This window comes from Podarcis muralis, chromosome 5 (assembly GCF_964188315.1).
Source record: "Podarcis muralis chromosome 5, rPodMur119.hap1.1, whole genome shotgun sequence".
Taxonomy (NCBI): domain Eukaryota; kingdom Metazoa; phylum Chordata; class Lepidosauria; order Squamata; family Lacertidae; genus Podarcis; species Podarcis muralis.
This window is the reverse complement of record NC_135659.1, coordinates 43,946,755-44,090,933: the sequence shown is the minus strand read 5'-3', so window position 1 is coordinate 44,090,933 and position 144,179 is coordinate 43,946,755. Positions and strand designations below refer to the sequence as shown.

Below are 144,179 nucleotides of genomic sequence, written 5' to 3'. Positions count from 1 at the left end.
GTTAGGCTGGTCTCCATGTCTAAAAATGTTGAGGGTGTCTCATCCTCAAGAAAGCTGTGCAAAGCACACACAAAGCAAGGCAGTTTCCATTGAAATGACATGTCCTCATGTTATAGTAGCTGGTGTTCACTGTATTGTCCAACTCGCTATGAGCTATGGGTCATGGTGGGATCTGCAGGAGAAAAGCAGGCAGAATGCCCAGGCCTGGTGGGTTGGATGAGCTGCATCTGGGATTGGTAGACAAGGGCAAAACTGTAATGAGAGAAGTGGAAATAAAAGCAGAAAATGGGCAGGTGTGGGGGGTGAAGAGGAAGAGGAGGAGATGCAGGTAAGAAGAAACAGACCTTCTAAATCTCTTCCTAACTTTAGGGAAACCCATAAAATTAGGGTTTCATTCTGACTAGCTCAAAGGACGGTTGTCTAAACCCTCAATTTGGGACCCCAGTCAGGAGAAGACACAGCTAGAACCAGTGGAGAAGACCTTATAACCTGGGGCTTGAATACCTGTGGGTGAAGTATATTTCGCTTGAGAGCTGTTCCTAGAGACCTGTCTACTGAATCATAAAGGGGGAAAGTGGGAGAGCTGTAATGGAGAGCTATCCACCCAGAGCTGGTTTGTATGCATTATAACACACCCAGCTAATAAAGCTGTTTAGATGCTTTGAAAGATCAGGCTCCTTTATTCTATAGTTGCATTTGCTTCTTTAGAACAGAACCACCTTCCTTTGAAGTTCTGGTGTGTCTTGAATGATATATCAGTCATCTGAGGAGGGTTATTGTTGGCAGAACTTGGTAGAACCGTGCTTAACATGGGGTTGCAGCATCATGTCAACATCTTCCCTTTCTCCCTGTCATGTTTAACAAAACATGACATCGCCACACAACATGTGTTTTTTCACCCCAAACTCCAAATCACTGGCCTGGGGAAATGCAGCGAAATGACACAGGTAAGCATGCCAAGACAATGTGATGAGCTAGAGGATATTAACAAAAGACTGCTGGTTTTGATGTGAGGCCTGTACTGAACGTTGCATTGAGATCTACCTACAGTGTATCCATTTTCTCCATTTGTGCCCACTTCCAGATCCCCATCCTTCACAAGCCCTTAGCCACTCACACTCTGAATAAGTAAGCTGTTCATGAAGTAAAACGCATTCCCTGCTTTTCTGCGCAATATAGAGGAATGTTGTACCAGCCCATATAAAAATGAAGCAATAGCATTTCTATGGGTGAGATAAAGGAAGAGGGAAATTTGGCCACCCAAGGAACTTGCAGCTAAGCTTACACACATAGTAAAGGAAGGTATTTCACTGTAGATAAAAGTTTACTAGCAATGTTCGCAATTCTTTTAAAATAACCAGCTCTGCTAAAAAGTGGGTTGGAGGTGAGCTGTTGTAATGTACTCTTAGTGAACATTTCACTAAGCACAGGCGTTGAGGGATGATCAATCATTTAATGTGAGATACTGCTAAGGATGTTGGCAAATGTGGGTCCTAATGTGGTGGGCTAAAACTCCTGGAAAAATAACCATCATTGTTGCTGGAGTAATTAGTAAGAGCATGGTAAGGGCAACTAGAAATGGGAAAACTATAGGGAAGTGAGAAGAAGGGGCACAGATAACTGAATGAGTGACGATTTGCCTAATGCTAGGAGCTGGGCAATAATGTAAAGTTTGCTTTCATGGCTACTTTTCCAGGATTATTTATTTATTAATAAAACGTATTAGGGATGGGGGAGATATCCAATTCAGTTCACATTTAAAGCAGAACTTGTCTAATTTTTACTTTCCGAAACAATACACAAACCAAGAACTGCTTTGCAAAAAATTGTACATTAGGCAAAATTTCAAACGGAATGTGTACTGAAGCGCTGATGAATTTTCACGAGGGCTTCCTCACACCCCAAACTGAGGCGAAAATGCAGAGAACTGAATTTAAGATTAGAAAAATAGAAACCTGAGACAAACTGAAACTTTACAGCTTCGGACATTGCTAACAGCTGCACATTAGGGAAGGGGCTTGCATCTCATTGGCAGCCCACATGCTGTGCAGACAGAAGGCCCAGGTTCAGTCCCTGGCATCTCTAGTTAAAAAGATCAGGTCGCACTCTTTAAGGGACACTGGAGTGTCACTGCCAATCAGAGTGAGCAATACCAGGTTAGAATGACATATAGACTGCATTCAGATGTTGGGTTTATTGCGTTAGTCCTGATTTCTAACCATCCTTTTTATGCTGCAGCAACCTGTTGTGTTATGGAACTGTGGCATTTTGTTCAAAATGTCGCCACGTCGAGCTAAATTTTAACTGCATGCTGGGACACCACCCCAAATTTCATCACGTAAGCTGTAGTTGCAGGATTTTGAAAACAGCAGGAAAATTACAAAGCAAAATTCCTGTGGTGTTTTATTTTTTTTAGTTAATGGGGTTGCAAATGAATCCCCCCAACCCCTCCCCCCATGGAAACAACCCAGAAGCTTTCACTTGGTTCCACTAAATTTTCGGAAATGGATTTTACATCATGTGAAAGATCACACAAAACTCTAAAACTAACAGGTAAGGAAATGTCGGGAAGATGGAATAAAGCGACTCCTCTGTTCAACATTTGAAAGTCCCACTGAGCTCAGTGGGACTTACTGCTGCCTAAACATGAGTTCTGTTGAGCTACGCATCACCTTTAACCTTATCTAAGTGCCCAAAGTAATGTTCAAGCAGAAAGGCTAAAAATGAATTTAATAAACCTTAGTATATATCAGAATAACCAGACAGGATTAAATCCTCTCTAAAGCTCCTGTAAGCCTTGAACACCCTCCACATTCCTCACCCCATGCATCTCTCCCCCTAACCAGATTAGGCATCCTCTTGTCTATCTGAGACCTCCAAGCTTGGCTTCTCTACACATGGATTGCAACATCCATTCCAGATGACACAATCCACTTGAGTTTTGGCAGAGCAGAATGGATTCATTCCACTCTCCACCAGAACCTTTTCGAGCAGAACAAACAGTTCTAAGCAGCACTAAGCAATCTGATCTGCATGACGGGTGGTCCAATGTGATTTGGGGGATAGGCAGCGTAAGAAACTCAAGCAGAGAGTTCAGAGCTGTGCAGTTTCAGTTTGCAACTATAAAGGAGGGCTTAGGCCAAGCTGTTATATACTTACATGGGGCTTATTTCAAACCCCACTTAATACTAACTGTGGGTATCTTTTCATTGGCCTTTGTAGCGCTGCCTTATTCAGGTTATTATTGCCAAGGCATTTTGCCAAAATTCTCCCTTGCTTTTGTCTTAACAAAGCAGCGGTTAGGCAAGGAATAGAGGAGAAAGTGAGAACCACATGGGGAAATAACCCCAAACACTCAACATTTCAGGGGCAATTAAGAAGGAACACACACACACACACAAACAATATGTTGTTGCACACGCACATTAACCTTTCACCATTCCCAAGCATCCTCTCCCCCCCCGAAACTTTCACTAATAACTAAATGGTAATTAATTGCAGTGAGCAAGATACAAGACAGTTGAACACTATCATAGTAGCACTGTGTTTCTGCACAGATTTTGCACATGGGCCGAGTTTCCCAGGAGTCGGTGTAATAGTTGAGCTCTTAAAAGCTTGGAGGTTGTGAAGGTTTCGTGCAAGGTCAGACTTCTTTACTGAACTAGGCAGTTTCAAGTCTATCAAGCAGCCCCTCGGCTAATTAAAAGATCAAAATGAGGTGTGTTAAAGCAATCATCCTGGAGTCTGCACATGTTTGAAACGGAGGAACTAGAATTCACGGTTTAGCGTTAGCAAGACAATGGAGAGATTGTTATTCATTCAACATTCAGGAGAGTTGAGAACTTTGTCCGATCCAAAGTTAATGGAATTTCTAACATTAATTATATATTGAGCCAAATTTCTGTCCTAAGAAATAGATCTTCCCTTTTTATATTGCTTTTGGCACTGAGCACGACTTAATTTGAGCTACTGCTTTCCTGAACTCAGCCTCAGAACATATTCCATGGAATATCAATGTATCTGCGTAGGTATAACCTGTTAGGAGGAAAGTGCCTGTGGGTCCCTGCTAGCATCTCTCAGGGAAGACATAGAATAATTTTCCTATTGTGTATTTTGAGCCAGGACTGGTGCTTGTCAAATAATGCATTCGCTGGGGACAGATAAAAGTTGCTTGATGTCCAGAGTTGGACATTTGCTCTAATTCTTGCACAAACAGAACTTTCATCATAGTGTGGCATTGGATTCCACTTTGGCTGGCGAGCTGGCAGCGCCGCATCACAAGGCACAGGATCCACCAAGCAGCCATTCAGTGGCACCAGTGGTTTCCTAAGGGACTGCAGCAGATAAGGAGGAGGCAACAGTGGCAGCATCAGTATCACCTGTGGATTTTGTTCAGTGGGGTTCTATGGACCGTCCAGAGTATGCAGAGTTTTCGAACCATCATGAGGGGTGTGCAGTCATCAGACTGCCCAACCCCATGCATGGATGGCAGAGCACTGGAATCCAGAGCTAAGTGTGTCAGGCCCCACATGGATCAGGGGGTGGGGGAGCACACAGGGAGGTGAAGATGTGTCCCTAAGACAGCTGGGGTAGGGCTGTGTAGAGGGTGCTGGGATTGAGCAGAGGTGGTGAGACTTTGTAAAAAGGACTGGACTGTGGAGAATGGCCTTTCTCTACCTTGGGTCCCCAGGTGTTGTTGGACTGTCACTCCCATCATCCCTGACAGTTGCCCCTGCTGGCTATGGATGATGGGAGTTGTAGTCCAACAACATTGGGGACCCAAGGTTGAGAAAGGCTCTTGTAGAGGATGCTGGGACTTTGTAGATGGATGGAGTGGATAGAGGGGTGGGGGGCTGGTGGCAAATACATTTGTACAGATGGTGCATTTTTTTGTCTGTGTTGCTTGAGATGTGCTTTTGGAATACATGGTGCTGATCCAGGTTTCCCTGATCCTAGCACAACACTCTAATCACTACACCAAACTAGGTGGGGCATATGCAATCCACTAGTATGAGGTCATCAGAGAGTGGGGATAAGAGAATAAATGTGATTCCTGAACGATGCCCTCAAAAGGCAGATTGCCTTTACAGAAGGAGATAGCCATACAAAAGTGTACAAGGACACTGAATTGAAATGCCTTGCTTCTTTTCTTTACAAGTGTAACTATGAACCTTTAAGAAAAAATATCAGTGATTTTAACACATCTGGCAGGGCCATTGGGGATCAATAAAAGTTGCTTGATGTCCAGAGTTGGACATCTTTTCTAAACAACAAGGCAGGAAAAACTCATGGATGCAAAACAGTTGTAGCATCATTTTTAATTTTTTGAAATTAGGCCATTGGATGTTAATAATTATTGCAATCACTGCCTAACAATATGTTAAGGAAACACAAAAGCAAACAGACTGCACCCCGGAGCTCTGTGGGCAAATATGGAGAGTGCTTTTTCCTTTTCATCTGGGCCCTCTGTATATTTCCACATAAAACCAGCTGTTTGTGGCCATGGCTGCTGCACAACCCAGATGCCAAATGCTGTTCTATCTCAACAGCAACATCTGGATCTGTGGCTTTCCCAGCTAATAGCTTTGCTGGCAGAGGGAACTGAACAGGTATAGAATTATATGGTTGTTATGAGGTTTCCTGGCTGACTTGCCTCTTCTCATTGTGATCTCTTTTTTTAAACATTTCTTCCCAGAAACATCTGAATTATGGAGAAGTCAACCTAAAGGACTTTCCAGATGGGTGTGTTATTGCAGGGAGAATGTTTAGTCATTACTCATCAGCTGCAAGGGGTTCCAATACCTTTTCTCCAGCTTTTCTCCATGGCGTCCCACATTATATAACGGGGAATCACACCTTCCCCAAACTCAAACTGCAACCCGATGTTGCTTGTACAATGCCATTTCCCACTTCCATCCCTCACTTGCGCTTTGGCATTCTGTGTGATAAGCAAGTCAGAGAAATCTAGTAGATGCGCTGAGAAACATCCTTATGCACAATGAGGGAGCAGGCAGCACTGTGGTAAAGGCAATAAGAATGTGCAGCTAAAGCCACAAAGCAGCCAGAACATCCTTCCTTTTTTGAAGGGGAATCTTATAACTATATCTCAAGTGGATGTAGTAACATACTTCTCATTTCACACACTTGCTCATACATATACCAGTGTGGGTGGGGTGCAGGCTTTTCATGCCCGCTGGCTGGTTATTCATCCCATATCCTTGGGCCGTTTTGCTCAATTAAGTGGAGGGGCAGGACGCTCCAGTACTTATACTGCCCCGCCCTGGAAGCTATTTCCTTTCCTGCGTATCTGCTGCTCACAGAAGCTGCATGTGCGATATCATAAGGAAACGTGTGGGCTGGGTCTGGGATGCTGGCAGCCATCACAAATAGTGGAAGACAATGCAGTGGTCAAGGGGCAACAGTGATAGAATGCATGCAGAGCTGATTGGAGAGCCTTGCTGGGCCCAAGGTGGACTGGAGGTCATCTGCTAATGAGCAAAAACACTGATCTGTGGCCAACGCTGGCTGTTGTTCCCATTGCTTCTTCGCCAACGGAAACATGCGAATGCAATACATTTGGCGTAAGCCTTCCCTGAAGAGCAGAAAATTGTTTGAGATATGCAAATAAATACACGCTCGACACCTGTTGCGCAGTTCCCGGATTGGGTGGCAGCTCTCACCTGTTTGTCCCAGCCACAGTGAACATTTGTTTACGAGGGCAATCCAGCTGTCACAAGGCATGGACCGCACAGAGCCATGCACATCAAAGCTACGAGAGCACTTGCTAAACAACAAACAACACCATATGGCACAATAATTTATGCATTTCGCAAAGGGGAGAACAAAGGATGTTGTGCCTGATGTGCTTCTTAGCAGACACATGCAGACAACAGACAACAGAGGCTGTTCCAGACAACAGAAAGCTTTTATGATGTGGGGGGGGGTGGCGAGGAGAGACATATCCGTTACTTATTAGCCCGAGGCAGCCAAACCGATGTTGTTTGTTGCTGAAGCTCCTCAAAAGATAGTCACACAACCTCTTGTGTATTTATCTCATGGGTTTACAGCAGTGCCTTCACCTGTTGCTCTGCTGGTGGTTACCTCCTGGATCAATGTCTGGCATGGCAAGCAGCAAAGCCGATGCAATGGCTCCAATAAACTGAAACAAGAGCTTGCAAATCACAACTTTTCTTTTAGGGACAAACAGATGGTATTAAATTGACCCACCCTGCCCCCCCCCCCCCGCCAGAACATATGTGAATCATTTAGGGAAAGGGATTCCATGAAAAGGACAAGTACATTGTGCAGAAAATATGAATCCAGCCCTTTGAAAATAATATATCTCTCTTCATTGACCTGCTGCTGACAGTGAATATTTTTCACCATTACCTGAATTGCAGCTAGCTGGATGCTTCCCCCCGCCCCACTGTAAACTGAAGCCAGTTGAAAGAAGCTGACAATAGACAAATGATGCTCATTCCAACCTTGCCTTGTTTTGCTTAATGACCAATATTTTGTTCCTCCACATTTATCAGTGACATTACTATTAAAAACATATTTCCTACATGACTTTATTTTATTTTATTTCTGCAGATAGAAGAAGGAAATAAATCTGCTCTTAAGGAACTGCTTGTATATGAAGAGCAGGGCTGAACAACAAAGCATGTCTTCCTTGGCCCCCTGGGATCTCGTTAGAATATAAAGAACTTCATTTTTCTTCCTTTCTTTTTAAAAAGTGTTTCTACTCCTCACTGTCACAATGGCTGGACACCCCCCAACCCAACTAAATGGCTAAATCAGGTACAGACAGGGATCGGCAGGACACCGACAAGGGTGCACTGGGAGAAGTGGGGCTGGAGACTGGCTCAAGAGGGCAGGGCAGTGGTTTGTGGGATCTGTACCAGCCAGGAGGCAAGAATCAGAGGCAGGGGAAGCTTTAGAGCTGGAGGCCAGGCAAGCGAAGGGCCAGGTGCTTCTCCACCCTCCCCTGCACGACTGTCTCCCAGAACCAGGAGGGGATGGAAAAGGGATGAGCAGAGGAAGTTTCCATGCAGGCACAGTCTCCGGATAATAAGCGTAACAGTGCATTGTACTGCAATGTCATTTGTGTCTATGCTGTTTGGAATTAGAATCTGAAAGTAAGCACCCCCCCCCCTCAGCTGTATACATTTAATGTGGTATCAAACCACTTTAGACACTCATGGCTTCCTGAAAAGACTTGTGGAAACTGTAGTTTGTTAGGGGAACTGAGTGTTTTTGGAGGCCCTGATTCCTCAGACAGAGCTACAATTTCCAGAGCACGCACGCACGCACGCACGCGCGCGCACACACACACACACACACACACACACAGACACACAGACAGAGACACAAACAGTAAAGATAAAGGGACCCCTGACCATTAGGTCCAGTCATGGCTGACTCTGGGGTTGCGGCGCTCATCTCGCTTTATTGGCCGGGGGACCCGGCGTACAGCTTCCAAGTCATGTGGCCAGCATGACTAAGCCGCTTCTGGTGAACCAGAGCAGCGCACGGAAATGCCATTTACCTTCCCACCAGAGCGGTACCTATTTATCTACTTGCACTTTGATGTGCTTTCGAACTGCTAGGTTGGCAGAAGCAGGGACTGAGCAACGGGAGCTCACCCCGTCGCGGGGATTTGAACCGCCGACCTCATGATTGGCAAGTCCTAGGCTCTGTGGTTTAACCCACAGCGCCACCCACGTCCCACACACACACACACACACACACACACACACACACCACCTTTCATGAAAAGATCTCATGGCGGTTCACAAGATCAAAACCAGATAGCATTTAACCTCAATGAATTGGTCTAGTTCTCTTTTCAAGCCAACTAAAGAGAGGGGGCCACAGGGCTTCAGTTACTGCCTCTGCTTCCTGTACTGCTGCAGTGGGAAGGTCAGAAATCAGATTGTAAGTACAACCAGCTAAATTGTGGGGAAGGCTATAGCTGTGTTCAGCAAAAGTAGGGTTGCCATATTTCCAAAAGTGAAAATCCAGACACAAAAGTTGTTGAGCTTTCTTTGTTTTGTTTTGGCCAAAGCAGTTTTTGAGCAATTTTTTTTTAAAAGGAACTTTGCAAAAAACTCAACACTTCCAGTATGGGCTGCCATACACCCAGATTTCCCTGGGTTCTGAAAATTCTGCTCAGACGCTATTTTTGGCAGATGAATCCTGGATATGTCTGGGAAATTCCAGAGGCACAGACACCCATCTCCCCCTCAGCAGAGGAAGGTTGGAGGTAGAGAGGAAAGGAGGGAAGTGCATGGCCTGTGAGCCCTCTATTAAATGCCTGAATAACAGGAGTTAAGCTGTAGGTTATCACCACACCACGTGGCAGCAAATTCCACATATTAATTAAGTTGTAGGTGAAGAAGTTCCTTTCCTCAGTCCTGGATCTTCTACCAAACAGTTTCAATGAATGATCCTGGCAGATGGACCAAAAGGCTGTTTTGACTTTTCCATTTCAGCAGTAATGAGCCAAAGGAGTATGGAGATCTACTTTGTTCTGAGATCATGATTTAGATTCAGCTCCCCAGTCCTGCAACCAAACATTTTTTTCACATTACAAAACAATTAACATGATTTTTTCTTAATTGTTAAAGCAAGTGCTTTAATCTCTTTCCTCTTTCCAAAACGTCCATTAGTGATGAGGAATCGTCAAGTATTTGGTTATCATTCCCATCCTGAATGAGATTCTGTGTCCAAATATAGCCATGAAGTGGACTAGAAAATATGTTGAGTGCTTTTCAGAAAAGCTGGATCAAGATATAACTGCAAAAATGAACATTAATGGAGAACAAATAGCAAGGGAAGGATCGCAAGGACTCTGCTGAGTTTTATGGCAAAATAAATATTTTGCTATAAAAGACCTGAAATTCCAAGAATGTTGTGCTGATATAGTTACCAAGCTTATCTAAATCTTTACGATCTTAATTTCAGTTTCTCTTTGTTGTAGGTGCAAAGGCCTGACCAGTCCTTTTAACTGCTTGCTTCTAAGTTATGGGTGGCAGGTTGGGGCACTGCCAAATATGCCCGCCATGAATAATGAAAAAAGTAGATAATAAGCAAACCCTATAATAAAACAGATGGTCGTTCAGAGTAGCCTGGTCTTGGGACTTGTAGGTATGTATATTGGGCCTGAAGCCTCACGGGCACAAGGAAATTTTCAACAAACAGATACAGGGGTGCCAACTTGAATAAAATATTGGGGATGGCAGGCAAGTGCCACCCTGCATAATCGATCAAATGATGTAGAGCATGCACACCATCTGAATGGCAATGCCCATTAACTTTGGGGGGCCACAGCCCCCTCAAATATTTCATTGGGCAGCAAAGTAAAAAAAGGCTCCTAGGAGGTTTGGCTCCTACCTTCAGAAAGATCACTTTGAGAAGGAAGAAGGGGAAACTCTTGCCAGAATGTCCCACAGTTTTTAAGGCAACTTCATTTTATTAATACCTGCTGCTCCATTGTAAGGTTTTGCTCTCCCCACTTCACTTTCAGCAGATACATGTCCCCGCTTTGCCTTGTAACGCATTGTAAAGATTGCGCTTCCCTTTGGCAAGCCAATACCCACTTTGGCTGAGGATTCATTGAAACGTGGCTTGTCCTCATTTTAACTGATAATCAGTCTGAACACCCCCCCTTTTTTTTAATGCATTTTTATTGAAGTTATACACAAAAACAGACATATAAGAAAATACAAAGAAAAAATTACAAAGAAAAAAGAAAGAAAGAGAAAAAAAACACACATCCGAAAAAAGAAAAACACACAATCTGAACTTCCTTCCATCCTTTTGATAAGTATCAAATATCTCCTTCCATTACGTATTTGATTTTCAATCTATAGTCTTAAATTCACTCGCTGGTCGTATTGTTCTAACCCCGTCAGTTCACTTTAAACATTTATTCCAATATATTTCCAAAATTTACTCCAATTTTTCAGAAATTTCTGTTCATCCTGATCTCTTATTTTACCTGTTAATTTGTCAAGCTCAGCATAGTTTACCATTCTAATCTGCCAGTCCTTTATGTTGGGGATAGTTTCCACTTTCCAATATTGTGCCAACATAATTCTCGCTGCTGTGGTGGCGTAGAGGAATATCGTCCTATCTTCCTTTTTAATTTCTTTATCCATCATTCCCAACAAGAAGGCTTCAGGCCTCTTGGGAAAGGTATACTTAAATATTTTTTTAAGTTCATTATAAATTGATTCCCAGAAGCCTTTCACCTTTTTACATGTCCACCATAAATGATATAGGCCACCCTCCACCTCGCCACATTTCCAGCATCTCTTGTCCTTTAATCTATACATTTTGGCCAGTTTCACAGGGGTGTGGTACCATCTATATAGCATCTTCCAGATATTTTCTCTCAGTGCCATACATGCTGTGAACTTTATGTTACAATTCCAAACTTCTATCCACCTTTCGAAATCAATATTATAACCAAAGTCAATTGCCCATTTAATCATTGCCTCCTTCACCTCCTCGTCCTTTGTGTACCACTCTAATAGTATATCATAGATTCTGGACAGGGTTTTGTTTTTGCCTTCTATTACTTCTATATTAAATTTTGATTTTTTTATCATCAAAACCCACCTTCCTCTTATCCTCTTTTAACAAATCATTCACCTGGTGGTATTGCAGCCAACCAGTGAATAAATTTTTTATTTCTTCATAAGGTCTAAGTTTGGGCCCTTGGTCTGTTTTTCTTAACATTTCTTCATAGGTGGCGTTTATCTCCTCCATATTTATTTTCTTGACCGTTAAAGCCTCTATTGGTGAAATCCACCATGGGGTCTTTCTTTCAAGGAGGTTTTTGTTCCTTTCCCATGCTTGATATAATGGTCCCCTAAAAATATGGTCTAAGAAACTCTTGTGGACTTTCACTTTCCCATACCAAAGGTACGAATGCCATCCGTACCGATTATTAAAGCCTTCCAGGTCCAGTAGCTCTCTATTCTCCAGTTTTATCCAATCTTTTAACCAAAGTATACAAGCCGCTTCATAGTATAAGCTTAGGTCCGGGAGGGAAAAACCCCCTCTTTCTTTTTTGTCTATCAAAATTTTCATTTTTATCCGTGGCCTTTTCCCCTGCCAAATATACTTTGCCAAGGCTCTCTGCCACTCTTTACATTGTTTTAGGCCTTTAAGTATGGGGATGGCTTGGAATAAAAATAACATTCTAGGCAGAATGTTCATTTTAACAACAGCTATCCTCCCCAAAAAGGAGAGTTTCATCCTCCCCCAAATTTCCATGTCTTTCTTTATACTCCTCCAGGTGGCATCGTAATTATCCTTGTATAAATTTATGTTCTTAGCTGTAACCCAGATCCCAAGATACTTCACTTTCTTAGCTACCGCAATTTCAGTCCTTCTTTCTAGATCTATCATTTCTTCCTTTGTTAAATTTTTAACTAACATTTTGGTTTTGTTTTTATTTACTTTAAGTCCTGCCACGGCTCCAAATTCGTCAATTTTTTTTAAAGCTTCTTTTACAGTCTGAACACACCCTTGGTCACCTCAAAAGTAAAATAAGGCACAACAAAAGTTCTGTACCCCACCAATGAGAATTTCACCTACATCTTCTCTCCCCTTTGCTCATCTTTTAATGCAAGGCGGGGAAGGGAGCAGTGGACATTGGGGAAGAGGGGTTAGCTAGTAAGTTGCAGGGAATGGTGCCTTGACATTCTTTTTTAACAATGCACAGGAATACATAGGTGCCGCATTAGAACGCTGCGCAGAAATGCTGGTGCAATTATATGTACCATTTCCTCAAGATTGCTTTTTTTGCAGTGTTTATCACTGCAAATGCACACATTAGTAACAAAGAAGAATGGAAAAGAAATAAACTAAAGGAATGGAAAGCAACAGCAAAATGCACATTCTTCAATTATGGGATTAATTTTACCAATTTTCCTAGTTAAATTAGAATTTTAGAGCGGTGGGATGCAATATCATAGAACATTTTCAAGGATGAAACAGTGGAAATGTACTCAATGTTACCACACTCATCTCCCTACTTCAGACATTAGATGGGAACCACAATTTAGTTGCGCTTCCTGCCTCACTTCATGTAACATCTGCAGCCACTTTGACTGAGCAGTTTGGTTTCCTATTTCATGAATGTTTCTGGGTTTGTTTGGATTTTTTAAAAATCCGATATCAGCCCCATTTAGTCTCAGTTTGAACTTTATTCCAAGTTATCAAACCCATGCCTGATTCATACATCCCTGGGTGACCACAATCTCAGATGAAACTTAGCACTTTTGGATCTCCTCACCTCACATCCTCTCAAAGTTAACACTTTTCAATTGAGTGGATATGCAAATGTAAACTGGCATTCTCTCCTGAACCCCTGGCCTACCTGACAGCAAGTCAGTATGTCAAGTCCCAAGTTTGACCGTCAGGAAACACGGTCTGGTGTTAATCCACATGTCCAGTGTCCAAAATCTGGAAAACACAGTCCAGAGTCAAACCTGAAGCACAATCCCATAGAGGTTCTGAAGCGTTGAAGTCCCTCAACATGGGCAGTTGAACAAACACAACACAACACAGCACCTCAGCTCTGCTTTCCCTTTGCATGCTGATTGCAGCATCTGGCCTTAACGAGGCATGTGACCCTCACCTGTCCTGAGCCTACTCCAGCTGAGGAATCACATACCTCTTCCCAGAGCTAGCGAGCCCCCATCTGGCAACTTAAGGAGCTGGGATGTGGGCCCTTGCCTGCCACATCTTCCTGGAGCAGACTTACCCAAACTTGGGTCGCCAGCTGTTTTTGGACTGCAGTTTGCATCATCCCTGACTACTGGTCATTCTAGCTAGGGATGATGGAAGCTGTAGTCCAAAAACAGCTGGACTACACCCTGTCCTAGACTATCTCTCCTGCTGCTCCTTATGCCTCATAGCCCGCTGTGTTTGGGAAGACAGGGGCCCCTCTGGCTCTGGTGATGGGTCTTGCTGCTCTGGTTCCTGTGCACTGATCCCCATTCCCCATCACCCTGCGAGTACTTCCTTCCCCATCCCCAGCTTGCCCTGGTGTGTTGCAGTCCTGGCTACACCCCTTGCCAGGATCCTCTTCCTCTTCTTTCTCCTCCTCCTCCTCCCCATGATCCTGCCAGTTCATGACACATTCAGAGGATGATGCGATGTTTCAGAGCAAGAGCTTGAAAACCTGGAGTCCTTTGGGTTGAAAGGGTGGGATATAAACTGAATAAATAAATAATAAAAGAGCAAATAAGCAATGTGTGATGAAGATTACCCACCTATATTTTACCTGTGTGTCACAATATCTACCGAGATGATTATACACACTTACCTTTTGCCCAGCTCTGTCCTAGCAGAGGTCTGTACTTAAAAGCTCTGGGTCCGAGCATATTTTTTTTGTCCCACAGCTTTCCCCACAAAAACACGCTCTATAGTATTCAATTAGAGAAAAAGTCAATTCAGTTATGTGTATGTTTTGTTGATTACCATTTTCTCTAATTGAGCTTAAAACAGAGGGTTTTCATGAAGGAAGTTCCAGAGCGGGGGGAAACTGACACTCGAACATGGAGCTTTAAAGTGCAGACTGTGCCTGGAAAGAGTGGGGGGAGAGCTAAGTGTGGCTAAGCCCAGACTTTAGAATCTGGAATCATAATACAGCTATGTTTTCAGAAGTTTCAGTACTCAGGTTTCATGTCAAGTAAGCAAGTTTTATATTAAGAGCAGATTTCCCCCCGCCTCCAGAGCCACAAAAAACCTTTGCTTACTCAAATTGTTAAAAATGAAGAGTGACCCAGAATAATTATCCTATCAAGTGGGTTAAAGTTTCACCCAAGGTTTTCACAGAATCGTAGAATAGTAGAGTTTGAAGGTACCTCAAGGGTCATTAGTTCAATCCCCTTCAATACAGGAATCTCAACTAAAGCATCCATGACAGATGGCCACCCAACTTCTGCTTTAAAATCTCTAAGGAAGGAGAGCCCACCACCTTCTGAGGGAGTTCCTTCCACTGTCAAACAGCTCTTAATGCCAGAATGTTCTTTTGGATGTTCAGTCAGAACCTCCTTTCTCGTAACTTGAATCCATTGGTTCAAGTCCTACCACCTGTAAGTGCTGCCTTCCTGCCTGTTAACCAGGTGCATTGGAATGTGTGGGTTAAGCAAATCTGATGATGGGCATCCCTCTGACATCTCACATTTTGGACCAATACTGGAGGAAAGCCACACATGGTTTATTTTAACAGAAATACTATACACTAAATGAATGTGCCTGGAGGGGACTGCTAGCCTAATCTTGAAAGCCAACTATTACTCCCCTGATTTTTCCATTTATGAAACTACAGCGAAAGCAGCATCCTTAGGACAGCAGCTGCACAGCTGTCCCTACAAAGATAAGAAAACCTACATTTATTCTTTCTATCATTGTTGACATTATTGTTTGTATTGCAACTATTTTCTGCTGCTACTCTTACTGTTATTATCCCTGCCTGCTTCCCTTCCCTTCTTTCTTAATGGCCTCATTTCACTCCTTCCCCTCTTTTTAACCCACCCCCCAACTATGAATTAAATTCCCTGATGGCACCTAAGACCTTGATGGAGGAGCAGCATAATTGGACTTTGTGTGCCCTGTTGGTGGCCAAAAGACACATGTCACAACAGTGGAAGAAGTGTAAGTCCCTGTCCCACTTGCCTTCTCTACTCCTGCAAGATATGAGAAATCTACTTTCAGCAAATGGCTGAACACTCAGATATATTGGAATTAATACCTGGAATTGTTTGCATGAAGTACACGCCCAGCAGGCTCTGCCGGAGCCTATCCCCCACTCCCCCCCACTCCGTCTTCCATCTATCTCCCTTCCCTCTTTTGGTTTTGTTCAAAATGTATTTAACTGTATGATATTGTGCTTCTATAGCTATGATCTACTGCTGATCTCTCTCTTTAGGTTTTTGTTTTTGTTTTGTTTTTTACTCCTTGATTCACAAAAGAAAAATATATCAGTGAGATTCTCTGGAATGACTTTCGTTATTCTTACTGCTTCCTGACATCTCCATATTTCAGCACCATCTCAAAAATAAACCAGGCATAAGGACGGTTCATCTGATAGTCAAGCAGTCTCTCTTTCCAGTAGCACAAGAAAATACAAGCATTTCACAGCTGAAAATCCAAGATAATCACTCATTGGCTGAGGATTTGGAAAAGTCAAGAAAGGCAAATAAACTGTGGCTAAAGATTACTGGAAAATACATAGGTAGAGAAGAAGTTGGATTATATGTTTTTAGGTGTTTGCTAAGCTTCCCTTGTTATTCTGAGTCAGCATGCTGTGACTGCTACTGAGCAAATACCCCCAAGCACAGCTGGGCGCCTTATTTTTACATCCTTTCTACATCCAACAATGATACAACAGTATATTATTTCTGTGGAAGTGGTACTGAAGCAGAGCCATTTTAAATGCCAATACTTTTACCACCTGGGGTCCCCAACATAATGCACCAGCGCACCCACAGGGACCTACCAGGATGCCATCCATGCTCTCTAATACTCAACATGTAGGATGATAAACTCATCCAGTCTATCAATAGTTCTTCCCTGCACTGCCCACCTTGCCTGCTTAGGTACTCACCATTCTGACTGGACCACAGACTTGGAAATAAGAGACAGAACAGTTCTCTCTGCTGCTAGCATCCAAGTCAGAGAGAGAGAGAGAGAGAGAGAGAGAGAGAGAGAGAGAGAGAGAGCTATCTAAGGCTCTGCCTTAGTGCAGGAAAGAAAGGTAGATATTGGGATGAATTAAAAATGGAGAAGCCAGAACCTTTCAGCCTGGAAGAACAAGAAAAAAATAGAGCAGTCCATTCCCGAAGAGCTGGGAGTATTGCAGGGTGGGGATGGACCTGGAGCTGAGAGAGAAGTAAAAACGAAACTGCCAGGGTCTGGGAGAGGGAGGAAAAATAGCAGGTAGGGATTGTCAGACAGAGAAAAGTTGGGTATAGATCAAAATACAGCAGGAGAGAGAGAAAAAGAGGGGTGTGAACTGGCTGGGTTGAGAAAGGGAAAAAATGTTTTATAAAATGGGCACCCCAGCAGAAGTTCCAAGTGTGCCTATGGGATCAAAAAAGGTTGGAGACACCTATGTATTTAAGATTTTCTAAAGACAAAAAGGGGCTACACTATGGTGCTGTGGTCTAAACCACAGAGCCCAGGGCTTGCCAATCAGAAGGTCGGCGGTTCGAATCCCAGCAACGGGGTGGGCTCCCATTGCTCGGTCCCAGCTCCTGCCCACCTAGCAGTTTGAAAGCACATCAAAGTGCATGTACATAAATAGGTACCGCTCCAGCGGGAAGGTAAACGGCGTTTCCGTGCGCTGCTCTGGTTCGCCAGAAGCGGCTTAGTCATGCTGGCCACATGCCAATAAAGCTCCCTCAGCCAATAAAGCAAGATGAGCGCCGCAACCCCAGAGTCGTCCATGACTGGACCTAATGGTCAGGGGTACCTTTACCTTTATACTATGCTTATTCTACGTATATTTTGGAATATATGAAGCACTTAATAGTGGAAGCATCCCTGAACATATTCAAGGTGCTTTTTGCATCACCTCTGAAATAGAGGGAATTCCCATTCATCTGGGACAAGGGAAGGGCTTCCAGATCAGATGTTTTTTTGTTTCAGGTGGTTTTTGACCAGATATGTCTTTTTCTAATGGGGGAGACAAGCACTGGGCACTTGACATGCTTGATGGAGAGATCACTCTTATACCAACACTTGCGTCAGTCAAACAGGAAAGATCCACCCAGCTTTAGCCCCTAATAGGGCTCAAAGAAAAAAAAAATTCAACAAAAGCATTGTATTTCACAAGGATGATGATTTAGTGCTATGAAACAGGAAAAGTGGTGGCCCTGCAGCTCTTTTTACAGTGATAACAGTGGCAGGAAATTGACTCCACCTCTTGGAATAGGATACATACAAAAATCTGTCAAATGAATGACTGAATGAGTGACTGAATGAAACATTCATGTGGTCAGGTCCTGTGATTTCACCCCACACTACCCGAGGGAATGAATAAGTGTGGAAGAATTTAGCTAATTCGAAATGGGCTGAAAACCATGACAACGTTAATTGTGAGCAGAGAAATTAATTCAGCTCCAAAACCAACCAAGTATCTTCTAGATTGTCATGAATATAATAGTGTCTCATTCTAAGCAAGGAGAAAGGATGAAAAGACATCGAAGGGAGGAAACAGGATTTTTAAAATTTCAGTAATACCTAATTTTCAATTACTGGTAATGAAACCTGCTTACCATCACACAAGAATGCAAAGGCTTCTGTTTTCCACAGGATTATTCATCATTGCATAAGTGGGCACTTAAATACTTACCTGACCACCCACCACATAAGACAGAGTACAGAAAGACAGCCTTTGGGATAGTCAACAGCAATTGCTTTTCTTAGGATGATGGAGTGTAATCCATCACTGAGTCAGCATTCTTAGGGTTCTCAAGATGTTGATATACCTTCTGCTCAAAGAATGATGCACTCACAAAACATTCCACCTCAGTTTCTTGCCAGCATCATTGTCGGCTGTAACACATCAGTTTGTTTCAACACACACACAGACAGAATTATTAATCATTCAAGCTAAAACAAAATAAATTAGCAAATAAAACTAACACCTATTAAAAACCAACAACAGCAGTTTTAAGCAGGTCACACGACAGAAGATTGAGAGGTGCAAAACTGCACACTCTTCTCCTTCTCTGGCTCCAATTTCTCCTGCCATCCTTAATCAGGGGTCACTCTGAGCCAAGATTTGAAAGCAGAATTGGAGGCTGGTTCCACAGTTACATGATCAGTTAGATCATCTAAGCATGATTGCCATTTGCTTTTATGGGAGGAAGAAAATAATGTATGTATGGCATTCTTTCCTTCCCTCTGCTCCTTTAAGTCGAGTGCACAAATTCCAACCAAAGGAAAATGAAAGTACCTTGACACACCTCTGTCAAACAAAAAAGGTGATCTTTTCCAGAAGCTCCAGTTAGAAGAGTGAGACCTGCAGTTCAGCAAAACTGTAATTTTACAACTTATTTATTAAGTCAGATGTAACTCTTCTGCTGATGCTTCCCAAAATGGTGCATGTAACAATCACGTATTGAAATCTCAATAAGAAAAAGAATAACAACTTAATTGAAAAAATCTATGTGAGGAAATTCAAGTTTTAAATGTGAAATTTTAGATCTGAATGTGAAATTTCTATTTCAACATTCAAGCACACAAGACTTGTGGGCACATCTGAGGGTTGACATCAAATTATGAAAGGTCATAATCTACTGAGCAACTTTTTTTCTTGCAGATGATGCAGTGTGAGCCCTTCCCCACAGGCTCATTAAAAACATATTTTTCAACAGTATTTGCACTGACATCTTTCAGAACGTTTTGCCAACAAAAGAGTTGAAGTTTCAACTTCCAAAGGTACTTACAATATGTGTAAGCAAGAAATCTGTTATAATCAGACTTTGGTGGGGGAGATTATTTTTCAAAAGCTACTTACAAATTTAACTGATCAAGCACTAGTGTTTATTAATGTAACATAACATTGCAGATTAGGATTGCATTTTATTGGTGTACTTTAAGGGGAAAAAAGATTCGCAGAGCCTTGAATTCTTCTTAGAGGAAAGGAGTGATTTTGCAAATAAATACTTTGACATTTGCAATTCTGTCATTCTTAAGGATTTGGCCATGTTCCTTGTATAAGCTATGTCTGGTTGGTGGCATCTTTTTAGTCTGCTGCAGAAGTTTGGAGAAAGCATGGGGTCACCATGCTGCCCATTCCTTTGAGACCTCTGGATGGAAAGCTTAACATATCACCAGTAGCAGTAGTAATAATTCTCATTTTTACTGTTGTTAATTTCATGGAAGTGAGAGATAATTTTCACGTTATGCTCTGGGCAAATCATAATTGCCTCTTTGCTGCATTTTCCTAATGGTGGCATTGGTGTAGCCCCTCTCACATCTTTAAGCAGCCGGCTACACATGTACCAATGCCACTTTGTATAATCTGAGTGAAAACAGACAACCATAACCTGGAAATAGGTGTCAGCAGAACTTCCAATCATCACGATCCCTCCTTTCCACATGGTTTTAATTGCCTCTTAAAGAAAGTAAAAACAGTTATGAATAATCTAATAAGGATCAGCAGGCACCTGCAGAACTCTGGCCTACAGCTGTACAGAATCAAATTCAAGAAGCAAAAACAGAGAGAACTAAAGGAAGGCAACACATATGTGCATTATCCACACATCATTTCAAAGCCACAGCAAAGGGAATGCACTAATGCCATTTTTGGCATAAAAGGTGCATGCCACTCTGGAAAAGGATCTCACATGAGTGTTTGCTTAAGGAACTTTCAGGATTCGCTTTCAAATAAGATGGTGGACCAGGAGGAGCGGCTTGTTAAAGCATAACATTTTTTTTAAATACACAGGCTGTTCATCTTAAAAACGGCCAACAGAAAGGCAAAATTATGTAGCCTTGCAGGGCAAATGTATGGCATTCAGAGTGAGGTGGGGAAATTCCTAATAGTCGATTTCTTATCCCTGCTGGCTTGTGCCAATCAGGGCAGAAGTGGCGGGGGAGAGTGGCTTGTTCTCTCTTTGTTCCCTTCTTTTGCAAACCACTGTGCTCAACCAGTTTGGGAGTATATTGGAGGAAGCCTGTGGATCCAGTCTCCTCTGATCACCTGATACTACTGCCTCTACTGCTGTCAGAGCAATGGCAGCGGAAAACTATCACAGCAACAGGGATCCCTGATCAAAGACCTCCTCTTCCAACTGTAGACCTTCCTCTCTGACCACAGAGTGAGTTTTGGAGCATCTTCCACCCCCTCAGCCAGCCACCCCCCCAGGATTTCCCTTCACAAAATATACCGAAATACATTCTGGTGCAATATAAAACTGATCTTTGCTTCCTGAGTGACTTATAGTTTTGGTAAATGTTGCTTTACCCATGCCCCAGCCACTTCCTTGTGATACATTGCCACCACGATAACATAACCATCTACAAATGTCAGGTGTTGTGGCATCATTGGAGTAAGTTTCCCGACTGACGCCAACATCAGCCGCCATTGACATGGTTTGTGGGGAGGGAAACTCTGTGCATTGTGGCACCACCTTTTGAGGATTTGGAGACATTACAGCACAGAGGTAGAAACTCGTCACGAGGAAGCAGGTGGGACATCTGGACCACACACTTATTCTCAGATCATATAGAAAAAGAACCTGTAAAAATATAAAAGCCATGTTTTTGTTTATTAATATATTTATATGCCACTCTTCAAACAATTAGTTCCCAGGCAAATCTGCAACAATATAAATAGCCATGAAACAAAACAAAATCATAATAAAAACAGGAATCCAGCAAGAAAAAAACAAACCCTAAAATGTTCAAACTCAGAATTTAAAATATATTTTCCTCCCTTCTGGATTTTACCCATTTCACACTGGGCAGCAGGGGCACCTCACTGGATTATCTCAGTTGATGTTGATGTCGAGCAGGTATTCCTTTACATGACTAGATCCTTGTAGGGCTTCAAAGGTCAACCCTGAGACCCTGAACTCAGAGATGAACCTGCAACCAGCAAAGCTCTTTAAGCACTAATGTGATTCTAACACTTGGTCCCAGTTAGTAGTTTGGAAATAGGCTGAACAAACTGTAGTTTCTAAGCAAAGCCAATTCCTTGCCCCTCCCTCCCTCCCTCCCTCCCTCCCTCCCTCATCTCTATCCATTTTTGGTGTCCTCTCCTCCCAATATCAGCATTCCACAAGTGCCCGGGCAAACAGGTCTACCATTATGCGGCACCAAAATGCCAACAGTGTTGGTGCCAGGTGGACTTCGTATACACGGCTCTTCCTTCTAAACCCTTCCCTGCCTCATTTTCAGTCCACACCTTCTGTGACAAATCTATCCTATCACTACGGATTGATCAAAATCTATAAGAGCATTTTCCATCTTTCAAAAAAAGTAAAACAAAGTTATTTCAGGCAGTAAATCATTGGGTTGAATCCAGAGGACGGACTCCTACAAACGATCTGTATATTGAGCATTCATCCTGATTTGCTTGCAAATTTTTTTTTGCAGAGGTTACGCTATGTTGGGTCTTGGATTGAGTATTATTCCTTCTGATTTGTTCATGTGGAGGTTATGCAACAATGAGTGTTTACCCTAAACTTGTCCTGATTTGCCTGTGCAGTCGAATTACAGCTTCCTGTTAATCTTTTATTTACCCCATGTTAATTCCTGTTAATCATTTATCCATCCCAAATGCAACAAGTTTGCTCTGGATCCAACATATTGTTTCCTCCTCCCCCCCCCCACCCCAATACGCTACATATCCAGTAATAAATTCTTAAGAAAAAACATTTAAAAAGACTGCTTAAAACTACAGAGCTATGTATACTTACTTGGGAAATAAGCCCAGTTGAACTCAGCAGAGTTTATTTCCAAGTCAATATGCGTAGGATTGGGCTGCTAGTACTTTAAGCGCAAATTGCTTAAAGAAGGAATTTGCTTTTGTGTGGTGAAAAGGAGGTTATGTTCTGTAGCCACTGGGTGCAGCTACATTTGTGCAGAGGAATTCGTAACAGGAAATATGCAACACCTTTGAATTCCAGAAGAAGAAAAAGAAGCCATCTACGTTTTCACTGCCCTTTAGACATGTTTTCCTTCTATGCAGCACCTTCAAAAACAGTTTCTTAACAAATTAGATGACCCGTCCAATGTGCCCCCATCCCAAACAATATTTAGTAAGGAGCAGGAGACCGAGAAGAAAAAGTTAACAGCTGTTAAAGAAACCAATTTGTTTAGATAGTTCTGAATCACTGGTGTACAGGACATATTACAGGGTACGAATGGAGGGAAAACACTCCTGGTTTTGATTTGAAGTAGCCACATCAAACTGACTTCATTAAACTGGGCTGCAGTATGTAGGCGGTGGAATGGGGGAGAAATACAGGAGTGTTTTAAAGATGTCAGGGAAACGTTTCTACAGTCCCCCCCCCCCCAACAAATAAAGATTTGAGGCAATAGACAACATCTGGGGGAAGGGGACCAGTTATACAGTGTAACCAATCCTTAAAAGAAATAATAAAAGTGTGACCATCTCCTATATTGTTTCATACTACAGCTTTGTTTCATATGTGAAAAACATTTTAATTTTTTTTTTACCCTCCTACAGTAAGTAAGGAACACTGTGCGACAGAAATGCCAGGCCTGAGCTTCCACATTCCTACATCATAGGAAACCATAACAAAACAGGCTTCCCTGAACACACAGAGCCTGGTTACCTGTAGGCTTCCACAGAACATTCTTCAACAGGGCTTGGTGGTAGCACCCAGCACTCTTGGGCACTGTGGGTAATTAAAATGGCAACTCTCAGCCACCTGGGACTGCTTGGAGCACTGCTGCTGGACCCACCAACAGGTGAGAGAGTCTACCAGAGAGGCTCAAGGCCTTCTAAAACCTTATGCCAATCCTGTTATCCAGGTCTGGTGTTTTTGTTTTGTTTTTAAGTTGTATTTTCCCTCAGAGTATCTATTTACCTCCAGCTGTATCTGCTGCCATTGTTTCTCCCATTTTCAGCACCATTTTCTCCCCTGGCTGGTGCTGCTTTCTGCTTCCAGGATTTGTCGCAAGGGTGATCCCAGCTAGAGGACATGACTGTGGGATGATGTAACAGGCAGCAGATGGACATGATTGTGAGGATAGAACTTTCTTCATTGAGCTGTCCCACCACATTCACCCGCCCAACCAGATATGTCCCAGTAAGACAAGGTGGACACCACAATGCCTGCTTAAGCAATCTGTTTTGGCGATGTGATGTTCACATTCCACAGGTGTGAACAAAATACTCCTGAGTACTCTGCACCCGCAGCTACTGCTTCCGCCTTCCCTGACTCCACCAATGAGATACACCATGAGATGCATCCAGGGCAGAAGTAGGGATGGGCTCAGCTCCTCAGCAGAGCTTCCTTTCTTGCACCAAGGAAAGCACTGGGATGATAAATCTTCATGTCTCTGGTGGGAAATGGACACTATTCTCCTCAGCTAGTAGAATTTGGCACAGACACTTTCCTGCTAGGAACACTAAAGGTACTTTCCACCTTTAGTGAAAAAGGATGTTTTATCAGAGTTGAAGGACACATTTCCACCAGGCAAAGGCACTTGAGGAGGGTACAAAGGAGGACTGGTGAAACATGCGGGAACAGGGGAGAGCCCAAAGGGCCAGATAGAGGGGTCTGGAGGTCAGCATTTGGCAACCAGTTCTGAGGTTCCAAATTCCTGTGTAGCATTTCCATGTCATAGGAAACCATAAGAAAGGGTTCCCTGAACTCACACAGAGCCTAGTTCTTGAAGGGCGGTTGCATTTCAAAGGGAAAATCTTCAAAGTGCAGCCGCCACCATTTCTATCTGATCTTTTTGAACTTTGACCATCTTATCATTCTCACTGCATAGACAAAATTTCTTGAAGCTGAGACAGAGGAGTTCAGATGATACCAACACACACACACACACACACACACACACACACATACCTGGAAAGAATGCATAGGGAGGATAATGGGGCTACATGGACTATTCTCACCCCCTGTAATACCCAGTGACCATATCCCTGATGTTTACACAACTGAAGCATGTCAGAAGGAGAAGGAGCTCCATAGGCATACTGATGATGGAAATATAGTTCTTCCATATGACACCATTAGGGTTCTTTCATAGTGTCTGTGGCTGTGGCTGTATCATTGGAATGTGCAGGCATTATCATCTATTTCAACCAATCAGGCTGGAGAACTCAGAATCCCATAGGAGTTCTGAGTATCCCTTGGCACCACCTGGAGCATGAATGTGAGTGACTCGCTCACAAAAGTGTGCAGCCAGCACATTCAGAAATCAAGCCAGAAAATCTACCCGCTTGAGCTTTCAGCGGCATGCCTGGTGACAATAAAACCTCCCATCCCTCATTTGAAGCTGCTTCATGTGTGTAATGCACTTGCTCACACATGTTTACTTTGAACTGATAACTTCCAGAGGGGTAGCCATGTTGGTCTGTTGTAGCAGAAAACGGCAAATATTTTAGTCTTTTAAGATGCACCAAGCCTCTTTGTTGCTGCTGCTGATAAGGAGCTGTTGACAGATGGGGAGGGGCGGACACATGCTTCTGCAGGCAAGCAGCTCTTCAAGGCTTCAGAAATGCCGGCTGCCAGCATCAACACCTTCTCCTTTGCAGTCCCCTCTATCCCAAGAGGAACATGGGCCCCAATCCTACTCATGTTTGCTGCCAAATCATTTATACTGAGCGCAGCGGGGCTTACTCCCAGGTAAGGGGGCACAGGAGTACAGCCTTAACAGGCAGCAATTTTTTTAAAAAAAATATATGATCCTCTCACTGTTATTTAAAACCAAAGCGCTTGAGCAGCCATAACATTTTCCAGATCACATTCCTACCTCCCCTAGTTTCTAAGCTTTCAGGAATGAAGGTGGCTTATATATTTTGTTTAATCTGGTGCTTTCAAAATGGTGCTTCTTTAGTTGCTGGTGACCTGCCACGTGCACTAACACCAGAATTGTAGGAGAGCGAAGTGATTTCCCCACCCCCAAGGGGGGGAATGGGCTCCCCATGACTTCAAACAGCTGATTATAGTAGCATAAGGAAGCATTTTTATGACAGGTTTAAGAGTTGCTAAGTAACTGCCTGGAGGATTTTGAATATAAAAGTTTGTTGGGGGGGGGGACGAGATTAACAGATAAAACCTCTCAGGAGAAAGAAAAAGGTCGCGACTATTTATTTTCAATGGAAAAGTTAATAAAGAAAAAACATCCCCTGCCTTCATATTTTGCCAGGGGACGGGAGTTTATAAACTTATGGAAGACTTATTAAAGAGGCAGTATACCAGAGGCATCTGACAGCTTCCCAGAGGCTTCCCAGAGGCATCTGACAGCTCACTTGTGGAAGTCACATACTTGACCAGATAGGCTTTTCCTCTGATCTGGAAAGGCTCCTCTTAAGGTCAGCCAGAATGTAGGGGTACCACAAAAGAGCTTCTCATTTTCATCCTGAGACAAAGGGTATTTTGGAATCAATGTCATGGAACTCAGCGGAACGTATTTCTGAATAAACATGTATGGGAGTAGGTTACACATCAATAGTCTGCATCCAGTTGTATACTAATAATGCTCTATCAAATCAATTTATATATTTATTTTTAAGAAGAAGAAAAAATCAGATTTGCTTGTGAAAATAAATAAATCATGCTCTGCCTTATTAAACGGCAGTCCTTAACGTACTGGCAGCAGCGCAAACCCTTTCTTCTGGCATTGCAAATCGACTGAGACCAAAAAAGGGACTAGCAGAGAACAACCCTATCATTGATGGCTAAATGTCATATGGAAATAAAAAGGACACTTGAAGCCTTTCTCTCGGCTGACAATGAGACAGCCAACCTTAACCCCAAGTACTCTGAATCACTGAGTAGCAATTAACTTTACAATGGCCATGTTAGCAGTATCGAGCGCTGATACCCTGCGAGTCAATTATAACGGAAAGAATGTATTTATATCTCTTCAGTAGAAGCCAAGAATATGCGAATCACATCACTGCGGATTCTGCATCAATTTGTTGGATTAGGCTTTTACTCTTATGTGCTTAGACCACTGTGGTCCTAAACAGACGTTGAAAGGGCTATGTTTGGATCTTGTGCAATTTTCAAATTACCATATTTTTCGCTCTATAAGATGCACTTTTCCCCTCCTAAAATGTAAGGGGAAATGTGTGTGCGTCTTATGGAGTGAATGCAGGCTGTGCGGCTATCCCAGAAGCCAGAACAGCAAGAGGGATCACTGCACAGTGATTCCCTCCTGCTGTTCTGGCTTCTGGGATTCAGAATAGTTTTTTCTTGTTTTCCTCCTCCAAAAACTTGGTGCGTCTTATGGTCTGGTGCGTCTTATAGAGCGACAAATATGGTACACAGATTTGGGTGGATTTACTTATGCTTCAGGGTTTGGAATCAAGAAGCCAAGAAACTTGAACCTTTTTTTTAATAAGAATGTTCTTATCAGATGACAAGTGATAACTGCAACTTTCCTTGTTTCCTGGGAACAACTGGTTATTTGCAATGCAAGTTGAAAAAAATCAAACCATTTAGAAGATACTGCGTTGGAGTGGTTCATTAATAAATGAATTTATTATTGTTATTTTTCTGTGCCAAGGGTATTAGAAAGTTATTAATAGGTTTTGCATAACCATCAGAACAGCTGGACTATATCAGGAGTAGCTAACCTGTAGCCCTCCAGATGTTGGACTCCTAACTCCTATCAGCCAATGATGAGAGATGATCAGACCTGGAGTTCAACAACATTTGGAGGGCCACAGGCTTCCCACCCTGGTGCCACGGGACCTAAAATAATTGAAATCTACAGGTGAAAGAACTACCCAGTGTGTTCTGTATTGGCAGCCACTTGTTAAGACAGGGTGAAGAGTGTATCATGGGGGAGTAAGGTTTCATAGCATTTTCCCGGTTATAAGTTGCTGATACACTATTAGCACAATCTGTGCATCCCTACTTGTAAATAAAGCCTATGCAGATCAACTGAACTTCTGAGTAGACATGTAAAGGATTATACCCAAGAGTTATAATAAACTCCCTGTCAGCTCAGGGCTTAGCAACCAGTGAATGAGGTCTTCACAAAAGGTTTGTTGTTGTTTTAAATATCCTAATAGAGAAGGTCCTTGGTTAACACAAGTCACCACTATGCTCTCAGTGGCTCCATTTCTTGCCAGCTATCTCCAAAACAAAAACAAGCAGGAAAACACCATTACAGATACCTACAGAGATAAGCTGAAACAACATATTCTCTGAGCAAAAGTGCAAGATGCAGAATGAGAGTTCGTGATCTACATGTGCACTTCGCTGTGTTCTATTTATTTATAGATTGGCTCTGATGTGTTCCATCAAAGGCTAGTTCAATGCAGCAGGCAGCTAAAGGATGGGAATAAACTTTGGTGTCCATCGAGTGTCAAATGTTTTCACAGGGGGACTTCAGATGGCCTTTTGCCAGAAGGTACAGACCTCTTATTCTTTGACTTGCATCCTTCAGGGTAGCTCCAGATCCAAGCTACAAATTGGAATGGGATGAATAGAGCTGAAGATACAGATTTTCTCTGTGTGTATTCAGAGAATGGGGAAGCACTCGGCGGCTGCTTAAAATCTTAAAATGTGTGGATCCTTTACCACGTGCAGAGTGCTCAGCTGTGGTATCTGATAATGCCTCTAATAGCAACATGCCCACTTCCTAAAAGTGCCACCTGACAGTGGAAAAGGATAGGGAAGATGATCTCAACCACATCAGTGAGAGTTACAGATAGGGCCATTTGAGGCAAAAGAAGTGGCACCCTGCTCTGCCACACCGCCTACCCTGCTGCCGCCACTGCAGCAGAATTCATGAGATTTCAGTGAGCAGAAATCAACACTGATGCTGACACCACTTCTCCACCAGCAGCGGGGCAAATGGGGCCCCCGCAGAGGTGCCATTTTGGGTGCTTCCATGCCCTGAGGTGGCTGCTTCACCCCACCTCATGGGTGGATGCTGTTGACCACCATCTCTCCACACAGTATCAATGCTGTGCAATATTGCAAGTGTGACATTCGTGTGCAAAGATCCTTGCACCACTAGAATGAGTTAGTTTATCTTCCCCTACCCCTGCTAGCAAAAGCAGATCAAATTGTGCAATATAGCAAATATAGCAGAGTGTGTTCTCCATAATAAACTTAAACAATCTTGTTTGCTCAATTTCCAGAAATTTCACCAAGTTGTGGAATGTACTTCACTGGTGCAGAATTCGGATTGCCAAGCTGAGGATTTTTTATTATTATTATTATTTTAAACAGGACTGTGAGGTCCAGCGCCGAGGGCCTTCTGGCAGTTCCCTCGCTGCAAGAAGCCAAGTTACAGGGAACCAGGCAGAGGGCCTTCTTGGGAGTGGCACCCACCCTGTGGAACACACTCCCACCAGATGTCAGAGAGAAGAACTACTACCAGCCTTTTAGAAGACATCTGAAGGCAGCCCTGTTTAGGGAAGCTTTTAATGTTTAATAGACTATTGTATTTTAATATTCTGTTGGAAGCCGCCCAGAGTGGCTGGGGGAACACAGCCAGATGGGTGGGGTATAAATTATTATTATTATTATTATTATTATTATTATTATTATTATTATTATTATGTTTGTGGATTTACCCACGGTTTTCAAACTTCTCCTGCACTGTTGAAGAACTTTAGTCCTTCCCTAGAGAATACAGGAAAACGGCCTCTCCAATTCCATTAGTCATGAATGTTGGGTGCAACTGTGGGTCCAGATTTAAATATTGTTTCATGTTATTTTAATATTGTTGGCTGAAGCAACGGGCTTGGACCCCATCCTCCTCAGAAAGGCCAAGGTTTCTGTCATCTACCCATATGAACTAACAATAGAATTCCATTCAACATTAAGTGAGCTGAAATTTCTCAGAAGATAATATTCTGAGAAAATTTCCCTGGATAATTTTTCCTCTCCCTCCTCCTAGCCACCCTCAAGAATATCCAGCAATATGCCCCCACTCAATTTTACTGCCTATGAATAGTGTGGGAAATGGGGGGTGGGGCATTTTCATTTATCCCTAGTTTTAAAATTGCTTTAAAAACAGTTTGAGTTTATGTTAAAACATAAAAGGTTACTCTGGAAATTTTGCAACCTGCTTCTGAGAATGAGGACTTTTGTTTTTTCCGAAGTGAATCTTTATAGACCATTTAATAATCTTAACCAGGAGAGTTTATACAGATGCAGTTCAAAGAAGAATTCCTGGGAAAAACAACGTTCTTAATAAAATATTATTCCTTGAAAATCAACAGCCCTCTTGTTTTTCTTTTTGCAGTGCAGGGCATGTCGGGATCTTAACATATTAAGAGTTTTTCCTTATGATGATACATAGCTGCCAGTCAAGTACATAAGGTTATGTGTTGGAGCAATCAGCTTTGACACTTCCATTTATTAGATGAGCATTACAGGCCATTCACTGATACTTTATTCATTTATATTTAAATTTCCACATCACCCTTTCTCCAAACGGAAGGCCATAATTACTCCAGCACTATTACAGAATGTTCCACAGTAACAGTAAAAAGCTGAAAACACAACCCTTAGATATCATGTTTTGTTTATTTTCTTTGAAGAATGAAGAGTGTGGGTGCCATTTGTTATGTAGAGTTTAAAATAAAAGATGGTGGGTGCACAAGAAATGCAATTTGCCACACCAAGAAGATGTCAAGCAAATCTGGAGATTTGTACTGAATGTTGGCTTCCAAACCACTGCATTCCCGCAGAAATCAGCTTCCCTAGCTTAAGGCATCCATTATGCATTCATTATGACTACATTACGACTGCCCCAACAATAGGATCTGTTGCATGACTGGAGCAGGAGAACAAAAAGCCATGAAGACAGGAATAGGAAGCTACTTAATATCACCTTGGACCATTGGTCCACGCAGACTGGCAGCAGCTCTATGAGGTTTTTCGCCCCAACTCTACCTACAGATGTCAGGGACTGAAACTGGGATCTTCTTCACAGAAAGCACGTGCCTGCCTCCTCAGTGCTCCACTGTTGCCTGCTCCCCTACATGGTAGACTGGAGAAACCATGGAGAAGTCATGAAACACACATTCTTTATTGCGGTCCGAAGACCCACAAAAACAGTTTCGAAAGCAAAATGAAGCAGAGATACAAGGAAAAGATACTAAGGCAGTCACTATGTTATATCCAGAGCATGTTGATTTCTATTTCTTATTATCTGCCACAGTCAGGGTAATATCATTTGACCTATCTTCAAGAAGATATTTGAGATAAAAGGTTACAGAATTTCCAGGTAAATTTAGCAATACTGTAAGGGTTTAATTCAGGCATGGCCAAACTTGGCCCTTCAGCTGTTTTCAGACTACAATTCCCATCATCCCTGACCACTGATCCTGTTAGCTAGGGATGAGGGGAGTTGTAGTCCCAAAACAGCTGGAGGGCCAAGTTTGGCCATGCCTGGTTTAAGTAATTGATCCCTGGCTTGTTTATACAGCCCACAGTGTATTAAATAAATACAAATAAATAAATAAAACTTAACCAGCTGACCAATTGCATTGCAGATAACTTGGTTCTGCCCCTGCCTAACATAAAGCCCCCCGCCCCAAAATCCTGGCTATGCTCATGAATACATCCACAAAGAAGACATTTTCACATATTGTGAGTCATCTGGCACTTTTGCTGCATGCTGCAGGGGGCTGCTTTCTGATAACAATGAGACATGATTGACTGCATAGACTGCATTGCCATTGAGAAATATTTGTTCCTTAGTCACCTTGTAAGCAGATGTTAATTGGAAGTGACACTGATTACACTTTTACGTGTGCTGTTAGCACACTGTTTGCCAACCTTTATGGTCACATATTAGGTATAAGGTAGTATCTCTCTAGTGCTTGCTACGTTGTATATGAAACATCACCCTAAGCTCTCTTACGGCTCTGCCTCTAGTCTACTGAATCCATTAGCAGGCAAGAGGGTAGGATGACAGAGATGCTGATCTGATGCCATGCCATCCTGCCAGCTGTGTCACTTATGGCCACCACAGCTTGCCACTCATCGTTCAGCACATACCTTTAACAATTAGTGGTCATAATTAGAATATTAGAAGAACAGCCCCAATGTGGTGGTCTCCAGATGTTTTGAACTAAGACTGACTAGGGTTGAGCAGAGTTGCAGCCCCAACAATCTGGAGGGCACCGCATTGGTTAAGGTTGTTACAGAACCATAGATTTGGAAGGGGTCTTGCAGGCTATCTAGCCCAACTTCCTGCTTGATCCAGAAAATCCATAGCTAGAGCATCCGCAACAGACCAAGATGTCCAGGCTCTGCTCAAAGACCTCTGGTAAGGAACAGCTGCTTCTTCCTCTGTCTCAGTAATTGGTTCTGCTGCCAGACTGATCTTACCACCAATAGGTTTCTCCTAACATTCGACAGAAATCACCTCTCCTGGAACGTCAGCTCATAAAACATACAGTTAGATGAAGGAGTAAACCTCTGCAAGACGTAACAATTGTAAATAATGCTGGATTGGTAAAATGTTTATCCATTAAGAAGCTTTTCCTTCTAGAACAACATCAGCAGTATTTATCATTAGTAATAATGAAATGTTGTTGTTGTTAATGATGATATTGGAAAGAAAGTCTACTACTTTCACATTCTGAATGGAGAAATGGAACATTTTACCAAACCAGTATAATTTATAATGTGTAGAAAATATCTGTACAATGGCTAATTAACCTATTCCACAAATGTGGAAGGGCTATATAACTCAGTGACGGAGGACATGGATTGCATGGAGAAGTTCATTCCCTGGCACCTCCAGGCAAGTATGGCTGAAAGAGGCTCTTGCCGGTAACCCTGGAGATCTGCTGCCAGATACTGTAGGCCATGGGTAGGCAAACTAAGGCCTGCGGAGCAGATCTGGCCCAATCACCTTCTAAATCCAGGCCGCGAACGGTCCGGGAATCAGCGTGTTTTTACATGAGTAGAATGTGTCCTTTTATTTAAAATGCATCTTTTAGTTATTTGTGGGGCATAGGAATTCGTTAATTCCCCCCTCCAAAATATAGTTCAGCCCCCTACAAGGTCTTAGGGACAGTGGACCGGCCCCCTGCTGAAAATGTTTGCTGACCCCTGGTGTAGGCCAACGGTCTGTCTCATAGAAAGCAGCTTCCTATGTAAGCTGTGGGTCTGAGAATGGAGCGGTCTTGGAGCAGCAGCAGCTGCTGGGATACAAAGACTGCTCTGGCAATTTCACAACCTCAAATCCAGGAACACAGTATGTGAAGCATTTGCCTGCAATCCTCCCCATGATGGATTAGGTGAGTGAATACTAAAAACCTAGGTATTATTAGGGTTAGGCTTCCTTCATCATTTCCCATCTCTGTACCTCTAAGACAGGCACAGGCAAACTCCGGCCCTCCAGATGTTTGGGACTACAATTCCCATCACCCCTAGCTAACAGTACCAGTGGTCAGGGATGATGGGAATTGTAGTCCCAAACATCTGGAGGGCCGGAGTTTGCCTGTGCCTGCTCTAAGATCATTAACTGTTGAAACCAGGCAAGGCAATACTATAATGCTGGATTCCCGCCCCACCCCCACCTCTCAAAGCAAGTACTGCTTAAAACAATGGAAAACGATGACTATCAATTACAGCCTGATAATCCAGTCCATAACCAATTAGAGATGTCAGTCATGTTGTTAACACTCAGATTGTCATGAACTTAGCAGCAGCTTTATGTATTTTTCTAAATCCAATTTAGACTCAAAATATGTTTTATTAGCTGCAGACAAGAATATTTAAATTCAAAATATATTTTTTTTTAGAGTTTCATCTTTTGAAATGGCAAATGGCCATATTCAAGCCACATGTTGGCTACTTGTTTTTTTCTTCTTCTTCTTCCTGTTCACAAAAAGGCGAAAGTTGACACGTCTCAGTACAAACCTTTCTCTGTTTCTTGAGAAAACAACAATAAAACACCCGTTGCCTTTTATCCACATCTGGCTGCAGCAAAAACAGTGACCCGTAGAATTCAAAATTTCATACTTCACTGCTGCAGGCTAGCATCCAGAGGTTATTCTTGCCCATGTTTATGAAAGATCGAGCCCTGTCAGGAGGAGAAGTGCTTATTGAGAAAACACATGGAGTTTCTGCTTTCAAAAAATCATGGAATTAGGCAGTGATAAGAGGGTTCCCTCCCCTTATTCCCTGTGGGGGCTTGTAAGATTTAATGAGGAATAGCTGTTTGGTTAAATGCAAAACCAAAGTAAACAGTCTTAGACTGCAATCCTGTGCAGGCCTACCTAAAAACTGTTTGAACTCAATGGGACGTACTTCTGAGTAGCTGTGTAGATGATTGCAACGCTAGTTTTGAACACCACTAAGGGACAGCAATTGTTTGGTCCGACAGATATTGGTGGGTGGTAAACTCTCATTAATTTGTTAGAACTCAAAGAAGTAGAGTTTGCCAACCCTTTGGGGTTCAATGAACAAGACTAACTTGGGTCCATTAACTTCAATAGGTCTACTCTGAACGAAAGGGTGGCGCTGTGGGTAAAACCTCAGTGCCTAGGACTTGCCGATCGTATGGTCAGCGGTTTGAATCCCCGCGGCGGGGTGAGCTCCCGTCGTTCGGTCACAGCTCCTGCCCACCTAGCAGTTTGAAAGCACTCTTAAGTGCAAGTAGATAAATAGGGACCGCTTTATAGCAGGAAGGTAAACGGCGTTTCCGTGTGCTGGCTCGCCAGCTGCAGCTTCGTCACGCTGGCCACGTGACCCGGAAGTGTCTTCAGACGGCGCCGGCTCACGGCCTCTAGAGCGAGATGAGCACGCAACCCTAGAGTCGGACACGACTGGCCCGTACGGGCAGGGGTACCTTTATCTTTACCTTACTCTGAACGAAAAAAAGATACAACCCACTTTTCTTCTTTCCCACTCCAGGAACAATTGTCAAATCTTCCAGTTTCAGACACACCGATGAATAGACCTGGGTCCTAGCCAAGAAAGACAGCAGTAGAAGGCATTACCAAGGAGGTTGATGCTAGTTCCAATGTCAGAGAGCTAGTGCCCAGGGTACAATAAGTAGCAGTAAGTAAAGTGAAGTCAGTAAAATACAGAATCCTACAACTCTGGGTATTTTGCTGTTCTTCTCACTGTCATCCTCACAATTCCTAAGTGTAACCTTTTTTCCAAATAGTTGGTTCTTATTTATAGCATCACGTAGTTTTGTTTTTGTCTGAAATAAACTAGTCAGCCATTGACTACCATAAAAAAACACCCAGAATGCATTTCCTTTTTGGAACAGGCTCCCCCCTCCCCCCATGTATATGGATTATATGAATGACAGTCCTGGTCACAGAGGATCTATTCTTCCTTCATAATTTGAATATGTTCCTTGGTGAGCCAAACTGAGTGCATGACACAATGTGAGCAAGTGAGCTTCACTAATACTCCCTAGGAAACTATTCAGACAACCCTACAATCCATTTAAAGCAGAGAGCGAGGCAAATGAAGAAAGGGGGGGGAGAGGCGGCTTCTTTTCAGTTTCTTCCTGCATTCCTGCATTACATTTATAATTGGTTCAGTTCACAAATTGCTGAGAAACTTCCTGTTTATGGTGTACATAACAAAAAAACAAAACCAACGGCAATATGTCAGATTCATGTAATATCTGACCTCCCTTAAATGACTGGTCACATTCATGAAAGTACAAAGGGATTTTCATATGCAAAGCATTGAATTCAAACACTGGACTTGAATGGCTTCAAAACGTTTTGCCAGCAATAGTCACTTTTCAGCTTCAGTCTGAAAACTCAGATAAGTTAAAATTCGTATTTTGGCCTTTTAAATATTAAATTTTGACTTTCCTCTTGTATACCCTTTCCCTCTAAGATACGGTGGCAGTATGAGTGTGGGGAACCTCAGATTCAAGGAGCAAAGGCAACCCTCCACAGGCAACCCTCCTCATTTGCCCTACTTCACATTTCTGGGCAGGAATACATCCTTCTCTGGACAAGGGGTGTATGGATGTGTGGAAACTAGCCTAGTGCGCATAGATAAAACGGGCATTTGTTTGTCCCTCCCCTTTTGCTTCTGGCTTTGTCTATCATGGGCATGTGGCCTTTGGGAGGTTCCCCAGAAGGGAACATGGCTGAAAAAGTTTTCTTACTCCTGTGACAATGCATAGGCCCAGATCCTGTCTCTTAGCCTATAGTTATGTGAGGGAAGTGGGGAGTGAGTGTAAAATAATGAATTCTTCATTATACCACTTACCCCTGGGGGGTGGTCTTGCTAGCTCTATTGAAATGTTTGGCTTTCCTTGAAATTTCTCAGATGTTTCTTCAGAGATGGGACTTCCTAAGTTAATTTTGGTGGCAACTCTGAGGAAACCAGGCTACACTGATAGAGGCGTTCCTTCAACCTCCAAGCATTGAGGACAAACATCAGAAAAGGGCCTACATGAACTTGCCTTAGATGGCTACAAGTTTAGATTTCTGACCATAAGGATACATAACAATATAATTATGTTAATGTGTTATTTTAATATTTAATTATTGAATGATTATAATTACTATATTTAACAGTCAAAAGACTTTTAGAAGGCATGAAAGCAGGCCGGGTATCCCAATGACCTCCGTGCCTTGCAGGCCAACACATCCACATTTGGTTTGCATCAGTTTAGCTGTTAACGGCCCACATTCTGTCTTTCCCAAAACTACCTTCCAAAATGTTAGCAACCCCTTCATGGGAATTTCGTTAAAACAAAAATTCAGACATTTATCAAAACAGAGTTCATCTTTTTCCATGACTTTATTTCCTGGTAAAATTATGAATGAATCTCCTTTTCACCATCAGTTTTAATGATGGTGATGACAATTGTTGTGTTGGGAGGACCTATTTCACTAACAAGAACCATTAGTGATCTAAATACTCCACCCTAATTTAAAAGGAAGATTTCTCCCCTGAGACTGGGACCTGGGCATTGTCCTTCCTCCACCACCTCCAAAATAAGATTTAGGAGATGCCTTTATGAAAGCCTAAAGGATTCACACCTTCCTTGTTCTCAGCCAGGTAAGCATGTATAATCAGGTTTCCCTCTCCCCCACACTTGCAATTAACCAGGCACTTTGCCAACAGCCCTGGAGCTCCTGCCTGGTGTGTTCTTTCTTCTGCTTCTGTGGCCTTTGGAGATGCCCTGAAGTTTGATCTTCTGACTTGGCAATTGCCTCTTGCCTTCTGAACCTGATCTAGATCCATGACCATGTATATTGCCTTTGGCCCAGCTGTAGTCTATCTCAGAGCCAGGTCCAGGCCAGAAAACCCATGAAGTGAAGCCATTGGCTATTTTGCAAGTCTCCCTTCTATTACAACTGCACATACATTCTTTATTTTTGCAAGGTGGTGGGAAAGCACTCTTTATATGACCCCCCCCCCCCCTGGCTTCTCCTTCTTCCCATGGTAGGTGGTAGAGATAACATGAGACAAAGCTAACAGCAGAATTTCTGTGAAAGGTGGAAGGGGAAAAGATGCTGATGAGTGAGCACCAAATATAGACAAAGCGTTGGTGGCCATCAATAGGGTTCTTCTGGTGGCAGATTTTCAAAGCAAAATTCTGAGTGGAATCAGTTCACGAGGGCAAGCTCTTTTGGGAATCTTCAGTTTACTGTCTACATTCCTCTGAGCTTTCGTTCCCTCTTGATAATATCTTGAGGCATTTGATAAGGAAATGCCTGTCTATTTCCTCTCATAACATACCCAAATGGTTTATATGAATTAATAAATTATCCAAAATTGCTGTACATTTCCCAGAACCTCCTGTTGTCTGTAACTGCCTGCCTGAACTTGCATGCGTTGCGCTTCAAATTATCAGACACCTTGCAAGTGTTAGAAATGGGTAGAGCACCATGTAGGTCAAGGATGGGGAACCTGTAGCTGTCAAGATACTGTTGGTTTTCAGGTCCCATCAACCACAGCCAGTATGGCCGGTAGTCAGGGATTATGGGAGCTGGAGTCCAATGACAACTGAAGGGTGAAAGGTTCTACACCCTTGATTCCACAATTGATAAACTGACATCTTGACAACTTCCCATAACCACCACACCACTGAGGTATCCTTTAAAAGTTAGAAGATTGCTGTGGGATGAACATAGGACCATCTCTTGCCACTAGGGTAATGTTTACAGTTCTGCAACTGGGCATGTCAGATAGGTCTTTTCCAGAAAACTGGCATCCAGCAAAACCCAAATGATTGGCCCCACTTGTGATTGTGGTACACTAGCACTGTGGCAAAACCATAGGTATCCGATTGGTCACTGTGAAAACAGGATGTGGGACTACATGGGCCTTTGGCCTGATCCAACAGGGCTTTTCTTGTGTTCTTATGTGTGGTCTGAAAATATTGTTTATTTCAAATATTTCAACCCCATTCTTCAGCCCAAAAGGCTTATGTAAGAGCAATAACATGTAAGACACTGCCTGGCCACAGACAGGTTACATTTTTCTACCTGCTTCCAACAATGTCCCAAATTCCAGCTTGTTCTTTTTAAAAAGTGCATTGAAAATACATGTGGCCCACCTAACCTTTCCCATTTGGCTGTGATGCTATTTTATTACGGTGGTCAAGAGAGAAGAAAGAGGCTCCCTTAGGGTCGAAGGTTGTCAGAGCATATGTATTCCCAAGTCTGGCAAGCTCCGCATACGTCTGTGGTTAGAAGTGTGAATAAAAGGATCCAGCCTTCCAGACTGAAAGATTAGCGGGCCTCTGCTTATTTACACAATATTATACAGTCCTTGTTTCATACTTACATTCATATGAAGGCCAACAAATATTTGAAACGGAGGCCAGCTGTTTCGCATAAGCGTCCAGCGTCCTTCCCGCTTGGTGCGGATTGAAAGGGATGGAAATGTCTCGTTCCCCACAGAATTGCAACCCACCCAGAAGTTCCAGATTCCTCAACGTCCCAGGGATTTGTTTTTGTTTGTTTTTCTAACATTCCCTTTTTTCATGGGCTCTGTATGCTTAGCAAAGAAACTGAAAAATTGCAGGCAAGAGGTATGCAGTGCTCCTGAAAACCTTCGCCAATTCAACTCCTCAAACGCAGGTTCTTTTGCATCTAAACACAGCAGCTCCCCTGCCATATTGGTCAACAGTTGGATTAAACCAGGGCCAAATAGTGGGTTCTCTGACAGATTCTCCCTCACTAAAGATGTGAGCTGGGTAACACCACTGATTTCCTGGGTGCTTAAAAGTTTCAACTCTCTCTGTTAACAAACACTAGTGAGCTCTGCTTTAACTGTATGTGGTAATGTTCCTTCCTTATACCACAGCCAGGGGTTTTACTTGTGTGAAGGATGCCCTGGGTCCAATTATCATCATCATTATTTTTATTATTATTTGTATAACTGCCCTTCACCTGAAGATCTCAGGCTGGCACTTATTTCCCCAACCAGAGGTTCAAAGTATGAGGAGGCAGTTCTGGAACAAAACTAGTCTTTTTATTTAATTACATGCAATAATGGTTTTACACTTGACGGCTACTCATGAGGGGCACGATTCTTAGTTTTCTGCTTACTAATCTATGTAGATATGCAGCTTTCCTATAGAAACCAGGGTGTTGCTACTTTATAGCTGCATAAAAAGGATTCTTTATTAGAAAAAGAGAACAAGATACATTGTTTTCCACTTTTAGAAATCAGGTTGGTAATTTCATAGCTGCTGTAATTTGAAGAAAGCTCCCTTCCTTCCTTCGACTAGGTTGTGACTACATTGATGAATACCCTGCTAAATCAATGCATATTGAAAGCATCTGGATGCTAGATTAGTTGGGCTGGCAATGTGAAATAAACGTGTGGTATCTATAAGAATTATATTGGCTTGGCACGACTTTATGAGATCCTTACATTATTACTTATGGGTCGTAGCCCAATTTTATAATATACATCTGTAAGCATTGGTGGTGGCATATCTGGCTGAAGAGGATAGCTCTTTTATGTTTCCTACCTCCATGCCAGTTGATAAATGCATAGATGCGTCAAAATTTCTGATGTTCTTTTCCAAATCTGATCTGCAGGTCAAATTCACTTGAGTCATATCATGTCATGGATAAATATTAGGTGCACGGTGACAACAGTATTTACCTTGTATCTGTTTTCGGAGTGTTTTGCAGATGCCTGATATGGTTTGGATCCACTTTGTGTTGTTCCACTTATTCAGTTCATATATGATCTGTTAAATCTGAACCATTGCAGGCATGGTTAGCCCTTCTGAGGGGATGCAACTTGCCAAATTTCAGAAAACTAGGTGCAGAGGATCTCCTTTAAGGACTGACTTTACCATTTAGGCATTTGGGTGGCACTGTGGGTTAAACCACAGAGCCTAGGACTTGCCGATCGGAAGGTCGGCGGTTTGAATCCCCGCGACGGGGTGAGCTCCCGTTGCTCAGTCCCTGCGCCTGCCAGCCTAGCAGTTCGAAAGCACATCAAAGTGTAAGTAGATAAATAGGTACCGCTCCAGCGGGAAGGTAAATGGCGTTTCCATGTGCTGCCCTGGTTCGCCAGAAGCGGCTTAGTCATGCTGGCCGCATGACCCGGAAGCTGTACACTGGCTCCCTCGGCCAGTAAAGCGAGATGAGTGCCGCAACCCCAGTCGGTCACGACTGGACCTAACGGTCAGGGGTCCCTTTATCTTTATTGGGAAAGTACGGTAAGACTTTTCTCTCACCCCATCACCCCTCCTAGATGTTCCCTCTGTGAAAGAGAGAGAGAGAGAGAGAGAGAGAGAATGAGAATATGGGGAAATAATTCAGTGTATTTGAAAGCTTGACCTGTCAAACAAATTGAATGATTTCCCTGCCTGTCCACCACTCCCCTCTTTAACTTTAGACATTCCCCCAGTCAATTCAGTTTCATTTATCAGGGGGAGGAAACCCCAACCCTTCCAACTGACACCACTGATTCTGCATCCCAGAACAAAATGCAGCATGGCACCATTTTGAAGGAAAGAGCTTTTGCTTTCCTAATTTGATGACCATTTTTTTAAAAAAAAAAAAATTATAACTCCTGTTCTTTGGTCTCAAAACAAAACAAAACAGCTGTGCATTTATCTTTATGTGTAATACAAAGCCACAGAGCTATTCAGAAGGTTGGGCACTTACATAGGAAGAGCCTGCTGGACCAGGCCTATGGCTCGTCCAGTCCTGGTTACAAGCAGATACAAAGAACAGAAAGAAGGATTGGCCTTTACAACTTATTTCAGCTTCAGTTCTATGCATGATTACCTGGGAGTAAGTCTTCTTGAACTCAGGGGACTTAATTCTGAATAGACACTGATAGCATTGTGCTGCTAAGTAGATGGATGCTTAGAACAAAAAGCTTCTGTTCCTCCCCTCCACCGACACAAAAGCAGCAACACAACTGCTTGTATTGCACTGAAAGAGACACTGGCACTTGATTTCTGGCTCCATTCAAGAGAGGGACAAAGGGAACAGAAAAGGTACGAGTCCCCTTCCAACCATGCCCACCTCCCAGTCACACACTTCTGAGAACCAACAATGTCTAATCTCACTCATCATCAGTCATTTCCTTCATTGCAACTCTTTCACATGGTTCACATTGCACTTTGTTTTTATAGAGACAGGCATATACACAGCACTACAGAAGAAACGCAGCAGAGGTTGTTGGCGAGTGCTCTGACAGATGTCTGTTGATGATAGCATTGTGTTTGTTTTCATATTTGGAGGATAAGTACGTGGCATGTGGTCCTTTTTTGGAAAAAGGTATCTGGGTGGCAGCTGCTTTTTTGTGTTTGCTTATGAAAAGCAAGTGGGCTTGGAGGTAATATACCACACCACAGGGATTTATTTAACTATTGTGGGAAATTATATGTGCCATTGGTTGACCTTAAAAGCCCTTGTGTTCCTCACCCCACCTCCCCAGTCAATCACAAGTTCCCAAGAATATATTCCTCGATGGTCGCGGCATTGCTGGTTATAAGTGGGGAAATCTATCCATCTGTCAGTGTGGGAAGAAGAGCCTCAGTCGGGGTGCACTGGAAGCTACTGTTATCCCCGCCATTGCCAAAGATGGCAAGTGCCACAACGGGTGGGCCTTTGCAGCAGCAGGGAGGTATAGGCCAAATGAAGGTTAGGAGAAAGCTGCAAGGGATTGCTGTCACCTGCTGCAGTTGTCCAAAAGGGTCCTCACTTGCCAACCTGGACTCCTCAAGATGTTTGGACTGCAATGCCCATCAGCCCCAGGCAGCATATAGCTGAGGGAAGTTGAGGACACCATGTGGACAAATGTTTTAATATTTGAAGGAAGAGGTGGGTTTCAGTGACTATGAACGTTTACTCAGCTGTGGGCCACCCTGTGTTCAATGGGGCTTGCTACTAGGGAAGTCCTTACTAAAGAACTCAATGGAACATGAACTCTTGAACTCAGTGAATTTAGTTCAGAATAAAATATGCTCAGAATGACCGTGTGAGATTCAGAATGGCCAAGCCTTGTAAAGATAGACCTACAAGGAGATGGTTGCACCTTTGTGCTGCCATGTGGAATTTCTGGCATGTTCCTTCTGTTTAGAGGTAATTTTATTGAAATATGGATAAGGATATGGATAAGCTTCTGGAAGTTTTGTCATCCATCTGGAGTACAGTATAGTCTTTATCGACTTGGTCTTTTTTCTGCCTCTAACCTTATAAAATGGTCAACAGCAATAAGCAGCAGCTCTGTGGCTCACTCAACCAATCATTTTTGAAAATGCCTCTTTATTTTGATATCATAGAAATGACCCCTGTAGGGTTTTAAAACTAACTAACTAACTAACTAACTAACTAACTAACTAACTAACTAATCTGCCTGGTTTAATTTATGTCACTTGGTTTTCAGACTTGCTAACTGTTTTGATCCTGATGTTCTTATGATTCAGCATATACTTCATACTAGGCACACCAACGCTTAGGGGCCGAGGCAGTTTTGCCCCCCCCCAAAGTATTTTTGAGGGGGCCAAGCCCTCACAATATTCAGAGGGACATTCAGCACCATGCCCTGGCTCCTTGCAGCATTGCACACATGATGTCATGACATTGCATGGTGTCGCGCACAGGCCCCTACAATCCCTTACACAGTGTAAGGGTAGGTAGCATTAGTGATGTTTATTGCTCAAGACGAATTCCTCAAATGAGTGTGCCCTTGTTTCTTTCGTCCACTTATCTGAGGTACCAGTTTACACTGGAGAGAGTGTGTTGCTTCTGGTGGGAAATACCATGAGCCGTCAAATTTGATTTGTAACGTTTTCTTTCACAGAGGACCATAGGGCCTATTTATAAGGCACCACATGAAAGCCTACCAAGGTATCCAGCAGTTGTCAGGGCCAGGGAAGCCACCAGAAGATTTTTCATGTGGCTTATAAGCAATTATTACCTCCCACAGCATTTCTCTTAATTTGTTCTGGGAAATAGTATTTTTCTTTCTTTCCTCATGGCATGGAGTATCTTCAAAACTCAACAGACTCCTCTCTCTCTCTCTCTTTCTCTTCGTCCACAACTGTTTGAGCCAAAAGCACTCAAGGAGCTCTCCGTGTTTTGATTTTGGCACCACCAAACAGAACATAGTTAAAGCCTGGTTCAAGGATGAGGGACTTGGTCCAGGATAAAACACTCATTTTAAGCAGAGTTATGTCCTGTGGTGACAAATTGCAGAAGATTTGTTAGATGACGAATGAAGGACGACAATGTAGATTTTATTTTAAATTTCCCAATGCATGTGCAAATGTTGGGGCTCTGCTATATATAATCTCCAGGAGGCAAAGATGGAATACTGTGAGGAGAAATACATCACTCACAGTTTGTAAAATATGGATATTGCTTAAAAATACGCTCTTTGTGATGCAAAGCCAGGCATAAATTGAAGTAGACCACCTAGAAGAAGAAGAAAATACCCTCAGCTTGTGTTACATTCATTGGCCAAGTCCGGAGTTGCCGCAGGTCGTTTCTGCAGAAATAATTCTGGGGGTGCTGGGTCTGTGACTTGTAACTACAGGTTGTTAACTTATGTCTGAACCCCATGCACTATTATATGGTGCTGAAGAATTAAGAAACAACAGTGGTTTACTGTATTGTATGGGAGTATATCGTACATTTCAGAACTTCTAACAAATTGCTTTGTTTGTCCATTTGACAGTAACAGAGTATGTCACTAAAAAAGACGTACAGCTTCAGTTTGTCCAGTGAACAAAAATACCTCAGGATTCTGAACCACATTACTGCAGGATTCTGAACCAAATTAAAAACTGCTAAGGCTGGAATCTCATCTTTTATGAAGCATCTGCCTTGGCTATGGTGAATGCCAATCATAAGGTCTGAAATGTGTGGGACCTTTTTTGTTAATGCCTGTCCATCCATAACATAAAGGAAAAGACAGGGCACAGGGAATTATGCTTTAAACAGAAACTTGAATCTTTGAGGGTCTTGGCCAAAACAGTCAATGACGTCTACAAATTTCTCTTTGGAATAGGTCTTCACCTTTTCTCTATGGACACTCAGCAAACACAAACCAGACAATCAATTGTAGGGTGTATAGTTGTCCTCACCCTGCACAAAGTGCTACAGGATAATTCAGGCCCTTTAGGTTTTGCACCAAGTACTCATTTCTGGATTTTATGCTGTTCTTAAATTGCTTAAATGGTTTCTGCTGCTGTGTTTTATTCTGATTTTCATTGGCTTCTTGCTGATCTTCTTGTGATTTTATTTTGGTTAGCACTTTTATAGTGAATTGTAATTTGGATTTTACTGTTTACTAGTAGGGAGTGTCCCACTCTTCTTGAGTATTCTTAAAAGCCAGAGACTATTTTGTTTTTTTAAATGTGAGTTTGGACCTGTCACATCAAAAATCCAAAGTCACTTTTCAATCTGCCATCTTGATTCAGAATGTCACCCAGTGTCTAAATGGTGATTAAGTCTGTTGCTCCACCTCAGGAGCCCTCATGCCAAGTTTTGTGGCGATATCTTGAGAGGCGGCCAAATCGTTGCCAATAACCAGGTGAAGTCACACCAAAGTCATGTTTTAGTCCACCATCTTAATTCAAAATGGCAGCTGGCATCCAAATATTGAGGAAGAGTGCTGCCTCCACCTCAGAAACATATAGAGGACAAACAAATGGACAGACAGACAAACCACTTTACAAAATATATAGTAGATGCCAAAAAATAGTATAATAAATAAACAACACTCCTTTCTAAATGCTTTCTTTATAATAAAATGAAATAAAAAACAAGGTAAAATAAATAAATAAAATAATAAGATACAAAAGAGTTGGATCAGACTGGACTGAAGATTTGAATTCATTAAACTCAGTGATTCAGTGTGCTTCTGCTAATAAAGAAGCAATCACAGGAAGCATCTATTAAATTTTCATCACAAATAAATCCCAGCATCCAGAGAAGAGCCTGGCTGAAGGGGCTGGAGGAGGAAAAGCTGTCATTACCTCTTTTGCTGCTATGGAGTGGTTAAAAATACAACATAATCTCTAAGGGGTGACCCAGCAGCCTTGTTGCCACTGTTTTATCTAACTATTATTCACAGTTACGAGATGCCTTTCCAGTAAATAAACTGTTCAAAGCAGTTCAGGGCACCAGCAGATGCCCAGTAAGAAATGGCAGGGGAATTGGGTCAAGACAGCACAGGTTTTGAATATACCTAACCAATTATCTCTTCCTGTAGACACTTAGGCAACTGAACCAGCAAAGCCAACATGCCGAAAATTCCTTTTATATATTCCTTTCGGCTCCAGTCAGAGAGTGCTTCAAGATTTCTGATCTGAAGGGGGCAGGGCATTCTGCATCAGTCAGCTTCTTTATTCTTCATGCAAACAGACAATACCAACCCCATTAATTTTACAGAAGCTGAGCAGGGCGAAGAGAAGAAAGGGAGTTCGCTCCATCTGGATACACTGTGATGTTCATCTTTGGCACCATGTACAAAGATACCAAGGAAACATAAAATGGTAACCATAACCATTTGGCATCCTGCACTTGCCAAACCACTTCTGTATCCTGGTTATGAACATTGTCGCCTCAAAGTTAGCAGGGAGGAGAAATAGATCAGAAGGGTTCTTTGGGTCCATTTCCCAAATGCAACTTCATAACGCTTTTATTCATGTGGGACAGCTCTGCCATGTGCATCACATCATCCATGTTCTGGTCTCATTGTTTTAGACACTATCTAACGTGCCCCAGTAATGACTCTTTGTGTCATTTCACACCCCTCTTCCTCTTTTTAATCAAATGGGATGCCATTTTTTTTAAAAAAAGCCATCCAGGAAATTGTCATAGGATTTAAATATTTTTATCTGGTAGCCTTGAATATTAGACTACGCCTGAGGCTTTCCACCAACACACTCTGCTTCTAAAAAACAACCCAAATTAGCAGGAATCCAAGATTATATCACAGCTTAGGGAAATGCCCTTGTGGGCTTTTTTATATATAAAAAAGTCTCGATGTATTTATAACAGATGAGTCAAGCTTTCTACAAAATTTGGCTCCATTTCAGAGCCTGACATGATGGGTCACTGAGTTTGTTTCCTGTCTTAACTTCTACCATTCATGACTTATAAAACACTGGAGAGTTTTACTAGCAGAAAGGCCCCATGGGGGCAGTTAGGTGCTGATTCATCAATGGAGCATTTTAAGGGACCAATCCTGCAAGGAATTAGATGTTGATGGTCAGCACAACAGGGGAGAACAAGGAGTAACCAAACATGCACAAGCCAACCAAAGTTAAGGCACAACATGATTTGGTCTCTCACTTGAAATCAATGCAGCCTAGGGGTCAGCTATATCCTCCTGTTTGCTTCTTGAATGAAGTGGTGGGGTTTTTTTGTTTTTTTTTGTTTGTTTGCAGAATTAAACTAGGAAAGTAGAGCTATGTATTGAGAAATATATGGAAAATTAATTTTGGCTCTTTGGGTTTTGCTGTACTAGATGTCCTGCCACTGGTACTACTTGCAGTCATCAATGGGCTCCTGCTGACATATCTGATCTATCAGCAATGGGCAGATGTCCTAATAGTTGATACATAAAGCACTTGCAGCAACACCCTGCTGTTAGTGCTTGCAGCTATTTTAATGCTAGTGCCTGTGCATCTGTGTGTGTTGAATTCACAGCATGGATCCACATTTGGGTTGCCATATTTCAAAAAGTGAAAATCTGGAGACAAAGGTTTGGGGAAATCACAGTTTTTAAAGAAAATCAGTAAAAACGACACTACCGACACGGATTGCCAAATGTCTGATTTTCCCTGGACATTTTTCTGATTTTTGCCCAGACACTGCAGTATTCTGGGTATGTCCAGAAAATTCCAGTTCAGAATCTGGTAACACCTTATGGACAAATAAATGTAATGTGGCATAGATTTTCATGGACATGAGTTTTCATCAGATGCATCAGATTTACTTCACAGAGATAGGGATCATTCTGATCATGTGATAGTAGTTCATCAGGTTCATGGCAGCAGTGCAGGCACCCAACAGGAGGGGGTCCTGGGAAGGGATGGAGGTGTCTGGTTTGATTTGGGTTTTAATGTGAACCTTCCCAGTGGTGGCTGCTGCCCATTGGAACTGGTAGGGATGCCAGTCACAGGTGGAGTCAGAGTCAATGATAGGTGGCGCCAACTGATTCTGGTTTTGTCCCCATCCTCCTCCCTGATGAGATTTATCCCACAAAAATGTGGAGATTGGAATTTAAGAATGGAAAAATGAGAAATGGAGAGAAATCAAAATTGGCAGATTCTTCCAATTCTTCCTTTTGAGGGCAGATTCAGAGCTTTGTATCGCAGACTATGACAGCCCTCCCTCAAGCTGCTTTGGGTTTCACTCAAAGAAGTAATATGCAACACCTTGAGATCTAGTCTTTTCAGATATCATCAGAAATGGTTCCATCTGAAAGACTTTTAAGCTTGAAACTTGGCCTGCAACAGAAACTTTATGTGCACCTTTGATATATTGCAAATGGTTTCTGAGCTTTGCAGATGTGTCTTATAATTTTATGCTATCCTTCAAACAATTTTATGGGTGAATTTTACATGCCATTATGCCGTATTGCCTTCTTAAAAGTTGTGCTGGCTGGGTGAATTGGACTGTTTTTATTTCCATCTGCCCTCAAAAGGTGTAAGTCACATTCTGTAAAAAACCACACACACCAGTATTTGCCTCAATCTCTTGAGGTATCACGAAATAAAAAGCCTCCCAAGCTCAGAGCTAATATAATTTGCAAGTCAGGTGCAGATAAATCATCCCAAGCATCCTATGCTATAATACTTCCTACTCCTTTCCCCATGCAATGGAAAAGTTCATGGCAGTCTTTGCAAGGTCAATATCCTCTGCAGAGAGATTGGCGGATAGGATTTTGTGTTAAGTGCAGGGAGCAAATGGGCAATGAAAATGGTCAGTGGTAGGGAAAGCAAGCCCTGTGAGGAAAAGTTGAAGTAATTAGGTATGTCTAGCCAGGAGGAGAGGAAACTAAGGCCATATTCACACCTTACGTTTAAAGCTCTATGATACCACTTCGAACAGTCAGGGCTTCCCTCCAAAGAACCCTGGGAGCTGTAGTTTGTGCTGAGAGTTGTTAGGAGAGCCCTCCCAGAGCTTCAGTTCTCAGAGGTGTTTAACAATCCATTCCTTTCCCCAGGGAACTCTGGGAATTGTAGCTCTGGAAGGGGAATAGGGGTCTTCCAACAACGTTCAGCACCTTTAAACTACAGCTCCCAGGTTTCTTTGAGGGAAACCATGACTGTTTAGAGTGGTATAATAGAGCTTTAAATGAATGTGGCCTGAAGGGCTAACACATAGAAGAGGGTGATTATTATTTATTGCCCTCTGCTGCCCCAAAGGGAAGGACTGGGCCTTAAAGGCTTAAATTCGAGGAGGGTGCATCTTGAGTTGAACATTTGAGGGGGGACTCTTGATGCTAAGAGCACTTTGACAATAGAAACAACTACCAATGAGGGGGGGGGGGTTTGTCACATTGCTGGGCTTTTTGAGCAGGGATGCTCTAGCTCGTCACCTCCCATGATTTTATATACTGGTAAGGTGAACACTGACTAGCATCCCACACAGATCTGTGTGTTGGTTCTAAACGAAAACCAGTGCTCACCCCAGATCTAAAAGCACAGAACCCATCAGTCTGCCCTCGCACAGTCTCACCTTCCAGCATTTATGCAGCCAGAGGAGCCAACCTCATTTTGCTCTCTACCTCCTGCTCTGGATGTGACATTCAGCAAAGCCCTCTGCCTTCCCACTGCACCTTTCTCTGTACTGTGGACAGTTTCAAAACACCCTGTGCTAGAGAGCAGGTCATTGTGCCTGACCTCTATGTGGGGGTTCAGTCCTACCTCATACAAAGGTACAGCAGAACTCCCTCTGCTGTGTCTCTCTGCAAAAGTCACTGCTCTAGACTTGTCTCTTTCCTGTCACGCCCATGGTCCTTACATTTCCAGGCTCTAAAGTTTGCCTCCAGTCTTTGTTGAGGGAAAAAAAAAAAGGTTTGCTGAACCTAGAAGTTGCATTTTGTAACACAAACTCCTATATTTATAAACTGGAGGCAGTACAGTAATTCATGCCCCTGTGCTAGGAGCTAGCCTAGAATGGATGTTGACTCTCCCATTCTAACTCTACCATTTCAAAATGGAAGTGGACACTGATCCAGGCCATTGACTATTCCACTGTCTTACACCATCCAGTTGTCTTCTCAAATAAAGCATTGCTTTCCTACTGAGTCAGGAAGAAGCCTTTGGGAGCTTTTGGGCCATCTTGACTTGTTTGCGTGAGTTCACAGCACAAGACTCCCCCCCCCCCAACCCCTTGTAAATTGGGAGAGTGCCAAGTTTTCATTAAACCTCTTATAAACTCAGAGCTCCTGCGAGGCTCCATATGGCAAAGAAGCCATCTGTGATTCGTATAGTCTTGCTCCAACAAAACGACAACAGTGTGAAAAACTCTTTTCTCTGGTTGGCAGTGAACTGTAAAAGTAATGTTAGTAATAGCTTCTGCAGGCTCGGGAATGACATAATTGACATTGGCTTATGGCATGAGCATTAGCTGCAAATGCTTGCCAAAAGTTCTGGATTGATTAATATCTTCATTTAAAAGCGTAGATCGTAATGGTCAAGGGCCTTCTTAGCGTTAGCTTTCTTTTGGAGCAAGGGAATTTCTAGGTTGCTGTAGATGGACAGTGTCTTTTAAAAAAAATATCATTATAATTGTTCCCTTTATTGCTGATCTCTTGCACTGCAAGAACCCATTTGCTTTATCCATAAACAGGGCTTGTGTTTCTAATTGTTTTGAAACCTTATTGCCAGGCCCACCTCTCAGTCGTATCTGTAGCAATTGACCCAATGTCTGCTGTTTAATACAGAGCTGTAGCAAAAAATAATAATACTGGGCCTGGAGCCATGTCCACATATGTTTCTTGGATGCCTGATATTTTCATTTTGCTTCAGATGCCCTGAACTTGGAGGAGTGTCCATTTATAGCATCCAGGATCTTTCCAGAGGGCTGTGCTTTCACCCTCATCCCATCTTTTCTCCCCTCCAACCAACTCTGCAAATGCAAAGCTCAGAAGCAGAGACCTACATTTAATTTTAACAAATGAGTAAGGGAGACTGATCTCTTAAAAAATATTCATGCTTGGAGGCAGGAAAGATGGAGAAGGGGAGGGAGGATGGGAGGGAGGGGGAGAGAGAGAGATCCTTTCCCAAAACCCTTTGAATTTGAAAGTTTGAGGTCTTTGTTTTTTAGAATTTCTTGCTGTGCAATTTAAATATCTCAATGGGACCATAGAGCATGGAAAGGCTGCCTGCTTACTGAAGCAAATGTTTAGAAAAACAACACCTAAGAACAGCAAGGCTTCCTTTCCCACCTCTCCTAGTCTACTGTTTTTATAGATAGGCTGAGCTGAACTGCAGAAGCATTTCATAGTTTGTTTAGATAAGTAAGTGGCAAAACAAATTGGACCAGCTCCTAGAGGCTTTACACATGTTTTGGCCTTTCTCTCCCCCCCCCCCCCTTCCTTTTCTTTTTTTTAACCCAGATGTCACCAGGAATTTTCCCAAAGAAATGGAAAGAGTAAAAGCAAGTGTAACATTGGAATAAAGGCTGACAGGTTTCCATTTAGGGGCAGTTTCCATGTTGCCCTGGAAAGCGACTCCTCGACTTGGGCTTCTTTCTACAGCAAAGTGGATTTGTTTTCCTGACCAGTATGTATGTCTTGATCCACCGGATCTGATTGGCTGCTTTACTTTGGCTCGTTTATACAGTGGTACCTCGGGTTACAGACACTTCAGGTTACAGACTATGCTAACCCAGAAATAGTACCTCGGGTTAAGAACTTTGCTTCAGGATGAGAACAGAAATTGTGCAGTAGCGGCACAGTAGGAGGCCCCATTAGCTAAAGTGGTACCTCAGGTTAAGAACAGTTTCAGGTTAAGAATGGACCTTGAGAATGAATTAAGTTCTTAACCGAAGTACCACTGTACTCGTTTACAAAATTGTAGTGACTTTAGTTGCCATGAAATCACGTAGGAACTCAGGAGATTGTAAGTCATTCGTGAGCACTAAGAATTCAGTTAACTACCCTTAACTAGAATTCCCAGGATACCCTTGAGAGGAGTTGTGGTTTTTTGAAACTGGTTTACATATATGGCTTTGACCCTGATCTCAGTTTATGGTGTACCGTAATGAGTGTGATATGAACTAAAATCTATGGGTTGCTGGGAGACTTTCCTCCCCTTGCTACATGAGGTATGGCTCATTCCCATGGGACATCCAGAGTGTTCTGCTCATGGATTCTGCGATTTCAGCACACAAAGGATGAATCTGTTGTTCTCAATAGCATGCATAGGATATCTGCTGTGCAAACATATTCTTTAAATTCATTTGTTCTTTGGTAATTTTCTTCAATGGCCCAGTTGAGTTTGGAGAACTAGGCTGTACTTAATTTTTCTTTTCTTATGTTTGGGGTATCAGAACTTCCAGGTTAGATAAGTATGGTCATTAGTGGACTTGTTGTAAAGATCTGTGACTATTTATTGTTCTCCATGAATATAAGAACATCAAGCAAAGAGATGTGTGGATTTTCAATGGTGCTACTGAATGTCAACTTAATTGAGGAATGAATAACGTTGATGAAATATTTAAATTGATCTAAGCTGCCTTTATCATCTGGAGATTCCTTAGGGAAATTCTCTCTTCTTCTTCTTTGCATAGTTGTCATAAACAGGTATTGGCATGTGGTTGTTAAGTATTCCATTAACAAGAAAAAGATGTCCATTGATATAAGGTTTCCACGTTTTTGGTGGCTGTAGAAGATTTCTGTTGTAGAAGTCTATATTATCCTTGATCATGGGGGGGGACGGGGACCCTGTATCTCCTTTCAAATGTATCAATGCCATTTTTCATTTGTGCTGTATTGTATTCTTTTGGTGCTCTGTAGAAGGTGAATGGTAGCATAATTTTACTCTTTGGTATTTTGCCCACAGTAAGGAAAATCTATTACTGTTTTGGAGTTATGCCTGTTATATCAGATATTCTTCTTAAGAACGTCGATTATTTCAGGGTAAATCTTTTGAAACTTCTGTTTTCAGTTATGTTTATTGCTATCCCTACTTCTTAATGTAGAGTTAATAATGGGGGGAAACAGCATTTTGCCTTCTCTACATGTCTTGAAATCAGCGTCCATTTTCTGATGATAAGCATGACAGAGAATATCGAGCAGTTCCCTTGGAAAATGAGCTATTTCATTTTAGGGCATTGAAACGTTTTTGTTATTGGGTACTGGAATAAACAGGAAGTTCACATTGAGTCTCAAAAGACTTTTGTGTGGGTTTCTAATAGCAAAACCTTTTGGTCAGCTTTTCATGGGCAGTGGCTCCTAGGGATGACACAGATTACATTTCAGCTTGTCTGTGTCTTTATTTCTCTCTCTCTTTGTCTCTGCAGGATAACTACAGTTTTGCAGAAGAACAATAAATGAAGGGAGAAAATTGCCAAACCACAGACACTTATCTGCTTACATTTTCTGCTTTTAGCTGCTGTTGGGATCAGAATACAAAGTAACCTAACTCTTATGTCATTACTGTTGTCACATCTTATTACGGCGCTGAAGACGGTGGTAGCTTTCTGGCTTTCTGCTAGGAAAGTTGATGCTTGAGAGCTCCTGATGTAGCCCCAGATGAGTTAACACACAAAGCACGTTGGCCAGTAGACCGACTTCACTAGTGAAAAACATTCAGAATGTTTTGGGTTCCTCAGAGATCTTGCTGTTTCAAATTGCAAGGATAATGCAAGGATAAATGTGCACAGTCGTGTTGACTTTCTGTTAGCATGGTAGTCCTGGTCCATAGAATCATAGAATTGTAAAGTTGGAAGGGACCCTGAGGATCATCTAGTTCAACCCCCTGCAATGCAGGAATGTGCAGGGATCAAACCTGCAAACTTGGCATTATCAGCACCATGCTCTAATCAACTGATCTATCCAGGCTATGTGAGCATGGTATGAGTGTTTTGAAACATGGTAGGCATGTCCTATTTCACTGCAATCTGGTTCAGCCCAGAGAGTTTCCAGTGTAAGCTAAAGCATGTGCTAGGAGCTCTGGGGTGTCCGCTTCATAACATCACAACAAAAGGAACAAAGCGAGAGCCCTGGAGTTGCTTGGCAAGGCCAGGAGTTGGCTGGTTACATCCAGGATGGGGTCAGCTAGAATTTTTTATACATTCAGCATTGACAAGAGCAGTTCTTCTCCTCCAACTGAGCCTGTGAACTTGCCCTGACTCTGGCTCAGTCATTTCTTAGAACACACAACAATAATTATACACAGTAGGTGAAATTTCAGTCTGTCTCTGGGTTTCTGTAAACGCAGCAGTGGTAACTTTATGTGCTTACACATTGGTCTTCCTGGAAACTAGGATAGCTAGTTTAAAAAAAATGAGGAAAACAGAGATGACTCTTAAGAATGAACACTGAATCCTCCCCCGGTTTTGATTCTGGATTGATGCTTTACTAGCTTTGATCCATTGTCTGCATGGAAACATCCAGTGGTGTCAGTCAGTAGCCCAATTCTGATTCTGCAGCAAGCCTTGTTTGCACCAAGCTGCTGTCGCAGGGGTCTGAGCACCGTAGCAAATGTACAGTTAGAAAATACTGGAGAAAGAACTAATACCAGAGAGAGAAATAAAAGTGGCAGAAGAAGGAAAAACAGAGAAATGAAGAGAGAAAGAAGAAAGCTCGGCGGGAGAGCCTGTCAAAATAGAAGGCTTTTATTTATTTTTTTATTCTTTTCCATTTATGCTTCTAGATGTTCACACGTTATATTTTGCCAGATTTTTCTTGGCCCCTCTCAACTCAGGTGCAACTTTATGCTGGTGGCCATCTCAACCCTTTGATGCTGCTCCACCATAAACAGCCAAGCGCTGCCAGTAGTGGCCAGACACCCCCGTGCCCTTTTCCCCAGGGTGTTACCTAGAGGTGTGGGAGAAGTGAGATTTCTCTAGCCATGGCAAGGGCTCAGGAATGGTGCCACAACTTGAGAGGGGGATTATTCTCATTCCTTCACAGATCATTCCAGAGGGGAAGGGAGGGAAGGAGGATGGTGTGGAAAGTGTAGCCACTACTTTTCTATGGAGCGGTTGTTTTGAAATTCCTGGAAGGTTATGTAAATAATTCTTTTTTTTTTTTAAGCATGCTGCAATCCTTGGGAAGGAGAAGGTAATCAACACCAAGATTTGTGCAGTGGGTGTTCCTATTTTGCTCCTAAATTGATACTTTCTCACTGGAGACATCAAGCAAAAACACCTCTGTCATTTCAAGATTCTTCTTCAGTTTATTGGCATACATCCAATTCATCATTGCCTCCAAGCACTGGTCTAATGCCTCAAATGCCTCCTCTGGTTCAGTTGGAACAGAGAAATAGCGTTGGGCACATCTGCACATTTATTAATTTATTTTGTAACATTTAAACACCACTTGATTGTAAAAAAAAAAAATCCCTCAAAGCGGTGTACACACACACACACACACATTTTCAATAAAGAACATAACTTCTAAACTTACTTGAAACAAAAAAATAGTACTCAACACCATTACAAATATTGATGACACTTCACTTCAGATCTTCTGATGACAGCTCCCAGAGGTTCACGTAAATGTTAAATACCATTGGGGGGCGGGCCAAGATGGAACCCTGCAGGACACTGAAGGACATCTCCCCTGGTGCTGAACAATTCCCACCCATGACTCCTTTCTGGAAATGGCCCTGAAGGCAGAAGCAGAAGCCCTCAAGCAAGGTGCTCCCAACCTCCACCTCGCTAAGATGCTCCAGAAGGATACTGTGCTCAGCAGTATCAAAAGCTACCAAGAGACTGAGGAGATTCACTCCTCCCACCTGTCTCCTGATAAATGTCATTAGCAAGGCATTTTCAGCACAATGACCAGGCCAGAAGTTAGGCTGGAATGGATTTGAGTAACCCCATCCTCCTCCCTCCCACTGCAATTTATTTTGTTTGTTTGTTTCATGATATTTGCAAACCACTTGATTCTAATAAAATGGCAAAAGAATTAATGGCATTATCGTTAAAAGCAAGTATTAAAAACACTAAAAAAAATTAAAACAAACAATTAGCTGTGTCACTACCTCTGCCCCGTACACATCAGGTGCCTCCCTATATACATCATTGTCAGCTCCTGGGTCAAGTTATCAGGAGCAACCCTGTCCACTTTCTTTCCATGAGTATCTCTATTAGCGACTACAGGAAAGGACCATCCAGTTATGGACCCCTCCAGGCACCTCTGGGTTTTTTGCTCTCATTTGAAAACTCAACCCTCCCCCCTGCCAATCATTGCTAGTTTTATAGTGGAGTAGTGAAACGGCATTAGTTTCTGTTTAAGCCTCTAGGGTCTTTGCCTTTTTTATTATTTCACTGAACAAGGCGCATTACTCTCGAACCAACTTAATGGTGGAGAATTAATTAGCGCGAGACACGGTTTGATAGCTGTGGTCTCTCCACAGCCGTGATGAGACAGAGGCCAAGTTAACTCCAGCACCACTTTGAGCTATTTCCTTCTGGGAATGTTTCAACGGAGCCAAACGTTTAGGCCTAGAAGCCATTACCAGTCTACCTTCTATGGCTTGCCTGAGTACAGTGCCAGCCAATTAGTGGAACTAGAGAATTAAATAAACCATCCACCTGCTACAAGGTCATTCTCTTGGCCTTCTTCTTTCCAGAGTCCTGTTCGTTCCTGCAAAATCCCCAACAAGCTTCCAAGTCTAGCTCTGGCAGGTGTATAAACCTGAAAATTCAACATGTCGGCTAGAAAGTGTGAGCAATAAAAGGTGTAGGACCATTATGTCTGCTTCTCAAGTACCCAGGAAAATAACTGACTGCGACAAATGCTGCTGGTGGCAAACAGCATGTTGAGACATTTGGAAGGAGAAAATCATTCTAAGAAATTAAAGAGCTCTTTATCAACCTGCTGCCAAAAGAGGAATCCTATCTTTCCTATCTACCTTAATTAAAACTACATTATGTGCATTATAAAATCTTCAGCCTCGAATCCTAGAATTGCAGAGTGCCATGACACTGAGGAAGGGGAAGAGGATCCCAGCCAGGGGTGTAGCCACCACATACCAGGGCAAGCTGGAAAGGGGGAAGGGGAGGTTGAGGACTTAGGAGGTACTCATGGGGCATCAGAGGATGGTGAAGGGGCATCTGACAGTTCACAGGAGCCTGGAGGGAGGGATACATCACCAGAAGCGCCCCCATCTCTGCAGACACAGCAGAGCATCAGGAACAGCAGGAAGTGCCCTCTAAGAGACTGAGGCAGGTAAGGGAACGCAGCCCAGCTCACTAGTTGTCTAGGAAGAGATTGTTAGGATCGTTAGGCCTGGGAGGAGGTTTGTGGTCATGCAGCTGGACTGGACCGTCAAGTGGAGAGACACAGCTGCTCAGCTGGATGTGTCGATCAAGATTGAAAGGGATAAGAAGGATAAAAGGCAGAGGTTCTGTGTCTGCTCAACTTTCTCTGTTGATGCATCACGGCTTGGCTGCTTTGGGGACTCCATTAGGCTGCGACTTTAGGGCTGACCTCAGGTGTTCTGATCCTGGATCTATTGCAAAGGTGAGAGCCTGTTCTTACTGTTTGACTTCAGACTTTGCTTGTTGTATTGGACCTGGGTCGGTATTTGACCTCTTGGACTGTCTGACTACTCTCTGGTGTTGCCCTTGGGACTGAGTGCACCAGCGGGACTTGCCTCCAGGTATACTGGGGGTCAGGACATAGAGTTGAAATTTGAATACCTGACCCTGCTTAGCTTTGCATATGCATTAGCAGGGTTTTCTTTTCCTGCACCACATGGGGATTACAATACAAGTGTTGATGTACACACTATAGCTTTAAAGCACATTTCCCCTCCTCAAAGAATTCTGAGCACTGTAGGTCGCTGGGAACTGTAACTTTGAGAGGGATAGACCACAGTGGCCAGAATTCTTATAACCTTATTATATACTAAGATAAGATATGCTTGCAATGCCAGGCTTAGGCTCTGCCCCTGTTATTGGTAACCTGGAAAAGACAAGTATGGATCCTTGCTCATGCAGACATTACATTAGTATGCATGTATAGTATGTGGGGGGGATTTGTGGCCCCCCAGACACTGTGGCACTCCAACTCCCATCAGCGCCAACCAGTCAGTTCAACAACATCTGGAGGACCACAAATTCCCCTCCCACCCTTTTCCTTGTACAGTTTGCATGCATGTTGTGGGTACCAAAGACCTAGCTAATGCCTAGCCTCCCAGATCTAGCTATATTATTATTATACTTATTATCCATCACATTTTTGTACCCAAATGCCTCAAAGCAACTTATACAGAAATAATAATAATAATGGGGGTATTAAAATAATAACAATAATAAACAAAAACTAAAATACCCATCTGACAACATATTTAAAAGGAACATAGTGGCACTAAACCATAATTCTTCTGCACTGGTGAAGGACTGGGAGAAAACAAACCATCCAGCCATGTAGAAAAATACTACTTGGCAATGGATCCCTTCCTCTAAATCTGGTCAGAAATAGTCATCTGCTTAAGAACGTGAAGTGTTCAGAATATGAATAATGTTCCCAGTGAAGTCTTGGATGCTGCCATCTGAGTTTTGAACAGCTATTTTGTTTTGGGATGTGTGTTTTTTTCAAAAAGGGGGGGGGAGGACAAGGGTTTTTCTTGTATTCAGAGCCAGAAGCTGCAACTTCATGTGCAGAAAACGCACCTGCTTACCATTTTAATGAATTCGAAAATCTTCAGATTCCCATACAGTTAATTGTTCATCCAAAGAAAGGCTGTTTTGTCTCCCCATGGTCAAGAAAATGAAATGCAGGATTTAGGTCAATTTGCTAAATGAAACTATGTGAAAAGCATACACCAAGCAGAGGTATTTAATTAGTTTCATTAATATGCATGGAATTCTCTGGAAGTCTCTTGGAGCTGAATCTACTCTCTGGCAGACAGACTTTGGCAACAGAGTGGATCATCCCAATGAGCTGGACAGCTCCGTTGGTGAGGAAGGCCATGTCCTCCTTCTGCCTTGCTTGCAATGCATCCTTTTCAGAAATTACTTTCTTTTTATTTATTTATGCACACTTGAAACCATATATTTTCACAGCAGTTTACACTTATTTTCAGCTAAGTCAGAGAAGTAATGCTGCATGTCCGCCAGCTGTTATTGTTATTTTTTAAAGAAACAAACAAAGTGATTGGGAAATGGAGGTGAACTGAATTTAAGACTGGGAAAATTGGAAGCTGAAATTGACAGATTTGCCTGTTCCTTGGTCTGTCTATCCTAGTGTTGCTTGCTCCACACACAGAAGCTCTTCAGGATCATTATTAGGTGCAACCCTTTAAATAATAATAATAATAATAATAATAATAATAATAATAATTGTCTGTCACATAGTTGGGACCCCCCTTTTCATCACAGCTTATAGTCCAAAATGTAGCAATTGCCAAATCAGGTATTTCCTAATTAATGTGTAGAACGAGCAGCAAAGCAGCCCTGAAATACAGCACGCCAAAATAAAAGCATGAACATTAGCCACAGACCTCTAATAATGCAGTTCAGCTGAAGAGTTGAACATGCTGCCTTCCCTTGTACTTAGGAATTCTGGAGTGAACCTGAATAACCTGGCTCTGACTCTGAGAACGTAATGTTTTTCTGTGTATAACAAACATGGTGTTGAGCTAAACTGTTTTGTCTTGCACTTTGGGAAAGCTCTGGCCTGCACTGTATCCTCCCTTTTAACAGCTTGTTTCCCCATTAAACCTATTTTCAGGCATTGGCAAAAGACACGGTGCTGTAAACGGCAATGTGTATCTGCCTTCTGTTGCAAGGCTGCCAATGTCCTCAGCGCTGGGGTGGGGGAATTGCAGTAGAAATGTACCATATTTACAGGAAGGGTCCTGTAAATGTTTCAAATGCATATGATTAACATGTATTAATTTTCATGCCATTTTTGCGATTACAGCTAGTGCTAGTAGACCTATTGCTTTTAGAATCATGGAACTGTAGAATTTGAAGGGACCATGGGGGTCATCTAGTCCAACCCCTGTAATGCATGAGTTTTTTTGCCCAATGTGGGGCTCAAACCCACGACCCTGAGATTAAAAATGCCGTGTCCTTCCAACTGTTGAATCTGAACACTTTGAGTGTTTGCAGAAAGCCAAAAGTTGATTCATGGGGCACTTCCAGGTGACCTGCTAATCGAGCATCCATCCTGATTAGTTTGTTTGGTTTTTTTTAATTACTTTTTATTAAATTTTTCACAAACAAAAACAAAACAAAATAAAACAATCTTTTACAGTCATCATTTTATGTCGTCTTATTTACACTGCATATATTCACGCCCATCCTGATTAGTTTGCAGGGATCTTAGACAACACTGACGCTTTAATAAGCATGCAATTCTGATTTGTTAGATGACATTGCATCAAAACAAGCATTATCCCACACTTTCCACTACATTTTCTCATCACTTTCCTTATTGCAAAAATCTGATCTTTTGAGAAGTGGGTTTCTTGTGCAAGACCTTCAAGTAGGCTGTAATTGTCCAGCCTGAATTTGCCAGTATGCGATTGAATCACGCCTGAAAAGAGCAACAGTCTGCAAGCACTGCAGAAGGTTGATGCTGAACAGGCTAACCACATGCCAAAAACAAGACTCCAGTACCTTTCAGTAGTTCTTTAAAGAATGTGGCGATTTTTTTCCTCTCATTCCTGCCTGATAAGCTGCATCACCTGTGCAAATCCCCTCCTGGGAAAGGGACAAAACCCCTGTATTCTGCTGCCACTGGTATTATGGTGTGGGTGTGAGACACTCCCTCATCCCATACTTGCCTAATATTATTTTTAACTTTTATGGCAAACTCCATTTTCCTGAGAAGCACTTCAGCAGAGCTTGTAACGTACAATCCTCCCTTTCTTTGTGTTGGCTGTGGGAGTTCACATCCTCTGCCTCTTCCTTCTCACACGGCTGTTCCCTGAGAAGGCAAGGCATACGAAAATAACATTAAAATGAGAGAACAAAGAATTCTTCAAGTCTTGTTTAAAAAAGAAAAATCAGCATTCGGGGGAGGGGAGAGAGCTACAATGCCAAGCCAGTAAATGGAGGAAAGTAAATTTTGCCAAGCTTCAGGAAAAAAGAAAGTAAAGGTCTGATCATATACTCACATTCTTGAGAATTTTGCATCTACCAGATCTAGCACAGCCTTTGCTAATCTGGGGCTTTCCAATTGTCTTGGATTACAATTCCCACTCCTCCAGTCACCATAGATGTGGTGACTGAGGCTGATGGGAGTTGTAGTCCCAAAGATCTAGAGGGCATCAGGTTGAGGATGGCTGACCTAGCAGTTCGGTGTCTATCATTTCTGTTACTGCTACTAAACTATTCTACCTCCAGCTTCATCTTGGCTGGCACACGAAAGGCAATCTGAAGCCAAACACAGATAAAAACTAGCATATTCCCTTCAAAATCTGCTGCTATTTGACATGTTGGTACTGTTTCTCTTTCCTCTTCATCCACTGCCTCTATTCTCTTCTGTACAGTGGTAAGTTGGTTCGTCCCTCTGTTTTGAAATTTGAAACATAAACAGTCAAAGGTGCGACTTTGGGGAGGGATTCACACATGCCGTTTTGCCTCCATGATTGAGGGGGGCCCCCAGGGGGGCTCAACATCAGGACGCCCCATGGCATGCCGCATAACATCAGCATGCCCTATGACATTCGTGCGTGGCCACTATGGGACTTTGGGGGGGGCAGCCCTTTCATTGGAAATACTGGGGGCCCTGGAGAGATACCCTTGGAGAGATTACTGTTTTTCTTTTCCACCATTGTATAGAACATTTGATATCGATATCAGGCACTGTTATCCCATCACATGTGCAAAAGTATAAGCTGCTTTGCCTGAGCCTAATTCCTCTAGCCTTTTTGCATGCTCCACCATGAAATTCCCAGTGCCTGATCTTTCCCTTTTCAAATTACAGAGGTACACTGTGCTGTCCTAGACAGGAGCTTCCAGTCTTTTTCGATTCAGTGAAGCACACCAAGCTCTAGGTGAATTCACCTGGTCTGGATAATATTGGTTCTGTGCAGAAAACTCCAAGCATGAAGGCAGCTGGAGAGCTGCCCACTATCTAGCTCCTGATGTTCATGGTGAAGTAGCCTTTTCTTCCTTCAGCTGTTGTCAAAGAGCAGCTCAAGAACCAGAGAGCAGGAGACATCTAGGCAGGATGCATATCACCCCCTGAAAGAATAATGGAAACTGACGTTTACCCCTCACAAAGCTACAATTCTCAGCACCCTCAACATAATTTTTTGGGTGGGTGTGATTTAAATTCATGGTGTGTACACCTCTCCCCTCCTTGGTTCTGCTGTCTTATTATATTGTTACAGATTTGGGGTACCAGAGTTTGTGGGTGCAAAAGCACCCATAATTGGAGTATGTCAGTGTTAGGAATTACTAAATACTTGGGGCCTTCACTTGGGAGAGAGACAGCCTTGTAGTGTAAAAAATGCAGGTTAAGCTTGTCCCCCAGACCAGGGCATCACCTGGGGGATGTGACAAAGGTGTTGATGACCCATCAAATGAAGATGTTTGAGTCTGTGAATCAGCAAAAATGTTGTCCTGTTAAAAAACAAAGGTCTGGAGCTGGGAGGGCATGTGATCGAATAGAAGGGGGGGTTGTGTTTGGCAAGGCAAACAAGGGAACAAGAAGGAGGAACGTGGCACTGGTAGGAGGAGGCTGTACCGACAGACCAGGGGCCATGACGGGCTGCTGCTCTGGACCCCAGCTTGCTGAAACTATGAGAGGAGCAACAAGGGATACTTTTGGTGTGTAATGTTCTGTGCCCCTTCTACTGAAGGCAAACTGGACTTTTTGTGAAAATGTGCTGGCATGTAGGACTACAATTGTTTCACACGAGACCAGAAAAGGTTCCTAGAAACAAATCAGAATGGATACTCCCTAGTCAGCTGGTGTCATCCAGTCCACAAAGTGTTCCATAAATAGGTCTTCTGGGAGTGGACTATTGCAGTTTCATTTGCCCTCCCCAGCCCTCTTCTTACTTTGCTTGGCCCACAGTGACCACAGGGAAATAGCTACCCGCCCTCTCTGGTATCACTGGCTCCTAGTTCACAGAATTCCCAGTTGCCTCCAAGTTCTCCCTTGTAGCTTCCCAAGAGACTGCCACCCAAAGGTCAGGTGCAAGTTGATTCAGAGGTAGAGAAATAACAGTTCAGCAGCTTGAACTGTGTGTGTCTTTAAGAAAGTCTACGAGTTCTCTTGAGTTTTATCAGAAACAAGCTCTCTCTTTCCTGGCCGTAATCAGACCCATCAGGCAAGGGTGGAGCTTTCGGTTCAGAGCCAGCCATGGTATATAAATCACCTTGTGCTAAAACTTAGAAACTCATGCTAGGCTCCAGGAGTTCTTTTGCTGTTTTTGCCAGAGCTTCTTGTCAGAACAACCTGCTGCCCTTGATCCAATGCTGCTTCTGCCTGTCCTGGTGAAAACCACGACACACCCTTTCAGCTTGCGGCAAACTGTACTCGTGCATTATATATGGACTGTGTTTGCTAGGGCAAGCAACCTAGGGAAGCTCATTATTCCAGGTCCCTTTCATCCCTCTATTTTGTCATTAATTCTGGTACAATTATATGCTCACTGCAAATACTAAACCACTTAACAGAAACAAACTGTTTGCTGTTCATCTGTTCATTGAGAAACAGCAACTAGGAAGAGAATTAAAATTTGCTACATTATCAAACGTCAGAAATATGAACGCATTCAACTGGAAATTGCTGAAAAACATGGATCCTGTCAACTTAACCGTCCACTGTTTTCCAGGGGAGTTGGAATTCCATGAGGAGTTCAAAAGAGGCCTAGGAATGGTGTAATTATGGAAAGAATTCTACTTCATGCTTTTACCCATATGTGTGTGAGCCAAGTTTTCTATTGTTTTCTACTTCGTTTTGAGAACTGCGCTCCTCCCAAGGCAATTAAAAGTGCAAATCTGTTATTCGTTAATGCGTCCTAAGGGCTGAGAGTTTAAACATGCAGCAAATTGAAAACTTAAAAAGCTGTGGTTCTCATTAACTTTGCCACGTTATACATTCTATATTAAGGCCTTCAAAATTAACACCATCTACAGGCCCCCAAACACAAAAATCCCAAATGCTATCTGGGTACACACAGTGTTGTGGAAATAACAGGGCTTGATTTAATTCCACACTGCTACGTAACTTTTCCAGAATGTTGGTGTTGAGATATACAGGCTAAGCAATAGTCAAGTAGGCAAGCAGCTGGGCCTGTGATTGCTTTTCTGACAGAGTGACACATAGTCTGGGCAGACATCAGGCCTTGCACAGAAGTAACCATTGGATGTTAAGTTGCTGATGGTGCTAGTGGGCAGTCCAAGGGACTTACTGAGAGATAGGAAAGAGAATTAATTGCCCATAGCTACTCAGCCCTTATGTGCTGGAGTTATCAGAGTAGCCCTGTGTCCTGTCTAGATGCAGCACTTTATGGGATGCAGACCCACCCGTAAAACTAGCTTTTTCTCTATCCTGAACCACCAGGCATCATGCAGGACAGAAGAGGAGCCTGAACATTACAGTTAGAATTTGCTGAGTGAAGGGAATTTACTGAACCAGGCTGCTTTCAGACAGTCACTTTTTTGTGGGAAGGATTCAAATGCACACTGGAAATGTAGGTTCGCCCAACTGAAGTGGATTAATGTGCTCTGCAACAAAGCCATTACAAAAAAATAAAAGGGAACCCCCCCCCCCGGACTTTTTGCTGTTAAGAAAGTGATGGAGAAATGTGCTGAGAAGTGTGAGGTGAATGAATGGTTAACAGAAAGATGTGTAAACACCCCACAAGCAAATCTGGATGAATTCTCATTGCGTGACCAGGCGGCAACAGCCCCAGCCCCCATAAGGTAGGAATAAAGACTCTGACAACGTTATATGGAATTAAAATTAGGCCACAACTTTATAAAACTTCCGAATGTAGGAAGGCTTAGGCCTTGGTTGTGTATCCCTCCCAGCCCCCAGCTGGGGGGAACTGGGGCTCATCAGGGTAAATGAGAAATGGGGGTGCTCTGCGAGATGTAAGTGTAGCAGGCAGCCAAGCCCATATCCCTGCACGCAGGGTATTTCACTGACAACCTTTCAGTGTATGGCCAGTGACAGCCATATATATAACCCCTTTAAGAGGGGGACCCTGGAATCGCTGCCACAGGGGGATGAGACACCACTTCATGGCCCCCCCCCCCATATAGAGAAGAAAAGACTAAAGGATTCCACCCAAGGCCAAAATCGCCACCTGAGACCACCAACTCGTGGCTCCACCCCCTATTGATAAATGGTGCTGACCCCACATCCCAGCAAGAAACTTCCAGAAATTACAGCCCCTGTTTGCCAGTAAGCTCCCTGGGAACTGTAGCACCACGCACGATCTTGCAAAGGGCACCCACAATGTAAAGTGTGACTGCTCATTGTTGTATAACTGCCCTGTAAACAAATCAGAATGAATGCTTCATACTACACACAGAGTAACCACAAAGTAAGCTTTGTGCGAGCAAAGTAAGATGGATGAATCACAGAATTGTAGAGTTGGAAGGGGTTCCCCAAGGGTCATCTAGTCCAACCCCCTGAAATGCAGGAATCCTGCCCACAGCCATCCCTGCGTGGGCATGAACCACCAACCTTCTGGTTAACAGCCAAACAAATTGATCCATTGTGCCACAGAGAATAAGCATGAGCCTCCATAGCATCAGCTGTCGGTAGACTCTAGGAACTTAGACTCACTGACCCCGTGTGCCCCTTCCCACACTCCACCATGATCCAGTTTCTTTTCCAGTAAGTTACCTTGATCTAGTGCCAGTATCAAGCACCTGAGTCCTTGAGACTTTCCCCCTACATTCCAGAGAATCTGATAATGTCTCCCGGAAGATGTTAAATGCTGCTGGCACCTACTTTGATAAACTTGTGTGCGCTATTCCCCTGAAGCTTGTAAACAGCCCTTCTCCCACCACCCGTCTTGCTATCTTATACCTCTCCCAGCATTGCAAAAGGTGTTTGTTTTGACTTGGAGGTGATAAATCCCCAGGAATAAACCTAACACAGGCCAACAGTTCTTTATTTAATTTCTCCTTCCACTGCGAAAGCCCTGAGAATAACTACCATTTCCTGCTGAAGAAGGAAGCAGTGTTTTCCTCGACTGTTATAAATATTACTTCCTTGCTTATATGTTTCCCAGTAATGGAAACAGGAGAAGAAATCTTCCCAGCCATAAAGTTTGTTGGCTTAAAAAAAAAAAAAGTTAAACCAAACTACGCCCAGCTTCCTTTCGACAAATCTGGAATGTTTATGGGAAATGGGAGACCGAGGTGTAACCACCTCAGTCCATATAGCCATGTGTGTGGTCAAGCAATATAAATAGGAGGAGCATAATGTGGCAAAACTTAGTCCCACAAATATCCACTGAAATCCATGGGATAAAAATTAGTCACAATTATGCCTCTTGCCATTGTGGCTCTGGATTTGGGTATGAAGGTTCCATCAGAGCAAACTCATCAGGTCACTGAGAAGACGATAATGCTGTGATGTGTTCATTTGGCTGTCAATTTTGATTTCTCCAAAAATTTTGCTTTCTCTTTTTTCCACTCTTAAGTTCATTTCCACGTCAGTTCACTTTTTTTTAAAGTCTTCACAAACATTTATCCTCATAGGCACATTTTCCTATGCAATCTAAAAGACACATTTTTGCAAAAGATTTCTATCCCATGTAATGTATATTATGTGATTTCCGCAAATATATGCATTTTTAATGCACATTGCTTGGCTGGAGAACTGCATTGCAAAATTCAAAAAAGTGCAAATTTCAAAGGATGGCTATGTCCCAATTCATCCTGGGGGGGGGGGGATGACAAGTGGGGTGCCGCAAGGTCCTAGCCTGGGCCTGTTGTTGTTCAACATCTTTATAAATGATTTGGGTGAAGGAATTGAGGGGATGCTCATCAAATTTGAAGATAACACCAAACTGCGAGGGGCAGCTAATGCCTTGTTTCAGAAAGTGCAAATTATCTTGGTTTGCCTTTAAATGGGGACTGGATCAAATTTCTCCTCCATTCCTGGCCATGTGTTTTGCATTACCTACACACACACAAAATATTGTGGCATGCAGGTAACAGTGCATTTTGCAAAGCCTTGTTCTAATGGAAAAGGAGGCCATTCCAGAGAGGTTATCTCTCCTGAGTTGGTGAGAACCACCCTGGCTTATTAGATTGTATCTTAACTTGTAAGGGCGCTGGAAACTTGCAGAGACAGCTTTCAAATGATTCTAGGACAAAAGCCAAAACATGGTGCTTACTCCCAAAATGGTTTCTCTTCCAAGCAGGCCAGCCTAAGGTACATAGCGTTCAGTGCATTTAAAAATCAAATATATGTTACATCATTTTGGATTACTCCAAGAAAAGTCTCTGTTTACTACATTACCTCATTTGACAGAAGAACCTTTCCCAGCCCTCTGAAATGCAGTTCCCTCATGTCATTTGGAAACTTTCCATCTTTGGTATGATGCTATTTGTTTTTCACTTTAAAAAGAAAAGAAAAGTCTGTCTATTTGCCTTGTAGTATTTTTCTTTCACCCTCCTCCTCCTGCTTTAACACAAGGAATTCTGTGACATTGATCAAGTTTCATGGCACATTTGCATTAAAATCAAAATCAGGCTTGTCTTGAATGACTCTCTTCTGTGATCTTCAGATGCTGAGAAGAAAAGAGGGAAGAAGAAGAAGAAGAAGAAGAAGAAGAAGAAGAAGAAGAAGAAGAAGAAGAAGAAGAAGAAGAAAAGATCCTGGATTTGACTCCCAACCCCATGGCTCAGGGCTTGTTCTCTGTGCTCCAGTGATCTAGGGAAAGCAACATGTAGTTTCTTCCTGAAATCCAATTACAGCACATCCAGTTAGATCTGGCAGTACTGAAGGAAAGCAAAGTGGAGGGGAGGCTGCTTCCTGCTAGGACAGAGATGCAACTCAAACAAATTTCTAAGTGGAATCCTAAACACAGTTGCAAGGAAGTAAGACCCAGTGAACTCAGTGGAGCTTAGGACGGGATTCACTTAATAAAAACCATCAGCAGAAGCACTGCTCAGGGACTTCCACTTGCAAAACAGGGCTTTACCCACTCTACATGTCCCATGTGCACCCCCCCAACAATTGAATATGGGGGCTCAGGAGAACCCCCAGTGCAATGCATGGGGTAGGAGAGGGGGAATTGTTCCACGGCCATCATTGCACAATATTGAATTCCACCGTTAGTTCTGAGTAAACATGTTTTGGATCGAACTGGAAGTATAGCCCTATTCACTCATTTAGGAACTGGGAAAATCAGCTCATGGGGGAACATGTGCTAACTCCCCCACCCCATCCCTCTTGTAAGCTGAAGGGTGGCTGCACAGAGTGAGCAATATAGAACCCTGTGAAATTACCGTAGTCTGGTAGTTTGCTGAAGTGGATGTTGTGATCCTACTGATCCTGTTTATAATGGCACCATTTTTTATTGTAACATTGCCTTGAGAAAATGCTTGATTTTGAAAGGCAACAGACAGAATGATTAAATAATCTGTAAGAGAGAGAGAGAGAGAGAATGAGAGAGAGAGAGAAAGTGTTCCTGTGCTTGCTTGCATTCATCCCTAGTCACCATTGCTCCTTCCTTTCTTCCTCTCCCTTTGTCGTGTCTTGGTTCAAATTTCAGACTGTAAACTCATTGGATCATGGACATTTTGGGAGAACCCACAGCCCCACAGAAAGCAAGAAAGAGTTGAGTTGAAATGCAGTTCAGAAAACAAACACATTGTTCCTTAATTTCTATAGGATGACATAGAAATTAAGCAACACTGACAAAAAACAAAGATGGTTTTGGAGTAAAATGCACACCAGTGGGTGATATTATTAAAAAGCAACCATTAGCTTTCAGTGTTAGCAGTATGAGTCTTGCAGCTGATGAAGAAATATCTAGAAACACAATGTTCAGTTTCATAACACCCTTAATTAAACTTATTCTTGCTTTCTCTTCTGGGTACATATGTTTTTGCTTACTAATTATAATGATATACTGTCAAAATAACATAAATATTTAGACTGCCTTGGTGTACTAGAAACCTATATGCTGCTTCATGGTAATATGAGCTCAACCAGTCTGAGGCTTTCCAGGTTGTTCATTGCATCAATTTAATGCTTTCTTAACTTCCAGACACACAACATTTTTATCAGGTCTTCCATTACAACCACTGTGTGGTCACTGTGAAATTGACAACATGAGACAAATGTGGATTTGACTTCAAAATCCACCCAACAGCAGTTGGGACTAGCAGTTGAGATCCCAATATTGAAAATCACTCCCCACTTTTTTACAAATCCCGAATCTTCTTTATGCTTCTGTTAATTTTTGCTTAATCCAATACTCCTACACAGGAAGAAACACAGCACACAACAAAACCCAAACTACAAATCTCATGTTATAAACTATCTCCAACACCAATCTGAGAACTATCCACAAAATGTTTTTAACTGTGTTGTGTGACTAATCTTGTTCTCCCATACTTCTGTTGTTTCTTGTATAAATTGGATTGATCTTGATCTCCGATAAAACATGAAGTGGTTTGAAGCAAAAATGTACAGTTTATCGATATTTTTGTGTGTCACTGAAAAGATGCCTTCAGCATATATTTCTATAGATTTCTTTTTTCAAGAATTGAAGTTCTTTACCATTGTTCCAAAGGTCCTAGCAGCAGGAACAACCACTTTGCGTTATTTTCACCATGCCTCCTTTCATTTTCAACAAGTGGACACAGGAAAGCATCCCAGAGATATTTAAACATGTGCTTCTGGGCTGATACGAAATCAGTCCATTTGACCTCGCATGACTTGCCCTGACTGGAAGTAGCTTTCCGGGGTCATGGGCAGAGGTGTTTCCTAGAACCTGCTCACCTGATCCTTAATACTGATAAACTAGTGGTTCAACTTCTGACCTTCTGCAGGCATAACATGTGCTCTGTCACTGAGCTGTTTCTGCTCTTTAGTGAAACTTGTGGTTATGTGGTTGTGCAAGCATAGGGTCAGGAACTGCCTGGGCAACATTGCAGTGTGTGAGGCAGAGACTGCCCTTCCCTGTTGACCTATGCACCCTGTACTACACTGCCATGGGAGTTTTGCATCCACCCTCCATATGGCAATATCTTCTCCAGGGCTGCACATATCGACTGCTAGCTTGCAGAAGGGCCATAGCCCAGAGGCAGAGTGCATGTTCTAAATGCAAAAGATCCAAGCTCCAGGAGTGACTCGCAGGGTTGTGCAGGTAGACCTGCATTGCCCTCCTGACTTTTCACTGTTGTACCTCACTGCTATTTGCTGAGACGGAGAGGGGGAGACAGCAGGGAGCTCAGCATGGTGTGGGTGCAACGCTGGGAGTGTCAGATTGTTTGCACCTCAGACCCCACATCAGGCTGAGCACCCCACTGAATTGCCTCTCTCTTGGTAACCAGCAGCGACACATAGCGTTGTAAAGTCCAGAGAGCAACACAGCCCCACCCACACAGCTCTGTCAGATGCCACTGCCAGGTTCTTCACATATGGCTGGGAAAGACTTTTGCCTATGGCGCTTCAAATGACTTCAACTTCCATCCAGCCCTGCCAGCTTGGTCAATGGTGGAAGGTTTGTTCTGCAACTAATTGTAGTTGTATAAGCTCCGGAGGGCAACAGGTTCCCCATACCTGCCTGTCCTATCTGCGCTTAGGTAGGCAAATCCACCGTGCTCATTAGGAATAATGGCAAAATAGTCACTTTGAGGCAGCTGCATGGTCCTATTGGCACTAGGCCCCAAAAGCAGAAGTAAGGATCATAGAGGTGAATCTTGGGAAAATGTGATTTTTAACATCTCTTTTTGTCCTGAATTAAATGTCAGATGTTTTAAGACCTTGAAATAAAAAGACCCTGTCTGCAAGAGGAAGGGAACTTTTTAATCTAACCATATACTTTTTAAGTTTCATTGTTGTGTAACAAAAAACCTACATTCATAAGCTTAAGATGGAGAAAGCTGGCGACAGAAGGATTGTGAATCTTCTCTGATCTGTATTTCTATGGCAGGGAAGAGCAGTTGAGGATGAATTAACAGAAGCATTTTCCATGACCTGAAAATTAACAAGGCTGGTTTAGCTAGGCTCAAACATTCTTCTCTGTTATTATTTTTTCCTCCAGATGCTACAGTCCAAGGAAATTATTTATGAGAGGGAAAGGATTTGGGGAACAGCTAAGAAAGTGAGTTGTAATTGAGAAGCTTGAAGAAATGGAATGTGCTTCATTAACAAATGAAAAATGACGGCTACCTGTAGTTAGCCATTGTTTTTCTGTTGGCTCCTATTGTGCGTTGGATTAGAGGCTGACTGTTTTGTCTCAGTTATAGTTTTACCAAAACAATGGTGCAAATAAGAACTAAGGGGATGTTCCAAACTAAAGATCTGTCAGGATGAGCACGTTAGGATGTGATGAATCTCTGGCACAGTCCCTCATCCCAGCTCAGATGGATCCTAGCTCCATTCTGCTCCATCACACAACCTGGAAACCCAGCAGAACTTAATGCTGGCCAAAAAGGGTGGTATAAATTAAACTCTGTTTTAAAGGTTTGTTCCCCCTCTGACAGTAGTCTCACTCCTGAATGGGGTTCGGATCTGGCATACTTTATATTGTCTTAACTTAAAGTGGCATAATTTATGGTGGCTTCCCATAGTTAGGATTGCGCTCTTAGCTGTGATAATGGGGTATTTGGATTAAGCATCCTCCTATTCCTAAGAGGCCATGAAATTCAATCCATCTTCAGCATTCCCACCTTCAAGAGGTCAATGATTGCCTGTTAAAAGTGTATAATTACAAAAGTATCTCTTTACCTTGCTTTGTTTCTAAACCTGTTACTGAGAATTAATAACAGAGCTCTTATTAACCTTTAACGTATTTCCTTTGTGCTTAGCAATCTACCAAAATAGTATCCTCCTTTTGTTTCTGTTTACTTCCTTTAGAATTCTGGTATAGAACTCCTAGGGAATTTTAGGTCCTTTGCCTACGCTGAACAGTCAAAAGATATTAAAAGTCTTCTAGCATTTCCTCTTCTCCCATGGAGTTATATCTACTATCTAGGACGTGACGGTCTCACTTGCAACAGTAAACAATTTGTTAAGCTTCTTCACAATAACGACATTGTCTGTCATTAGTCTCTATCTCTGTTTCCAAGTAGACCTGCTGACTCCTTGTCAGTTCCTTCATAGGTATTTAAAGAACATCTTAATGTTCATCTTGATTTCCTTTGCTATTTGTGCTCTATAACTATGGTCGTCATTCTTACTCCCAACTGCCTTCTACTTTATTTAACTACACACTTCATCTTCAAGGTTACAGCTGAAGAGGGTAATCAGCAAGGGCCCAGTCTGTGGGAAGAGTACAGACAGATGCATCTTCAAAGGCAATCATTCTGAAGATGGTGACAAACTAAAATCTGTCCCCTGGTTTCAGTAACTTTGCTTCACCTTGGGCCCAACCTCAAAATATTGTAAAATGTTATGGAACGAATGTGTTTTTATACCTTAAGCCCCTATCTATTGTATAGCCATCACCATTTTTGCATGGTGTGAATAACTTTCTGCTTTTGTCTGTTCTAAACCTGCTGCCAATCAGATTCGATTTTAGGAGAGGCAACATCATTTTCACATTTCTCACACTATCCATCATAATAATATAGCTTCTGTATGCGCCTCTCTCCTTTGTAATTCTTTCCTCAAGTAGTCCTACCTCTTAAATATATCCTCCTCACAGGAAAGATGTCCGAGTGTTTTACATCTTAGATAAAGGTAAAGGGACCCCTGACCATTAGGTCCAGTCGTGGCCAACTCTGGGGTTGCGGTGCTCATCTCGCTTTATTGGCCGTGGGAGCCGGCATACAGCTTCCGGGTCATGTGGCCAGCATGACTAATCTGCTTCTGGCGAACCAGAGCAGCGCACGGAAATGCCGTTTACCTTCCCGCCATAGTGGTACCTAGTTATCTACTTGCAGTTTGGTGTGCTTTCGAACTGCTAGGTTGGCAGGAGCAGGGACCGAGCAACAGGAGCTCGCCCCGCCGTGGGGATTCGAACCGCCGACCTTCTGATCGGCAAGCCCTAACCTCCCTTTTGTATATCTGCAGCTCAGCAATATCTTTTCAGCAAAGTGGGGATAAGAACCACACTTGGTATTCCACAAGTGATATACCAATGGTTAATATAACGACGTTTTGATACCTGCTGCTTTACTTTCAGTTCCTTTCTCTACCTTCCTGTTTTCTAAATTGAATTTTCCCCTTTTCCCAACACTAAACTAAAGTTTTCAGTGAGTGTTCATTGTGAGCCCTAGATCTGTTGCAGCCAGTTTAGTGTCTATGTGGGAGAGATAATTCGTTTGTGATTCCACCTCTTGCTACGCTTGTTTTCTATTGAATGTTTTTTTATTGAATGGAGCATTAAAGCTAGCATCTCCCTTCTGCAATTTGAAGCAATACAGGCCCTAGTGACAGTCCAAAAGTAATTGGAAGGAAAAACTCTAGCTCAATCCAGTAGCTTTTCTTATGACAGTATTGCAATCTCTGAGCAATGGCACATTTTGAAACATATTTAAAAATGTATTTTGGAGGTACATTGGTACCCACAACTGTCCCCGCCCCCCATGTTTCTAATTGGGTGTGATTTCCCCCACACTCTTCCAGTTTGTATACATGGAAAAGTGTTTGGGGAGAAAATGGGTGCTCTTTAATTTCTAGGGTAACACTACTGCATGCCAACCTCACATTTTGACTGTTTGCATTAATGACTATAAGAAATCAAAATGATTAAAGGTTTTAGCCTTAATAGAACTGTTTGTTTTTGCAATCTTACTTGTTTCAGATCTCGATCAGACCAGATAGTCATTTCACTTTACTGTTATAATATTGCATTGGCACAAATCTGGTGCAAGTATTAATACAAAATCAAGTTTCCTGTAAGGGCAGTTGTTGGAAACGATCTTGAAACGCAAAACCAAAATAATGTCAGTTTTCACTTCTATAGGTTCAATGTAACATATACATATCTGGCAGGCTGATGGAGGAGACCACCCCTTACGCGTATCTGTGTGCCAGGAAACCGGAAACCATGAGTTTGAATCTTGATTTTTATATAGAAGTTTTCTTGGATGCCTCCTAGCTTTTGACTCTTGCATTCTTAATGCCTGTTTGTGGTTGAGAGACTGGATTTGCAGACATTTGCAACAGTCTCCAGATGAGTAACAGAACAATAAACAAGGCGCCAACTTCTAGTGTTCTTTGGAGCACCTGTAATGGAGGGGGCAGTGGGGGGCTCAGCCTTCCTTTCGTCTTTTGCTTAAGCATGCCAGGGTTGATTAGTGTCCTTTCCTTTAATGAAATCATCTACCGTTATTCTCTGGTTTGGAGCTAACAACAGCAATTACATTAGTGCCTTATAGCCTCGGTGTTGAACAATGATCACGAAAGGTATACAGTGACGTACTATTCTGCTCCAGCTTGCACAGACAACAGTGATCCACCTCCTTGCTGAGGATTTCCTAATGATTTCTACTCCAAATGCAACAGGAACATAGCAAGTTAATTTTCTTTTGCTAGTTTAAAATAATGTATTGCTAAACATTGGACTGGGGATGCGGGTGGTGCTGTGGGTTAAACCACAGAGCCTAGGACTTGCCGGTCAGAAGGTCAGCAGTTCGAATCCCTGCGATGGCGTGAGCTCCCGTTGCTCGGTCCCTGCTCCTGCCAGTTCGAAAGCACTCAAAGTGCAAGTAGATAAATAGGAACCACTCTGGCGGGAAGGTAAACGGCATTTCTGTGCGCTGCTCTGGTTCGCCAGAAGCGGCTTGGTCATGCTTGCCACATGACCCGGAAGCTGTACGCCGGCTCCCTCAGCCAATAAAGCGAGATGAGCGATGAGCGCCGCAACCCCAGAGTCGGTCATGACTGGACCTAAACATTGGACTAAAAACGGGAGGACTAACCAGCTAACCAACTTTTAATCAGTATCAACCAATGTATATAATGATGGATCTAGAAGGTGGTGAAAAGGCAAGGGACACTCCATTTGCAGGCATGCTTGGGGGAAGCAGACTATCTGGCCCCATTTCAATCCAGCTTTGGGCTCAAGTTCAGCAACAAAACTGTCTCACTCGCCCTGGTTGACCTTTGTTAGGAGAGTGACAGAGGAAGGACAACCTTTTCTTTTTTCCTTAACCTCTCAACGTTTGATACCTTTGACCACTGTGTCCTCCCAGGGTGTTTTTGAGGGTTGGGAGATGGGTTTTACCATGGTTCCACTCCCACCTCCAAGGCCAATTTCAAGAGTAGCAATGGGAGACTACTGTTCAGCATCATGTGAGCCATCTTGTGGGGTTCCCTGGGGGTAATCTTGTCCTCTGTGCTTTTTAATGTTTAAATGAAGCATGTCACCAGGGATTTGGTGTCCGGTGTTATCAGTATAGTGATGACAGCCAACCCTCTCTCTCCATTCCATCTCAAGTCTGGGAAGAAGGGAGAAGTCCGGTTCTGGCAGGCATTGCACGCCCTTGGAAGAAACAGGTGTGTAGCTTAGGAGCTACTCCTTGATCCATCTATATCAATTGAGCCCCAGGTGGCCTCTGTGACCAGCTTTGGTTAGTTCATCAATTATGCCCTTTGCTAGATAGGGATATCTTGACCATAGCAATCCATGTTCTGATAATGTTCAGATTGGACTACATGAGGACTACCTTTGAAGACAATCTGGAAGCTGCAACTAGAGCAGAATGAAGCCACGAGGCTGCTTGTGGGTACCTATGCCAGACACATACTATGCACTCTTGGAAGTTCTCAAATTTGCTACTGAACCCAATTTAAGATGTTAACACTGGCATATGAAGTGCTCAGTGACTTGGGCCTCCAATGTTTGAAGAAGCAGCTCCTTCCACATTGACTTGTCGGAGTTGATCATTAGGAGAGCTCCTATTGTGTTGGACACACCCCCTATTCTGTGGTTTGAGGGACAGTGGTGCATGAGGTCTTCTCTGTGGTTGTGGAGGTGCATCTAGCACAATCGATGTATGCTTTTCAATGATTGCTCAAGATGCGCCTCTTTGAGTGCATGTTCCTGCACTGCATTTCTGCTATTCTGTCATTGTGACTTTATTTTATGAATTTAATGTCATTTGAATTGTGATAGTTTTGTAACCCACCCTGCAACCATGTGGATAGTATAAAGTTGAGCTCTTATCTTATGGAGTCTTCTGCACAAACCTTGCATGGTGCTGATTCAGGACCCTAAACTGTGTTTTATATAACTGACTTTTATTTTGTTATGTGTATATTGCAATGTTTTTTGTTGCTATGGCCGATGGCTGATGCAAATAAAGATTCATTCATTCATTCATTCATTCATTCAACCTTGCACGGTGCTGTCCAGTGTACCACTAAAGAATTGGCTCACCTGCCTCCATACTGTTGAGGTCAATGCTCAAAACAGAACATCATTTGGGCTATATGTTAACAGCTTTGTAAAATATTCAACAGGTACTACTGAGCTGTATTCTACATAACCTCTCATCACCATTGGTATGTAGATATGCACAGAACACTAAACCCTTTTTGTGTAAAAATTTCCAAGGAAATATCAGTCTTGCTATAATCTTCCATTTCATTTAGGCTCCAAGGAATAGTCAAAATGGAGAATATGGGTGCACAGCATTATTAATTTGTGCCTGAAACATTTATTTATAAAGCACATTTATACAGCATTTTTTGTGTTTTTTTTCTTTTGCAAATACAAACTTTAATTTTGTACTCTACAAAAAGTCTTGCATATTCCTCTTTTTACAAAAAAAGAAACATTACAAAAATACAGACAATTTAATATGGTTTTTATACAATTGTCTTTAGTTGTTACTTTCATTAAAATATTGCTACCACAGAACTACAATATTTTAGTCGACTATAAAAAATTAAGTCAATGCTTTTTGTTTTAAGCAGCAACATGTAAATAACACAGGTCAAAACACAGTTTATGATCATAGTGGATATATCTAAAATTGTTTCAGAAATAATATTTTACATAGTTAATTTTTAATGTTTTATACATTATTTATATAATATTTATATATATTTATATATATTTATATTTGTAAAAAAAAATCATAGCTTGCTAGAATTGAAATGATAGGACGGAGTTTGCATGGCAAAGATGTGCAAAAGTCAGTCTGCCCTGGTTAGCATCAGCAGTTCAGTCCTTTTAAGGTTTTTAAGAACTGTCTTTTGGAATTGCACCTGAAAGCCTAGAAGCGGGTCTCTTCCGGTTTACTTTCTTCGCGTGCCCTTGGTGTTGCTGAGAGCAGCATTTAGCCTAGTCTGTAATGAATAGTCGAAAATGATCCCTTTTCAAGCCATGGCAATTACAAAAGGGATTTGACTGAACATCAGGCTAAGACGGTCCCGCCCAGCAGTCCGCCCAATAGCTGGAGGAGTTGCGTCCTGAGTCTCAACCCCAGAGCCAATAGTGCTAACATAGATCAACAAGGCTGACCACAAACAAGGTATCTGTATGTTCAGAAAGTACTTTTGTTATTTGAGTCAATGGTAAAAGGGGATTTTTTTTAATTAAAAAAACTAGGCCACCAAGCATAATACTATGCAGGCTGGACAATTCATACAGTACTGTTGACATTAGATATTAGAGGCATGGGTCCCATATTTCTTGTGTCGTCCCTTATTTGCACCTGCAACCTGCTCTCCAAAGTATTAGTGATGATAATAATTGTGAACATGGAGAATGTCATACAGAAAGTGAGGGATAGGTGAAAACAAATATGGAATGACTCTTTACAACCAGGGATACTGGTGAAGCAGGCTGGGTTGCATTTAGAGAAAGTGGATTCTACACCTAACCGGAAATAGAAAAATACTGTCTTGCAGAATTGTGTAGTGGAAATAGGCACTTTTCTAACATTTTACTGGGTATACATCTCCGAAACCAAAAGTAAGTTCCGAATTGGAATGGAGATAAAGAAAACCAATAAAACAAGAGGTTACACTTAGAAAGTGATCACAAATCATGAATCAGTGCTTATTTTTCATAGATAGTGCTATAATCTAGTTGGCAAGGATTTTTCTCTCCCCTCTCTCACTTAATAGGAATTGAAAACTGTCATGGCAAATGAAAGGAGCAGAAGCAGAGATGGCCAGTTTCCTAGAAATCATTTAGTGTTCATTAAGCTATGAACAATTCAGCATTCACTACAACATGAACACTCAGCCAATTGCACATTTAGAATTCCTGCATCGTGTTTTGATTTATTTCGTAATTGTTGCCTTTGACTTACTTGAACAACACCCATTTTATGCAAATGTTGTGAGTGTAAAAAAGGCCACAGAGTCAGACCTCATTGGTCAGGCAAGAGTCTCTCCCTACATTCTACTGTCTGATGAGATTGAGAGCAGCAGGTAGTTGCTGTCAGCAGTCATTTTGCAAAAACAAAACAAAAACAAAAAATATATATATATTTGTCAAATGTCTACACCATGTTGTGATGATTGTTCCGATCAAGGATATCCACAGGTGAAAGTAACTCCTTCCGGATTGGAGGTGGGGGCAGAGAAATCTTTGTTTTCTCCTTGAAGAGGTCTGAGACATAGAACACCTGTAAATAAAATGAATATATGCATTCAGTATAAATATTCAGATTTTTATACCTGCTCCGGTTTATGTAAAGGAAATCTAAATCCTCCATTAATAAGTATAACAGTTCTGAAGTTACACTATCCTGCTATAATGAGAAGGTCTTCTAGACTGGTCCATCAAAAAGCAAACAATTATTTCACAGGAGTCAAGCACTGCTAGATGCCTAGAAGGGACAAAGGCCCAAGGCACAACTTTGCATAAATGTCTAGTGCCCCTGGCAGGGATCTCACTGGTATCAAATTTGCAGCATGCCCTGGCATTGTGTAAGCAAAGAAAAATAAACTATGCTTTCGAAAAAGGGGGAAAGGGACAAGAGATCTATCTGGAATCTGCAAGAAAATATCTGGAACTTGGGACGCCTTGGATGCCCCTCTTAAGAGTGCCCAACAGGAAAGAGAATCCTGATTAAATGTAATTGGACAGTGTGATTGAGCATCACTTTCTCACCTACTTTTTACTGATATGGAAAATGTCTTTCTTTTTCCACTGGATCTCACCCAGCACCCATTGGTTTCTTTCACTATTTTAATTCAAATACATTCACTGTGTGTTTGGATGGGAGATGTACTGAGGGGATGGGAATTTTCTTAATACAGAAGTTTTGAAGAATGTTATTTACAGTTAAAAAACAACAACAGCCCGGCACACAATCAATAAGCTGTCAACATCCATACCAAGAGTTCACACGGCTTCGCTTCCTCTGGTGATTTAAATGGACTAAAATTAAACTTCCCTTTGGAGTCAATTCTCCGTAATTCTTAGTCAGTCAGGGTAGCTTGATATTTCCTCGCCTTCCCACCCACCCGCATCCCCTTTCCTACTGCCCTTTCCTCACAGCTAGAAAATTAAAGCTTAGTCAGGATGACTGTCCTGTCATTTTAAAGAAATAGTGTCAAGGAAGGGATATTCCCAACCACCTTTCCCTGAAATAATCAATGACGTATCCGCTCTTACGGATGTGAAAAGTCTCCCACTTGACAATTCAGAGAGGCAGCCACACAATAGGAAAGCCCTGGGAGGAAACTTTGACATCCTCCCTCAGCCAAAATCGTATCAAGTCCAGCATGACTGATGTACTTTCTCCCTTGCAAAATTTAACTCTGAAGCCAGAAAGGAAAAGGGTCAGACAGAATGCAAGCTCTGCTGACAGGAGAATAAGGCTCATCTCTGCTATTCAATGCTAGAGACTTGGTACAAACAAATCCCAGCTATTAAACACATATAATATTTATATACAACAACAATCACACAAGCTGCTGCAGACTTGTTCACTGGCTGGATGACAACTGGTTTACTATTAAATTTCCAATTTCTTGAGCATTGTGGTGACTGGGCCCAGTGTCAAGAAGTGACAGCCATGGGATGGTTGAGGATACAGTGAGATGTGGGCTCGCTCATCCCCATCCCCAAAATATCCTGTTTTCTGCAGGCTACTGTCAGTGTAAATCCATTGGTAATACTTTGAGTGAGTGGAACATACTGGACGAATGATGCCAGTGTCATTTGATAAGCAGACTGGAGCTTTGGACTGCCGTCTAAATACTGTATATGTTGATGGGAGTCAATGGAAAGCCCAAGGCAATTCACCTTACCTGCAGTTACACAGGGGCTGCAGAATGGGATTCCAATTAACCCAAGAGCTACTCACGACTCAAACAAGAGCAGCACACCTCCCCAGAACACAGACTGCACATTTTAAAAAGCAGAACGTGTGGCTACATCAATCTAGACCCATAGCTGACTTTACAGGTAAGAAGTTTTTGATGGAATAGTTTGTGCAAAATGTTCTCTTGGTGCAAGGTGCCCCATTAACAACTACCTCTCCATCCTGCCTACCAGGAATCCCCAAAAAACAAGGTACAGAAAGGATAATGGGGTTAAATAAAACAGCTGATCCATGAAATATGCCCATCTATTGACAAATGTAATTCCATGAAAATCCATCACTCTGCTCTGCAGTTGAAGTAACCTATGTGTGAGAGGCTCTTATTCCACTGGCGAATGTGTCCAGCAAGAGCATTATTGTTCATATGTTATGAGCAAAAGCATTGCTTTTATACTGCTTTGAAGCTCCAGCAGGGTTAGAGAAGTTGTGCTCCTAATTCAACTTCCCAAGACTTCCATTAGTTAGGCTACTAGGCTTCTCAGAGTGAGAAATCACAAAGCATTTGATTGTTTAAAGAGACTGCTTGTTTTACTGGATGCAGATGTTTGCATTCAGGCTTTCAATTGTCTTGCTATGTTCCCAGATCAGTTAGTTTGACATCTAAATATTAGCATTGAAGCAAACAGTTATTTCTCTGAGGAAACAGAACTCCACTCAGGAAAAAAATAGATGGTTGGCTGCAACCAAAGAAAAATAAATAGTAGTACCAACCTCTTTCCCTGGCTTATTTAAATTTCATGTTCTCTTTGAAGGCAACACTAGGGTTCCTGAACCAAAACTACAGTTCCTTTTTCTGATTGCCAGCATATTAAGTCTCCTGTTTCAAATGAAGCTATATTAGGGATGGATAGGCATTCTAGACTTTCTTTTGGTTCTGGAGAAAAAGGTTTCTTACCCATTATAACACTAGCCCTTCATAACGAGAGGAAAAGGAGCTGTGAACTCCTGACAGCAAATGTTGTCTCTGACTGTCCTACTCAAATCAATGAGATTTAAATTAGTCAAGACCACTTCTGACCACTTGCTTTTGTTGGACGGTGTGCAGTACTTGTGGTTCATGCTTGTATTCTATCACTACTTCAAGAAACTTGTGGTGGAGAATTTTAAGTGTCCCTTTGATTTTTTGGGGGAATAGGCATACTTGATGTTCTCTGTGTGTCTTCTAAATTTTGGAAGTATTTAAATCTTCATTTAATTTGAACACAACTGCTAAATGTCTGTACCCATTCATCCATTTCTGTAGTATGGAAGAAGCAAGAGTTGGAAGGCGATTTTGACGCCATGCCTCTCATGTACCCACTTCCTAAGACTGGATTCAATCACGACGATATCCACATTCTATACCGAGAGCTCCATGACAAATCAATTTGTGGCAGGAGTGAGTAGCGGTTGCACGGTGGAAGTGGCAGATGGAGGATTAGGTTCAATCTGGCCTGTATTTTCTAACTGGATAAGTTATGGATGGAGTGTCATCTTGGCTTTCTTAGCCTTTGCTCTGCAGTTCATGGCGTGTGTGGCTTTAAATCAGATATTTGGGTAGTGGCGTTAATTCCCATTTAAACTGTATTTCACTTTTAGCAAGGTTTGAGGTTATAAAAACACTTTGAGAAATCATGAAACATGATCTCCTAAGGTTAGAACAGTGTGTTAAACCTTCCTAATGCTTCAGCTGCTTAACACAAAAAAGGAGAGGGGTAAATGCACAGAGTGTTTTTGCTTGGATTTATGCCACTTCCTGTGGAAGGTGCTCTCCACCCATAAAGAAAACTCAACAGCAGACAACAGGGAATGTGCTATATGATGCTGTAAGCTGGCAGCTCACCATTTCAACTGATCAATGCCCTTCTTAAATTCATTATATTAGAAAAGACTTTACTTGGACCCAGAACATTTTAGCAAACAGCTTAACATGAGGTTAGGTGAACAGGAGAAGGAAATGGCCCCTAAGATTTGCATCTTCCTACAATTTGCCACAACACAATTATAGCCACCACAAAAGTGGTTCATAAAAGACATTTTGATTTCAGCCATTCTGATTGCATCTGAATTCCAAACAAAACAAGATCTTGTATGGTCTTGGATGAAACAAGTACTGCAACCCCCTTAGAGGCTAGCCTCAGCTACCGACACTTATTGCCAATAATCAGAAGAACTAAAGTGCAAGAACTCCGGGTCAAAGGATAGGACATAAATTTTAAATAAATTCATAAAAGTATATAAAGCACAGTGAAAAAGGCGAGGCTAGGGCTTTTCTAAATCTAAGTCTCATAAGCAACACTCAACTTGCTTATGAACATTTAGGCAGAACATTTCTGGTGGAACGCTCTGTCACAAGAGACTAGGTCTCTGCAGGACTTGACATCTTTCCGCAGGGCCTGCAAGACAGAGCTGTTCCACCAGGCCTTTGGCCAGGGCACAGCCTGACTCCCTCCTTTGGTAATCTTCACAGAACTCTAGCCCAATTAATTTTATAATGAAATGATTTTAGAATGTTGTATTATTTTATTGTTGTTGGCTGCCCTGAGCCCGGCTTTGGCTGGGGAGGGCGGGATATAAATAAAAATTATTATTATTATTATTATTATTATTATTATTAGGCCATTCCTTAGGAGCTGGAAATTATGGGAAGACGTAGGGAAGTAGTAGTTCCCCCTCTCTTAGTTTCCTTTTCTACAGCCATGTCTGTTTCCCCACCCCCCGTGGCTGCACAAGGGCCAGACTAAAAGTGACCAATACCCTCTGCACATCCTGATGAAGGACTGAAGCATACAAAAGGGCATCAGCCACAGAGAGAGAGGGTTAAAAAGGAAGTGATGTACATGTGTGTGGTGTTTCTCAGGCAGCTGCTTCCTCCGTGGCCTTTATCTCGTCACAGGAAAGTCAGCCTATAGCGGCCAAACTCTCACCCCTCCTCTGGCCCAGTAAAACATGCCATCTGTTTACAGGTCAGGAAAACGGGGTCAGATTTGTAACTTGGCATTGGACAGGAAATGGTGAAAAGTGTCCTGCTCATGCACCGAGACCCTTATTGTCTGTCAGAAGCGTTTCTGCTGCAATGCATTGAGTTCATCTGCATCCTACTGCACCCTAGCATTGCAGTCTTCTTCTTCTTCTCTCTGTCCTCTTCCACCCTTTGGCAAAGTTTTTAGAGCAACTAACAGGAGAGCTTAGTCAAAGCCTTCCATTTAGCTATCTCTAATACCAGGCGATTCTAGACAAAGCCACATGACCCAAATTGAAGCCCCTGAGCTGAAAAACTGTTTTGTTGTGCAAAAAAGTTGCCCAAAGTATTTTCTGAATATATCCAAGAGCTCCTTCCAGGGTGATCTTTTGTTTGTTTAACCCGCGACAGAAATAAATAAGAATAAAAATGCCACGGAAGCTCTGAAGAATCTTGTTGCTTGGTCTCTGTCACTTGTGGGGGCTCTGTCACTTCTTCTGCTACTAAGTAAAATGTAAGCAGGAGATGTTCACCCACTGAAATTACAATTGAGGTTCAATGTTTATGTGGGAGTTGCAGGACTGGGGAAGGAGCGCTTTCTGGAAAACAAACTGATGGCCTGGGGGCATGGAGGACGCTTATGCATTCTCTCCTCCCCCCCCCCCCCCCGATTCTCTGGCAGTTTTATTATTATTTTTCTTCCCAGCTAGATTGTGAAATTGCAAGTGAGGAGGGCGGGGCATTTGTAGGGGAGAACTGGTGGTTTTGGGAAGGAGTAAGCACCTGCCTGGCAAATCTCCCATAGAAGAAGAAGAAGAAGAAGAAGAAGAGTTTGGATTTGATATCCCGCTTTATCACTACCCGAAGGAGTCTCAAAGCGGCTAACATTCTCCTTTCCCTTCCTCCCCCACAACAAACACTCTGTGAGGTGAGTGGGGCTGAGAGACTTCAAAGAAGTGTGACTGGCCCAAGGTCACCCAGCAGCTGCATGTGGAGGAGCGGAGACGCGAACCCGGTTCCCCAGATTACGAGTCTATCGCTCTTAACCACTACACCACACTGGCTCTCATATAAGTGCAATTCCTGTTATTGCATAGTCAAACTGCATCTTATGTGGGAACTCAGTGCTTGGAAATCCCCAGGTTTATTTACTTCACAAAATGCAGCTGGCCCTGATTCAGAGCACTGCATGGTGCTGATTGTGGAGTTGTGACCCTTTATCTCTATGCTGTGAAGCTCTGATACCTTTCTCCTGAAGGCTGCAATGTCTCAAAAAGAGATGTTGATCTGGGCATGTTTTCTGGAACTAAAAACATTTCTGCTTAGCTTTTCAATCTGTACTTGGGTACTGAGAGACTACATTCCTCACAGAATTCAAACAGTGGTTTGGTTAGCAATGGAATCAGTGGAGAAGAAAGAAAATACATATATATTCAGCTGCCTTTTGAGATGTTTCGAAACTCGGGATGGGTGCGGGGCTGCTGTAATGGTTTACACATTCCCCTGTGTGAACCACCCTGCTAATGTGCCCAGTCTAGTATGCATTCAAGGAGAACTCTTTTCCGTGCACTAAACATCACCAATCTAACCCTTAGAGGGAAATTGTTTCACATGAACTTCACATGTTACATGTGAAAGGTTACTGTTTGCTGTGCGTTTATCTTTTAGGTTTCTAACACTGCATTGCACATTTGTTTTCCTTATTTAAGTCTACATCCCTTTCTCCCTTCTTTGTTTAAGTCTATCCTTCCTTGGTTTTACCAACTCCTGCACAATGCCAGCAACACTCCCCAGTGAGGTCCACCTAGCACCGATACTACCTTTCTGGTGTCAGGGTAAAGCTTTTCTCTGCTCTTAGGATTAACACTCAAATAGTGCATCACTGTCTTATGGATAAGATGCATGTGGTTGTTTAGTGAAACAATTCTATGGTATGACATGTCACTTACTATGCAGTAAGCCACCAGGGCCCCTTGTACGAAACCAGCCAAGACGTCTGTTGGATGATGTTTGTGGTCAGACACACGAGAAAGCCCTGTGTAAAAGGCCATCATAATCAGTGTGAACTGCAACAGGGGACGCAGCAGACGGGCTCCTCTCCAAGTGAACCTGGCTTGCAGGTACAGCTACAAAGGAAAAAAAAGGAAGGAGAAAGACATTAGGATGCTGTCTTCGCAACAGTTGGCACCAGATCCAGTGGAACAGAATTGGTGCCAGGTTTACAATACGGCAAACAGAAAACAAACCTATCTTCAGGGCAGAGCAAAATAGCAGCTGAAAAAAGAAGTGTTGGGTGGCAGGGAGGATCTCTGCTGTCACTACCAACACTGCGAAACAGGTGTCAGCAGTAAGCAAAAGGTGGTAGATGAATTTCAACCCCCACCTTGTTGACCAAATTTGGGCCCCAAGTTCAAACCTTCAGCTCAGTTTTCATAACTTCTTTTGTCTGTCATGCCATCCAACTTTACTGAGCGACCCACAGTCCTATGATTACAATTACTGGGGAATGGTGTGCTTTCTTTATCAATTTTTAACACACTATTTATAATTGTATAAACCTTTCTTATGTCTTTCCTTGGTCATTTTTTCTACCTGATAAGAAAGGTTTATACAATTATAAATAGTGTGTTAAAAATTGATAAAGAAAGCACACCATTCTCAGATGGAAAGTCCCCCCCCCTTTATAATTTTGGCTTCCCCACTTCTGAACATTTTCCAGATCTGCAACCCCCTTTTTAATTTGAGGTAACTGGAACACTGCTGAATATTATTGCAAGTGCAGTTGCAGCATTAAGATTCAGACCATCTTATGGTTTTTTCCTAATTTGCTTTTAAATCCTAGCAGTGTTTGTGATTACTTTGTGACTTGAACTTTTAAAATGCCTTGGACCTAAAATACAGTGTTCGAAATGATACTTTTGCTTCAGCAAGGGAAAACGAACAAACAATTCAACAGCCAACCAAGGACTTGACCTGAAATGAAGTAGCTGAAATGATGTCAAACGGGTATTGTCTCCTGCCTCACCCCTCCCCACTTATCCTGGTCTGGTTTCCTCTTGAAAGTTGTGGGCACAACCTATTCCTCCAGTTCCTGTGGGAACCTTGGGAAGCCAAAAAAGAGAGAGGAAGAGGCAGCAGGAAAGGCAGAAACGTTTGCCCACAAATCAAAGGAGCTGGAGGCTAAGCCAATCTGAAATGCAGGGCGAGGGGAGTCTGAAAAATGGCCAAGTCCTCCCATTATGGCTGCCTTCCCATAACACAAGGCAGGGAGATGAACGTGACAAGGTCACAGCAACGCCTGCTTGTATAATTGATGCAGTAAAAGTTTACAGTTGGAGGAAAAGCGAGGCACTGTAGTCTGATCACTGCTTACAAATCAAGACATGAATTAGGATGGGCTCATTCTTAAGCCAATAAACCATGGTTTCTCAGTCCAATATTTTTATGTCTGGACTGGGACATTTTTATGTACAAGTTGCTTTGTTGAACCTGCCATTGGTACAAGCCAATCAGTATATTTTCAGAAGAAAACAGTGCATGCCGGTAGTCTGAGAGAAGAAAGGTCAGGTCTAAACTTAAGAGAGCTCTTGCAAGCGAGAACTGCAAGCAAGGCAGAATTTTACCAGATACAGCTGTCTCTACCATGGCATTGCAGTTCTGAAAGAGGCTGTACCTATTGGCATTCTCCCTTGTCACAGAATCATAGAATTGTTTTATCTAAGCCTGAATGTATAAGAGCCCATTCAGTCATTAAACAGTTTAGAATCATCCTTCAACATAATATCAATTATTTCTCTTTCGACGAAACTTTAAATCACCATATTTGCTGAACAAAATTTAGTTGCAGCATGTGGAAGGTTAACTAGCCCAATCTTGTGTTCTTTTTCACAAAACCCACCCTGTGCTGTCATCTTCTGCCCTCTTTACATCCGAAAGGTTTTCATTATAAAGTGAAACCAAGCTAAAGAAAACAAACACTTAATGTAAAAAAACAAAAAACAAAAATGAACAACCCAACTGAACTGAAGTTGTTTTTACAGCAGACAAAAAGCGAATTACAAGTGGTTTTTACTCAAGTCTCTATATACTGCTAACTCAGTCGTGGGAGGTTTACGGAGGCGCCAGTGTGGTGTTTATATAGTAACATGAAATGAACAACTGCCACTTGCAGACCAATAAGCTGCAGTGGGAAAAGTGGCGGCCAATAGCACAGAGGAGATAAGTGTGACAAAACCAAAGAGGGAGGGAAGACAGCAATGACCTCGTGGCCATATGTAGCCAGGGTTGCTGGAAAACCTCTCACATATAAGAAATCTGGCAGTGGCAACATCACCACAGAGCAGACCGCTCTCAGGGCAACGTGCAGCAGTTCTGTGGCCAGGGGACTTCCAGTGATGTTAGTGGGAATGTCTGTGGTTAGTCAGGGATCCCAAGCAAATAAAAATGAGGGGCTCATGTTCCCTTAACAAGTGAGGAGGAGAAAAATATTAATAGTTGCTTACATTTTTGTTACTTTTCAGACGGTTTGGATATAATAATAATAATAATAATAATAATAATAATAATATCACATACAACATATATTTGTTGTAAGAAGGGCTTTCAATCCATTTTCAGACAGTGGCTCAAAGCAGCTAAATCCACCATTTTCAACGTTTATATCATGTGTGAATGAATACATGTGTCATCAGTGCTGTTTTTCTAGAAAGAGGTGCCGGAACTCACAATGAACTCACCCTTGTTCTCTTATAATGGCAATGGCGCCCACCTGAGAGGTGCCGGAACTGAGTTCCAGTGAGTTCCAGCTGGGGGAAAAAGCTCAGAGTGTCATGAAGTTTACACAAGTAAACTCATGCTACCAGTACCAGCTGTGGGAAGGTATCTTTGTTACTTCATAGTACTGCTCTGGGGAGATTTTGTGTTGTTTGAAAACACTTTGGAAAGATGGAGAGGCTACTGGACAATCTGTTTAGGGTGGGAGAAGATGTGGTCAACCACACACACTCCCCTCATAAGCCCTTGACAGGGAAGCTCTGTTTGACACAACTGTAACCGTGACCCATATTCAAACTCTAAAGTGTTAGGCTCTAAAGCTGTCAGGGTTGCCTAACCTACGTCAAAAATTGCTGTGGGGATGAGTAAGAACACACTATAGAGTACACTGCTGATTGAGAAATGCTTACATTAATGATTAACAGTTTCTGAAGTACTGTAGGAAATTTTCAAATGAATAAGTACCTGCATCTGGCCTCATTTGAGCAGATGGGTTAGAGACACACAAAAGAGAGTAAAGGGGGGAAATCATTCCCTTTTGTTGAGTCTGGGGCTTTGAAATCAGTCACTGATATTTATCTAATGACTAACAGATTGGCCATGATCCCACTGAAATAGAGTCAGAAGTTTGCTATTTGGCATTCTTGCAGACATGAACTCCACTGTTCATCTGGCTGTTAGAGTAAGTATAGCACAGCCCTGGGAACTAAAACAAGTAGCATTTAAGGTGGCCACCTCAGGAGTTTATTTCCTAACCCCGCATGGCACAACGACATAAATGTCAGTGAAGTTATATAAGACATTAATCCAGCAGCTGTTTTCAAATTTGGCTGGCACAATGCAACACCCTGTGGGCAACATTACCTGGCTTACTCTAACAACCCCTGGAGTCGGGACACATTTATTTAGAAAGCTAAATACTACCTAGATCAGGCTTCCTCAACCTTGGCCCTCCAGATGTTTTTGGCCTACAACTCCCATGATCCCTAGCTGGCAGGACCAGTGGTCAGGGATGATGGGAACTGTAGTCTCAAAACATCTGGAGGGCCAAGGTTGAGGAAGCCTGACCTAGATGGTAGCTGGTGTTCTTCCACATAAAGAGGAGAGAGTAAATGTGTGGGTATTGTTGGACTGGCCTTAGTAGTGTCTGAACTGGGCAGAGAGAGCAGCAGCAGGAAACTAATGCAATTGCTTAATGGAATGTCATTAAGTCAAGAATGAGCTTTGGTCCTGTGAAGAAGCTTCCCTATGTCATTGTGGGTTTTCCTTTGGAATTCAGGATTCATCTGAATCCAATGCACACTCCTAGTACACAATGCAGATTCCTGTTGCAAATCAACTAAAACCATAACACACACCTTTTCTTACCTCCTGCATTGAGCAACAAGAGACAAACCCACGGCTCTCCAAATAATATACGAGACTTAAAATAGATGCACAATGCATATGCTTCAACTGTTACAGTTTTAACTGGAACAAAACATGAGTCTATAATAGACTCATTCAAAAAACAAACAAACCCCCAAATGTATCAAGCAGTATGAAGAGCACAATGCTGAACTTGTAGGAGCCAAAAAAATGCAACCCTGACAAATTTAATGAAGATCCACTCCCTACAGGACTGGAGTGCAAGAGGGAGAACCCTACAGGCAAAACTGGATCAACCGTGACAGCTTCTTCTACCTGAAGTCAAATGAGAGTAGAGGAAAATTAGCACCTTGTGGGAGAGTTTGACATTAGTCAGCACTTCGAGGTGGTTTTCATTTTGTTTTTTGTACGAAAGCAGCAGAGCAGGTTTTTATGATACGGTGTGCCAGGCCCACAAAGCCTGTAAAATTGCTTCTCTGCAGGTTCAGAATCAGCAATTGCCTGGGTGGGGGCAGTAGCGTACAGCAGTAGGGGCAGAGAAAGAGTCCAATTTTCAGTAAGTTGAAACTCACACAGACAGCCTCCAGTTTTGCAGAAATTACATGCTTGTCTGTACATGCCATTTTCTTTAATGAATCCAAAACTAATAGTGACTCATCTAAGTCAAAGGTGACTTCTCTGAATGTTTGGGGAGCTCCCTGCCACATTCTAGCCTCTTACTTTCTGCAGCAACCATTTCCAAGAATCAAATTTGAACATTTATGAGCCAAACTAGCTGGGCACATTTCATGAACACCTTTCCCCCTATTGCCTGCACCCCTCCTCTTGTTTGACTGTTATTTGGTGGAAGGAGAGTGAAAGGTGTTTAAATGATTGCAGAAACCCCCAAATGTACTCAGGACTGCCATGCTCTCCCCTGACAAGTGCCTCTTCCCAGTACAGCCAAAAATAAAAAGAGCCTCTTCGAAGTACATTTTGGGCAGATGTGGTGCCCATCCTATCTCCTCAGGTCAAAATACACTCAGAAAAAAAGGGGGGGAGGAGAACTCTTCACAATCCCAATGGCTCTTGTATCAGTCATCCTCTAATTGAGCAGTGAAGCTGCCATTTAGCCAGTGAGAATTGGCTATGTGATGATATTACCAGTGAAGCAAATTCAGAGTGAGGACATTTTAAAAAAAAATTAAAATCTGTGTTAGATTTGTTTGTCCTGAATGACATCACCAACTAGCTAATTCTCACTGAATACATCGGGGGAGGGGGGGAAATGGTGCCAAATAAGCAATTGAGTAGCACTGTGAATATAAGCAAAGAAGCATAGCACAAAAGATGCTATGTCCCCTCACCTCAACACGCTCAGGTGCTAAATGCATATAAAGACAGTGCCAAGTGTAATATCTCTGAGGAGAGCATTCCACAATTGGGGAGCGACCACAAAAAAGACTTGTTCTTGTCTAGCCACTATTTGCAGCTCCCTTGGAGTAGGGGCATGAAGAAGGGACTCAATATGATGATGGCAGGGTCCAGATAGGTTCGTGTGGGGAGATGTGGTCCATAAGGTATTCGGGTCATGAGGTGCATAAGGCTTTATAGGTCTAAGCCAGCACTCTCAACTGAGTCCAGAAACTAACTGGCACTGAATGAAGGCAGGTCAGGATTGGTGTTATATGATCAAACATCCTACTCCCCATCAACAATTTGGCTGGTGAAATCTACACTGGCTGCAGTTCTGAACTGTCTTCAAAGGCAGCCCCATGTATAAGGCATTGCAGTAATCTAAACTAGAGCTTACCAGAGCACCTTCTAAGTTAGATTGCTGTTGACCTGCAAGTGTCATTATCTCGGACTACTGGCCATGTTGTTTGGGATTGATGGAAGTTGTAGTCCAACAAGATTTGCAGGGCCACAGGATAGGCTCCCCTGCTGCAGAATATTCAGCTCAGTCCAATACATTAATATAATTCTACCATTTTGTGAATTCTCCATGACTTGCTGTGGTTACTATACCAAAGTGCCATATAATCACTATTTTGTTTTCACCTCAGTCCAAACAGTACAGAAGGTCTTCATACTGTTTTAAAATCAGTGAACATAAATGGCCTCTAAAGAGGTCCTGGAGAGTTTGGCGGGGTGTAGACATACAGGGTGGGAAATGGTGGAACCATTTCATGGCAAATGGAAGTGGTGATAGGTAAAACAAACCATTTATTCTGAAGTCCTCGAGACCAGCTCCATTGCTATAACCAAAGGACACACACTCACTCACTACTGCTATGATTATTCTTTTTTTTTTTTTTTTAAGAAGGAGGAAGGTGGGGGGACAACAAAAAATGAGCTTTAGCCTTTTTCATGTTGCAAATCCACCCGCCTCCAGTTCACTGGCAATGTTATTTTACCATCGCTGAGAGGAAATGGTGTAAATGTTTACGGAATAACTTTGAAACATTTAAAGAAAAGTGAGAGAAAAATATGGGGAAATAAATTCATGCAGACTCCCAAACAGTCTGAAAGGCATGGTAATTAAATTATGGAGGCTGCTTCCATCATAAAGAGTAAAAGGGAAAGGGGAGGGGAAACAGCAGGGAGCTGTGTGTTAATTTATCTTTTGGGGCAGCAAAGAGAAGGAATTGTGTTGCAGAAAGCCTACACATATATATCTACTTATGTTTAATGTTTTTATAAGTTCAGGTCTAGGTTCTCCTCCCCCACCTGCCCCCAAATTTCATATCTAAGGTTACAGGAGATTCAGGGCCCACAGATCTTTTGAAATAGTCTCAGAAGAAGAAAAAGCTTTCCCTTAATTACATTTACCACAAATCACTCCCTAAATCTCTCTCCCTTTTCCTTCCAAAGAGCTTAGGGTAGTTCCACCCATAATTGACCTGTGCCGTGCTCTTTTCACAAGCTCTATCAAGCATGCTTCCAGCAGCTACAGTCAGGAAATACTCTGGCATAACAAGCTGAGGAAAGGAAGGGCAGAGCCATTTTTCATTGACAAAGAAAAACAAGACCAGCCCCATAGTTTTGGATGAAACTATGTGGGCTAGTAAGTCCACCTGCCCTGCTTCCTGAAGAGCTACTCAGAAAGCAGATTACTTTTTTTAAAAAAAAAAACCTAATGAAACAGATAATTATGATTTTGAATCAATGTAGGTAAATGACAAATAAAGCAGCCTAACATTATCTCAATTATGTTGCTCGGCAAAATGAAATACACGCAGGCTTACATTCCTTGAGCTTTGCTTGCTCTTGCTTTTTCTAGTGAAACTGAGATCGAAACAAGTAATGCAGATGTGGTTCTTTTTTGGCAGGATAAACATTGCAAAGGAACAAGAAACTGCTGGTCTATCTAGCTCATTATTGCTTACACTGCCTAGGAGTCTTTTCCAACTGTACCTAGAGAGGCTGGGGAATTCAATCTGGTCCCCTCTGCTTGCAAGGCAGATGCTCTGCCTACCTCTCAGCTATGACTGTTCATGCCAACTTCTTGAAACCACAGCATCCAAATGCATCTGCAGCACACCTGTTTTATAGGTCATAATCCCATTCCATAGGTCATAATTCCCAACTCGAAGATGAGGAACAAATCAGGCAGATGTCTGATGTTACTCTCTGATGCACATTCAGTACACATTGCTACCTTCATAAACAGGGCCGTCTTACCCATAGGTGCTCGGGGTGTGGGGCACCCAGGCACTGGGCTCTCAGGGGAGCCAGGCTGAGAGTCCAGGGCCCAAGAGTTGAGTCCAGGGAAGAGCCCGCCGGTTGGTCAGAGCACCACGGTGGGCTCTTCTGCTGCGGGAGGCTCTGCGCCATGAGTTCGGGGGCGACTGAGCCAGCAAGACGCTGAGGCGGCCAGCCAGCTCCACTCTCCTGCGCACCTGGGACTGGGCAACCTGGGGGGAGGCACCAGGCAGATCTTTGCACCCCAGCACTGCATATGCTTAAGACAGCACTGTTCATAAACCATGGTTTATGGTAATGTTGGGCAGTAGTATTCGGCCCAGCGATTTTCACATTTTGGGGAAAGGGGTTTAAAGAGAAAAAAGAAAAGAAAAATAAAATTTTAAATCCTCTCAGTCACCTTTCATTAAGGTAAGCCAAACGGCCAGATGTACAAAAAAGCTATTAGAATTGCCCCCCCCCCGTGTGTGTGTGTGTGTGTGTGTGTGTGTGTGTGTGTGTGTGATTCAAATTTGATTTATTTGGTCCGGGGGGGGGGGGCTGTCACCTGAACACTACCACCCAATGTAATGTCAAAAAACAAAGCTGGGCTGGAAACTTTGGCCCAGCATAAGCATTTACTCATTTCTCACACTGCCTTAAGAAACATTGATAAAACATGATTTCTTAAAGATACATGACCTCCTACTTACCACCAAATAAAGCATGGTATAGAGGGAGAAGGAAGCATGTCCAGAAAAGAATGATTTCCTGCAAAACAAATGAAGCAAAGTAGCACACCTGTTTTGTTACTGGAGCAAATGGCCAAATGCCTTGGTTTTCTGTACAACACCTTTGCACAGTCATCAATAAAATCAAGTTTAACTCTCAACCCCTAAAATACCAAAACAGGAACAGCAATTTAAAATTACTTAAGGATATGAAATTAAACAGTCCACACTGCCTGTCTATATTTACTTATTTTTATGTCTCTAAGATGTCTCCTCCTCCCTACACATATACACTCATATAGATGGCAATTTTAAATAAAATTCTGGCATGCAGCCATGCGGCCCAGGGCACTTACGTAGCAGGTTTTACCATCTCCTAGTGCATAATCAGTTGGTCTCGCCTATCTTCTTGAGGCAGTTTGGAACAGCAAGTTTTTTAAAAAAGTTATAATTTCATCTGTCTTTCTTGATATGAAAAGCTTTCTGAAATTCCTTTACTTTTTTTGTTTTGTTATTAGTGACAAAACTATAGGTGCTTATCTTTATAAGTGGACTCAGATATTTGCAAGCCTGTGTAGCCAGATCTATTTGCTACAAGGCTACATAGCTTATCTGAGTTAAGTTACACCTTCCTCAAAAAATGCTTCCTTTGTAAGCAGCAGTGATTTTTATAAAGTTAAGTGTATCAAATTCTTTTAGTTGTCCCCCCCCCCAACCACCACCACTCAGCAGCTTTTTATAATCTTTCTCACCTTTTCATTCTTAAGTTCTTCCCTTGGACAATTATCCATTGTTTGTTTAAGGAAATATACTTGCAAATCTACCATTGAAACAGGACTTACAGTGATATTATTACACCCAGTGCAAGGGAATAAAAATTGGACAAATGACTTGCAAACTCGCATGGAGGTATCAAGACTAAAGGAGAGATATTACATCTTTAAATTTACGGTTGAGAAAGTCAACCCGCTTGCTCATTCATTCAGGTTCCTCTGCCATTTTTCAAGGTGATTATGTAGGTAAGCAAGGGTATCATTTTTATTCAAGTCACAACACACTATTTCCGTTGGAAAGAGAGAGAAAAAGTTCTCACCTGGCTTCCTGAACTTTGCTTTCGTCATCGTTAAAGCACTGGTACTCTTGGATATAACCCTGAGAGCAGTTGATTAGTGTAAAATTCGGCCGGCAAACCGCAATAAAATTGGGCCTCAAACGTCCAACAGACACTTTGGCGATGTCTGTGAAAGACTGGCTGATGGCACATCCAAAGGCAAAACAACCCACTTGCTTGTACAGAGCTGCCACATAGGGGTTCTGGATGAAGGATCGAGATGTTTCCTTTAAACAATGGATCCGATAAAACTCTCCTATTATGATCTGTAAGGGAAAGATACGTATATGTTTAAGTAAGATAAGAAATTATGCATCCTTCATGAGCAGGCCACATGTCAATACAATTTTATCGGAACAGAGCGTACAGGTGTAGCTTTCTTAGATATCCCATTTCTCCCCTCAGAAACAATCCCACTTCACTGTATGATTAATCTGGGGGAGACAGAGCATCATGGTGCCTCTCTTTCTCCACCCACTGTTGAAATGGGCGAAACATATACACTTGCGTTCCATTGCATCAGCTTGCTGAAGTTCATGGACTTGCTTTGTTATGCTGGGCCAAGTTTCTGTGATTCCCTCCTCTTCCCCCCGGTAATTATTTAGGGTCTTTATTTGAGAAAAACAGTCAAATGGCACCTAGTAACTCCCCTGTGAATGCAGCCAAAATGACAAGGAAGGTACTTATTAGTATAGAGACAGACAACATTCCCCAAACAATTTACACGTCCCAAAGTTATTACTAGAGACTATCTTATAAGTACAACTTGGAATGCAATAATAAATCAGAAGGCTTTGGGGGAATCTCTTACAACTGCAAAGGCTGCAAAACGAGAGCAATCATAGTAACTGTTATTCCATGCCTTAGCTTACAGGCAATGATGACAAGCCCAGTGATATCATTAGAAAGAACTTGTCTAGCTGCTTTCATTGGACGATCCTATCTACTTCTAAACACCAAAGGAACAGAATCAAATCTAAGTGATGTGGGTGCTTTTGGCATCTTTATATATATATGAGTCATTGGGCAATTGCACCTCAGACAAAGCTGGAAATAAGCTGCAGGTGTAGCCAAAAATAGCAGGTAATTCCACAAGCACAACAGTTCCTAAACTGAGCTTTTCCAAGTCTGTCACCTGAACGGAGAGCTCTAAAAATTCTGCTCTAGTAATTGCAGCAAAACCTTAAGTGATGCAAGACACCTAGGCCAATTCATATGTTTTTGAAAAGGAAGTCACTACAAAGGCACTTCCCCCCTCTCTATTTAAACTAAGATATTTCACATATCACATTAAACCACAGTTAAAATAAACTATGATTTAATGCGAGGCACGCTGCTGAAATCACAGGTGCTTTGCTTCTTCCCCAATCTTCCTGGGAAGCAAGCTATGGTCTAACATGTATCATCTGATCCCAGGCTCGTAGTTTCTCTCCAGATAAACCACAAGCAGAGACCAAGGTTTTCCTCTTTGACTGACATTCATGGCTTCTTTGGGATAAACACATCATGAGGGGTTGGGAGAGCCAGTCCTTGTGCCATCACGTGACAGCAACAGGCCCAATTTGTTGTATTAGCCTGAGAGCTGGCACAGCAAGAAAACATTTTTTGAGGTGGGGCGGTGGTTCTTTGCTCCTGGCCAGCACAAGTGATAGGGCTGTGGTGCAGTGGTGACCATGATGCTCCATTAAACCCTGTCGCGGGTGACCATGGATTTAGATTTCCCTCTTAGCCCTGTATGATCTTTGAAACATTAGTCTCAGCTATACTGGCAAAGAAAAAGTGCTTTATATGTGTTGTATATGCATTATAACATGGTGACACCAGACAGCGCTGTGGAGTTCCGTTTCCGCCAACCCGATTTCTCATACAAAGTTTATGGCGTGTTTAACTGAAACACTTCTTTGATGTGTCTATATCTGGCCACTGTCCAATAATATTTTGTAAATTTATATCGCACTTCTCAGAGCCAAGTTTCTCATTTAATCTCTGGACGGATGGAAGAATAGGCTCCTTCTCAACTCTTAGGCGAGGTAGGTCGGAATTGCATATACATTCCTGGGGGAGCATAGGTTGCCCTCCAATACATCAGTGTTCCTCAACTTCTTAAGCATGGGATTTTGGTAGATGGAGCAAACAGTTTTGTGGATCTCACAGATAGCAAGCTTATTTCTGTTGTGACTCCACTGGGATCATTCAAAGGGGGGAAAGGAGGATCACAAGCGGCTGACTGCTACAGGACCAGTTATCCCAGGTTGTGTGCAGGGCACTAGTCAGTGAGCAAGGAAGAAACTGGGTTGCTTTACCTTTTTCTAGGTTGCTGAGGGTGGGAATAAGTACACATTTTCTGCTTCAGCTGTTACATTTTAGATGTCATCCTAAATTGTCTAAATGTACACCTTTTGCATGTGATCAACATAGGTACAATTGGCCGGATTCCAGGATTAACTGTAGCTCCTTGCTTGACTGCATGCTCCCATAAAGTGCAAAATGGTTCACGTTATAATTTCATAAAATTGTGGGAAACACAGTTCATAGCTGCACACACTTTTCTGTTGCTCTTCCTGCAATGCAGCATGTTTCTGGGAGCACGACCCAAGAACCCTTGAACCATACACTGTAAGTATTTCCTGTGCCACATCTAGAGGGAATGTTCTAGACTTGACACTAATGCTATCAATCATCATTATGAACTTGGTTTCCTGGCTTCTTATAATCTCAAGCTTTTAAAGGCAGTTTAATGAAAATCAGGCTGTGAAATCAATTCCAAATGTCACACCTCTAGGAAAGAGGCAAAAAGCTTAAATTGTTCTTTGTCACGTTACCCAAGTAGATTTTTTGAGCTCTGGTTTTACATTTTTAGGATTTTATTAATTACTTCACTGTTTTTATACCTCTGTAATAAAATAGGTTCCTTTCCTCCCTCTCCCTCTACATGTTTTTTTTATTCTGGCCAATAGAAGAATATACACATTCAATGGCCAGAAAAATGCCTTCATGCAAAACAATCTCTGAAACAGCCAATAATATTACTCTCAACATGGAAACATTGCCAATTACACACACACACACACACACACACACACACACACACACACACACACACACATTCTTTCTAATTTACTTTTCTCCCCTTCACCACAAAGTCTTTGTGTACCAACTATCACTAAAATGAATCTATAAAGCTATTTAGCTTAATATACTAATTAAGCAAAACAAGGAAATAACTATTAAGAGCAACAAAGCCTGCTTCACTAGATATGGAAACACAAATTTTTATATTGTAATGCTTCTGGGGGATTGTGTATTGTTGTTTTTTCAAGATTGTTGCCCAGCCACAAATGGCATGCAGGCAACATGCTAATATAAGGATGCTTAGAAGGTTCAGAAAGGATTGCTTTTCACATGTCACACCACCAAACAGCTTCCTTGCAGGTTTATCCACAAAAGAGAGAAGGAAATGGCTAGCTCTCTTATAGATGTTTCATAGAAGGGGGATGTCTGTTTTGTTGATAATAAGATTTACAAGAGTTATTAATAATGTGCCACAAGCTGTAAGTGTAGTATTCTGGGTATTCTTCTTAGAACCCCAGAAGACCCTAGAGGGTAGCAAGCAATCCAGTTTACAGAACAACAAAAAAATGCAAAGTTTAAAGGCTGCAGACATAAGAGGTACTGAGGAGACTAACTACAGGAAACTGGGTTTCCTGGTTTGGGAAGGTTTGTATTGTAAGGTGCAAAACCTGAAACTGAAGGAACATTCAGAAATGGAGGTAGAATGAGACAGTTGGGTGGGGATGGGAAAGAGGAGAAAGGGACATGGATTTACTGAAATTACAAGCATTCATAGCTACTTCATGGAAGAGTGTCTGGAAAAAGTGTGCGCTTGCTAGTTTAGATTCTTTTGTTTAGTCGGCAGAAAAACGGGACATACTGAAGAGCTGCGTTGTCACATTTCCCTGCCCACCACCCACCGGAAATTAATATTGCGGTCCCTGGGGCTTCACCCAGGCTGTCTAGGTTTAGGAGCTAACCTGTTCCAGAATCCCATGCAAGCCCTGGAGAACACAAGTGCTGCACAGCTGATGGCTTATCTCGGCTGTTGGACCATCTTCAAATGCAGGCGATCGGCCAGAGTCTACATTTGCATGTGGGGCGAATAAAAGCATCTGAATCTCAGCATCTCCTCCTTTGGCAGAGCACAATTAATTTGCCAGATGGCCTCTAATGGTTATTTACAGCCAGGGCCTCTCTCCGACAACCGTAGCATCAGTTTCTTTTCCCTATTGCTCATTTACTGGAGGATGAGTCTCTTACAAATCCCCTGTGGCTTTTGTGGACACTTGGGAATGCATCTCCACCACATATGCACAAGCAAAAGTGGCCTGTAGGAGCACTACATTCAAAAAGTACAAATATGTATAAGGGAGATGCACATGTGTTCAGGCGCTTCGGAGGAGATTCTATGCTTCCCAGCTGTCCTGGGATGGGGATGCAAATGATCAATGTAAAAAACAAACATCAACAACTGGAAATCTGCATTTTACAGTGGTTGAGCCTTTTGCTCCATACAAACGTGGGTCAGCATAAGAAACTGAATTAAGGAAAGAGCGTAACAATAAGTGCTCCACCATTTTATTCCTAACACATGGAGCCTCTTAAACCTTAGATGCCTGTCCTGAGATAGACATGGGAATATTTTGACCAGGGCCAACAAAGTCTAGGGATTAATATTTTCTCTCGCTGCTGGTGGTCCTGGTAATTGCACAGATGTAGCAGACTGTAAATTGGAGACTTCAGCCCCCCACCAGCACAACAGTGTGTAGCCATGACCCGTCCTGCTTTAGCTGAAATCAGCGCCGGACCTTTAATGAGAAGCTGAAGTAGGATAAACTTGTTCTTTTGGCAACGCTGTCCCTGATTTAAAAAAAAAGGGAAAAAAAGAAAGCTCAAGCAACTAATTCAGCACAGATGTGCAAAAGCTGAAACTTCATCCTGAATAAACAAGTCTTAAAGATATTAAGCTCCTCTTCTGACTTGTGTCTCCAGCAAGTAGTATGCATGTGGTGTGAACTGCTGGAAACGCTTAAAGGGGAGCAAAGCTGGTAAGGGACAAAGTGCAAAATGGCCCAGTATTTGGAAAGCATGGCTGCAAATCCGTTTTCATCAAATCCTTGAAAGGTCTCTGTGCAATTAGTTTCTATTATTCAGTCACCCTTGCAATCTCTCCTGACCATCGCCAACCATGCTTCATTTTCAAGTTACTGTGAAATCCTCCCGCCCCCCAAGCATCTAATAGGATGGGGAGATTTAAATAAATTAAACACACTTCTCTCTGTTTTGTTTGCACTGGTTTTGACTCTACTAAGTGCAACTGGTTCTATTTTTGCTTTAAACAAAACTTTTAAGATGCTATGCAAGTGCAAGCAAAGAGAGACACGAGGGAGTAGGCTAACTTTCACTTTAACTAGGTCACTGGTTCAAATTTACGGTGGACTGGTAGTACCTTTTCCTCTGCTAAGGTGAAATTCACCTCTTTGGAGAACAGAAAAGGCTCTGTATAATTGAGGAGATACATGTTTACGTAGAAACAAGTCCTACTATGTATAACAGGATACATTCCCATGTAAGCATGCATAGGATTTGTGTTCTTAAGTAGCAGAAGGTCACATGTCTCCTTTGTACAAGATGAGCTTTTCTTACAGGAGACAAAGTCGGGTATAGATGCCAATAGGGGACCAGGCATTGCTTATTTACTGAAACTTGCAGAGAGAAGGGCCATCAGTCACAAATGTGAGACTTTACTAGATGGCCAGTAAGTAGAAGTTTGCATAGAAGTTTGCAGCCATGACTTGTGGATAACATGAGGTCCTGAAAGGTCAAACCAAGCCACATTTTCTAAAGTAAAAGAAATACAATGTGGGGTAAGATTTGGGAATATTTAGGGGAGGTCTGGAAAGCACAATCCCCTAAGGCAATTAGTATCTCAAGGGTCTTGTGCATTCATATCCTCCCATGTACTGATGGAGACAAAGGTCACAGCCTCTGGTATTTACTTAACAAGAACTTTGTGGGCCTTGCAAGCCCCATAAAACATGACCTAGACCTTTTGCTGTAGATGAGGGAGTCCATTGATGACACTATATAAAATAAAGGACTAGCAGTGTGAAAATGATTGTCTTGCTTATTGTCCCCCAATGCCCTTATGCCAGCTATGGCGTGTTTGGAAAGCAAATACATCAAATTTAAAGGGGATAATTAGTACTCAGCGAATTTAGGGTGAATTCCAGTGGTGCTACAATAATCCTGGCATCTATGTAATGCCTTCTGGGTGGTGGTGGGAAATATATGTACTGTATGTGCAGAATGAGAGTTAAAATCTCACCACTGTTCACCACTTGATGGAAAACTGTTTTCCTAGATGGTATGGTATATATGGATTTAAACAGCTTTATAAACTGAAAATTGTTGGTGTTATGGAACAGAACAGGAATGAGGATGTTGTGCCCCTCCAGATGTTGCTGGACTACAACTCCCATCATCCCTGACCAATCCTGATTAGTGCTGATGGAAGTTGGAGTCCAAAAAACATATTAGGGGGGACAGAAGTTCCCCACTTCTGATAGAGAGAAAGTGAACGTTTACTTCATGCGTGGTGTTTTCTTGTTGTTTCTAGGTCTGCATGTATGCCTGCATGATGTAGCAGCAATTTTACTTGTATATTTATTGATATAATACTAAAGATACGACAAATTTTCTCTATCTTCTCCCATCATAAATAAAAAATAAAAATTCTAAATCCATTTCTTTGCATGCTTGATAAGATTGGCAATCCTCCACAATAAAAGTGCTGTATTGTTTTGTATTTTCCATACTTGGTTGCTTTTGTTGGGAAAGCTGAAAATATGGCAGAGAATCAGCTATTTAACGTCAGAGTGGCCGGGGTTTTCTTTCTCTCCTCCACACCCCCACCCAGTTTTTAATTAGCCTGCCATTTTGTGTTAGAAAGTTGACAGATTATATAGTCAGCTGATTATGTTTCCAGCCACATTTTCAGCACTAATAATACACACCACTGGCTTGCTCCTGATCAGAAGCAGATTCTGCAAGGAGCCCAAATGACGGTATGTTAGGCAATAACATGGAAATGAAAAGCTTTTTCACTTTCATTTATGGCCTTTCTATAATGGGAAAGTTCCCCTGCAGGATAAAATTCCTTCTTGTTTATAGGTTTATTCATTTTCTCTTTGAATGCAAAAATAACTGGTTATTGGGGCTATTTAGTTGATAGAGCACTTAGTAGGAACAGACTTTGTTGACAAATAATGGCAGGAGGAAGTTTTAATAGCTGTGAAGCAAAGAAACCTAGAATGGATGTGGGGCTTGGGGAGTCACATAAAGGTTGGGGAGACCTAACACAATGGTTGGCCAACCCAAGCACACAAAACTCTTGGATGCTACAAACAAGGGTTTTGCTATAGATTGCCCTCTGTCATTGTGTTTCATTTTGTTTTTATTTTGTTTTACATCACTTGAAGCAGCAAAAACTTTGCTTGTAGACAGAGGGAGAAATGAGTGGGGCTAGGCTAAAAGTCACAATGAAATGTACATGCGATCTGCATGTTAAAATTATGTGACTGATGAAATTACTTTTCTTAACACGCCGGGCCTTACGTATGGTCTTAGCCTGCTATGCAACTTAGCATTTTGAAGAATGTCCTCAAAGTCCTGAAGGACAGAACCTAAAACTGGCAGGAGTAGGCCGTGTTCAAACAAGAGAAGTTGTCAATTGAAATACTTGCTGGCATTTATTATTATTCCCACCCTTCATTTGGGAAGCTCAAGAATGGTCTCCTCTCTAGACGCTAACAAATCTGAGACCTGTTTAAAACAATTATTCTGCAAATAACAATAATTCTATAAGAATGTGTCAGGGGTTCAGGGAGAGAGGCACAGATGAGGGAGGAGACTGAGAGCGAGGGGGAAGAATCCAGGAACGAGGAGGAGGAGGATGACAATGACTTGAGGGCTTCCATGAGTCTCTCAAGTGAATCGGAGGAGTCCCAAAAGGGGGCACCCCTGGTCAGGCCAAGGGGAGCCACAGGGGGGACTCGTCAGGAGCAGGGGAGCAGCAGGGAAACCCCGAGTGGGAGTGGGAGATCGGGGCAGGCTTCCCAGCCAGAACGGAGTGAAGAGGGTGGAGTTCCCAGTGTGACAGGCGGAGCAGAGCAGGAAGCAGAGAGGGGAAGGAGATCGGGGCAAGACGTCCTGCCGGAAGGGGCGGAGAGTAGTACAGAGAGTAGTATAACTGTCAAGAGGAAGGTCAGGGGTAGCGAACGCGCGCCAAGTTCAAATGTGGAGGCGCGCGGAAATGCGGAGAGCCCGGAGGAGGAGCCTGGTCCCAAAGCACGGAGGAGGGGGGAGCAGGCGTCTGGGGACTCAGCGTCAGGGGAAAGCAGGAGGGAAGGAACCCAGGGGGGGCAGAAAGACCCTGCGGAAAAGGAAGGACAGGAAGAGGTGGACCAGCACAAGCCTCTTAAACTGGTGTAGAGGCGGGACTGATTCAGAGGGGACTTCAGCGGTCTAAGCGTAACAGACGTGGGGCTGCGCGCCTCGGCTGTGGAACAAGCAATGTACTTCAATAAAGACTTTTGTAGATAAAGTGGACTTGGCGTTGGTCTCTTGTGAGCTGGGACCTGAGGCGGCCCTGACAGAATGTTATAATAATTTCCGGCATAAAAAGGAAATTCCAGTCATGAGAGAGTGTACAGGAGGAACACGTGCCAGCCTTCCCCTCCCCAACATCCTTGCATGTGCCAGTCCCCCGCCCCCATTCTATCCCTGAGGTTCCTGCTTTCAGCAGTAAGGTCTGAGGTGCCTCCAGCTCATCATGCAGGGCTCCCAGTCGCATTCAGCTGAACAAGTTTTCCATCCCATTTCTTACCTCACCCCTCAACACAGAAAGGTCACCAATGCAGGTGTTGTGGGGCAGGAACACTCTTACATTCCCCGTGCCAACTGTAATTTAGACCTTCATGGAAACTATGTGTAAACTTTTGGTTTACTTAGAAGTACAACCCCTCTTCCCTTTGCCTAATTTCAAATATAGTACCAAACCATGGTTTAGTGCTAGGAAAATAAACCTCAGGTTCAGCTGCTCCCTCTCCTCCTCTTCCCTCGTTACTTCCTGTTTTCAACAAACCATAGTTTGCCGATACAACCACACCGTAGCTTCGACTTGCCATGCAAACCAGGGTTTATTCCTGGTTTGTAGAGAAAATACAAATGAGAGTTTGTCAGGCTGGAGGTAACAACAAACCACAGTTTCCAGCCCAACACACAAACATAAGGTTCCTCTAGATTTGTTTTCTTAGCACCAAATCATAGTTTGGCATCATATTTGAACCGAACTACTCAGTTTGTAAAGTGGTCATCAATGCAATCATATGAGCAACCTCCATTCATAAGCCTGGGCTGAGAATATGCTTCCATTTACTGACAAAGAAATACCCAGTTGCCCCCTCTACATGAAGCAGCATCTTTTTCAATAATGAGAAAATGTTTCAGAGATCCAAAGGAAAAGAACATGCAAACAGAATTATCTATCTTAATGCAAAGGATACTGGGAACACAGACATTGCCCCTTCCCTTCGGCCTCCCAAGTTTCAAATTTCCTTTCAAAATCTGCCTCCTTAGTAGATATCAGAACCTAATACTGTCTGCAAAACATTTCCAGGCAGTCAGTGGCTGACTGCAAAGCAGAACATACTTCACAACCCAACATGAAATACGGGATATGTAAATACCACAAAGCGTACCAGAATGCAGACAATGTACACCAAATCCTTCAAGACGCTAAATTTTTGCCGAACAAGCACGTAGTTGCTGAGCTGGAAAATGTCTCCTACATTGGTTGTTCAATGAAATTTATGGGATTTGGCTTACTTGTATGGTTTTGGAAGGAACGTTTTGTCCCCAACTCGGAGTTTGTTTCTAGCATACTTCTGGATTAGATAACTAATCATGCTCTTCATACAGTAGAGACTGCCTAACAACTGTTGTGTTCTCCAGATGTTGCACGCCACAACTCTGGCTGTCCCTGACCATTGGTCCTGTTGGCTGGCACTGAAGGGAGCCGTAGTTCACAACATCTGTGCTGAAGAGCCCTCTTCAGATATTATGGCCCACACAGTTAATTTTAGGGACTGGGAGAGCAGGGTTAGGCCCCAGTAGCCTCATCCCTGCATTTCTAACTGCCTGGTACAGCCTTGTTGCCATTCACACTGCCTGAACTATGGCACCTGGTGTATATGAATAGGCTCTTCACACAATTTACCGCCCTGATCATTCAAGCGTTCTAAACTATGCACAGGGCCTACGCATGTAAGCAGGCTGCCTGCTTCAAACTTTCAGAGCAATGCATAGGCAGCAGCAAGGCCAAACCACCAGGGTCATGGCCAAGGCGGTAGTGGGAGCAAGCACAGCCTCCCCACTCACACCACGATAAGCATGTGATGGGTGCAGTGTTAGAAACTCAGATATATAAGCTAATCGCCAAATGGCACCTTAAGTCTGGGTTATGGTCGCCACAGTGGTATGTCTAGGCGCCATTCTCCCCCCAGCAATGGTGTTCGTTACTATTATTGTGGTTCTTATTATTATCTCATTTTTACACCACTTTACATTTTAAAGAAAAAATCTCCAAGCGGTTTACAACACATTGAAACATCAAAAAAAAAACAAAAAAAAAAAACAACCAACACCAAACCAGTACAGTGGTACCTCGGGTTACATACGCTTCAGGTTACATACGCTTCAGGTTACAGACTCCGCTAACCCAGAAATAGTCTTTAAGGTTAAGAACTTTGCTTCAGGATGAGAACAGAAATCGTGCTCCGGCAGTGTGGCGGCAGCAGGAGGCCCCATTAGCTAAAGTAGTGCTTCAGGTTAAGAACAGTTTCAGGTTAAGTACGGACCTCCAGAACAAATTAAGTATTTAACCCGAGGTACCACTGTATAAAACAAATTCAAGCTTCCAGGAAAATATTTCATATCCTTCTTTAAGCGACATTTTGCTTTCCCTGTATTTATTTACATAATTTATAGAGCTGCCCCATAGCAGAAGAACTCTAGGAAGCCAATGTGGTGGGGTGGTTAGAGTGCTGGACTAGGACCTGGGTTCAAATCCCCCACTCAGTCATGAAGCTCACTGGGTGACCTTGGAGTCAGTCACACCCTCTTAACCTACCTCACAGGGTTGTTGTAGAGATTCACTGAGGAGGAGTTGTACCCTGTAGGTTGGGATATAAATTCAATAAATGAGCTTTTCTTCTTACCTGCTTAAGAAAGCTGGAGGGCCCAGCCAAATGAAGATGTCAGTCGCCAAACTGGCATCCAGAGATCTCCATGTGCTTGCAATTTGCCTTTGCCAGTCACAAAATGCACCTGGCACCTGGCTAATTTCTATCACTGGATAATATCATAGCTTCTTGAATCAACTGATATACAGATTAATTTGGTCTGCAGTGTGATTTGAGTGGTGGCTATACTGAAAGCTATTTTGTCAAAGCCAGTGAATCCACAAGCCACTTCCTTCAAAAGTTTATCCTTGTCAATGCTGTATTATCAGCAGTGCACATGACCCTGATGGGGTAACATGTAGTGGGTTTAGGGAACTATTCCATAATAAGTTGTTTGAAGATTTCAGTTTAAGAGCTGCCGCTTAAGGTATGATCTGGTTTGCGTTAATTCCACAAACACATCCACGTTTTTCAGTAACAAAGTATTTAGAACCACTAATGTTTGATTAGTCAACATCCTAACTTTTATTTATGAACAATCAATAAAACAAGAACAGAACAGAAAAAATAGGCATGTTGTTTGGTACTGGGTGTTTATTTTTATAGTACAGGGAGCTGAAATAAAACCGCAGTCGTTTTGTCCTACTTACAGCAAGTATGGCTATAAGAATGCCTGCAGCACAAAGGACAGCATCGTTGATGGTCTCTCCACTTTTCAGAGGGTAGCGAATGCTTTCGTCGTTACAGTAAAATCCCCGCTTATAGGGTGGGATTGTGCTTGTTTCGATTATCAGAAATGGCAGGCCAGCTAGAAGGAGAAAAGGAAGGGGAACAAAAGAAAAAGAGTGTGGTCAGAAACACAAGTAAGAATTAAACAAGGAGCTTCGTAATCATGATTATGGCACACTGGGAAATACTATTTATTGGGACTTGCACTGGGAAATCCCATACGGATACTGGGGGGGGGGGTTGCATAAACTTATTCAACACTGAACTATCCTTTAGCCACCTCCCCTCCCCCAAAAGAAAAAGACATTCATTTAAAATCAGTCAAGTTCACAAGATTCTCTGATTCAACTTGTTTAAAATGTCACAACCCTAAATCTCCCAAAGCAGATAGAGGACAGAGGCAAAGCACAATAATAGGAACACAGGATGAAACCAACTGCGCTCTTTGGTTCAATTACTTGTAACAAATTTCAAAGCCACATCATCATTTTTAAAAAAAAGCTAAATTTCAATCACTGAAAATATTTTCAACCTGGAAGAAAACCGAAGGTAATTAAGGATTTGATATTATTTCTAGCTGCCTAATATTATATATGTTTCCATATAGCTATTAATTGTGGTCTTGGTGCTTGTCATGCATGTATGTTTTCCACAGTGTCCTCTTAACATTGTCCTCCTCAGAATGATGCCCCATATTTTTTCCCCATTTACTATTAATGTAGAGAAGTATTTTTTTAAAAAAAACTGTTGAAACACTAAATGCAAATTAAATTGGGGGGGGGACATAGGGGGTGGCATTTTGATTTCCTAAAGGTGTCATGAGAACACTACACAAAGCAGCACTGAGTCCACAATGAATTGGCAAGTGGAACGACCCTATGCAAAAAGTCAAATTTTAAAATATAACTTTACGTTTTCCTTTTTGCTGAACTGCAGCATACATAGTTAGTGAGATCATCTACTACTGGCACCTTCATAAAGGAAACTGATGCACTGCTGCCTTCACAAGCCTAGTCAAAAGCTTGACTCATTGTACACAGAAGTGTGTGCTTTGCAACACATTCATAAAATAGTGAATAAATGTGTCAAGAGGCATCAACAAACCTCTGATTTTGCAACTCAAAATTTAGCATATTTGTACAGATCCAGGCCATCCTCATTCCACTACCTAAAACCTGTTGGAACAGAGTCAATTTGGATACAGAATATGTTTTCTGAGCCAACAATATATGATATGAATAGCCTTTTTAGAAAAAAAGAAAAGAACCAAAATAAAATCCTTTGCATCCCAATAAAAAATTGCTGCCAAAAAGCTAACACTGCATGATGAGATCTGGTTTCACATCCACTAGAAGCAGCAGTTTAATAGTCAAACTTTGGGGATTAACCATACCATGGTTACGTGACTTATTGTTATTGCTCCAGTTCCTCTTTTTAATTGTTTTCATATGACAAGTCTGTAAAACACATGTTCCCTCAAACAATAAAACATATCTGAGAGCTAAATCGGGCTTTTTTAAAAAAGAAAAAGAAAGAAATAGGGGACACGGGTTAAGGGGGAGGAAAGACAATAGTGTTCCTATAAATTATGTGAACTCTGGAATAATAAAGATTTGTTCCCCTCTTCATTCACCGAACAGCATGGGAGTAGTATTTCCACATTTCAATTATTTTCAGGACTGCCACCACCATAATACGAGCAAGACTTGACCAAGATTGTATATATTTTCTTTAAAAGCATACAGACATGGTTTTGAAAATGTGAGGGTTTTGTTTTTTTCTCCTGCAAACTTGTGGTTTAGTGGGATATTGCCAATTGAGTCTTGACATTTTTCCAGCACAACAGTAACCTCAGATTCCCTATTTTCATATGAGAAACATAAACATACCCTCAGGAGCCGAACGGATATTGCTCACAAAACCCGCGGCATGCCTAGACTCTGAGGACTGGGCTGGAGGCCATGCTTCACCAAGGTCACCGTCCAGGCCAGGGCACACATTGCCGTCAAAATGAGCACTGTGGTGTCAGAGCCCTTGCTAAGGTAGCCTTGTTTCCAAGGAAGATCTCTTGGAGCACAGATTGTTTTGAGGAATTGTGTCACCACCCACAACTTCTGGCACAAACCCCATCTTCTGGAAATGGTTGGCGCTCAGGTTCCAGCATGGGCTGGTGCCAATGGCCACCCTGAAAAGGGGTTTACAAAAGATACTACTAGAAATCTTAAGGGGGGGGGGGGGAATGCCACAGATGAAAATCAAGGATGGAGGGGAGGAAAGGAACAACAAAATGGAAATAGCTCTAGCTGTGCGACTGTTTACAGGAAAGGCTCCAGGCCTTAATATCATTTACACCAAAATGGTAAATATGAAGTGTCTGTGGCAGTTCAACGCCTCATACTATAACCCACCTCATTCAGTTTCCCAGGCCAGCAACAACCTACTATGGTCGTACAGCGAGACATCAGGTTCTAGTCAGGCAAAAATCATTCACTCAGACTCACTGCCAACACTGCTGAAACCAAATTTCAACAAGACTTGACAGTGTTTCAGTATAAATGATGGTGTCAGTTTTTGATAGGAAAAAACAAAACAAAGTTCCAACAAAATTGGAAAAGATGGATTTCCTGGGCATTCTAGTTCCCCGCTGGATTTGGTGGTTGAAATATCAGTCTCTGGGCTAAAGTTTAGTAATCTGAGTTTGGGAGAAATGTGACCCTGGATTTTTCAGCTGTAGCCATTTCAGAAGCTTATCTCTGAGACTTAATCTCTTTAGGCCGGTTCTGGGCATTATTCTCCACACATTTGTTTGGTGAGATTCAAATGTTGGGGTGCATAACCAGTGTGGGGTGCCTGCCTGCCTGAAAGACCCCCTTGTGATTTACAGCCCTGCAGGATCCTCTATAGACAAGCTCAGCTAACATGTGGATGGTGGGCATGGGATGAGCAGACATGCCACACCTCTCTTCTAACAACTGTGGAGAGCTGGAGAGCTTTTAGGATCCTATAATTCCCAGCCTTTCTCCTCCATGAAAGATACAGCTAAGAAGAGATGCTTGCTTAGTTTCCCAGTGTATCCCTTTGCCTCTGTAATGGCACAAGGAACCTGGGATAACTCTGGACCTTTTACATGCAAAAGTCAAAACAGCAGCCCCATGGACCAGACCAGAGTCCCCCTGTCCAGTATCTTGCTTGCCACAGTGACCAACCAGACCAAGTTCAGGACATCCTCTGGGTATTCAGTGGATAAATGCCTTGGGACAAAAAGCTCCCATATAGCCATAATTGATAAACCCATGATTTCATTCACTCCTGTAACTCCAATTCCAGTTTGGCCTCTTTCTGTGTTTCTAAAGTGTCTGCTCAAGTGCCGTTGGAGAGCCAGATTCTGCAGCATTTTGAATAAGGGTTGTAGGAAGGCTTTCCTGTTATAGTAAGTCAGTGTTAAAGGAAGTGGTACCTGCTCCATTTGTCTGTTTTTAACTATCTGACTCTTCTTTAGTACCTGAATGACGTATCCAGATTTGCTTTAATCTGTAACTTTAGAATTGCATTTGCAACGAAGAGCAGGTCCGAAATGCTTTAAATAAGTAAACAAACGATAGAAATGGCTTTTTGCTTCAGTGCCAGGTCACCACTCATTTGCCCAGATGTTTTAAACTCCAAAGCCTGAAAACTGAGGAGCATCCTGCCTGTTCCTCTTGCTTTTTAAAATCTGACATATATATATATATATATATATATGTAGAGAGAGAGAGAGAGAGAGAATGATGCTGTTTTGTCCTTAATTGTATTATATGAGAGTTGAGTATTTTATTTCTCTTTATCTGGATGAAGGGCAGTCTGAAGCAGTCTTCACCAACCTGATGTCCTCCAGATGTTCTCCACACACTCTTGCCAGCTCTAGCAAGCACAGATATGCTGTCCAAAATAGCTGCAGTCCAAAATATCTGGAGATCGCCAGGTTGGTGAACGCTGGTTTAGAAGCATTTCCAATGAATCAATTAAGAAGTAGCTGGACTACACGGGTTGTGGGCACTAAGGAGTTCAGCTAGGCCCTGTAGGAGTTGCTTTTGCTGCAGCATACACTGGAGGAGGAAGGGAAGGAAAAGGAAAAGGATGCTGCTTTTCTTTGGAGGAAGTCAAAATGACTTTCTGACTCCTCGCGGCTGGTGTCCTATGCAAAGCTGCTTCGGTGGAGAGCTGACATTGCATTCTGCTTTACATTTTAATAAAGGCTACTGCAGCTGGGCTGGAACTTGGCAGGCTTTGAACGTTAAATGTAAAAGAAGCAACATTGTTTTATTAACATCTTCCTCAACAATCAATTAATTTTTCTTTACCTCCTAGGAAACCTAACAACCTCAGAGACACAGGAGGTGATTTAAAAGGTGGGGAGGGGGGCATTGACCGAGCAGCTTGCAATTGATAGGAAATCAAAGGCCTCTTGTGCTGAATTCAATGCTTTGAAACATTGAACCTTTGAAAACCTAAGAGTTGGGCAGATTTGGGGAGCGTGGAGGATATAAGACAGGATAAGCTTTCATTGGCCACCCATTGATAAAGTCATGTGGGATATGTTACTGTGGTGACCCAAACAGGCAGCTCTGATCTTCCCAGCTGAAGTTTCACCTTTGCACTAAATTAAAGACAGTTGCCTCTCCCACTTTCAAGTTTCTTCTTTTTGTTTTGGAATGAAGCATTGAAGAAACAGCCTCTTCAGCCCCTTGTAGACATATTAAGACAGAAAGAAATACAGCCCAGGAAAACCACCTCAGCTAATTTTCAGTGACTGCTACCACTCTGCTGTGTGGTCTCTAAGCTTTGTTAACCAAGGGAGCAATCTTAATGCCATTTCTGGCCCATTTGGTGGAGAGGGGTCCCATATTTACACACCCTCTGAGTGACCCCAGGGCAGAGTTGGGGTAGATGTGCCCAGCATATAATTCATACATTGCTTTGTTTTACAATGAGTTAAACAGAAGAAAGAGTATTCCACTGAGGAAAAAAATACTTTTGCATTATCTCTGTTTTCACCGTGAGGCAACTGACTGTACAGTAGGGCAGATGTGAGTACAACTCATCATTTAAAACAAGCATCGAGTGCTCTGCAACCAGTATGCAAAGTTGGTGGTTAAAATCACACAGAGTTCTTGCTTGTGCAAACATACCCAAGGTAATGCTCTCAATTTGGGTTGAGAAGCCAAGGGAACAAACCTCTGAAACCATTCTGCACTGTGCTCAACTCTGCATATAGACAAGATTGGAATCAAACAGAATTCTTGGGGGGCGGGGTTGTGTGTACATGTTTAGTAAAGCAAGGAACAATTTTCTCACACCGTGGTATAAAATCATAGAACTGTAGAGATGGAAGGGACCAAAATACTGTAAATCATGAGGTCAAAAGGAAAGGAAATTCAGAGAAGTAGAGATGGAAATAAGTGCCCTATTAACAGTGGCCACTAATAAAAGAACAGACAACTTGGCACTGAGAACTCCATCACTGACCTTATGGTGTCTATCTGTGAACAAAGGAACTTCAAAGGGAAGCTGGCAATGTAAAACCATTGAATTACAATGCATCAAGAGATTCCGTGCTATCCATTGTGGACTAAATTGACACAATGGATTTTTATCACACTACATGTGGCTACTGGCTCACCAAAGCCAGTATGTCTTTGTGTTGTCAACAACTGTATTTTGTGAACCATCACTGTTAATAAAGGTGAGAATCACCATGCAATTTTCCTGCAACTCAGCAGCACTTCATGCTAGATTCCAACCAGTGCTCAGTATGTACTGACCATTCACCCTAGAGCTGAGCTAGAACTCAACGGAACTCAGTTCTGGCACCTCTCAGGTGGGCACCTGCCATTCTAAGAGAACGAGGGAGGCATTCATAGTGAGTTCCGGTACCTCTTTTTCTAGAAAAATAGCACTGTTCATAACCTTCTATGAAACAAACAAGTTCTGCAGAAAACTACACTGGCCTTTATGAATTCACATACATCAGCAACTGGTGTGTGTCATGAGAAAATAGCTACCAAACTTATTGCACTGAGTACAGCTAAGGCTGAAAAAGTCTTAGTTGGTTGACAGTCTGGGCTCCTAAAACCATCACAATAAACTTACCATTGGTACCTTCACAGTTTGATATTTTTGCAGATTGGGCTCTTAAAATATGATGCTGCAGCCTAGGAATTTAAAACGAGAGTCTCAGCTCTGATCAGGGGTATCTAGCAGAAATCTGAACCAATGGTCTTTTGTTACAAAAATATTATTTTGGTTGGCTTAAGCAACATTCCAGATTTTTTCACTCCAAGTACTCACTGCAGAAGTTTGAGTGACGTGTAATTTGCAGCATGAATAAGGACCTTGGGAGTACCTGAGCCTTATTTGCTCTACGGTGTTAACGAAATCAACTTCTTCTTATGGTTTTCCTTCCTACCATTTTTTTTAGGGGAGGGGGCTGTTCTGTTTGGGCAAGCAAAGTGGAATACTAAGTAAGTGAAATGTTCTCAAGACAGGACATTAAGTCCCTATTTATGCACTTTTTATTAACATGCATGCTACAGTTTCAATTCTTGACATTCTAAGAAAGTTGTGGTGCTTATATATTGAGAGAGAGAGGGGGGGGAGGGAGGGAGGGAGGGAGTCTTCATACACTGGAACAGAGAGGTATGGGTCCAAAGCAGCAATATGGCTGGGCATGTTAAATCCAGGCTCCTTTTCAAAAAAAGAAGCATGAAGGACCCTACATTTATTTCCATTCTAAGGCGATGGGATTTCTTTCTTGATTTTGTAATTATCCTACCAGTAAAGCCACAATTTTTCACTGTTCTCCATGTTAGCTATGAATAGTTCGAAACTTGTTCAGGTAAACTGGGGAAGCCAATGGACAACTCCCATCAACCCAGCCAGCATGGCCAACCAGGAGAGATGATGGAAGTCACAGTCCAACAAGATCTAAAGGGCACCATGCTAGCTACCCCCCCATGAAATGTTGTTTCCCCCACACCTACCCAGATTCCACTACCACCCAGGAGTCACTTGCTTTTTCATTAGCTTCCGACAAAGTCTTAACCCTAAGAATCCAAATAGAAGCCCCAATCCAGCTCTCAGGAAGAACAACTAGCAGCTGTGGTTAGTTGTGTGCACTGTACATCCCCATAGCAACAAAAGATGCATCTTGCCAACTCAAGGGGCTCAGATGAACATCCAAATGACACCTGAATCCATACCTAAAAAGCACATGAGTTTTTCTTCTATGTACACATACATCTGCTCGTTGGATCAAGACAAAAGATGCTTAAAAGATCATTTCCACTTAGACAGGCTATTTCATTTTGGGGCTTAGGAACAGAAGCTGCACATTTTTTTTTATTTTTTACAAAATGCTAACTCTAATCCTTTTCCCAACTCACAACAGTAACTTTTTACGCCTTGCAAACTCCTAGAGCTTCCAAAGACTTTCCCTAAGCTGCCCTCCCCACAAAGATACCAGAATATTGAAGAATGTTTCCTCATGGTTCACATCTTGAGAAGAGTGGAAGTAGCCTGAAAGCAATTAGGTGGAAAGCCAGCCTCTTGTCTGTTGGGTTTCCATGTCTGAGTCTCTACAGTAATGCCTCTTAAGGCAGGCTCATCCCATTCTGTTGTCGTACTTGTAACCCAAGGCAGGGAAACATTTACAAGCCTTGAATTGTCACCAAATAAAGGTTTCACGGAGTCTCTGGTGACTATTCCTTGCTATTCCTTGTATGTGCTTTTCAGAGATGCAGTTCCAATCTGGACCCTATTAATAAATCCTCAATGGAGCAGGCAGTAGCAGAGCTACAGTTCATTTGTTCTCTTGGGGCACAATGTGTATAGTGTTCGTTCACAAATAAAAATGGAGAAGTCCCAGCTTCCCTTTTCAGAGCTCTTGTAACAATGCAGTGCCCTGCTGTCAGGCAATGTGTGAATAAATTGGAGAAAAAAGGTTAAAGAAACCTAAGGGAATAGCAGCCTCTTTTTCTCACTTTCATTCCTTCCACCCCCACCCCCCCCACTTTTGCACTTTATTGCGGTAGGTTTTCGACAAAGGCACCCCTGTTCTCTGCACTTTTTTCCTCCTTCAGGGCTTGGTGCCAAATAACGTTATTCCCCTTCACCATGGTACTGCCATGAGAGGAGGCTGGTATGTTTGCCTGAAAATCGCAGGTTTTTCATGGAAATGGTTTTTGCTCAACAACTCCCTTTGTTAAAATAGACATGAAAAGGGAGAAGCGCTCAGAGGAAATCTAATCATCAGAACTGGGAACACGGCACTGGGCAAATGCCACCGAGGAGAGCCCAAGTAGCGGCTTAAGTGGGTAGTGCACGATATGGCTCTCCGGGTTCATTAAAGTACGTGTGTGATCCCTTTTGCAGGCAGTAACATTCTGAAATTTCTCACGACCTACCTTATAACACTGCCAACATTATAAACCTATCCGATATAGAGCAAGAACTGTAAATAACTTTACAACAAGAGCCCCAAGAGCTTAATCAAAGAACGTTTTCCACATCACTGAATAAATTGGTTCAACTGATGCTGATCTGAAAGCTTCAGCAGTCCTCTCTTCCAAGACACAGAGCATCCTAAGATATACATGTGCATGTGTGTGTGAGAGAGAAAGAGACCGACCGACAGACCGAGAGATAGATGGATGGATGGATGGATGACAGGTCACTGTCATCTATTTCTACTTCCCCACTCCCTAGCTAAGCTTAAAAGCTGTTTTGCAGAGGTGGATTAAGGGGAAGTTCCAGAGAGCCTCAGGAGCACTGCAGGGGAGCCACAACTAAGTTACTGAATGGAAGGTGAGGGGGGCGAGGACGCCGCCGCTGAATTTTAGTGTGGCACAGGGTGTCGCTGATATTTGCGACACCAAGGTCTGCCACTGTTGCTTTACTTCAGAATATACACATGCATATTTAGTTCTCCGAGTGCAACCCAGGAAACTAGTCCCTTTTTAAATCCTGCCAAACTGAGCTTTTCGTCACTCTTCAATATGCTTCTTTTTTTTCCTTTTTTTTTTTTTTAAGCCTGTCAAACTTCACAAACCGAGCAGGGGTCTCTCTCTCTCTCTCTGGCAGAAGTTCATTAGCTGCCTATGTCTTTCCATGGGTGGCTCATAATTAAGCGTAGAATCTGCTGCCAGATTCTAATCTTCAAAGGGAACACCAATGAAAGCAGCTGCTCATAGATTCACAGGTAGATAAGTTTTGACATTTATGGAAGCAGCCTGCCCAACACCACATATATATATATGAATTCCTAGTGCTCCACAGGGATATACGGTATACTACACCATCTGAGATTTGGAGACACCCGAGTAAGCAAATTTCTTTGCTTCAGTGTGATATATCTTTGGATACAATCAATCTATGGTAAATCCCAATGACATGACTAATCGGAAGGATGACAATTGCTACATTTGTTCTCTATGGACTAAGAACATAAGAAAAGCCCTACTAGATCCGACTAAAGATCTGTCTAACCAAGCACCCTGGTTTCCAAATGGGTCTGGAAAAGCCACTAAACCAGACATGATGGCAAAGAAATGAGAAGAGTCCTAGGTCAGGGGTAGACCATCTGCTTAGCCTACAAAAGGTCCCAGAAGGTTCAGTCACTGGCACTCTAGTTAGGACTGGGAGAAGATCCCTGCCTGAAACCCTGGAAATCTGCTGCCAGTGTACACAAGACTGAGCTGGATGATCCAGTGGTATAATGCAGTTTCTTATGTTGGTGTGCAATAGCCCTCCCTGGCTTTTATTCTCCACCAGCTGTATTCAATGGCACACTCCCTCTGAACATGACCAACAGCCATTGATAGGCCTATCTTCTCTGGTTTCTGTAATCCATTCTTTAAGTTATCTAAGTTAGTGACCACTTCAATGAAATACCATATTGAAACCCTATGCTTCCAGGCTCAACCACATAGACTTCAAGAACACAGGAAGTTGTATTATTCTCTACTCGGCTTTGTTTTCTCACAAGTTCAAACAATATTTCCCCCCTTCCCAAACCAAACTTGTGTGTTTGTTAATCCAATTGTTTCTTTAATTCATTTCCCAGTGTTAATTGCCACCTCCCCCACTGAGAAGGCAGATGGTCTCCCCCATCCCCAGCAGGTTTTCAGTTTGAGGCTTCAGGCAAATTGTGACATGTGGGATACTGTGGGAATTAATTCATTATGGAGCTATGAGTTTCCAACACTGGGAAAAATATGCTTTGCAACGCCAAAGCAGGACATACAAGCCTCAGAGGCGGAACAGTGATATTGGAGGATACTGCAGCTGCAAGCTGTTCTGAAGCACCAGGAATCAGCTGATAGTCGGTGGATCACAGAAAGAGCACTGATAAAGCCCTGTGGATGGTGAGACTCTAACTGGGAAGGGGACACAGACACTAGTGAGGAGCTGGTTGCCAGAATGGGCAAGAGCTGAAACACAGGACCCTCTGAAGAATATACTTGACAAATCCCTTGGAAATCCCAGATTTAAGAACAGTTAAATGCTGATATGCTGAACATGTTCTTCCCCGTTATCGAAAGTGGAGGGAGTGCTATATTTAAAGCTAGGTTCAAATCTCTGATCACAAACACAAGACTCCTTTGCACCATTATATAAATAGCAAGCATAGATTTCTACTGAGAGAAAGTATGATCTAAGGGCACATTATGCAGCTACCTTACTAAAGCTAAGAAGATCTAGGTCTCATCCAATGCCTGGATGGTAGACCACTCAAGACCCCCAAGTAAATTCAGTGTGTACATATGGGGAAGCATTGGCTAATTATGGGTCCCCAAAAGGTGCACTTGTTTTACTTATTTATTTGTACTTATAGCCTGCCTTTCACAGAGTGGCTCCATAGCAGATTATAAAAATCACAGTTTAATAATGATGATGATGATAATTTTATATGTCGCCCATCTGACCGGGTTGCCCCAGCCACTCTAGGCGGCTCTCAACAGAATTTTAAAAACACATAAAACATCAAACATTAAAAACTTCCCTAAACATGGCTGCTTTCAGATGTCTTCTAAAAGTCAGATTGTTGTTTATTTTCTTCACATCTGACAGGAGGGTGTTCCACAGGGTGGGCACCTCTACCAAGAAGGCCCTCTGCCTGGTTCCCTGTTACCTCACTTCTTGCATTGAGGGAACCACCCTCAGAGCTGGACCTCAGTGTCTGGGCTGAATGCTGGGGGTGGAAATGCAAAATATTATTTAAGTCATAAAGCAACTCCCCATGCATGATACCTATCTTTGTAAATGCCTTTCTGATGCACGCAGGTTTTACATTTTTAGGTGTACACACTGAACTTCTCTCTGTACATCCAAAAAGAAGTAAAGGGGGAATGTGGCTTGGGAAAGTCCCTAAAAGTGAGTTTCAACATCCCATTGGCAAAACAGGAATATAAATGCCTTTCTTTAGAGGGATGTAATGAGGTTGAGTGACCCAAGACTCGTACATCATTTTATTAATAACATAGCATATCTACTATATATACACTGTGTTGATGGCCTAGAAAAATATGTACAACAGTAAATGTAGCTGTTATCGATGGCAGAAATCTGAAACAAAGGATTCTGTCCTGAACTCTCCATCTTCATAATACACAATAAATGAATCCTTGAAATATTTGAGTGGGAAAGTATAAAGTTCAAAGCCAAAGCCAACCCTGCACAAATCTGTCCATTCGTTTTTTATGCTGTCTGAATTGTGCATTTTCTAGGAGAGTTTCCACCTAGGGGGAAGTCAAAGGATCTTCTTCCTTATCAGAGCTGATGCTCTCTGAACAAGTGTATAGTATTTCTGCAGCTGACCTACATCAAATGCATTCTTCTGATAACCCGTATCAATCCATATGCTGCATTTACCAACCACTTCAACAGGGATCATCAGCCCAATGATGAAAGAGAAATACAGCAAGGAAATCTGTTATCTGGCTTGTGAGCTGTAAGTCATGAGAACTGCGTGCTGACAGGTCACACTGCCATTGTCCTTCCGCAGTACTCCAATCAGCCTGGTTTGTGAATAGTTCCACTGCTATCTTGGAATTGGCCCAGCCTCGGAGTTAAGAGAGGCAGACTATTCTTGAAGCCTGTAAACAAAAATACCATGGGAGATAGGGAGCAAGAGAATGGACACATGATAACCTGTATCTCCCTACAGATTAGTGTTGCTATAGACAGGACCTTGGACTCCCAGTGGAGTTGGAGGGGGTGCCATTAGATAGATCAGTGGAAGCTCAGCACAGTTAGAATGTTTGCTAGCCCTAACATTAAGCAAACAATTCAAACAATCTTGCAGATGTTCTGCAGTCAAGGAAGCGAAGAAAGAGTGCCTATGTATATAGCAGGGCAAGCCACTTTTTACTCTTTTTCACTCTTGTTACTCTTTTTTTATAAGACAGATAATTGTTAAAATAGTCAAGGAACTTATCGTCTTTATTCTGTTTGTGATTTTTTATAGTCTTCCTGTCTTATGAACTTCTGTTTCTAGTAGAGGATACACTCAGACACTCAGTGAAACATTAAAAACGTATAGTCTTTCATGTCTGACACTCTGGTTTGGTCAGAGTGCTAAACTATAGTCCAATATTTTGAGGATCTAAATCATCTTTAGAACAGGGTGGAGAACCTCAGGCTAGGGGGCTGAATGTGGCCTTTTAAGCCTCTCTAATCAGACTAAGGGATGTGGGTGGCGCTGTGGGTTAAACCACAGAGCCTAGGACTTGCCGATGAGAAGGTCGGCGGTTCAAATCCCCATGACGAGGTGAGCTCCCGTTGCTCAGTCCCTGGTCCTGCCAACCTAGCAGTTCAAAAGCATGTCAAAGTGCAAGTAGATAAATAGGTACCGCTCTGGCGGGAAGGTAAATGGCGTTTCCATGCACTGCTCTGGTTCGCCAGAAGCGGCTTAGTCATGCTGGCCATATGAACTGGAAGCTGTGCGCCGGCTCCCTTGGCCAATAAAACGAGATGAGCGCTGCAACCCTAGAGTTGGCCATGACTGGACCTAATGGTCAGGGGTCCCTTTACTTTTACCTTTCCTCAGACTAAGCCATGCTGCCTCCTCAGGCTGTACCATTCACCTGTCTTGCTCTGTTCCATCCTTGAGCGCTTTTGCCTACCTGGAATGGGTGGACGGAGAGGTATGTGGTGGCATGTTCTGAAACCTCTGGCTTGTGTGTGGCTGAACGGCAGCCTATTGTACAAAGATGAAAGAGCCACACCTGTTGCTCCACCCACTTTTGCTGCCTCTGGATCCACGCACCACAGGTACGTGGCCCCTGGAAAGCTCCACACTAGGGAAATGCAGCCCTGAGTCTGAGAAAGGTTCCTTGCCCCGTCTTTAGCGTCAACAGAAGCTGAAAATAAGGGGTGAGGGCAGCTAGGCCATCTCCTGATACAAAAAGATTTTAAACCGTGCACAGGGCATCAGCTTCCTGCATTGCTGGGGGCTGGAACAGATGACGCTCAGGACCCGACTCTACAATTCTATGATTCAATTCTAACTGCTTTTCCAACATTAAGACAGAACAGAAATTTATATCGAGTTCGTTTTTCCTTTATCCAGTGGACTCGAAACCCACATGACTAAGTGAAATTACGCAACCTGTCAGCATCTATCCAGCAGCAAGAAGAAAAAGAAGAAGGGAAAAAAAGAAGGCAGTTGCTCAGCAGGGGACTTCCAAGCAATGTAACATCACTTAAGAGCTTTTATCCTAGTGTAGGGGTCAGCAGTCTTTTAGAGCCCATGTGCAAACTGGAGAAGCTATCATGGGCACTACATGCGCACACGCACACACATCAGTCAAGCACACACTGCTATCCATTCTATTGGTTACAGTACAATGCTTCTTTTTAACTTAATTCAGCAGAGTGTGGGGACCATGTCCTGGAAGGCCTCTGCGGGTGCCCTGCACCCATGGGTGCCACAGGGGTGACTCCTGTCCTAGTTGCAGCTATAGCTAGAGTGGAATATATGATGAGGTCCCAGAGAGTGAACAGCAGGGCAGCCCTGGGTTTCTAGTAAACATGTTAATTCAGGGTCCTGTTCAGGTGAAACATCTGTGAAAATGTGGGCAGGATTTTTGCACTGCCGGGTGTGTGTGTGTGTGTGTGTGTGTGTGTGGACTAGGCAACCCTCAGGACCCCTTCCAACTCAACAGTTCTTAGTGTCTTGGCAAGATGGTTGGGATCACATATGCCTGGCCCCTGTCTAGATCAGAACACTACACAGAATTGTGAATAAATATAAATACCTTCAGAAGAGTTCAGACTGAACAAAGAACAAATCTTTACAGACCTTCAAAATTTCTGCCAAAGATAACACTTAATATCTGTGTGTTTGTTCATTTCATTCCTCAGATGCTCCAGGAGGAGGGCAGTTAAAGCTGCACATTCTAAAATAAATTAAAATCGCAGAAACAGCTTGCACTGCATGGTTTGTTGACCTCATAACACCTTCAGAGCAATACACCCTTCCGTCTTTTCTCTTTTGATTTAAATTAACATTTCCGCATGCTTGAAAAGAAGCAAGTCTTAACCAGTCTTAAAAGGGTTTTGTTCACCATTAAGATTTGCTAAAATAAACTAGGAAGAAATAGGGAAATATGAGCTTGGCATTTTATTGCTGGCTCCCCCCCCCTTTTTTTTTGATAGCTTGCAGTTTTCTCTAAATTGTAGTCTTGCTAATCTCTACAAGTAAAATTGTTAAGCTCATGTAATGCCAAGTGCCATGTTATGAATTTCTGGCAGATTTTGCTTATCTGGTGCCCTTCAAATGTTTTGCACTGTAAGTACCATCAGCCTCAGCCAGTCGCAAACATATGGAGGGTACCAGATACAGTAGATCAGATATATGTTATGTTGTATGCTCTACAAACCATTTTGCCATGAGTACAGAACTTTAGAATAATATAACTACTGTATACCCAAATAAGGGGTGAGGAATTTATGTTGCTGGACACAACTGCTATTACCCCAACCACTGGCCATGTTAGCTGGGGATGAGAGTCCAATAACATCTGGAGGGCAATAGTTTCCCCATCCCTACCCAAACAAAAAATCAAAACAGAGTGGTGTTTTCCCCCCATAATCATTTATTGCAATTTAGTTACTTGCTCCTCCCCAACCCAATTAAACTTTTCCCTCCCTGCTTACATCCACCGTGCTTCCAAGTTCTGCTACCTGGATTCAGATTGAAAAGAAGGGCAAATACATTTGCCATGATGCAGCAGACCTTAGCCTGTCCCTCTGCAATCAACAGAATGGGACTCAGTCAAGAGTAACCTAAAGCCAACTATTTCTGTGTAAATTAATCATGTCTAACGTTTGCTGAAATGTGCCCAGAATGCAATGAGTCAACAATTTTTTTGTAGAAAACTAGCATGTGTTTGGAAGAAGGAAGGATCTGCACCAAAAAGCAGAGAAGAGAGAAGCTAAACTGTAAAAAGAATAGAGAGAAAACCCCCTAAAGCTGATTCTGTAAGCTTTCAAACAAAACCATGCTGTTCTGAGTACTACTTCATTGCATCTATCCAATATATTTCTGCTCCTCTCCCAGAGCTCCGGATGCCTCTTCGACCCAAAACTGCTCTTGAGCAAAGCCAAACCTCAACTTTGCCACTGAAAAGCTTCTTTGTTTGCCATCTCTTTCCAATTCAGCATATCCTGTGACTGAACCCTGCAGTACAGTATAATACTCACAGGCCTTGGCAGCTGGAGAGTCTGCTAGCAGGTCTATGGTTCCCATAATAGCTTTCCAAACTTCAATGCCGGAGTATATTTACTATTAAGGAACTCTTTCCGGTGAGAGGCGGGGAACAGGGTGTGCAGGCAGGGAGAACAGAAAAATTAACAGAGTAGGAAGAAAGAGACAATATTACAGAACGACTTCAAAAACTTTTATCCTTAATTACTACCAGAGATCTAAAGGCATTTTCATCCCAGGTTAAATGATAAGAGGTAATCAGCCTCTAGCAGCATCTGTTGAAGATGCAACATAAAGATGGAAATAGTTTGTTTTGTTTCTTTAAAGATGCCACGTTGGGTAGCAACCATATGTTTGGCCCAAGGTCTTTGTGCTGAAGTCCTTTGCTTTGCTTTTTTCCCCTGAAGTAATTTTCAAGTCCTTATCATTTCTTGCAAACCTGATAAATACATGCTTTAGGGTTTGAAATCCAAACAACACACAGTTCAAATTTCCCATGAGTTACTAAAGTTGTCATTTCTAAATGGTCTTTTGCATTACTGGGTTTGACTATCACAGAGTGAGTGCAGGCCAAGACATGGTCACAAACGTGAAATGTCATCTTCTTTTATAGGAAACTAAATATGAGGATTAATTAAGGTCAACTAGCAGAGACATCACCTTGCCGTATAGTTAAAATTATGTTTTTTCCAGTAGTGATGTATGGAAGTGAGAGATGGACCATAAAGAAGGCTGATTGCCAAAGAATTGATGCTTTTGAATTATGTTGCTGGAGGAGACTCTTGAGAGTCCCATGGACTGCAAGAAGATCAAACGCATCCATTCTTAAGGAAATCAGCCCTGAGTGCTCACTGGAAGGACAGATCCTGAAGCTGATGCTTCAATACTTTGGCCACCTCATGAGAAGAGAAGACTCCCTGGAAAAGATCCTGATGTTGGAAAAGATGGAGGGCACAAGGAGAAGGGGACAACAGAGGACGAGATGGTTGGACAGTGTTCTTGAAGCTACCAGCATGAGTTTGATCAAACTGTGGGAGGCAGTGGAAGACAGGAGTGCCTGGCGTGCTTTGGTCCATGGGGTCACAAAGAGTCGGACATGACTAAACGACTAAACAACAACAATAAAAAGCTCAACATATGCTTTCAGCTTGGAACTCTGCTGAATTACTCTTCCAAGTGTGTACCTGGACTCACATGTGTGCAGCCAGCACTCATGTATGTTCATATACTGAGAGAGCTTTAGGATCTTTTGCTGGAGTAATGACATGTGCTTGTTATGCCCACAGGAAGCTCTCACACAGAGGAATAAGGAAAGCTTGGTTTATTATATGAAATAGGAGTGACAGAATATATTAAAATGCTGCTTCAGACAGCAATGTTGCAATCTAAGCAGGCAGCAAATTCTACAATATACAACAGCATGTATATGAACATACACGAGTGCCGGATGCTCACATGTGAGTCCAGGTACACACTTCTAACACTACATGCATAAACTCTGCCTGCTTCCATTCCAGCCTCCTGCTCCTACTTGGTGGGGCTGCACATGGAAGAGCAACTGTCACTCTCCTGCATATGAAAAGTCCTTCAACAAGTTGAACCATTGATCCATCTATCTAGGACTCCTTTAACAAAACCACAACAACTTCGGTCCCAATGACACAAGTGGAAGATCAAAATCAGGAAGAAGCATTCACAGGTGATAGCTGGGGTTTGCTATGATGGTTTTGTAAACAAAAGCAGCACTAACATCATTTTTACTAATGGTTAAATGTAAACAATTGTCCAAGCTAAGCTAGGGCACATTAAATTGGGTTTATAAACAGATCCTTCTAAGTACAAGCAGCCGGGCGTTGCCACGCTAATCTCCTAATCCTTCCACTATGCTATCAAAACTATTGGGGGAGCTATGCACCCCAGTGGATGTGCTGAATCAGTTCCTTCGGAACCACTCTCTCCAAGCATTTCCTACTCCCACTGAAACTAATTTATCAGCTGATGCAAAGCCTATTGATGTCACATACCAGTTCTCACTGCAGAGAATTGTGCTTTTGAATCTCACTGCTCTAATAACTACAGAGAATCAGGAACAACCGCAGCCAAGGGGAAAAATCCAAGTCACATCCAACAGTTTTTATCGCTCTTGGTATCCACACCATACTGCCAATTTTGCAGTGGTGAAGACTCACTGGTTTGCGACCAACTGCAGAGGCCCTTATCCAGGATCCAAATAAACAGGAATTATGTGGTTCATTTAAACAAGAGGTAAGATTCAAAATAGCATCATGTGGCAGGCAGGGATAATTATCAGGCTTGCAGGGAGGGTGCGATTTAAGTCTTGGCGCCAAGGGGACAGTGTCTCCCAATGCAAATAGTACCTCCAGATGAAAGATTTTCTATGGGGAAGCAGCATGAAATGAAAGGGTTAAAAATCCTTTTCCCCACTGGCTGCTATCCTGATAATTATTAGCTCTCCCCCAGCTATTATCTGCATTAAAAAACAACAACAACAATGTGGGTTAAATGCAAAGCCTGATTTAATGCCTAATTTGGCCCTCAGACTGATCACCTTTAAAGGCTAATCATGCACATGCCAAGGAATTAGTTGAAGAAGATGCTTGCTGGTGTGCAGTCTGCTCTGTGATGCCAGAAAAAGAAAAGGCTGGGTTTTGGAATACATTGCCTAGGACAGACATAGCCAAATCTTCAGAAAGCTTCTTTGTAACCTTAAAACGTGTGAGGATATTTCTCTCTCCCCTTAAATGGGCTCCCTCCAAAAATCTATTTGACTTTTCCATGGGTTTGTGTTTGTGAAAGATTCATGCCAAATGAGTAAAAAAAACCACCAAAAAGGACGTCACAAAACTTATCCTTTTAAGGGAAAGGAGGGTGAGAGGAAGTATTCTTTCTCAGAAGCTGGCTCACACACTACTCTAACCCTTAATGGCATTTCAACAAAGGCCTTGAAATACACAGAACCAAGCGCTCCTTCACACACAAGACTTTTGTCCTCAATAGGTACCAGCTCTGTGTAGGAAGGAAGAACTGCGCACAAGGTTTTACACAGTAATGAGTACCTGTGACAAAATAGACATATAGCAATGTGCATTCTTTACAGATGGTGTACAAGTTTTTGTTCCGTATTGTGACAATTGTAAGTGCAGGAGGAAAACAGCATTTTATCTTATTGATGCCTAATTTGGCCCTCGGTCCTTGGTTTTTGCTTTTCATGAGACAGTCATTAATGTGAATATTTACCTGGTCTCTGGGGGCCCTTCCTCTACTTGACTGAAGAAGCATAAACATCGCAATGAGACAAAGTTGGACTTGTAAACTTCACAAGATTTATTTAATTGAGCACTGGCTTTTCCAAAATCTGAAAAGTGTTGTCTCATAGATGGTAGAGCGAAACCTTCAATAAGATCAATGCTAACAAGATAGTCTTTAGGGATCCTAGAGTGAAACTAGGGCTTCCATGTCTTTCAGATTAGTTATCACTTTAGACTCCCACCACCAGCAATAGTGCCTATAGGGGTAGTCAATATTATGCCCTTCAGACTTTGTTGGACAATAACTCCCATCAGCCCCAGCCAGCATAGCCCATGGTCAGGAATTATGGGGGCTGTCATCCCAAACGTATGGGGGACACCATGTTGCTTATGCCCACTTTAATGAACTACAAGTAATGCATTAGTTGGTCTATCTTAATCAAACAGCAGGTGGTACAAAGTGTGCCAGGAACAGAAGTGTCAGTTATTAGGATACATCCAAATCATTCTGTCAGGAAATCCATGTCAAAAGGCAAAATAAGGGAACAAACCAGTGTCACCATCCAATCTTACTAAGGGCAGATGGATTCTACATAGAACCATGAGCAAGATTCAAAGAACAAGGTCCACCAGCAGGACCAAGCTAAACCTCTGTCCTACCTTACCATTCTTCTCAGACCATCATGGACTTCAGTAAAAGAGGAACAGAAAACAAACCCACAACAAAGAAGAAAGTTCAGGCACTAAAAAGATTCAGCTCACCAAGTTGCCAGAGTGGTTTGTGCCTCAGCTACCCTTTGGTGACTTGTGGCTTGTGGTTTGTCTGTCTTGTTAAAATAGGAAGTACTTGAGGTAGCAGACTCTATGCCACCTCCAAACCTCCCATTCTCCTTCTCTCTTACTTGTTTTTTGATAAGCAGCTTCCCAAGATGCGATGAGTCTGTCTTCTTTTCCCTACTGCTCAATGTGCATGCATTGATCAAATTAGTGCTAATCGGAACGTAAGGAAAGGGAAAAGCAATTTACCTCTTTCTTTGAACCAAGGCAAAAAATGAGTGTGGTTGCAGTCTTGGTGTATTTCCTGAGTTTAGCAGCGTATTAACCAAAATCTTCAGTGGGCCAAATTGGACATGACCATCATTCATGTGTCCACCCTATTCAAATGGAAAGCAGGGGATAGAGCTGGCAAAAGGGGCCATTAACCTTTCGCCTCTCATGCCTTACCTCCTGATAGCTGATTGCTCCAGCCAGGTTTCCACCATTCCTGGCCCCAATACCAGAAGTGAGCTACGAATGGGCAGAAATGACTGAAGTAGTGAACTGGAGGGATGTAAGGCATGGCAGGGTTAGAACTTTTCTAGATGCTTAATTGCCACTAACTAACTAACTAACTAACTAACTAACTAACTAACCAACTAACCACTACCTGCCATCTTCTGCTAGAGTCTTCATATGTCCTTCCAATAATTGGGGGTGTGAGATTATGTGGGAGAAGGATTTCCACACAGGCCTCAGTGGACCTCAAGTAAAACTGGCAAATACTTGGCTTGGATCCACAGATTTTTTCCCCCATGGAACAAAGTCCACTTATGATCGATGTGAGACTACTCCCAAGTGATTTAGTGAGTCGCATCAATTATCTGTAATCAATTAAAATGCTTTATTCCCCCCCCCCCTTTATGAGGGGGGAGACTTTCTGGGAATGAAGCATTTATCCTCTGAGGATCTCTGAGGGCTGCCTGATCGAGAAATACTGTTAACTGCATTCAAATGACCAGTTTACCAAAACCTTCTGGGATTATGGTATTCTTTTCTCAATGCTTTCTTCAAAACCATGGCGACAGACTCTCTTTTGCTAAGGAGATCTTAGCTTGAAGTTCTTGGCTGGTTGCCATGGATACCAGGCTTATACAATGCCTGCACTGAAAAGCAACAGTGGGAAAGACAGTGAACTCGGGCTTCTGTGCAAATTACGGACAGCAGGGACTGACCTCTGCTAACAACTTTTGCGGCTGGGGGTGGGGGTTGGGGTTGGGGAATGCCTCCCTTCCCCAGGACTGAAACAAATTTCAAAGAGCTGGAGCACACACATACTTCACGTTCTGTCCGTTTTTCGGCCCTTTTTGAATTAAATGCTTAACCAAATTCATTAAAAGGAGGGGGAATCTGCCTCCATTAGGTCTGGAAACAGAATTAATTTGCATGCTTTGGACACTATTATAGCACAGGCAGAATCAGACCCTTGGGCAACTCAACGGTTTTCTTTAAAAAAAAAAAAAAAGGTTTTCAACATGATTGCACTAAGGACCAGTTTAGAAGAACAGCATTTTGGGATTTAAACATGCGATACAGTTTTGCCACTCACTTGTTGTCAAGTGCAGTGGGTAGCTAAAGGGTGTGTGTGTGTGCAGCAATCTGTCAAAATACTAGTATATCACAAGGCAAAGAGTTGCTGTATTTTTCGCCCTATAGGATGCACTTTTCCCCCTCCAAAAATGAAGGGGGAAAGTGTGTGCGTCCTATGTGGCGAATGCAGGCTTTCGCTGAAGCCTGGAGAGCGAGAGGGGTCGGTGTGCACCGACCCCTCTCTCTCTCTCCAGGCTTCAGGAGAGCCCCACCGCCAGCCCCAAGCTCGGGGGACAGCGGGGAGGCGCAGCGTGCCTTTCCCGCTGTCCCCTGACTTGGTTAGAAGGCTGGCGGGGGGGAGGAGCCAGCCCCGCAAACTCGGGGGACAGCGGGGAGGTGCAGCGCGCCATCCCGCAGTCTCCCGACCTGGTTTGGAGGCTGGCGGAGGGCTTCGCCCTCCCCCAGCCCCGCAAGCTCCCAGAGCGATGCCAAAGCTGCACGCAGCTTCGGCATCGCTCTGGGTCCCGTTCTGGGGGCTGGGGTCAGGGGAAACTCGGGCTTGCGGAGAGCTTCCTGTTCTGGGAGCTGGGGTCGGGGGAAGCTTGGGGGGGATAATTCCCCCCCCTTTATTTCCCCCCCCCCCAAAAAAATCTAGGTGCGTCCTAGGGGCCGGTGGGTCCTATAGGGTGAAAAATACGGTACTAAAGCCACTGTCCACTAAACCTCAAGTTGGTGATCAACAGAAGCACAGCAGTCTAGGCAGCTGATTGCACCAAATAACACAAAATTAGCTTCTGAAGCACCACTGTTTTCACTTGAAGTTCCAACTGAATTATTTATTTATTTTAGTGGGAAACTTGGAAAGGAATCTCTCTGAACCACCACTAATACAGGATCCTCTCTAGACAAGTTTCTCAGACTCTGTGACCTTGCCTGTCTTCTACTTTCTGCCCTCCTCACCCAACCCAGGGCCACCCTGTTCCACAGCAGAGCATGCAGAGATCCTTGAAGGCAGACAAAACAACTGAGCCCATTCTCCATGCTATCAGAGGAAGGTTAAAGATGTACCAATAAGCTCAGTTGTTGTTTTTTGGGGTGGTTTTTAAAATTTATTCTGGTACTCCCTGCAATATAGGGACGTCATAACACTTTGCACCCTTCCATTCCTGGTGTCAGAGAACGTAGATAAGCATAAATGTGCTTGAAACTTTGAAAAATGTTACTAAAGGCTGGAACTACACTCCCTTTTCTCTAAAGAGAGAGGCATGGGAGGGGATAGGACACACCGTTTTGTCTAGCACTAGGTCTGTTGTTTTGTCCAGTAATTAGGGCAAGGACCACAAGTTGCCCAGATGTGAAATAGATGCTAAGCAATGCAGCAATGGTTATATTAGCTGCATCAGTGACACAAGATTGTTGTGACAATTATTTTCTTTCACCTGCAGGGCCCTTTCTAGCAATTGTAACGCAGCTGGGGATGGGTTATAGTGTGCATATGTGGGGGGTGAGTTGTGCTTGTGTATGAGAGAGTGGCGTTACGTGTCTCTTAAGTGTGTGACAGAGGCAGGGAGGGTGTGTATCTGTGTATGAGGCATACAAAGATATGTGTGTGTGTGTGTGTGTGTGTGTGAGAGAGAGAGAGAGAGAGAGAGAGAGAGAGAGAGAGAGAGAGAGAGAGAGAGAGGATGTGGTGGTGAGGGGTACGGCTAGGCAGTGCTCACTGGCATGTAGTTTCCAACTGACTGCCCACTGCTGCAAGTGTCCCTCAAAATCAAAATGATCGCCCAATTCTACTCACCATTTTAGCCTACCTATCCCTTTTAGGCACCTGCTAACTTAGCATGGAAGGCTAGTTCATTAAAAACAACAAGCATAAGGTCAAATGCACCAGGGTGAGAATAGACTTCATTTGTGAAGTCCCTGAATTCACTTGTCCAGGGCCTGTTATTTTCCTGCCTATCTGTTCTCTCCTCAACATTCCATCACCCATTTAGTTTCCCAGGATTCATCAGGACTACAGCTGACAAAGTCTTCAAAATATAGGACCTTGCATACAACATTGTAAAGTGTGAGTTACCCTACTCCTTTCCTTCCTGCTTCTACTGCCCACTCTACAATGATATCCAAAAGGTCGCCTCTTTCCAGTCTCATCAAAACTGTTATTCCTTGCAGCTGCACCATGCTGCTTCTTAAAACTCTGCCAAAAGGTACGTAAAAGACTCATCTGATCTTTGGAGTCTGGAATGAATGTAATGAAAAGAAAGGGAGAGGTTCGCATCATCCACTAATGTCAGCCACAGGTTTCTGACGTTTAACCAATAGGTTCTGATTCCATCATTTTAGAAGCACTCTATTACTTCACCAACACTCCTTTTAACACAATGCAACTTTTAACGCAATGATAACACAATCATGCACTGATTCACTTGTCAGATGTTGCTAAACCTTGTCAGCAGCACATTGCCTGTAGGCACTGATAATGCAGAGGAGAGCTAATTCGAATTGTCCCAAGACAATTTATTGAGGAAGTCCTCTTGCTAAGCAAACACTCTGTGCTGAAATCATATACAATATACACACACAGCTCATTATTTTGCAAGTTGAATCAATTAACTTCCCCAGCAAAATCAAGAACAAGTAAGAATTTTCAGGCTGAGTCATATCAATGGTCCATAAAACTTCTTGACAAAAGATCAGACAAGATGCCTAAGGCAGGTTCACAATCAGAACACAATAATAGTGATATACATTCCTAATAGTTACACTCCAGCCCAAGGTAAGAGCTAAAGGAGTCAACCTGCCAACCTGGTGCAGTCCATTCATTTTGGACTACAATTTCCATCAGCTCTAGCTCTGAAAAAAAAATCTCAAAATGGAGATTGAGTTTGGCTTTTGGGGTTAGCTTCCACTGACAGGCCTAATACCCAGTCAATCAAGTATCTTTAAAAAAAGCTTATTGGATAACATAAGAAGTAGAGTTTTATGTGGCTCAAGACTGAGAAAGTGACTGATTCATTTGATCTACTCCAGTTTGATTTTCTTTTTAATTACAAGTTGTCACTAGAGGGGGTTTTTCTCTCCCTTAACCATGAGCATAAAAACTGTCAGCCAAATCCATCTAAAGGTGGCTTAACTCTCTGTTTTATCACTTGCCTACTTTTTCAAAGCAATCACAACTTCTGGCAATTTCACATGCTTCTCCTGCCGCTTAGAGTCCTTAGACTTGTAACTAGTTGAATCATCCACCAATCAAGTGAAAGCTATACCTTCTGAATTTCTTTTGACAGCTGTCAAAACAAAAGCCTCATGCACAGAAGCCTGATTAAGGGGCTTAGTTTCCCACCAGCAAAAGAGCCTACACATTGTGGGAATGTATAAACTCTGGTATGCAGAAAGTTGCAAGATATGCAAGGGATTAAAAAACAGAATGAAATGAAAGCATGTTTGAAATACGGCACAACGCGGTGCCTCTGCAATGTAGGCCTTCAGGTGCTGATCCCATTTCAACAGATCAATTTCGACAACAGTGAAATTGCAGGACCCTTCCTCAAAAGTTCATGTAAGTACATAAGATTATTTCATGACATCGCCTTCAAATATGCAAACATAAACTACCCTGGGTGTTAAAGCATTCTGCCCAGTGTTTCAGTGGTCCATTCTCCTTCCAGCATAAAAGGGAAATCTGGATGACTGGGGAGTTGTCATCATTCCCATATAAGGTCTTACTGCATCAGAGCTACTAAAACAAGAAGGACTTTATTTTCTCCTAGTGGCAACCATATTGGCACACCATTCAGGGTTCAAAGCTGGCAATGCAATATGTGTAGAGAATTAAGCTGGTTGACAGAGGTACAGAGTCTGTTTCGTGAGCACTCAAACACACCTGTCTTTTAACAACTTCTTCCAACCTGTAAAAATGGAAATGTTGATAATGGATTGCCCACTGGGATGTTATCAGAACCTATTATAAGGTGTGGTTTCAAATCAGGCATGCAAATATCCTGTCACCTGTGCCAATAGGAACCTGCCTTAAAACAATTCAGACTACTGAAACAACTGGGAATTAGTATTGTTTGCAAGGATTGGCAATGCTCGCCAGCATTTCAGAATTGGTTTCCCAGGCTTACCTAGAGGGTAAGTCCTTTCCCTTACGTCTTGAGTGAATATTGGGAGCATGGGCTATTTATATCCTGTGGTTCCACTGTATCTGGTACACAGAAGGGTGAAAAGGCACTGGAAAAATGGCAATGGCAGGGGAAAAGGGAAACTGGGAAACATTTCCAGGGGCTGCAAAACTCCTCCTTACTGTTTTGAGACTATTTCCCGTCCTTCACAAGCCTTACTTCTCAGGAATAACCAATATCTATATTAAAAAGCTCATTTTATTATGATACAGAACAAGCTGGTGCAAATGGAACCAGCAATCATTGCTGAATCAAACATACCAAATCTGTCATAATCTTAGACTGAGGCTGCCAGTGCTTCTCCAGGTTGATCACAGCTTGAATAACTGACAGTAGGGAAGTACAGCTGCAGGCAACACCAATCCAAAAACGCTATAACAACATCAGTAGCAAGTGGGGAGTCCATTCTATTCCATGGAGCATAGAGAAGGGGCCCTGCTAGCTGAGGCTGATGGGAATTAGAGTCCAACTTCTGGAGGGCCAGAGGCTCCCCAGCCTTGGAGTAACCAAACGGCTGTCTCAATAGAAGAACTTTTCTTATGCCTTAGGGTGAGATGCAGTTAATGATGAAACATAGAAAGGGGCTAAGCAGAATTAATATTTCATATGCTCCAGTACCAACTACGAGCAATGGATTTATTATGTAATAGAAAGCAAGATAGATTAGTGAATTGTTGATTTCATGAGATCTTATATACTTCAGGTTGCAGACCCGTTTCCTGTCTATTCTTTCTCTTTTGGCTATTAAATCAATTCAGGAACCCAAAATTCTTAAAGGAGACCCGTTATTTCTCAACATCCCCCATATAGCATTTGTCCTCTGTTCCAGGCACCAACACTTTAGGATGACATTTACTTTGGAAGTTATTCTTACAAACCACTAAGTCCAGCAGAGCTCACACAAGCAGAAGAGATAGCAAGCACATTATCAGCTCATTATCCCCTTGGTTGCTCTTGTTGAGTAATTGGCTGGTATAATAAAATAAAGCTCAGTAGCTGAATCTGGATGGCAACTGTGACATGGATATACAAAGTTGCCAGTCCAAATACTACCCTTCTAAGAGGAGCAAACATTGAAAGTGTTTCAGCAAGCCTCAGACTAAATCAAGCAAGATGCTTTATATTACAAAGAGTTGTAAAAAGCCTAGAGAATATCTAATGCCACCATTAATACCTCAAGTTATTCAGAATATAAATAAAAGCAAAACCATGGAAAAAATATAGTTTAATCTAATCAACCATCTCTGACGTAACTTCTCACAAGGTTGTAAACAGTCCTAAACTAAATGGGCAAACATTTCTATGATGAGGTCTATTTGAAGAATAATCTTGGTAGGAAACAAGGGCTTCAGAAACAAAATATATTCAACCAATTCATCAATAGAAAGTAAATAAATTCCTTGCCTGGAAATTTATTAATGACTTTAATTATTCTTAATCAAAATCCAACTTTTCCACCATTCAGATAAACAGTTTTCTTAATGATTAGGAGTAGAACATGAGAAGAAACATTAATTCACACTAGGAGTAGTTTGTAAGTACCAGTTGTAGCCATTTATTTCTGACATTCAATCATAAGAAATTTAAGACTCAGTTTTTCCTGCTATTAGTTGGCTCCAGGTAGTCTATGCAAAACAATAGTCCAACACAGGATTTATTTTTATAATCATTATTTTTCTTTTTTTCTTCTGCATCTGTGAATAATAAAATGGAACATTCAGGTGCTTTCGTGAGACACAGAAAATGAATTATTGCTAAGATGGCAAGGAGAAGAAGCTGTATACAGTGGTGCCTCGCAAGACGAAAATAATCCGTTCCGTGAGTCTCTTCGTCTAGCGGTTTTTTCGTCTTGCGAAGCAACCCTATTAGCGGCTTAGCGGATTAGCGCTATTAGCGGTTTAGCGGCTAAAAGGCTATTAGTGGCTTAGAAACGGGGGGGGGGGGAGCGAAAAAAATCGCAAGACTTGCAAGACGTTTTCATCTTGCGAAGCAAGCCCATAGGGAAATTCGTCTTGCGAAGTGCATCGGAAAACCCTTTCGTCTAGCGGGTTTTTCGTCTTGCGAGGCATTCGTCTTGCGGGGCACCACTGTACAAACCTGACCCATCATTCCAACTTTATCAGTATAATTGTGCAAGTCATACATGTTTGCCCAGGATTTACTCCCAGGTATAATATCTGTAGGATTCTAAGTACTGTACATGTGTAGAAGATTTCACTGTGAATTCCTTATATTCAACCAGCCTAGCATCTCTATACCTGGGTTCTATCATACTGAAAGCTAAATATGTTCTAGCTAAGTAATAAAAGAGAACTAATTTGAATATGCAAAGTCTTTTACCATCTTTACTTAATTTTCACTCACAACGTTATTGTTCCTGTTTTAGATATTGGAGGCTGAGGAATAGCAACTTGCCACTCAGTGTTATGACTCAGGTGGAACTTTCAATAATCCATTAACTCTGAACAAAAGTTATTTAACATAACACTAGATCTTCTCCAACAAGCTCTGGTTTTCCTTAACTAAAAAGCACTTGTTGCTTCAAACAGCCATGTGAAAAGCAAAGTGTCAGGTTAGGATTAGATCAGAATCAAGTGCTTTTGCAATCCTGCAGGAATATCTCCAATATGTAACCTGCTCTGAGGAGGAAATGCACTTCTAACAATACATCATCTGAAAAGCTCCCAAGAACCTTTGTTCTTGACATGCAGCTGATAGCACAATCCTACCCATGTTTATCTAGAAATAAATCCAAAAACCTTCAAGGGGACTTACTCCAAGTAAGTGTCCATGGGATTAAAGTCTGAAGCACAGAATAATTTTGCCACACAGCAGGTATTTAACTGTAGTGCACTTGCTACACATATCTGGATGACTGAATGAGTTGAGTCTTATTCAAGTGTTCAAAAGGAATGGAGAGCTCAAACTAGGGAGAGGAATGGGAATGTGCACACTGGCCTAACCCCCAATGTCTCCGGGTGCGCTAGGGGCGCCTAGTCCATCCATCTTCCTGCGCTGAGTGCAGAGGTCTGAAGGGAGCTTCTACATGCTTGGCTAAATGCTCTTAGAAATATTCCTAAAAGCAAAGTGGCATACATTCTGCACATCCTGGGATTGTCAATGTGTGAAAGAGTGCTGGCAGTCTCCAAATGCAAGAACAACACGTGCATCTCTCGGAAGATATGCAGTTGCCTGCGTTAGGTGCTAATGGCATAGTTAAACGTAGGGCGGATGGTAAATTCCCTTGTTCTTCTCACATGTGCACATGTATCACTAGCACTCTGAAGATGTTGTTTGATATGTCCAGGCCTACAGCCACTGTTATAGCACAGTGAACAATTGAAGTGGGGGCAGGGACCACAAGGCACTGGCTACAGAGCTGTGAATATCTGCTAGCAGGTTCCCACACCTGGTCCCCACACCATATTGATGGCAGCTGGGATAACTCATTTGGCACAGCAGTGTGTTCCCAAACTTGGGTCTCTAGCTGTTTTTGGACTACAGTTCCCATCATGCCTGACCACGGGTCTTGCTAGCTAGGGGTGATGTAGTCCAACAACAGCTGGAGACCCAAGTTTGGGAAACACCACGGTAGAGCAATAGATTCTTCATCTCAAGGTTGTGGGTTCAAGCCCCATATATTGGGCAAAAGATTGTTGCATTGCAGGAGGTTGGAACAGAAGACCCTCGTGGTCCCTTCCGACTCTACAGTGCTATGATTTGTGCACTCCTGGAAAGCTGACAATGCTATCCCTAGGCAGGGATAAATAGAGTTAAGTCATGCAATCTGATCCCTTGCATGCTTTCTTTGCACCTCAAAAAAGGAGCTGGAAAAGATGCAGAAAGGGGTAACCAAGGGGGCTGAAGGCTACAACTTTTGGGGCTTTTATCTTGGAGAAAAGATGGGGCAGGGAGATAAAGGGGTACTTTTTCATGTAGCACCTTAATTGAACTAAGGAATTCACTACCACAGCATGTAGCGATGGCCACCAATTTGGAAAGATCTAAAAGCAAATTAGACAATTTCATGCATGATAAGGCTTTTAATTCCAGTATAAGAGGCCAAACACCAGTTCCTCAAGGGTTTCCCACCGGCATCTGGCTGGCCACTGTGGGAACAGAATTCTGGAATAGATATGCCATTGGTCTGCTTTTGTAGGACTCCTCTTATGTTCTTAGGATAAAGGATCCTATGTTTCTACTAATCACTTTTATGCTGTACATATCAAATAGTTCATTTCCTCCAGACACTAGAGGATGAAACTTTTTCCACAGGTCCATATTCATGTGGGATTATAAAGCAAAAAGCTATTATTCTCTCTCTCTGCCTAATATATTTGTGCCTGATAATAGAGAACAGATGAACGATAAACTGCAAAAATTAAACCAAACTGACAGTATGAAGAAAAATGTGCTCTAAGCAGAAACAATCAGTGTTAAAAGGCTGTGGTATCTGGATAATTAAAGTCACATGCTGTTGTGCTCTTCTTTTCTTTCTTGGAAATCCATTCATTTTGTAACATTAGTGTAACTGAAAGATTCTTCAGCATGTAAACCATTCATAGAAAAAGTTGTTTGCAGTCCTGTAGCTTTCTTCCAATACTGGACCCTGCTAGATGTTCATACAATGTTACAACTAAATATTCACAGCTGGGTAGCTACTTGGGAGTACAGGGGCAGAATGACAAGATATGGTGCACTGGCTTAACAACTGAGGCAAGTACCTCATTGGAAGCACAGGAGAAGACACAATTTTCACAGTGTTAAAACTCACAGCCTGATCCTATTTGGGTTCAGTCATAAGTAAAGCTCCCAGAATTCATTACTTCCAAGCAAGTGTGCATAAAATGTCACTTTGTGAAATTTGTCATAAGCTTAATGTCTTTCCAGAGGGGTAGCTGCCTTCAAAAACCATAGTCTTGTTTTTATCTTTTTCTTGTTTTCCAGAAGATCCCAACTCTTTTTAAGAAATTGATTATGGCATAAGCTTTCATGGCAATACATATGATTACTGAAGCACTAAATATATTCAATAGTAGATACATAGAGAGCTCTAGTAGTCAAGAGATGTGTTATTGTTGTTACCTCTCACCTTGTTAAATTGATCCTTGTGAGTTTTACCTACCTAGCATTTTCTCAGTGAACTTCAGACATCCAAGTAAGTATTATCTATAAATGCTTGTATCCCATAAACTAATTAGCCACTAAGGTGCCACTCCATAGTCATCTCATTGTAACATATCTGTACAAAGATGCACCATCTATGTCCATATTTCATAGAGTAGAGTGGCCCAAGAGCCGTTATATCTTTCAGAGTTGTCCCTGGACTATAAGTGATGTAATCCAGCTATCAAACTCTGCCCACTGTTTCTTACGCACTTTTTCCTATAACTGTGATTCGCCCCCTCTGCTGTTACCACAATACTGCTTCCTCATTTTTAATGCTTCAAAAATTAATAAGCATTGTTGTTTACAATGCATAGCTGGTATAGCACACAAAGGTTACTCTCCCAATAACTAATGCTAAGGATTGGAACTCAAGTCCTTGACTCAATGTACCATCATGAATTGCCTTGGTGAATTACACGCCATCCACTACACCACAGTGCCCCCTAGACTCTGTTTACAGGTATATCCCTTTTCCTTTTTGCACTTTGCCCTATAAACAGGTCATTATGATGACAGAGGAGAAAATTTTTGTGTGTTAAAAAATGTTCATTGAGCACAATCCCTCTTCATATTGCGTCTTTTAGAGTTAATGACAAAACACCAACTAACATGAACTGAAATAGTATGACAGTGAACCCATCAAGAAGATTTCTACAGTCAAAAACTCTTAGAATTTATTAAGTGATACAGAGTGGTTATTGATTGGTTCACCAAACACAATGGATTTCTACTCAAGAGAAATGAGCAGCAGACACAAAGATCTTTTAAAGATGCTGGTTCACTAAATGTTCATCAAACGATACATAAGAGAGCCGTGAGAGAAGATTCTCTTTTCCCAAAACAAAGCCTTACACCTATGCAGCATCTCAAGTGCTGGGGAACACGCCATTATTCCACTTACACTGAAGTTCTTCTATAGCAGAGCTATTCAGCTCTTCGGATTTAATTGCTCTTAACACACACTGTTATTATAGACACATCAAATTGTGCAAATTGGACAGCAGTCAGCATTATTACAGATCCCAACAAAGCCAGATGCTACTAGTGTAAACTACAGTGTCTCATTCCATTCTGTACCAGCTGGGATTCCCTTCCACAGTCTCTTAATGCCAATGGCTATGTTGCTTCTCACGTTGCATTTTTAAGGGTACCTAAACATTTGAAGCAGGAGGAAGACTTTGAAAACATGTAAAGTCACTCATTAGAAAACCTTCGTCTTGAATGTGAAATGGCCCTGATCTGGATTCAGTCAGGTGAACAGACATCCTTATTTTGTTCTTTCTCTAAACACCACAACCCCTCAAGCATAATAAATCACTGGAGCCAGGACACTCAGAGAACTTCAAAAGGGAGTAATCCTTTCAGTGTCTCCAAGCTTACGTAGAGTAAGAAGTTTGAGACATGCATTTTTACTTTTCCCAATGGCGATCTATTTAAAGGGGCAATTCAGCACTGTATCTTCACTATCAAGAGAAAACGGGCACCATATGACAACAGCACTGTTTGTTTTGTAAAGTTCTTTGGAGCACTGACAGTCTGAAGAAAGGAACAAACTTTTCAGATAGAGAGCATCTTTCTGCCCTGTTCCTAAAGCAGACAGATATTTGTCAGGAACAGATAGGATATCCAGACATCCTTTAACACGCCCTTTGCACTACAATTCCCATCAGCACCAGCCAGCACAGCCTGTTAAAATGCTGTCCCAGACATCTGAAGGGCACCAGGTTGGTTGATCCACCTGAGTGTCTCAGCCCAAGCTTCTGCACACTTCCCACCTTTTTGGAATACTCTATGCCTCCGATCAAGAATGGTGGCATGAAAGCCACCATAAGCTAGCTAAGACACCATAGCTACATGCTAGGATTGTCAGCTTTTAACATTTCCTCAGGCAGGGTTTCTGTGCCATTAACAGCTGAATGGTAGACAGAAATGTCAAAGGTGAAGCCTTTCCAGGCATGGAGAGCTAGCGCTGCTGGCTTTCCTGTTGGGTTAAAGAAACAAGAGCCCTAACAGAGAGGAAAAGTTTGTTCTTTCTTTGTTTCCTATACCCTTTCAGACAACTACAGGAACCCTCGTTTTAAGGAGTGCCCCCGTTTTAACCAAGACACACTTCCCTGGAACTCCACAAGGTAGAATTCAAAGCAGATCAAGTACTGCAGCACATGCTTTCCACTCTTAACACTGACAGGTCACAGATGTGTGTTCCTCTGTGTGTGTGTGTACCAAACAGCACAGCCAAACTTCACCTCTCCTCTCTTTTCTGCAAGCCACATTTTTACCCCTTCCCTGGGAAAACTGGGGACCTTTCAGCCACAAACTGGTTTGAGAGCAAAATCAGCTTCAGGACAACTGCTGCTAACTGGGTCTTTTCTTGAGATCATTGCAATTCCTTTCTCCTTTTTCTTTTGAAAGGCACACAAAACACTCCCTCGCTCCCTTTCCCACTGCAGAAAATCCTTTGGAGGGCACCTTTGAAGACTATTCTTTAACCAGGAGCAGCCAAGTGAAAAGCATGCCTTGTTTCCCTGGCTGCTCCTCGGGGGCCAGCTGGGATGGGAGATGCTTTGTTTACATATGAGGCTCAGCTCATTTGCTGGGACATCCATTTTATTTGGACGGGCACCAGGGCTGCTTTGGGTTTCCATAAGTTTCTGTGGTTTCGCTGGGTGCTTTCCTAGAGTAAAATGAAGCCCTTAAAAAAAACAAAAAAAAACTTCTTGGCATCAACAACGCCCGGCTGCCCTAGCTAGTGCATTTTGTACACACAGCACAGCATATATTGCTACTTAGGAGCTCTTTTGCAGCGCAGTGGAGCGCTTTGCTTTGTTTCTGCTTGCTTTTTCCTCCCACATTTTTATCCTTTGGCATCATAACCCATCATGAAAGCAGAAAAGGTCAGGGGAAAGGAAAAAGAAAAGCTTGCAGGACGCAAGATGGGGAGAGGAGAGGAATCTGTTCCGAAGAACTGTCTTCTTGCAAAGCAGAGAGCGGCTCCAGAAGATTTGTGATGTCCCAGTCACAAAGTTTTGTGGTGTTTTGGTTTCTTTAAAAAGCAAGAAAGGAGAGAGCAAAAGTGAGCAACCAAAAGAGTCAAGACGAAGAGTGGAAAGAAGAATAGGAGACTGGTTAGTTTTAGCAGAGAGACTGCTGGAAGGAGGGGGGAAATAGTTGTGCAACCCTCTGGAACGGCTTCTAATAAAATCCGGAAAAAGTGAATTCAGATGGGGGAGAGGGGGGAGAGAGAGTCGCTCAAGTTTTAAATCTCACCCATGAAGAGGCAGAAGAGGTCGAGGCAAATGAGCAAAGCTTTCTTGCTGGGGCTTTTGCTGGGGTTGTTATTCAAGGCAGGGCTGCCGCCGTTCTTGCTCTCGGGAGCCATCGCCTTGTCGTACTTGTAGTTCTGCATGGCAAGCAGGGGAATCGCCTTTCCCAGCTGCGTCTCCTTCTCGCCGCTCGGGGGTCGCGCTGGGCCGGGAGCAGCAGGGGAATCCGGGCGCCGAGGCTGGGGCTGCTCGCTGCCTGCTCACGTCGGAAGAGCGAGCAGGAGGAAGGGGTTTCGCAGGCGGCTGCAGACTTTTGTCCTTGTGGCTGCCTCGGCCAGGGCCCTTCGGGGTCCGCGGGGAAGTTTTCCTCCTCCTCCTCCTCCTCTTCTCAGGCAGCAGAAAGCGCGCGAGTAGCAGCTCCCTCGTCGGCTGCGAAGACCACGCAAAAAGAGCACAACACGGAGGGAAGCGAAAGTATTTAAAAAGTTGGGAAAGTTTGGCGCAGCGTGATCAGGAATCCAACCAATCCCGGCTGGCGGCAGGAGCGGAGCTTGCAACTCGGCCAGTCCCTTGCCAATGAATGGGGAGAGAGAGACAAGCAACTTGCACACCCGGCCGCGTCGAAAGTCAGGCTCCGGCTGAGCTTGTGTGATCCGACGGGGTTACTTCTGCACTTTAAATTCCTCTGATCCTTTTCCACTCCTCTCTCTTTCCCCTCTTTTTTTAAAGGTTGCTACGGGCTATCCAAGTACAACCCCCTTCCTGAAACTGACATATACATATGATAATTAACCCCCCCACACACACACCCATGAAAAGAAAATCCTCCATATGCCCCTAGCGCCCCTTGCGTTCAAAACAAGCCTGCTGAGCTCAGTGAAGACGCAAATCTTGCTAAGGTTGGGTTTCTCTCCGACGATGCCCTCTCTTCCTCTCTCTCCCCCCGCCCTCGCCCTCCCCACTCCCAGTCTTTGCTTGGAAGCAAAGCTGGAAAAGTTTGCTTTGAAAACTTCCGCTGCCTTTTGGTATATCCTGGACGGAGCGTGGGATTTAATTCTTAGTGGGCTCCTGCAGATAACACTCTTCGAAGCCTTAAGAGTGAAACAGAGTTTGCGAGAATATCGGGTTTAGTAGGACTCAACCCTGTTTTTCATAGACTTCATCCCCGGGACATATATGAGCCTCTGAGCATGTGCAGAATTCCTTTCCCTGACAACTTCAGCCAATCTGCAGGCACACACAACACACACCCACACACCCATATCTGGGATTTTAAGGTGAAGGAATTTCTCTTGAGAGGGGAAGACTTTTAGACCAACTCACTAACCCTGTCTTTAGAAATTGACCTATAAGCATAGTATAGCTGCCAATTTGTGAAGATATGCCGGTTATGGTCTATTCCAAAATCATGGGGTTAGCTGCACAAAATTCATGTGATTCATGACTCATAATTTTCAGAGACAGTATGCAGTTAGTTTTTGCCTCCTTGCTTAGGAGAATACTCTTTGTCTATGGCATTGTAAACTCTTGTGTGGGTTATAGTTCCCTTATCCATCCCCCTTTTTATTTTCCACCTAAGAGTTTATCTTGCTAAATGAGGAGGGCCAGGACATGGGCATAGCCAGGATTTTTGTTAGGGGGGCAGGCTTTTGGTAGGGGGTGGCAGAACCTCAGATTTGTATTGCTTTTGATTGACTTGGGGGGCAACTGGAAGAAGTGGCTGTTCAGTAAGGTTTAGCAATAAGGATAAAGACACTTGGGAAATTGATGCTCAGTACTTTCCCTGCCTGCCTTTCTGACACTCCAGATTCCCATCCCTCCAATGGCCCCCTGCGGCAAGTGATCAAAACATGGGTAATAATAATAATAATACAGTGTTAGTTACAGATAGGTAGCCGTGTTGGTCTGCCATAGTCAAAACAAAAAAAATTCCTTCCAGTAGCACCTTAAAGACCAACTAAGTTAGTTCTTGGTATGAGCTTTCGTGTGCATGCACACTTCTTCAGATACTTCAGATTCTTCAGGTATCTGAAGAAGTGTGCATGCACACGAAAGCTCATACCAAGAACTAACTTAGTTGGTCTTTAAGGTGCTACTGGAATGATTTTTTTTTGTTCATACAGTGTTAGTCAGTGATAGTGTACAGGCACCTCATTTGTGGAACTCCTTGTCCCAAGAAATTAGGTTATTGTGCTCTTTGTTTATGCCCCACCAGCAACTGAACACTTGCCCTGGGCATACCAACATAATGTTAAATCCATCCAGGGCAGAAATGGCTCTGGGTCTTTTGCACCGCCACGTATCTCTTGCCCCTTCTCCTCTTTTCAAACCATTTTTTCCTTTACTAACAGAGTGGCTACGTGCTCTGTAAAGTACAGTCCTGATGAGACCCCAGCCATTTGTTGTCTTAATTTGTCTGGAGGTAAATTGTGTCATGGGCCCGAGCACAAAGTCTGTTAAGCAATGCCCCTGCGTACAAGTGAGGTCACATTGACAAGTAGCAACTGTCTTCAGATTAAGTCATTCTGTGGCATGAGTCACAGAATGAAGTTCTTGTGAGTAGCTTTGGGAAATTCAACAGATAAAGCACACACTGCCACTCAATCGCCCCCTAAAACACTCTTCCCACTTTCGTTCTCCTGAATGCTTTCTTGTTCCTTTAAAATCTGGCCATCAGAAGTCCAGCTGCTGTGTACTTCTGAGATATTTTACCTTCTGAGATATTTTACCTTCCCTCCCCCCACACTTCTCAAACCATGGGTGTAGCCAAGTTTTTTTGTTAGGGGCAGACTTTTGTTGGGGGGGCAGAACATCAGATTTGTATTGATTTAGGGGGGCAGCTGCCCCTCTGCCCCCCCCCCCCCGGCTATGCCCATGTCTCAAACTATTTATACTCATCCCTTGTTTCTTCTCCCCATCTCCTTTAATACCTAGCTTTTCTCAGCCTACATGAGCAGCGGTGAGGAATTTGTGCATTTATTTATTTAATCAGATTTCTAAACAGCTTAATATATATATAAAAATTAAATGGTATACAAAACCCTCAGTAAAACAGTATAATAAAAACACAGATACAAGCATAAAAACAGTAGAACAATATAATATTTTTTATTTAAAAAAAACAGTATGAGAGAGAGGGAGAGCCACAATAACCTCTTAAAGTATCTGTAGCTGGCCTGCCACCATCCTTCTGAGCACCTTATTCCCAAAAGGGAGCATTTGTGGATGAACGGTAGTTGTTAAATACTCAGGGTCCACACAGAGCTTTTATTTGTAGGAGTGGCCACATCGCCATTTCTTTAAAGGTGCCAGGTGCCAACCAATCCCTTGAGCTTTCAAACTAAGCCTTGGTCTGTGAGAATCCTGCCTAGCAATAGCAAGGTTCCAAACAACAACCAGAAATGGTTGCTTAGCCACAGCAGAGTAAGAGTCTCATATGGCTACCATTGTTACACGACTCCTGGGTAAAAATCTTATACTAAGCGTTCCCCTTTGACCTAAAGTAGAGGCCCGTTTCTTAAAACACGCAGGACAAACTGGGAAATGTTTTCAGAAAAACCACCTCAGCAAAGTCAATGGAAGAAGAACACACAGCACCTGTCAACGTGCCAGAGTCTCTCATCAAACATTTAACTTGATCAAAATCTTTTGTATCCCTAATTCAGCACAGACCGCCCTCAAGCCTTCCTCTCCTACAATGCCAAATTTCAAGTCAATTGGCTGAGCCTTTTTTCGAACTCTAAGCCATAGAACATACTGCCCCAGCCCCCATTTCTCATTATAATGGTGAAATGTGATTCAGATGACTCACCCAGGGCTGGCCCAAAACAGTCTGGCATCACCCTCCCCACAGCGAAGTCGGGGTGAGTGAAGATCTACATCAGAAAC

At 42.6% G+C, this 144,179-nt stretch overlaps 1 protein-coding gene across 1 annotated transcript; it reads right to left on the bottom strand.

Moving 5' to 3' along the window:
- Positions 1 to 76,034: 76,034 nt before the first annotated feature.
- On the bottom strand, positions 76,035 to 141,019 carry PLPP3 (phospholipid phosphatase 3). The gene is made up of 6 exons (XM_028733353.2): positions 140,296 to 141,019; positions 106,237 to 106,394; positions 94,272 to 94,555; positions 93,161 to 93,218; positions 84,593 to 84,769; positions 76,035 to 77,995 (listed from the first exon to the last, which is right to left on the bottom strand). The coding sequence occupies exons 1-6, from the start codon at positions 140,432 to 140,434 to the stop codon at positions 77,870 to 77,872; spliced, it is 942 nt and encodes a 313-aa protein (XP_028589186.1). The 5' UTR covers positions 140,435 to 141,019; the 3' UTR covers positions 76,035 to 77,869.
- Positions 141,020 to 144,179: the final 3,160 nt, after the last annotated feature.

What these genes read in the sequence shown, in the direction of transcription:
- PLPP3 (XM_028733353.2), bottom strand. Translation starts at nt 140,434, where the DNA reads ATGCAGAACTACAAGTACGACAAGGCGATGGCTCCCGAGAGCAAGAAC. An exon ending in CCTCTTCTGCCTCTTCATGG is followed by an intron (nt 106,395 to 140,295) that starts GTGAGATTTAAA and finishes TTCTCCTTCTAG; the next exon opens with CTGGCCTGCCATTTCTGATA. An exon ending in CCCTGGTGGCTTACTGCATA is followed by an intron (nt 77,996 to 84,592) that starts GTAAGTGACATG and finishes TTTTATTTACAG; the next exon opens with GTGTTCTATGTCTCAGACCT.